The sequence below is a fragment of the Scyliorhinus torazame genome, chromosome 7, assembly GCF_047496885.1.
Source record: "Scyliorhinus torazame isolate Kashiwa2021f chromosome 7, sScyTor2.1, whole genome shotgun sequence".
Classification (NCBI taxonomy): domain Eukaryota; kingdom Metazoa; phylum Chordata; class Chondrichthyes; order Carcharhiniformes; family Scyliorhinidae; genus Scyliorhinus; species Scyliorhinus torazame.
Window position 1 is genome coordinate 220,704,643 of NC_092713.1, and position 143,885 is coordinate 220,848,527.

At 50.7% G+C, this 143,885-nt stretch overlaps 1 protein-coding gene across 2 annotated transcripts; it reads left to right on the plus strand.

Moving 5' to 3' along the window:
- Positions 1 to 55,521: 55,521 nt before the first annotated feature.
- On the plus strand, positions 55,522 to 111,108 carry bod1 (biorientation of chromosomes in cell division 1). 2 transcript variants are annotated; one of them, XM_072512081.1, is made up of 4 exons: positions 55,522 to 55,715; positions 96,234 to 96,358; positions 103,559 to 103,746; positions 107,158 to 111,108. In XM_072512081.1, the coding sequence occupies exons 1-4, from the start codon at positions 55,596 to 55,598 to the stop codon at positions 107,187 to 107,189; spliced, it is 465 nt and encodes a 154-aa protein (XP_072368182.1). In that variant the 5' UTR covers positions 55,522 to 55,595; the 3' UTR covers positions 107,190 to 111,108. The 2 variants fall into 2 exon arrangements, with proteins under 2 accessions (XP_072368182.1, XP_072368183.1); XM_072512082.1 differs by having other exon boundaries at positions 55,523 to 55,715; positions 103,559 to 103,758.
- Positions 111,109 to 143,885: the final 32,777 nt, after the last annotated feature.

The following is a 143,885-nucleotide window of genomic DNA, read 5'->3' on the forward strand; positions in this document are numbered from 1 at the left end:
GACAGTTGCTAACAGCCGAACAGACAACCAAAAAGAAAATTTGACCTGACTGGTGTTTTCATCTATATCTGCATTTGGTTAATTGCAGTTGTCTACAGTTAAGAAAATAAGGAAAGTTCATAATTGACTGCACTACCAGAGGGGGAGAGAAAGAGACATTGAGAAAGATATTCAGTTAATAGCTTATTAGTAGACTACAGTGATTAGAGAAGGAACATTGCATTGTGCATGATGTAAATGTGCAGCAACCCTAAGAATGTAAATGAGCATCAGTAAGTGAGTAATATTAGCTTTATACTGCAGTCAGGGAGCAGAGAAGAAGGAGAGAGAGAAAGTGTGTGGGGAGCGGGGATTTATGGGTTGTGGGAAATTTGGGAGGCTGGCAGGTTGTGGGGTGAGAGGGGAGATTTAGGTTTGCTTCAGCAGCCCAGGGTGCCGTGGGGTGCCTTGGGAAACGGACTGGCTAAAGGGCGGCCATCTGTCCCCGAAACAATGCTTCAAAATACTACCCTCCCTTGACACCAATACTTCTGACCCCTCCAAGGCCTCTACTCCCTCCCTCCCTCTTCCCAGCAGCGGCATAGTGCCAACAAGCTACCCATCCATCAGCCAGCCAGCCTAGGAAACTGAGATAAAAGTATTAACCAGATCCTGCCGTTAAGGTTTTTCCCACTGTTTCTGGAACTTGCTTGCTGGGTTTTCGTTCTTTGGACACAAGGAAGGAAAAGGATAATGGACAAGATCCAGGTGTGCATATTTAAATTATCCATTAAGCTTATTTAAATATGCGCTCGCCCAATTCATCTGGGGTCTGGGACTCACTGGCCTAACAAGCAAGGACTGGGCGCCATTTGATACTGGTTCACAAAATCATGAACAAGTCATAATGACACCTCGAGGGGGGGGGGGGGGTTGTTGAGGTCCCCGGATGGTCAGGCACTGGTAAAAGTGGTACCCTGGCACACCCTCTGGGACCTTGGCACTGCCAGCCTATCACTGCCAACCTGGCAGTGCCTAGGTGCCAGATTGCTTGTGCCAGGGGGGCATCGCCCATAAGAGGTGGGGTGAGGGAGGGCTCAAGGACCACAGAAGTAAGTTGGGTGAAGTGTGGGAGTCCTCAAGCGATGGTAGAGTCGAAAGAGCAGGGCAGCCTTTAAAAATGGCACCCTGATCCATGAGTAGTCTTCCTGCACTGCCAGTGCAGGAAATGACTTAAAGAGTGGCCTTGATGGGGAGTTCCTTGCCGAGGTAAAAGAACAGAAAAGTGGCGTTAAATGGTGATTTGCTTCTCGGCACTGAAGGCATGGAGAAACACCCCACTAAACGTGCTATTCAACGGACTTTAACTTGAGCCCACAAGTGAAATAGTTTAGTGAATAAGGATCTGGAAGCACAGTAAGTTCTGAGGAAGACGAGGTGGATAAATATAAGGGGCTTGACTCTCCGAGCCTCCGTGCTGAAATCGCGATCGGCATGTGGGCAGAGAATGGGCGTTTACGATGAAATCCAGTCCGCGCCGCTCCCACGATTCTCCGGTCCCCGGATAATCGTTTGCGAATCACGCGTGAACAACGCGGCGCGGGTAGGGGGCCATTGACAGAGGTTCCGCGATTCTCTGAGGAAAACTGGCCGAGTTCTCGACGGCGTGGTTCTGTACATCTATCGGCCGTCGGGAATGGCCGGTGGCGGCTGCGGATGCACTGTTGGGGGCGGAGTGATCGATCACCGGGGGGCGCCTCATGGACGGCCAGGGGATAATCGGGTGCCGCGGACCAGCGGGCGCGCGCCATTTCGGGGGGCGGGGCTACATTTCTGGTGCCGCTTCGTGGGCTGAGTCCGCCATGTCCCACGGGGCAGCCGCTGCAGGCCGCCGCAGTGTGCATGCGCAGACTCCCGACCGGAAGTCGGGCAGCACGGTAGCACAAGTGATTAGCACTGTGGCTTCACAGCGCCAGGGTCCCAGGTTCGATTCCCCGCTGGGTCACTGTCTGTGCGGAGTTTGCACGTTCTCCCCGTGTCCGCGTGGGTTTCCTCCGGGTGCTCCGGTTTCCTCCCACAGTCCAAAGACGTGCAGGTTAGGTGGATTGGCCATGCTAAATTACCCGTAGTGTCCATAAGGGTTGGGAGGGGTTATTGGGTTGCGGGGATAAGGTGGAAGTGAGGGATTAATGTGGGTCGGTGCAGACTCGATGGGCCGAATGGCCTCCTTCTGCACTGTATGTTCTATGTAATCTATGTAATGGAAGTGCAGGGCCCCGTATCCGCTGCAGAGCTAGGAGAAGCACTCCAGGGCCCTGCAGGGAGGAGAATCACTCAGGACTTTCTTCAGGAAAGTCTAGAATGGTTCGCCAGTGTTTCTGCGCTGGCGCGGGGACATAGCCCCCTTATTGGAGAATCCAGCCCAAGGGGTAGAGGCTCTAAGAAGTCCTAACTCGCAAACTGAGATGGAAACGATACAGCGCCATCTGTTGGTTTGCCCCATTTAGTACAGTTTTTCAATTTCTGGAAATTTCAAAACTTTGTCGTGTACAAAGTGTGTGGGTGCAATTCTCCAACCTCATTACGCTCTCACTCAAGCGAAACGAGGCGGGCGAATAACGGAGAGGCCAAAAACAAGAATTGTGCCAGGCACCAAGCAGTTTGCGAGGCACCAACCCACTCCCATAGGCGAGATTGGGATCTCGCCGTAGCATGGTGAGAAATCAATTCACAGAATCATAGAATTTACAGTGCAGAAGGAGGCCATTCGGCGGTACCCGAATGCCAAACCCTGGATCATGTCTACCCATTCTGGGGGGAACTCCCATCCCTGCCCGTCTGCCCCATTGACCACCCATAACTCTCACAATGTGGGCTAACCTCCAAACCCTTGGCCCATCTCTCCAGGCATTCCCACCTCCCACCAACTCCCACCAACTGCCGAAGCCTCTGGCCGTGCGGTTGAAGGCTATTGCTAATAGGGATTGGCACCGGCCCTTGGAAAGAGAACCCTACTCAAGCCCACGCCTACGCATCCACCCTATCCCAGTAACCCCACTTAACCTTTTTGGACACGAAGGGCAATTTGGCATGGCCAATCCACCTAACCCGCACATCTTTGGACTGTGGGAGGAAACACGGAGGAAACCCACGAAGACACAGGGAGAATGTGCAGACCCCACACAGACAGCGACCCAAGCCGGGAATTGAACCTAGCTCCCTGGAGCTGTGAAGCAACTGTGCTAACCACTGTGCTACAATTATTACCACTTGATAAGGGAGTCGCTGAGGGGAAAACACGTGCGGTACCAGCATGCCAACCCCTGGATTGTGTGTACCCATTCCAGGAGCAACTCCCAACCCTGCCCATTGACCACCCATAACTCCCACTAACTGCCGAAGCCTCTGGTTGTGCGGCTGAAGGGTATTGCTAATAGGGATTGGCAATCATGGTTAAGTGAGCACTTCACAAAACCCAAGTGGATTCCCATGACTGGCGAGCCATGTAGCATGTGGGAGTAATTGCCTAGCAACCCAATTTCACCTTGATGCATGGACACTGTGCCTGAACACTGTGGGAGGCAACACCACACATGCAGCAGCCAAGAGCCGAACACCAAGGGGATGGGACACCTCTCCGGGGACATGTTCACGGCCGGAGGGTGGGTGAGTGCCACGGGGGCGGGGGAGGGGGTGGGTGGGTGGGGGGTGGGGTGGGGGAGATGCCTGGAGAGATAGGCCGAGGGTTCGCAGGTCAGCCCACATTATGGAAGAAAGTGCCAGAGGCATACTATTTGTGCACAAAGGTGTTTATTGTGTTTTACAATTCCACACCCTCCCGATGATGCTGTCCCCTCCTCCACCCCAGCCCCCTCAACCCCTACCTATCCTCCACCACCTCCCCCGGTGCCCTCAGTGATCCTCATAGTGCTTGGCCTTCCTTGCTCTACCGCTATGTCTAGGTGTGTCCCCATCTGAGCTAGGTGCTTACCACACCCCGTAGCCGTCAATGCCCCTGGGTAGCATACTTTGAGGGGCTTTGAGGCCCAGCTCACTTGTTGGTGGCACACGCATAGCCGTGCAGCCCTGTCCCATGTGCTGGGAGAGCAGTGGAACCCGGGGTAGCTCATGGCCACCACCGTCACCACTTCATGAGACGGGTCTGGGTTGGCACCCAGCGCCCCCTCCTCCTGCTCAGTGCCTATAGGGCCCTGGGGTTCACCTTGGTCCAGAGGGGCAGCTGGATCGATCCCTGGCTGCCCCTGCATCATCTGTCTCTCCCAGCCCTGGTGGTTCCCAATGGTCTGCACCATCGTGTCAACGCCCTCGGTGATGCTCCTCAGTGACCGGGCCATGCTCTGCAGCGCCTCGACAATGCCCACCTGCGACTGGGACAAGCTCCGCATCACCTCGGCCATTCCCATCTGAGAATGGGAATATCCCACAGAACCTCATCAAGGTCAGCCTGGTACTGGGTCACATCCTCCAGCGAGTCAGACATTCTGCCTAAACCCTCAGCCATGGCCATCACCGACTGCGCGATGCCTTGGACACCTTCACTAATGGGACTGACGTCGTGCACCACTGCAGTCACCACCGTAGCAGTGTTGGCCTCAGTGCCACGCATTGCCGGTGACCAGCGCCCATAGCCTCTGGGCCTCGTTCAAGCGGCTATGGATCTGCTGGAGTGACGTTGGCATCTCCTCTGAATGTCCCAGCCGCTCCCAAAAGTCTCTATAACCTCCAGGATGACCTCTTCCACAGGCGCAGCATCAGACTGGTAGCCAGCTGGATCCTGGGGTGCAGTAGATCTCCGACTGCTGTATCGCCTGGGGGTTCCTGCCTCTGCCTGATGTACATGAGCAGCAGTGCGGTGCTCACCACATTGTGCCCCAGATGCCTGATCACTAACATTTCTCACCGCGGTGTGTGTATCTGCGCTGGTGGAGGATGGGGATGACAGCTGTCACGCGACTATTAGTGGGGCATCCTCGGAGCTCTCTTCTGAGGTGGTCTCATGGGAGATTGGGGAGGGACCAAACGGGATGGGCCGGCGCCGTCGGCTGGAGGACCTGTGGGAGAACGGAGATGTGGTCAGTGGGAGGGATGGGTCAGTCATTCAGTATGGCAATAACAATTCACGTCTGTCAGGTCCTCATTAGTTGCCGCCCTGTCTTCGGCCACACCGGTCACCTCCAGGGCACGCTCCTCGAAGGTAGTAAGGATTCTGATGTCCGGCACACCACTGCTAGTCTGGGCCCTCTCCCAGCGATTGTGGGAGAGCTTTTCCTGTCGCGACACAGAGGTGGCATCGTTAGCCACATGCGTGGTTCACAGTGGTGGAGGGGGGGTTTGACGGAATGGTTGGAGGGTTTGAAGGGGGAGGGGGGGTGGTGAGTGATGTGTTGGGTACTCTGCTACACAGACGAACCAACACGATTGCGAATGGTACAACTCAGTTTTATTCCAAACATTTATTTACAGTGGTAAACTGGTTACTGAGGTTCGATCATAACCCTAGAATCTGTGGACCGATTCCTAACACTATCTTGTAGTGGCACTCAGCACATGGTAGGTGTCTGAGTGGCTTGCTGTGAGCTCTGTGCCCTGAGCTGTCTCCTGCTGGAATGCCCAGGAAGTGTCGTGTTCCCTGTTTTGTAGTGTGTATGCTCTTGCCTGTGATTGGCTGTGGTGTTGTGTGTGTGTTGATTGGTCCGTTGATCTGTCCATCAGTATGTATGTATGTTTGTACCATGATGTTTACCTGAATATCATGACAGTGAGCGGTTTGGGGGTCACATGGAGAGTGGGGGGGGTAGATGCTCCCACGGGGACGGAAAGATCTCCGGGAGTCGGGGGAGGCGTTGGTGTCTGCTCACTTGTGCTGCCCGGTGTAGGTCATTGACGTTTTTCTTGCACTGAAGACCAGTCCTCCTGGCCACACTCCGGCGCTCACATCCGCCGCCATTTCATCCCATGCATCACTGGCTACCCTATGGCTGACCCTCCTGGACCCTCGGTGGAACAGGACATCACTCCTGGCCTCTACAGCGCTTAGCAGCCTCACCAGGACGACGTCCCTGAATCTTGGGGCTGGTCTCCTGGATGCCATTGTTGTGAGCTGGCAGGGGTTGGCTGAGCAAGTGCAGCTTCATTGCTGCTCAACCTTATTAGCGGGGTGCTGGCAAGCGTGGTGCTGGTGAATCAGCTGGCAAGCCTTCATTTGCGGCACGAAGATCGTAAGGCCTCGTTCAGTGGACCAATTAATGTTGAATAGTGTTGCCGGCCTCGCTGGGCCGAGCACCAGGAAGCTCACGGCAGTTCCCATCGCTACAACACTTCGAAATCTTTCTGGATAATTGCTCCCAATGTGTTTTCTTATGGTCCATGATCAATACTTCAACTGAGGTCGAACAAGTGTTTTGTACAAGCAGTGCCAAGAAGAATTAAAATGCAGAGTTGTGTTTTTTGAGGTGAATAATGAAGATATCTTGCACAAGTCACACTACCAATGAAGGGGTGCTGGCAAATTCTGAGAATAAAGGAACTCTGCTGACCAAGATCAGGGGCGGGATTCTCTGCAATCGGCGCGATGTTCGCCGACCGACGCCAAAAACGGCGCGAATCAGTCCGGCATCGCGCCACTCCAAAGGTACGGAATCCTCCGCATCTTGAGGGGCCGAGCCCTAACCTTGAGGGGCTAGGCCCGTGCCGGACTGAGTTCCGCCCCGCCAGCTGGCGGGAAAGGTCTTTGGTGCCCCGCCAGCTGGCGCGGAAATGACTTTGCCGTGCGGCGCATGCGCGGGAGCGTCAGCGGCCGCTCACGGCATCCCCGCGCATGCGCAGTGGAGGGGGTCTCTTCCGCCTCTGCCATAGTGGAGACCATGGCGAAGGCGGAAGGAAACGAGTGCCCCCACGGCACAGGCCCGCCCGCGGATCGGTGGGCCCCGATCCCGGGCCAGGCCCCTGTGGGGGCACCCCCCGGGGCCAGGTCGCCCCGCCCCCCCCCCCCCCCGGACCCCGGAGCCCGCCCGCGCCGCCTTGTCCCGCCGGTAAGAGAGGTGGTTTGATTCTCGCCGGCGGGACAGGCATTCCAGCAGCGGGACTTCGGCTCATCGCGGGCCGGAGAATCGCCGGGGGGGGGCCCGCCAACCGGCGCGCGCAATTCCCACCCCCACCGAATATCCGGTGCCGGAGAATTCGGCAACCGGCGGGGGCGGGATTCACGCCAGCCCCCGGCGATTCTCCGACCCGGCGGGGGGTCGGAGAATCCCGCCCCAGATTTCAGAAATAAAAGCAAATTACTGCGGATGCTGGAATCTGGGGCGAAATTCTCCTACCCGCCCCGCCACATTTCTGCCTCGACCGGCCGGCGGGAGTCTCCGTAACACCGGCCGGTCAATGGGGTTTCCCATTGTGGGGCAGCCCCACGCCGTCGGGAAACCCCCGGGCGCCGGCAAAACGGAGACTCCCGCCGGCGGAGAATGACGCTCCAGATGTCAGAAAGTCTGATGCTGATGGGCAAGATCAACAACAAAAGAGATCAAGGTAGACAAAGAGCCTTGCAAACTGGATGAATGTAGCACCAATAAAGAAGATTCACATCTTGAGAGTAAGATTAACATGGAGGTCCATTGTCATGAAGGAGGGCATGATACATGAAGAAAGAGAGAGAACATAACTTCCTTGCTTATCGAGGATGTGGTATGCTTTACTAAACGTGCTCTTAACCTGCCCTGTGATCTTCAATGATTTATGCACATATACACCCAGGTCTGCGCTCCAGCACCTGCCTTTAGAATTGTACCCGATGTTTTATATTGTCTGACCACATTGTTTCTACCAAAGTGTATCACCTCACACTTCTCCGCATTAAATTTCATCAGTCATTTGTCTGCCCATTCTACCAATCTGTCTAATTTACCATATTGTGCACCTTCACATGCATGCAGTTACCCTAATTTCGACATTGTTACATTCCACTCTTAACCCACCTAATACTCCCAATATTCTGTGCACCTTGGTAATCCTCTTCACCATTAACTCCTGTTTCCACAACTCTGCCATAGCAGTTTAAACCTTCTTCAATATCACTATCAAATCGCTCTGCAAAGAAATTGGTCCCAGCTCTGTTCCAGTGCAACCGGTTTGTACAGATTCCGTCTCGCCAGAACCATTTCAAATCTCCCAGGAATCTAAAGCCCTCCCTCCTGCACCATCTTTCCAGCCACACATTCAACTACTTCATCCTTCTGTTTCCATACTCATTTGTGCGTGTTACCGGAAGTATTCGAGAGATCACCACTTTGAGGTACTGCTGCTAATTCTAACCCCTAATTTATTTTAAATTAAGCCTGCGACAACTACTTGAAACAGGAAAAAGCAGCCTCAGGAAATCTAGGCATATTTTATAAAGATTAACAGAGGCTGAAGGACACGAAAAGAGAATAACACTTCTTCCAGAACAAATGACATGGAAAAAACATTTGGACCCTGCTGTTCAAATGAGAGGGCACCGATTCATAGAGTTTGGCAAAAGAAGCAAATTTGATGTGAGAAAAAAGGTTTTCACACAGCGAGTGGTTCGGGTCTGAATTGCACGACCTGGAGGTGCAGTAGAGACAGGTTCAATCAAGAGGGCATTGGATGATTATTTGAATAGATACAATGTGCAGAGGTACGGGGAAAACGCAAGGGAATGGCACTAAGTCATAGAAAATAGGTGCAGGAGTAGGCCATTCGGCCCTTTGAGCCTGCACTACCATTCAATATAAGACCATAAGACATAGAAGCAGAATTAGACCACTTGGCCCATCCAAGTCTGCTCCGCCATTCAATCATGATGATCATGCAAATTCAGTGTAAATTCATGCAAATTCAATATCCCACTCCCGCTTCCTCTCCATACCCCTCCACGTCCAGCTCCCCCTTGAATATATCCAACAAACTGGCCCCACCAGCTTTCTGATATAGAAAATTCCACAAGTTCACAACTCTCTGTCCTCAATGGCTTACCCCTTATTCTTAGGCTGTGACAAGCCCAGTCAATCCAGTCTTTCTTCATATGTCAGTCCTGCCATCCTGGAAATTAGTCTGGTGAACCTTCGCTGGACATCCTCAGCAGCAAAATGTCCTTTCTCAAACATGATGCTCATTTGGAGAGCCGGTGCAGATATGATGGGCCAAATGGCCTCTTCCTGCAACATAAAAATTCCGTGATCTGTGGTAATTTTGAACATAATTGCCTTAATCTTTTGCCGTCAAGCGCGTGCCATCAGCAGACCAGGAAGCGGTTTCGAAACACTCCAAAAGTGAGGCCAAGATGTGATTTCACGCTGGCTGCCCAACTGACGAGCAGCCAGCGTGAAATGCATGCTGGGAAAGGTTCAGTGCTGCCAGGGAGCGCACGAAGACGGCAAGCACTGAGAAAAGGGTGGGTGCGGGATGGCGCTTCTACTGTGCTCCATTAGGGGGGGATAGCTGGTGCGGAGCTGTCTCAGGGAGCTGGAAGGAGACAACTTCTTGGTCGACATGTGGAGGAATCTCTTCCTGAGAGTTATATAAAATATGAATATATCATCACAAAAGGTAAAGTACCACATCATTCTAAGGAGTGTGACCGAAAATCCATATTTGTAAACCAATTGACTGCACACAGAACTATCCATAGTGAGGATAAACACTACCAATGTAAACCTTGCAGAAAAGGATTTGCTGACAGTAATCTGTGCAAGAACCACAAAAGGGATACACTTGGATGAGAGACCATTCCAGTTAGGCATGTCAGGCTTTATTTCGGACATTCTTTTCCCTGTACTCAAATCTACTGATAAACAGTAATCGAACTTTCAACTGTGACCCATGTGACAAAGCCTTTGTGACTCTCTGACCTTATAAGTCATAAAAAGACACATACTGGCAAGAAGGAGAAGATTTATCCGTATTGTGGCCAAAAATTTGCCAGCGATAGAACATTACTTGCACACATGTTGAAGTCACACAGGTGAATGCTCCCATCATAGAACATAGAAGATAGACCCTACAATGCAGGAGGCTATTCAGCCCATCGAGTCTGCACTGACCCACTTAAGCCCTCACTTCCACCTTATCCCCGTAACCCAATAACCCCTCCAAACCTTTCTGGACACGAAGGACAATTTAGCATGTCCAATCCACCAAACCTGCAGGTCTTTGGACTGTGGGAGAAAACCGGAGCACCCAGAGGAAACCCACGCACAGAAGGGGAGAACGTGCAGACTCCACACAGGGACCAGTAGGGAATCGAACCGGGACCCTGGCGTGGTGAAGCCACAGTGCTAACCACTGTACTACCGTGCTGCCCATCAATGTTCATATTGTGCCTAAGGTTTCAGCAAGAGTAATGGATTAAAGGTGCATGTAAGAACACACACAAATACAGACGAGAAAATCTTTACCAAATGTAACTTTACCCAAATGTAACTGGGCTTTCGTCAGAAGAGGGGCCAAATGAACATATGAGGGGAGTATTTATGGAGGTTACATTTTCCTTTCCTATGAGTGGTGTTATCATCTGCCTTATCAAGTTGATCACACAGAACCACAACTCCAAACTTATAGCTCTAATCTCTGACCTAAGAAACCTTTGTACTGTCATGTGAGAGTACCTTAAAGAAATGGGTGTTTATCAAATAGCTGTACTGGATGTACCTTTAAGAAAGGGGTGTTTATCAGATAGCTGCAGTGATGTCGGAGTGTGGGTGGAGCTGGGCTGTCTGTCTGTTTTACTTTCGTTTTTGAGCTGGCAGCTACAGTGTGTGTTTAGTTTAGTTTTCAGATTTGGAGCTGCATCCAGCCAAACAAGGTGTAATTTTGATCTTTCGCTGCATGAAAAGAATGTCTTCAGATCACTTGCTAATTTAAACGTGATAACTGCTCTCAGTAGAGAATTTAAATCTACTGTCTTTGTTAAAGAGGGTATTTGTCTTATGGATGTTACTAGGAAAGATTAAGGGTTACCTATGGAGTACTGTATTCTTTGGGGGGATTATTTGAGTTAATAGTTGCTAAGATGTTTACTGTGTGTTTATAAAATGTTAACTGGATTCATAGAATAAAAATTGTTTTGTTTTAAAAGTACTTTAGATCTCTGTTGCATCTGTTGTAGGGAAAAATCCCTTGTACCAGTGCATTCAAGAGGCCGAGTCTCAAGGCAAAGTTCAAAGCGTTGTTCTTTATTGTACAATTACTGAAGCCTTCAGGGAGACCACACAGCCAGCTCAGAAACAGTAGCTTGGCCACGTTGATTTCAACAATTATACATTCGCTCTGGATTTTTATAGGAATCCAAATTCGAGTGGGAACATTTGCTCATACATAATAGTTAAAGGGTAGTTTTGATTTAGATCTCTCAGACAGGTTTAAACTGAGAATATGCATCTTTGTCAATTTGCATCTGTATGGTGTGTGTCCGTGTTGATGAGATTATCTGTGCTCGCTCCAGTGTCCCTCCCTTGTCAATGTATTTTCCATTATCTCCCTGATGTGTCTCCTTAACTAAATCGACCTCCGATGTCTGTGGCTGTGCTATGCTTTTGTTTCTGTGTTTGCTAGATGAGGTGTTAATGTCATCTTTGTCCTGCTGTATGTGTAGGGGATGCTAATCTAATCTATACATTTCTTTTATTCCTTCTATTCTGGTTTCTTTGCCTGCCTTGGCCATTTTATTAATATATTATTTCATTCTTTCATAAGTCTTTGCAATACAGTTGTGCCATATATCCCACTGCCAGGGTCTTGACTCGCAGATATCCCGATCTCATGGCCATGGGGCCGTTTTAAGATGCAGCTTCGTGCTGTTGCTGGGCAGAACAAGTGTCTTCCATCATTAAGATGAAGCTTTGTGCTGTTGCTGGGCAGAACAATTGTCTTCCATCAATTTCGAATTAAAGGTCTCTCAGCTGTGCAGAAGGGGATTTAAACGAATGTCCTTCCGGGTGTCCCCTTCTGCATTGTGGGCACATTATAAACGGTGCCAATCAGTCCAATAAAACAGTCCAATAAATGAAGAATGTTTGATGAGATGAGATAAAAATATGGTCTTGGAAAATGGCCTACTTCACATCACACCTGTAGAGTGGGCCCTTGTGCTCCCCATAACCAAAATCTATTCAAAGTTGTGGATCAGGTGAGCTCCATGATACACTTTGGGGTTCTCCATACGCTGGCCAGTAATAAATTGGTGGCTCGAGGGATAAAAGTCTATCTTTCATGAATGGATTGGCTTAGTGAACTTAAAGACAGTGAGTGGCGAGCATATTTGTGTTTGCTTTTCAGGTGTGGTATATCAGTTTAAGTAGGGAGTGTGTTGTGGAAAATGGCTCTTTCAGAGGCTCGGAAGTTTTTGGGGGTGGAGAAGGTCACACGCAGTACCTTATGAACAGAGGCTAAGAAAAGGCTTTTAGATTTGGCAAAAACATTGCCGTTAGCGTTATCTGACAGCACACAAAAAGAAGAGGTACTTACGGCACTAGCTGAGCATTTTAAATTGCCTGAGTTACTCATTAGAAATGGCAAAAATTCAGTTACATATCAAGCAACTTGAACATGAAAAAGAATTAAAGCAGCTTACAAAACGTGAGAAAAAGAGAAAGGGAGATACAGACCAGGGAAACAGAAAGAGAGAAGAAAGAAACAAAGAAAGAATTGCCCCAGCAGAACAAAAAGAAAAAGAGAGAGAGGAAAAAGAAAAAGAGAGAGAAAAGGAGATACAGATCAGGGAAAAAGAAAAGGAGAGAGAAAAAAGAAACAAAGAAAATGAAAGGGAAGAAAGGGAAAAAGAGAGAGAGTTTGAACTTCAGAAAATGGCCATGAAACATGACAGTCAGTTAAAATTGGCGGATGTAAAAGGAAACGTACAGTTGGAGGACAGTGATGAGGATAAAGAGAAAGAGCGTCATAGTCGAAGGCTTGGTGGGGATCTATTTAAATATGTCCAAGCATTGCCAAGGTTTGATGAGAAGGAGGTAGAAGCCTTTTTCATTTCATTTGAGAAGATAGTCAAACAAATGAAATGGTCACAGGGCATGTGGGTATTACTGATTCAAACAAAGCTGGTAGGTAGGGCACGTGAAGTGCTTGCATCACTATCAGAGGAGGTATCTGGGACGTATGAGGAGGTTAAAAAATCTATCTTAGGTGCACATGAAGCCAACAGACAAAGGTTTAGAAATTTAAGGAAAGAATTTGGTCAAACATACATGGAGTTTGAAACAGAGTAACTTTGATAGGTTTGAAAATAGACCAAACATATGAAGCTCTCAGAGAAATTATACTCTTGGAGGAGTTTAAAAATTCAATTCCTGATGTAGTGAGAACTCATGTGGAAGAACAGAAGGTTAGAACTGCGAGGTTCGCAGCAGAAATGGCAGATGATTATGAATTAGTTCATAAATCAAAGCTTGGTTTCGACATCAGTTTCAGCCTGTGAGGGATAGAAACTGGGGAAAAGAGAAATACTCAAGTGGTAGAGGTAAAGGAGATCTGTGGGAGATAATAAGGAGAGTGTACCTCAGATTAAAAAAGAAATCCAGGAGTGTGGAAGAGAAATGAAAAGTTTCAAATGTTTCGACTGTAATAAACGAGGTCATGTAAAGTCAGTGTTAGTGGTTGAAGAAAAGCACGGGAAAGGCTGATGTGGTAAAACAGGATAAGACAGTGGGGTTTGTTAAAGTGGTAAAGGAAAGCCCAAGTGAAGTGAAGGAGATGCAAAAGATGGTACAGCCTGATCAAGAGGTGATTGACAAGAAGGTGCCAGATCTCTTTGGAGAATTTATTTGTGTGGGTAAAATTTCCCCATGTGTACCAGGAGGAGCAGGTAAAGAAGTCACAATTTTAAGAGATACGGGAGCTAGTCAATCTTTAATGGTAAGAGATGAGCAGTTATGTAGTTTGGGAAGAATATTGCCAGAAAAGGTGGTAATATGTGGAATTCAGCGTGAGAAGAGTAATGTTCCATTATATAAGGTAATGTTGGAGAGTCCAGTGAAGAGTGGTGACGTGGTAGTAGGAGTAATAGAGAAACTATCTTGTCCAGGAATACAGTTTATCTTGGGTAATGATATAGCTGGATCGCAGGTGGGAGTGATGCCTACTGTGGTTGATAAGCCAGTGGAAAATCAGACAACTGAAGTGTTGAAGGACAAATAACATGGGATTTTTCCGGATTGTGTAGTAACAAGGTCGCAAATTCACAGGTTAAGACAAGAGGAGAAATCCGAGAGTGAAGATAAAGTTGAAGTTCAATTATCAGAAACGATTTTTGATCAGATGGTTGGAAAAGAACAAGAACAGGTGGAGGATGAGGCGGATATTTTTAGTTCAGGAAAATTGGCGGAGTTACAACAGAAAGATTTAGAAATAAAACGGATTTATCAGAAAGCATACACGGAAGAGGAATCTGCGTGTATACCAAAATGTTATTACCATAAAAATGATGTCTTGATGACAAAATGGAGACCTTTACATAGGCAGGCGGATGAAAAGTGGGCAGAAGTTCATCAAGTGGTATTGCCGGTATGGTATAGAAAGGAGGTGTTGCGAGTAGCACATGAGGTACCAGTGGAAGGTCATTTGGGAGTAAGGAAAACTCAAGCTAAAATTCCAAAACATATTTATTGGCCTGGACTACATAAAGATGTAGTTAAATTTTGTCGATCATGTCACACATGTCAAGTGATAGGGAAGCCTCAAGCAGTGATAAAACCAGTGCAATTAATACCCATTCCAGCATTTGAGAAACCTTTTACAAGGGTCTTAATTGATTGCGTGGGACCGCTTCCTAACACAAAAAGTGGGAATCAATATCTTTTGACTATAATGGATGTGTCTACTAGGTTTCCAGAGGCCATTCCAGTGTGTAATATTACAGCTAAAAAGACTGTGGAGGAGTTACTGAAATTCTTTACTAGATATGGACTACCCACAGAAATACAATTGGATCAAGGATCAAATTTTACCTCGAGGTTATTCAAAGAAGTTATGGATAGCTTAGAAATAAAACAATTTAAATCAACTGCGTACCATCCAGAATTGCAGGGAGCGTTAGAAAGGTGGCATCAGACATTAAAGACAATGTTGAGAGCTTATTGTCACGGTTATCCAGAGGATTGGGATAAAGGAATTCCATTCGTACTGTTTGCAATTAGGGATGCACCTAATGAGTCAACCAAATTTAGTCCTTTCGAACTAATTTTTGGTCATGAGGTAAAAGGACCACTTAAATTGATAAAGGAAAAATTGGTGAGTGAGCAGTCAGAACTTACATTATTGGATAACGTATCAAATTTTAGGGAACGATTAAATAGAGTAGGAGAATTGGCTGGATAACATTTAAAAGTTGCTCAAAATGTGATGAAACGGATAGCGGCCAAGAAAGCATATGTTCATAGTTTTGCCAGTGGAGATAAAGTTTTAGTATTGTTACCAGTGGTAGGTTAACCTTTAAAAGCAAGGTTTTGTGGACCTTATCAGATTGAAAGGAAATTAAGTGAGGTGAATTATGTGGTAAAAACACCAGATAGAAGGAAAACTCATCGAATGTGTCATGTGAATATGCTTAAAAGGTACTTTGAAAGGGAAGGAGAGCAAAAGGAGGCGGTTTTAATGATTCTAACACAAAGTGAAGAACCAAATCCAGATGACTTTGAATTTGACATCCCTCAAATTAAATTGGAAAATAGAGGATGTTCTTAAAAATTGGGATAAATTGTTGAGTTACCTTCCAGAGGAAAAACGAACTGCCCTGAAAGAGTTATTGATATCACATGGGCAAGTTTATGGTGATAAGTTGGGAAGCACTAAAATGGCTATCCATGAGGTAGATTTGGGAAAAGCAGTTCCAATTAAACAACATCCATATCGACTTAACCCTTTAAAATTGGCACAGAACGTGCAGCACGGTGGCGCAGTGGGTTAGCCCTGCAGCCTCACGGCGCTGAGGTCCCAGGTTCGGTCCCAGCTCTGGATCACTGTCCATGTGGAGTTTGCACATTCTCCCCGTGTCTGCGTGGGTTTCGCCCGCACAACCCAAAGATATGCAAGGTAGGTGGATTGAACACGCTAAATTGCCCCTTAATTGGAAAAAATGAATTGGGTACTCTAAATTTTTTTTTTTTAAATTGCATAATTGAAGTGGGTTGCAGCCAATGGAGCTCGCCCACAGTGATGGTACCGAACCAGGATGGTACCCAATGGCTGTGTGTGGACTATAGAAAGGTTAATGGAGTTACAAGAACGGACTCTTATCCTAACCCACATTTGGAGGATTGCATTGAGAAGATGGGACAATCAGCTTTTATTTCCAAACTGGATTTAGTTAAAGGTTACTGGCAGGTACCTTTATCCGAAAGGGCGAAGGAGAGTTCAGCTTTTGTGACTCCAGATGGTATATACCAATTCAAAGTTATGCCATTTGGCATGAAAAACGCTCCAGCCACATTTCATAATAATAATAATAAGGCTTCAATGAAGTTACTGTGAAAAGCCCCTAGTCGCCATATTCCGGCGTCTGTTCGGGGAGGCTGGTACGGGAATTGAACCCGCACGGCTGGCATTGTTCTGCATTGCAAGCCAGCTCTTTAGCCCAATGTGCTAAACCAGCCCCATTTCAACGGTTAACTAACAAAATTGTTTCAGGATTACCCAATTGTGCGGTATACATCGACTATCTGGTAATTTTCAGTCAGACATGGAAGGAACATTTAAAGCATCTGATGGAGTTATTCGATCGACTTCAGGAGGCGGGTTTGGTGGTAAACCTAGCCAAAAGTGAATTTGGAATAGCCCAAGTCACTTTCCTTGGCTACACAATCGGACAGGGTTGAATGGTCCCACGGGATGTAAAAACAAAAGTTATTGCGAAGTTTCCAATACCCTCGACACGAAGGGAAATAATGCGATTTCTTGGCATGAGTGGATTTTACCGGAAATTTGTGCCGAACTTTAGCAGTGTGGCTGCTCCACTGATGGACTTGCTAAAGAAGCGTAGCAAATTTAAGTGGACACCGGAATGTCAACAGGCATTTGACTGCCTGAAGGCTGTGTTAACCACTGCTCATGTGTCAGCCATCCCAAATTATATAAAACCATTGAAAGTGGCTGTTGATGCGAGTGATGTGGGCGTAGGTACGGTGCTTCTACAAGACGACGATGAAGGATGAGAGCGTCCTATTGGTTATTTTTCGAAGACATTAAATAAGCACCAGAAGAAGTATTCAACGGGTGAGACGGAGACTGAGCTTGGTGCTGGCTTTGCAACATTTTCACATTGATGTGACCAGTAATCCGTCTGCCAAAATCGTATATACTGATCATAATCCATTGACGCTTTTGAAGCGATTCTGGAATAACAATGCAAGATTGTTTCGATGGAGTTTATTGTTACAGACATTTCATTTCAAAACAATGCATGTGGCAGGCCGAGAAAACGTGATAGCCGATGTTTTGTCACAAATGTGATGAAAAACAGCAGGTTCGGTCGAGGAAGAAGAACTAAAATGGACTATGTTATTATAAATGTTTGCGTGTTTTGTTTTGTTAATGAAAAAATGTATATTCACTGTCAATATTTCTTAAAGGAAAGTGAAAAGGTGAAAAATGAAACCATCTTGAAGTTAATGGTTTATTTTTTTTCTTGGGGGGGAGGTGTGATGCGAGAGTACCTTTAAGAAATGGGTGTTTATCAAATAGCTGTAGTGGATGCACCTTTAAGAAAGGGGTGTTTATCAGATAGCTGCAGTGATGCCAGAGTGTGGGTGGAGCTGGGCTGTCTGTCTGTTTTTACTTTCGTTTTTGAGCTGACAGCTACAGTGTGTGTTTAGTTTAGTTTTCAGAGTTGGAGCTGCATCCAGCCAAACAAGGTGTAATTTTGATCTCTCTCTGCATGAAAAGAATGTCTTCAGATCACTTGCTAATTTAAAAGTGATAACTGCTCTCAGTAGAGAATTTAAACCTACTGTCTTTGTTAAAGAGGGTATTTGTCTTATGGATGTTTCTAGGAAAGATTAAGGGTTACCTATGGAGTACTGTATTCTTTGGGGGGGAGTATTTGAGTTAATAGTTGCTAAGATGTTTACTGTGTGTTTATAAAATGTTAACTGGATTCATAGAATAAAAATTGTTTTGTTTTAAAAGTACTTTAGATCTCTGTTGCATCTCACCTGTAGAGTGGGCCCTTGTGCTCCCCATAACCAAAATCTATTAAAAGTTGTGGATCAGGTGAACTCCATGATACACTTTGGGGTTCTCTAAACACTGGCCCGTAATAGTATCTGAGAGTATTTCTGTATTTAGGGAAAAAAGACAGGTTGAACACAAAGAAATGACTTGACACATTGCTTGGAATGATGTAATTGAAAATGAGATCTTCGGTTAAAAGGGGGAAAAGATGTAGTGATTAATTGTTTAGCATCGTGTTGGTCAATTGTTAGTCAATCTTAGGCATCTAAGATGTACAGCAAACTGATGAATGCATAACAGACACTGTGCGCAGGCCAGGGCTCAGTGCTCTAGGCAGGTTGCGAGGTCCTTCCTGTCTGTCTGGGTGCAGGAGCAGCCACAGGCTGCCCTATAGAGGGGATTCTCACCCTTGCCCCACACACTATTGGCCTAGCTGTTGAATCTTGCAAGTGTTGGGGATGAGGCACCTCCATCATAATGCACCAGGGACTGGAGCCTCCATTTCTGCAACAACGTGTTGACGCCAACACAGAATCCGTGGACCTTTACGACAGGGAAATCGGCGCCGCACTTGCCCCAGTTCCTCTGCTAGTGAGGGGCTAGCACCGGTGCCGCAGGGAACACCATCAAATCCCATGGAAAGCGGTGCGGATTCACCAGATCCGCGATGGACACTCACAGGGCTGACAAGCTGCAGCCGCGCATAAACATACACTCCCCACACACTCCACAAACACACATATCGAGGCCGAAAAGATGGGACAGGTTGTGCTGGTGAACCCATACAGCTGATGGGCCAGCTGGGGCGTGAGGGCACCCAGGGGGGTGCCCCAGGGGGTCACCTATACAACTCCAGGGCACCAAGATAAAGCGGCTGTCAGCGGCATGTGCAGCTGCATGGCTGCCTTGCCGGCTGGGGTAATGGTGTTGCGTACCCGTCCACCCCGACCCAACAGCCCACCTCCTGGCCACCCCCCACTACTCCCCCCAGTCCTCGCAGTAGCCTCCAGGCCAGCGGCACGACTGTCAGCAAAGTATGGCGGTGTTGGACACTGTCCGTATGCCCTATTTCCCTCTCCGCAGCCACCACGCCATGGTCACGATTTCTGAGAGCACACGGGGATCGCGCCGTCGGGATCTCGGCCCATCGGAGACGGAGAATCGGGGGTAGGCCCATAAATTTTTTTTAAAAAATAAATCTTTTCCAATTAATGGGCAAGTTAGCGTGGTCAATCCAACTACCCAGCACATCTTTGGGTTGTGGGGGCGAAACCCACGCAAACACGGGGAGAATGTGCAAACACCACACGGACTGTGACCCAGAGCCGGGATCGAACCTGGGACCTCGGCGCCGTGAGGCAGCAGTGCTACTCATTGCGCTACCGTGCTGCTCCTGGGTAGGCCCATTAATGATATTTGTTCAAAGTTGGTGTGGCTTGCATCCAGCGTTTTCGAGATGGCTGAGCATCGCGATTTGGCATCAAACCAGTGTCTTGCTGCAATTTTGGCATCGGAAGCTATTCTCCGCCTGATCGCACGCCCCGATTTCGGCATCGGCTAACGGAGAATCCCGCTCCATGCCTTTTACTTACCTTCTATTGCAAATTGCTGAGCCTCTCAAGCTGGAAGACTTGAATGGCTCTCCAGCTTGGAGGTTCCACCTGCCTTCCGGACAGTGAGCCTCTCCTGGGCCATTAATTTGCTGCTCCTGGGAAAAATCACAGGTGATTGACTTTCCTCCACTCCCACCCTGGGGACAGTTTGGGGACTTGGAAATAAAACATTTCTATTCGGAACTCTGCCTCCCATCTCTGAAAGGAAAATCCAATCCCTGGAGTCACAGGCAGCCAGAGACAAGAGGTTCACTATTTTCTGCTTTTCACTGTTTGCATAGGTGTTCACCTCAGCATTATGAAACATTGGAAGGATAAATATTTGTCTGCCCTTCAACTGCTTTCTGGAATTGAAACCAATAACCATGCTATTTTTGTAATCTGTCAAACCAAAATCATTCATAAATGCCCATTTGCTTTCTGAAATATTCTAATGCTACTGAAAAATAGGTACTTGCTCCTTATTTCACACAATTTATGTTGTTTCGATGTCAAAAAATGTTTTTGAATTAAAAATGTAAAATAATATCTGTCTCTCTCCCCTTTTTCTCTTCATTTAACAAAATCTCTTCTCACTTCATCAGTTTCATCGCAGTAAGTTGTTTTAGATAGCTAATTAACTTTTATTGTTCTTATGTACGTAAAGAGATTATTGGATTTCAATATCCAACAGCCTCTTTTCCTCATTGCTGCTGGGTTTGTTGGTCCATGACTGGCTTGGCAGCAATTAGAGTTTCCATGGAAACTGGGGTGGCCACTGCAGCATATGAATATATTATTTTACCTGGACAAATCATCCAGCTTATCCACAATAAGTGTATTGCGCATAAATGGGAATTCAATACACAGAAGTATAGTTCGATCCAAAAATTAATTTTTACTAGCTTTTGTAATTTAGAATAATAATTAAATCCTATCTGTAAATGTATTAATATACAAAATCAGAAAATGCCAGAAGTGCACAGTAGATTATTCAGTAGCTGCAAGAGAATGATATATTTTAAGCAAAACCTTTAATTTCACATGCTGGCATACAAATCCCCAATGCTGCCAAAGAAAGGAAATACATCCCCAGGAATCAAATTCCATTCCCTCGCCCCATGCTCCAGGATTTTGGACCCCTGCCTCACTGGTTTACCAAGTAAACAACAACAAACAGCAATATCTATTACAACAGGGTCTGGAAAATCTGGTTATTCACGAACCAGTATGATGGTGGGAAAGAAAACTGTGATCCACAAAATGTTATCGCAGATATCCAGCAGGGCATAATGTTCTTGTGCTACACACAGATGTTCCAAGGTTTGGGATCATTGTGTACCTCGGTGTAGAGCAATCACTTTCCCAAATCTAAAAGTTCCATGAACTTAAATTGGTATAGAGTAAACTGGGCATCTTCAGTCTTCTTGAGGGGATCTAAAATGGGGCCAGTTTAGATCTAGAATGATGTCTGAATCTTATGCCCAATAAATACCTTGGGCTGATTATTGTTTACACTTGGATGCATGCTACACAGGCATATGGTTCCACTATGAGCCTACTTATAACATTGAATCAACTGTACCAGCGTAGTCGCCTACAAATTAAGGCAGTGAGTGTTTGGTTGAAGGAGGGGTGTAAGCTAAGGCATGAGGTCAAGTCCCTGCTCTTGGGCCATGCATTTTAATATTCAAGTGAAAGCCACAACAAGAAAGAGCACATGACATATTTTTTGGAATTTTTGCTACAGTTCAATTTGTCAATGTTTTTACTCAACCACTTCTTCATCCCATCAAAAATAAAGTTCCCAATGTGCATTATTTCAATCTGATTACATATTTTCAAAATAGTCTGGTGCTACACAACTATTGGCATTGTTCCACCTCTCCTCGCATTCTATCTTCATTCTACTTTCATTGCTGACTTGTTATGGGTGTTGGACTTTATAATATGGTTATGTTTTAAAATGTCTCCTTTAATTCAGGTAAAACGGAGTTTCCTACTAAAACTACCTGGAGAAAAGTTTACTTTATATGGAGACAGAAACTCAAACTAAAACTTACTCTAAGTCAGGTGCAAGCTTTAACACCTTGACAAGAAAACTCAGATTTATGTCCGTGAGTCACATTTAGATTTAGATTTGGATTTATTGTCACGTGTACCGAGGTACAGTGAAAAGTATTGTTCTGGGAACAGTCCAGGCAGAATGTTCCATGCATGAAAAAACATGAGCACATTCAAGAGAATGCCTGGCTCCGTTAACCTGACTTTTACAAATTGGCTACCTGGATGTCAGATTTTCAGTCCAGAGTTGCAAGCTGGATTATAATTTGTGGTGGACGACCCAAGCAAAACTGTGGTGGCTGTGGGTGCTGGTGCGGGCTAGGCAGAAGGCTTGCCTCAGTGATCCCCCGCTATGACCAAACTTTAAAAATAAAGAATAAAACATAAACTGTCTTCCAATCCTTACCCGTCCCCTCCTTCACCCAGCCATATACATCCCATGCCAGCCATGGGGCTATAAGGGGCCATATTAGGGTTAGGGCTGGTTTAGCACAGGGCTAAATCGCTGGCTTTGAAAGCAGACCAAGGCAGGCCAACAGCACGGTTCAATTCCCGTACCAGCCTCCCCGAACAGGCGCCGGAATGTGGCGACGAGGGGCTTTTCACAGTAACTTCATTTGAAGCCTACTTGTGACAATAAGTGCTTTTCATTTCATTTCAAGAATGAGAGGGCAGCATCAGTTTGCATGAATTGTCGCTAAGTTGGCATAAATGATATAAGGAGCCATGAGGAGGTGAGTACAGGTTGTCCAGAGCGTATGGGGCCATCGGGGATGATAAAGGGCACATGTTGGCATGGAAGTTATAAGGGGCCATGGAGGCTGAGTGGTGGCCTGGTTTGGCGTGAGTTGGCATGGATGACACATGGGGAGTGAGTAGGGGTTAAGCAGGTTTGAGAGGTAAGAGATAGAAGGCCTAATATTGAATAAAAAAGAAGAATAAAAAATGAAGTTTTAAAGCACCAAGGGTGGTCTTTTAATCAGCCCACTTCAACCTCTGTGGTTGCCTCCAAACTGTTTCTGGGGTGATGGGCCTGACTCTAGCATGCACCTAATTTTGTAATTCACTGTCCTTTTTTCCGAGGCAGGTGCGGCTGTCATGAAACATGCAACCAATGAACACAGAATAGGACACAACCAATGGGCAGTCAGGGCACTCTGAGGTGGCATCACCACAAGGGGGCATAACATAAACACTATAAAAGGGATGAGGCACTCACACCCTGCCTCTTTCCACAGACAGACATCTAGAGAGTTAGACAGGGTTGATCAGCAGCATCACACCCCAGCACGTGGCTTAGAGCAAGCTGGTACAGTTAGACTGAGTTACTACAGTTAGATTAGCAGAGAGTCGAACTCATTTGAGAACTGTGTTAATAGTTCAATAAACAAGTTGAACTCATTTCAGAGTCTGGAGCATCCTTTAGTTAAGACTGCATCAAGTGGCAGCATAACACAACAGCGGTGAGCTAGGAAATGTCCTGGCTCTGTGCAGCACCTGGGGAACTAAAATCTAGACCTCAGAACACAACAAGTGCTGCTATGCCAAGCTAGAAAAAGGGCTGATTTGGGGTTAACTGCCACACAGAGTGCATGGTGAGCACGGATTCACTGTTCAAAGAATCAAGGCTTGGGAAAGTTAAAGACTATGGAATCACCAAAGTGTACCTTGCTATTGGAAGTCCATTTGATTATTCTCAAGGGGTTGAATTAAGGGAATTTTGTATAAAAGGACATTGGGAGATTCACCCTGTTGAAGCACAGAGAAGGAGGGGCTTGGTACTTTAAACACAAGACTAAATTTCTGCTGAGAGTGTGGTGTAATGTATAAATATTGCTTTGGGTTTTCATTTCTATTCAGAAGTTAGTAGGGCATTCTTTTTCTGTAGTTTAGTGTATTAGTTGTCTACTAGGTAATGTTTATTCTCAGTAGAGTTTAATGTGTTGTCTAAAAGGTATTGTCTTGGGATCCTTTGAATTGATCTTCGGGAAAATCATCATATCTCTTTTTAAAAGTTATCAGTCTCAACGGGGATTGTAATAAACTAATTTCCATCCATTTGTATTTTATAGATGGAAAATCTAGTTCAAGTGTTTTCCATGCAGGATGATGCTCTCCCCCAGCATATGCTATCATAATGCAAATAAAGCACTGCAGTAAAGTTAAAATATACTCGTGGCAGATGGTTATTTGTTGGAACTTAGGCATTATTGCAATGCCTGATCTGTCTGCCAGAAAACTTTGTGTACCACAAAATGCAACACAGCTAGCAACTTTAGCGCCATTATATGATTTTAAACTGCCAAGAAAGAATTGTAACAACAGAAATAGAACAATGCTGATTAAGTTGTATTTCTCTTTTGATAATGTGTTCCTTAAGATATTATTATTAATGTTGCGACAAATGCTAACCATTATGGTGTCCTATTCATCAAGAATAGAAAAACAGAAGTCTGCAATCTGAAAGTAGCTTATTGCGTGAAGTGCTTTGGGATGCTTCAAAGTTATTTAATGGCATTTAAATAGAAGTGTTATTATAATCAAATATGTCTGTACCACTCACAGAATATATTAACCTAGTTCCAATGTTTAACTGATTCCATCTAGGCATAAGTGTAATTTCTATTTTAAAATTAATGTTGGATTGTCTCAGGAGTGACTCAGAGACATTGACTTGTGTTCAACCTTTGGGGAACAAGACTGTAGTACACATAAACTGTCAGATCTGATGCCAGCTAATTATAGCGTCCTTGTTTTCCCCATCAGTGTCAACTTGCTGAGTTAACAGCAAATAAGTTAATTCTGTTGCCTCTGCATTACCAGTTATAGACATCACAGACCGATCAATTTCATTTAACCTTAAGGGTTACTGCTCTACTTTGATCATGATGCCTCTATTGTCACTTCCATTTTCAGCTACGACTGAGTTGTCCATCTCTGTCACATGTAATCTTTGTATGACTGAATGCTCAGCTGTTAGGTGAAATAGAATGAAGTGCCAATAATTAACTACCAACACAGGGCTTTCTCTCAAATGGTTGTGCTGAGGCTCAGTTCTGTGATCGAGTTCCCACTTAGCTCTAGTCTGATATGGGGCTTTTTTGTCACTCAGTTCCAGATTGTGCCAGGTCGTCGGATTCAGCTCCTTCTGTTTGAGTCCCAGCTAGGCTCTTTCACATGTAATCTCAGTGCCAAGTGGCACTCACCTCTCTTCCAGTCCCAGGTGCCAGGTCTCCACATTCTTCTATGTCTCAGTCTTGGTTCGAGCTGTGCCATAACTCATCCCTCTCTCTCTCTTTCTCTCTCTCATTCCCAGGACTCTGGGTTCAGGCTCTCTCATTTTTATTTCTGACTCTGCTGTGGGTTTCCAGATCCCATCTACTGGCATGGAGCTGCTTGTTGATGTTTCAAGATAATAGCAATCAGGGTAAATGATTGAAGCGTAAGTGAAAAGGGCATTAGTACCAGGATTAGTCTTATGACAGGCAATGTTGTGTAACTAACCTATGTTGAAACTGTGGATTATCAAAGAACATAATGTTTATTCCACTAACCTCACCATGAGCTGCACTGGGCAGTAAACAACAGGTGTGATTTAACGTATAAAAAGGGCCCCATTTTGGGTGCATATAGCTGCGTTTTTCTCAGCGCCTGCTTTGCCGAGAACGCCCCGCTGTCAAACGGGACTCTGTCATTTTTTTCTGGCCTTGGTCAGGAATGACCCGCCATGTTTAAATGCTACCCCGATCTCTCAATCTTCCTCAGATACCACACCATGCCTCCAGACCCCCTCACTGCTCCATCTTACCTCTTAGGGTGTTCTTGAGGCCCTCCCCTCACCCTACCTCTTAAAGCAGGGCACACCCCAGTACTGATCCCTGGCATGGGCAACATGGCACCTGGGTGGTACTACCCTGGTGCCTAGGTGGCAGTGCCAAGGTTCCCAGATCCAGCGGGAGTGCCAGGGTATCACTCAGCCCAGAGCAGGACCACACAGAGGCCTCTGATGGCCTGGGCACCTCCGCCACCCCAAGGTACCACTGCACCTGGTCCACGTTTGTGTGGACTAATGCTAAATAGCGCCATGGCAAGGTCTCCCAGGCCTGGGCATTCGTTCCCGGACCACGGGGGATCGGATGCTGACATATTTAATTGAGCCTTATGGCGAGATCCAGACTGCAACATCTCAGGAGACCTCATTAGATCTCGCGAGGCATTCCGATCATCACAAATCTCGCAAGAGGACTGTCGGCAGATTTAACAACCTTGTTGCGTCACCGAGTCGGGCGTGATGAAGCCATTCAATTGCACCCAACATTCCTGACCCATAGCAGGCTAATTGTCTATTCAAGAGACAAATCTGGGTGGGGTTTGCAAATGCATTCAAATTTCCAAAATTACAACTGGCTCAGTAGGTATCTCCTGGTTCCTACGGGTAGCAAGTGGCGCAGTGTGTTGTCATTGTACAAATGAATTGCAGGACATAGTTTTGCACATGTTCGCTCCCACACACTGACCTCAACTGTGTTTTCAAATGAAGCACTAAACAGAAGCTATAGGGAGGGAGATAAAAATCAGAGGGTGAATCAGCCAAAGCTGATGGAGACAGCTTCCAACAACTGGACATAGACTGCCATTGGTGGAAACTAAATTGCTTGTCTGCTTGACTGAGCAATTGTGTCACTTTGTCTTCAAATGGGTTTCAATTTCACATCAAGACTTGGCTCATAATCTCGGTTGATATTTAGGATGCAAACTTTCATCTCCCATTGATCCCAAACAGACATGAACGCAGGCAGGCAAGCTAATGTCCTGGAGGTCAGATGTTGAAAACTAATGAATAACCATACTCAAATAGTAAAATTAATCAACAACAATCATTTAAACAATCCCCGTATAACTTAAGATGCTCCTTATAACTTACATATGATTAGATTTTTGGTCATTTGCCCTAATATTTCCTTATGTTATGATGTGGAGATGCCGGCGTTGGACTGGGGTGAGCACAGTAAGAAGTCTTACAACACCAGGTTAAAGTCCAACAGGTTTGTTTCGATATCACTAGCTTTCGGAGCGCTGCTCCTTCCTCAGGTGAATATTTCCTTATGTTGCGTGGCTCAGTTTGATAATACTCCTGTGAAGTACTTGGGATGCTTTATAAAACTAAAGGCGTTGGATAAATACAAGTTGTTGTTGTTTAATGTGGAATAAATGTTCGAGTGTATTTTACAGAAGCACAATTATGCAGGAATAATTTCCAAAGAAGGGGATATTAAAAGGGTGACTACAAGCTTGGTCAAAAAGATGGATTTAAGGAGGATTCAGAAGCCAGGAGGTGTAGGGAGAGAATTCCGGAATTTAGAGCCAAGGTGGCCGACTGCCAAAGGAGGGGCTTATCGCATCATCAACGCCTTTTAACGAGATAATTTTTTTATAATTAGACAGTCATTCGATATTTTCAATATAAAATCATCCAGTCATTTAAATGGCCCTTAAATGCATGGAGCAATGTGTCTTCTTAGATCCTATAATACAAATGGCTGGTCCTGCTTTTAAATGTTTTCTGGTCTGCTACTACAAGCCTTTCATCGCATCATAGAATTTACAGTGCAGAAGGAGGACATTCAGCCCATCGAATGCACCGGCCCTTGGAAGGAACACCTTACTTAAATCCACGCCTCCACCCTATCCCTGTAACCCAGTAACACCACCTAACCTTTTGGACACTAAGTGGCAATTTAGCATAGCCAATTCACCTAACCTACAGGCCTATACTGTCTAAGAGAAATTAAAATATTGAGAAAAAAATGCTGTATTGTAAACAACATGATATAATTATAACACAACAATGAAGTGTTAGGTTGAACATGTAACAGTGAGTTTAAAGGAGTACCGGTGTTTTAGAAACTCCTGGTAGAGACTATGGGAATACAGAGTAATTATAGCCAGAAAAGGCCCCAGATTCACACACAGCCCCATGTGTACATAATACAACATTTGAGTGATCCTGTTGTAATTTGCTACACTGGCTGTCCTATTAGTATTCAGCACATAATGTTCCTGGCCAGAACTACCTCTTCCAGACATCCATTCAGTAATGAATGCTGTACTAAAGCTGTTATAATCACCACTGAATAACTGACTTTTTAATCTCACAGTTTATGGTTGTCTGGACATTGTTGTACAGGTTGCCAACTATTCAGCTGGTAAATTCATGCTGTATAAAAATTTCTCTGAGAACACACTGTTTGCTGCCTTCGGTCTCTCTATCTCCACAACTTCTCCCAGCATTTAATGGAAAAGATACTTGAAACTCAATATTTCTATCACTCCTTATGAAAAGAAGTTATCTATGTCTCTTATGTCACTATTTTATCTCTTGGCATCCCCTTGTTGCTCATGGGACAAGCTAGCTGTGTTCTACTAACATTCATTTCACTGCTTTGTATTTAGTCTAACACTGGTGGCTTGTTTTGCAGGTTTAATTCCTTTTCTCTGAGGAATGCATTGCTATCAGATGGAACATCTATGTCTGCGGTATCATCGGCTTCAGAAGATTCACATTAAAATACGGGTCAAAGTTGGCCAAGGTTCCCTCCCAGGAACATTCTCCAATAATTTCTACAGTAAGTGGGTGTGTGCACAGACATTGAGTGCAGGCAGAATTGGATTTTGCTGTGATGATTTTGTCCGACGTGATTTAACAAGCATGCTGGTTCTCTCTGTGTATACTCTCACGTCAAGATTGGTTCTAATGATAAAAGTGTGCCAGAGGGATGAGGCATCCAAATTTCAGTATTCAGTCACCTACCTGCAGAGAAGAGGGAACAAAGCTGTTACAACACTGTCCTTGGACTGTTGGGAGTTTTGATTTGAAACCAGTATAGGCTAATGGGGTCTCATTTTCTGATGGCTGTGTGCGGAGTTTGTCAACCATCCTGAATTGTTTTGAAGTCTCCAGTAAGTGATAATGAATTTCTAGGACACAGCTGCAAACAATCCAGGAGAAATGAAAATCATTGAAAAATTAATGTGTTCTTAAAAAGCAATCTTTGATCACTTTCTTGTATTTTCTACAAGCATACAGGAGGCGTGGAAAGGTGCTGCCGGTCAGGACGAGGCTATTGGAGGCAGGACGTCATGTGATGAAATCCCCAGGAATACGTCCAAAGTTCACAACCCTCAAAGGGCCCTTTTTTAATGGTTTTCAGGGGGAGGCAATAGAGCAGTGATATTGTCACTGGTCGGGTAATCCAGAGTCCCAGGGGAAGTCCAAGTGACTGACTTTGGTGGTTCCTTTTTACTGCTAGCATCAAAACAGGATTTTAGGTGGTTTTGACAGTCTGTGCTGAAAATAGAAGATAATCTGCTGCCACCAAGTGGACAACTGAGTGAACATTTTGAAAGTGCATCTGCTGTGTCTGCTCAGGAATGAAGCACAGGCCTGTCCTAAAGTTCATTGAATCACATCTCTTTGCTGTAATTCTAAATGATGTATCATGGAGTCATAGAATCCCTACAGTGCAGGAGGAGACCATTCAACGCATTGGGTCAGCACCGACCCTCCGACCCACTTTCACAGTGCCCAGCAAAGGTTTATACCAACAAAAAGGAAGGACGGTAAAAAGAGGGGAAATCGACCGTGGATATCTAAGGAAATAAGGGAGAGTATCAAATTGAAGGAAAAAACATATAAAGTAGCAAAGATCAGTGGGAGACTAGAGGACTGGGAAATCTTTAGGGGGCAACAGAAAGCTACTAAAAAAGCTATAAAGAAGAGTAAGATAGATTATGAGAGTAAACTTGCTCAGAATATAAAAACAGATAGTAAAGGTTTCTACAAATACATAAAACAAAAAAGAGTGGCTAAGGTAAATATTGGTCCTTTAGAGGATGAGAAGGGAGATTTAATAATGGGAGATGAGGAAATGGCTGAGGAACTGAACAGGTTTTTTGGGTCGGTCTTCACAGTGGAAGACACAAATAACATGCCAGTGACTGATGGAAATGAGGCTATGACAGGTGAGGACCTTGAGAGGATTGATATCACCAAGGAGGTAATGATGGGCAAGCTAATGGGGCTAAAGGTAGACAAGTCTCCTGGCCCTGATGGAATGCATCCCAGAGTGCTAAAAGAGATGGCTAGGGAAATTGCAAATGCACTAGTGATAATGTACCAAAATTCACTAGACTCTGGGGTGGTCCCGGCGGATTGGAAATTAGCAAACGTGACACCACTGTTTAAAAAAGGAGGTAGGCAGAAAGTGGGTAATTATAGGCCAGTGAGCTTAACTTCGGTAGTAGGGAAGATGTTGGAATCTATCATCAAGGAAGAAATAGCGAGGCACCTGGATGGAAATTGTCCCATTGGACAGACGCAGCATGGGTTCATAAAGGGCAGGTCGTGCCTAACTAATTTAGTGGAATTTTTTGAGGACATTAACAGTGCGGTAGATAACGGGGAGCCAATGGATGTGGTATATCTGGATTTCCAGAAAGCCTTTGACAAGGTGCCACACAAAAGGTTGTTGCATAAGATAAAGATGCATGGCATTAAGGGGAAAGTAGTAGCATGGATAGAGGATTGGTTAATTAATAGAAAGAAAAGAGTGGGGATTAATGGGTGTTTCTCTGGTTGGCAATCAGTAGCTAGTGGTGTCCCTCAGGGATCAGTGTTGGGCCCACAACTGTTCACAATTTACATAGATGATTTGGAGTTGGGGACCAAGGGCAATGTGTCCAAGTTTGCAGATGACACTAAGATAAGTGGTAAAGCAAAAAGTGCAGAGGATACTGGAAGTCTGCAGAGGGATTTGGATAGGCTAAGTGAATGGGCTAGGGTCTGGCAGATGGAATACAATGTTGACAAATTTGAGGTTATCCATTTTGGTAGGAATAACAGCAAAAGGGATTATTATTTAAATGATAAAATATTAAAACATGCTGCTGTGCAGAGAGACCTGGGTGTGCTAGTGCATGAGTCGCAGAAAGTTGGTTTTCAGGTGCAACAGGTGATTAAGAAGGCAAATGGAATTTTGTCCTTCATTGCTAGAGGGATGGAGTTTAAGACTAGGGAGGTTATGCTGCAATTGTATAAGGTGTTAGTGAGGCCACACCTGGAGTATTGTGTTCAGTTTTGGTCTCCTTACTTGAGAAAGGATGTACTGGCACTGGAGGGTGTGCAGAGGAGATTCACTAGGTTAATCCCAGAGCTGAAGGGGTTGGATTACGAGGAGAGGTTGAGTAGACTGGGACTGTACTCGTTGGAATTTAGAAGGATGAGGGGGGATCTTATAGAAACATATAAGATTATGAAAGGAATAGATAGGATAGATGCGGGCAGGTTGTTTCCACTGGCAGGTGAAAGCAGAACTAGGGGGCATAGCCTCAAAATAAGGGGAAGTAGATTTAGGACTGAGTTTAGGAGGAACTTCTTCACCCAAAGGGTTGTGAATCTATGGAATTCCTTGCCCAGTGAAGCAGTAGAGGCTCCTTCATTAAATGTTTTTAAGATAAAGATAGATAGTTTTTTGAAGAATAAAGGGATTAAGGGTTATGGTGTTCGGGCTGGAAAGTGGAGCTGAGTCCACAAAAGATCAGCCATGATCTCATTGAATGGTGGAGCAGGCTCGAGGGGCCAGATGGCCTACTCCTGCTCCTAGTTCTTATGAAAGAGCACCCTACATGGGCCCAATCCAGCCCTATCCTCGTAACCCCACCTAACCTTTGGACACTAAGGGGCAATCTTAGCATGGCCAATCCACCGAGCCTACACATCTTTGGACTGTGGGAGGAAACCAGAGCACCTGGAGGGAACCCAAGCAGGCACGTGGAGAATGTGCAAACTTCACACAGACAGTCACCCAAGCTCGGAATCGAACCTGGGTCCCTGGAGCTGTGAGACAGCAGTGCTAACCAGCGTGCCACCATGTTGATTGAGAATCTTTTCTACAGATAGAGAATGGAAGCAAAATAAATGACTCAGTACAGGTTTCAGAAAGGTAGATATGTCACCTCATCAATTAAATTAAATCCATCTCATCAGTAACTGGTGAATTAAAAACTCCAAATTTCAGTTTGTTTGTAAATCCGTATTGCAGGATTTCTTTTGCAATTTGTGAGGTTACAATTTAAACAAGGATTGTTTTGTTTATGAAGCTAACGTCTTACACCAGATTGCAAAATGAAATGTTGCCACAGTCCCAGAGGACAATTGGCTGCTCTCCCCTTTAAGAGAGAGAGCTGACTGGTAGTGATTTAACCTGAGGGTCACCAGGCAACGGACAAGGATGAGAAGGCGGGGCCTTCAGGAATAACCTCAGATGGTGCGGGAATTGAACCCACGCTGTTAGCTTTGTCCCGCATCACAAACCAGCCATCCAGCCAATTCAGCATCGTGGAGATGATAGCATTAGGAATGCAATGTGTCGAGAACATTTTCTACAAGGAGGCAATAATGGCATCAGAGGTGAGGTCAGGTAGCTTTTGCACCTTTACCCAGTGGGAGTAATAGTCAACCTCTATAAGAAATATTTACCCTTTATAGTCAAATAAATCCATGCCAAGGTGTACTTCTGAGGCTGTATACGGCTCCGGTCAGACCCCATTTGGAATATTGTGAGCAGTTTTGGGCCCTGTATCTAAGGAAGGATGTGCTAGCCTTGGAAAGGGTCCAGAGGAGGTTCACAAGAATGATCCCCAGAATGAAAGATTTGCCATATGAGGAGCGGTTAAGAACTCTGGGTCTGTACTCAATGGAGTTTAAAAGGATGTGGGGGAATCTCATTTAAACTAACAGAATACTGAGAGCCCTTGATAGAGTGAACATGGAGAGGATGTTTCCACTAGTAGGAGAAACAATAACCCAAGGGTACATCCTCAGACTGAAGGGATGATCCTTTAAAACAGAGATGATGGAGGAATTTCTTCAGCCAGATGGTGGTGAATCTGTGGAACTCTTTGCCGCAGAAGGTTGTGGAGGCCAAATCACTGAGTGTCTTTCAGACAGAGATAGATAGGCTCTTGATTAATAAGGGGATCAGGGGTTATGGGGAGAAGGCAGGAGAATGGGGATGAGAAAACTATCAGCCATGATTGAATGGCAGAGTAGACTCGATGGGTCGAGTGGCCTAATTCTGCTCCTATGTCTTATAGTCTTATGTTCCCAAGGCCTGGATTGGATTAGATTTGTTTATTATCATGTGAACCAAGGTACAGTGAAAAGTATTGCTCTGCGTGCAGCTCAGACAGATCATTCCGTACATGAAAAGAAAATACATGGGAAAAACATAAAATACACAATGTACATAAAATACATAGACACAGGCATCGGGTGAAGCATACAGGAGTGTAGTACTACTCAGTAGAGAAGATATGTGAAGAGATCAGATCAGTCCATAAGAGGGTAGCTTAGGAGTCTGGTAACAGCGGAGAAGAGCTGTTTTTGAATCTGTTAGTGGTGTTCTCAGCCTTTTCTATCTCCTGCCCGATGGAAGAGGTTGGAAGAGTGAATAAGCCAGGTTGGGGCTGGTTTAGCACAGCACTAAATCGCTGGCTTTGAAAGCAAACCAAGGCAGGCCAGCAGCACGGTTCAATTCCTGTACCAGCCTCCCGAACAGGCGCCGGAATGTGGCGACTAGGGGCATTTCACAGTAACTTCATTTGAAGTCTACTTGTGACAATAAGTGATTTTTCAGGTGGGAGGGGTCTTTGATTATGTTGCCCGCTTTCCCAAGGCAGCGGGAGGTGTAGACAGAGTCAATGAATAAGGGGCGGGTTTGTGTGATGGACTGGGCTGTGTTCACAACTCTCTGTAGGTTCTTATGGTCTTGATAGGAAGGAGGGCAGAAATAGCTCTTTCTGTTCTTGCCTGTTGATGGTGCTTGTGACACAGCTGGAGACCATCTGTTCAATAGAATGTGAAATCCCTGTTCACCTTACTGACTGCTGTTCCCTGGCTCGACACTTGATTATGCCAATATGCCCTTGGTGGATCCTCTGAAGGACTTCCAATGGGAGAGCGTATGGTACCACTACTCTTGCGTCATATATCAAGAAGTCATCTACGGTGTTGAAGTGATGTCACTGCTCGAAATATTGCTTCAAGACTGGGTTACTTGGGATGGACTATGGCCATGCATCCGGGCATAATCTGGCTGCTCTCTTCATCCTGTCTTTGGGCCATACAAAATTCACTTCAACCTCTGGTCTGTTGCCAGCAAATATTTGTCGTCAACTTCTACTTCAAAGGTTTTGTCTTTGTGTGATGGGTATTTTGGCAGCGTATTGGCATGGTCTGATATTTTTCCTGCAGGTACTCCATTGTAGCGTTGTAACACATGAATGGAAGTCCGAATTGCTGAACCCTGAGTGGCATCTTTGCGATTTCCTTTATGTTAGTAATGTTACTAATGGCTTGTGATGAGTGCTTGTGATCAGTCTTAATCTTAAAGTGCAGGCCCAGTACATAGTCAGGGAATTTCTCACATGCCCAAGTTGGCGCAAGGGCTTCCTTTTTGATCACAACATAGTGCGGTTCAGTGTCGGTGAATGACCTGGTCTTCTTTTGCCATCTCTTAGAACTAGGAATAGCACTGCTCCTAGTCCCATTGCAGATGCATCAGCTGACAGACCATGGGATGTTCAGGGCCGTAGTGGGCTCGAGTATCTGAAGATGTTAGCATTGTTTTGAGCTTTTCAAATGAGTGTTGCTGATGCTCAGTCCAGCATCACACCTGGTCCTGTTGTAAAAGATATCTGAGGTGTTCATTTATCTGGGCTAAGTGAGGCAGGAATTTGCCGAGTTAGTTCACGTGCCCATTGTGATGATAGGTAGACTGTACATAGTATGAATAGTTCATCATCACTGTAAATTCTATGACCTATGATCTGCATGTGTATTATGAGTTATGTGTTTTACTGTTGTAGATCTACCATCCCACCAGTTGGTGGGGCGATTATGGAGTCCCAGGACCTGGGATGCACCATGTATATTGGTCATTGTCGCTTGGAGTATTTCGGGACTGACGTGATGCCAAATGGCAGATGGTTAAAACAGTATCATCCAAAGTGCATAATGAAAGTAGCTAAACGTTTGAACTCCTGGTCCAATGGTGTTTTTTGCATGTTTTGCCAAGTTCTCATCTAACAAAGAACAAAGAACAAAGAAATGTACAGCACAGGAACAGGCCCTTCGGCCCTCCAAGCCCGTGCCGACCATACTGCCCGACTAAACTACAATCTTCTACACTTCCTGGATCCGTATCCCTCTATTCCCATCCTATTCATATATTTGTCAAGATGCCCCTTAAATGTCCCTATCGTCCCTGCTTCCACTACCTCCTCCGGTAGCGAGTTCCAGGCACCCACTACCCTCTGCGTAAAAAACTTGCCTCGTACATCTACTCTAAACCTTGCCCCTCTCACCTTAAACCTATGCCCCCTAGTAATTGACTCCTCTACCCTGGGGAAAAGCCTCTGACTATCCACTCTGTCTATGCCCCTCATAATTTTGTATACCTCTATCAGGTCGCCCCTCAACCTCCTTCGTTCCAGTGAGAACAAACCGAGTTTATTCAATCGCTCCTCATAGCTTATGCCCTCCATACCAGGCAACATTCTGGTAAATCTCTTCTGCACCCTCTCTAAAGCCTCCACATCCTTCTGGTAGTGTGGCGACCAGAATTGAACACTATACTCCAAGTGTGGCCTAACTAAGGTTCTATACAGCTGCAACATGACTTGCCAATTCTTATACTCAATGCCCCGGCCAATGAAGGCAAGCATGCCGTATGCCTTCTTGACTACCTTCTCCACCTGTGTTGCCCCTTTCAATGACCTGTGGACCTGTACTCCTAGATCTCTTTGACTTTCAATACTCTTGAGGGTTCTACCATTCACTGTATATTCCCTACCTGCATTAGCCCTTCCAAAATGCATTACCTCACATTTGTCCGGATTAAACTCCATCTGCCATCTCTCCGCCCAAGTCTCCAGACAATCTAAATCCTGCTGTATCCTCCGACAGTCCTCATCGCTATCCGCAATTCCACCAACCTTTGTGTCGTCTGCAAACTTACTAATCAGACCAGTTACATTTTCCTCCAAATCATTTATATATACTACAAAGAGCAAAGGTCCCAGCACTGATCCCTGTGGAACACCACTGGTCACAGCCCTCCAATTAGAAAAGCATCCCTCCATTGCTACCCTCTGCCTTCTATGGCCTAGCCAGTTCTGTATCCACCTTGCCAGTTCACCCCTGATCCCGTGTGACTTCACCTTTTGTACTAGTCTACCATGAGGGACCTTGTCAAAGGCCTTACTGAAGTCCATATAGACAACATCTACTGCCCTACCTGCATCAATCATCTTAGTGACCTCCTCGAAAAACTCTATCAAGTTAGTGAGACACGACCTCCCCTTCACAAAACCGTGCTGCCTCTCACTAATACGTCCATTTGCTTCCAAATGGGAGTAGATCCTGTCTCGAAGTATTCTCTCCAGTAATTTCCCTACCACTGAAGTAAGGCTCACCGGCCTGTAGTTCCCGGGATTATCCTTGCTACCCTTCTTAAACAGAGGAACAACATTGGTTATTCTCCAGTCCTCCGGGATATCCCCTGAAGACAGCGAGGATCCAAAGATTTCTGTCAAGGCCTCAGCAATTTCCTCTCCAGCCTCCTTCAGTATTCTGGGGTAGATCCCATCAGGCCCTGGGGACTTATCTACCTTAATATTTTTTAAGACACCCAACACCTCGTCTTTTTGGATGACAATGTGACCCAGGCTATCTACACCCCCTTCTCCAGACTCAACATCTACCAATTCCTTCTCTTTGGTGAATACTGATGCAAAGTATTCATTTAGTACCTCGCCCATTTCCTCTGGCTCCACACATAGATTCCCTTGCCTATCCTTCAGTGGGCCAACCCTTTCCCTGGCTACCCTCTTGCTTTTTATGTACGTGTAAAAAGCCTTGGGATTTTCCTTAACCCTATTTGCCAATGACTTTTCATGACCCCTTCTAGCCCTCCTGACTCCTTGCTTAAGTTCCTTCCTACTTTCCTTATATGCCGCACAGGCTTCGTCTGTTCCCAGCCTTTTAGCCCTGACAAATGCCTCCTTTTTCTTTTTGACGAGGCCTACAATATCACTCGTCATCCAAGGTTCCCGAAAATTGCCGTATTTATCTTTCTTCCTCACAGGAACATGCCTGTCCTGTATTCCTTTCAACTGACACTTGAAAGCCTCCCACATGTCAGATGTTGATTTGCCCTCAAACATCCGCCCCCAATCTATGTTCTTCAGTTCCCGCCTAATATTGTCATAATTAGCCTTCCCCCAATTTAGCACATTCATCCTCGGACCACTCTTATCCTTGTCCACCAGTACTTTAAAACTTACTGAATTGTGGTCACTGTTACCGAAATGCTCCCCTACTGAAACATCTACCACCTGCCCGGGCTCATTCCCCAATACCAGGTCCAGTACTGCCCCTTCCCTAGTTGGACTGTTTACATATTGTTTTAAGAAGCCCTCCTGGATGCTCCTTACAAACTCCGCCCCGTCTAAGCCCCTGGCACTAAGTGAGTCCCAGTCAATATTGGGGAAGTTGAAGTCTCCCATCACCACAACCCTGTTGTTTTTACTCTTTTCCAAAATCTGTCTACCTATCTGCTCCTCTATCTCCCGCTGGCTGTTGGGAGGCCTGTAGTATACCCCCAACATTGTGACTGCACCCTTCTTATTCCTGATCTCTACCCATATAGCCTCACTGCCCTTTGAGGTGTCCTCTCGCAGTATAGCTGTGATATTCTCCCGAACAAGTAGCGCAACTCCGCCTCCCCTTTTACATCCCCCTCTATCCCGCCTGAAACATCTAAATCCTGGAACGTTTAGCTGCCAATCCTGCCCTTCCCTCAACCAGGTCTCTGTAATGGCAATAACATCATAGTTCCAAGTAGTAATCCAAGCTCTAAGTTCATCTGCCTTACCCGTAATGCTCCTTGCATTAAAACATATGCACTTCAGGCCACCAGACCCGCTGTGTTCAGCAACTTTTCCCCGTCTGCTCTGCCTCAGAGCCACACTGTCCCTATTCCCTAGTTCTCCCTCAATGCTCTCACCTTCTGACCTATTGCTCCCGTACCCACCCCCCTGCCATACTAGTTTAAACCCTCCCGTGTGACACTAGCAAACCTCGCGGCCAGGATATTTATGCCTCTCCGGTTTAGATGCAACCCGTCCATCTTATACAGGTCACACCTGCCCCGGAAGAGCTCCCAGTGGTCCAGAAAACGGAAACCCTCCCTCCTACACCAGCTGTTTAGCCACGTGTTTGTCTGCTCTATCTTCCTATTTCTAGCCTCACTGGCACGTGGCACAGGGAGTAATCCCGAGATTACAACCCTCGAGGTCCTGTCTTTTAACTTTCTGCCTAGCTCCCTGAACTCCTGCTGCAGGACCTCATGCCCCTTCCTACCTATGTCGTTAGTACCAATATGTACAACGACCTCTGCCTGTTTGCCCTCCCCCTTCAGGATTCCCTCTACCCGTTCGGAGACATCCTGGACCCTGGCACCAGGGAGGCAACATACCATCCTGGAGTCTCTTTCATGTCCACAGAAGCGCCTATCTGTGCCCCTGACTATAGAGTCCCCTATTGCTATTACTCTTCTGCGCTTTGACCCTCCCTTCTGAACATCAGAGCCAGCCGTGGTGCCACTGCTCTGGCTGCTGCTGTTTTCCCCTGATAGGCTATCCCCCCCGACAGTATCCAAAGGGGTATATCTGTTCGAGAGGGGGACAACCACAGGGGATTCCTGCACTGACTGCCTGCCCTTTCTGGTGGTCACCCATTTCTCTGCCTGCACCTTGGGTGTGACCACATTTACATAACTGCGATCTATGACGCTTTCCGCCACCTGCATGCTCCTAAGTGCATCCAATTGCTGCTCCAACCGAACCATGCGGTCTGTGAGGAGCTGCAGTTGGGTGCACTTTCTGCAGATGAAGCCATCCGGGACGCTGGAAGCCTCCCGGACCTGCCACATCTCACAGTCAGAGCACAGCACCCCTCTAACTGACATTGCGTCAATTAATTAAAATTAAAATTTGTCTTTTTTTTTAAAATTGCAAAGTTACTGTCAACTATCTGTTTCCTAGCACTAGATTTCTAATAGAAATGCGATAGCTAACTATAATACTCTCCGATCTCTGGCTTAGATATCCTCTAAATTATAATTAAGTTATTATGTTTAATTAGTTCCCAAATACTCAATTTTTTTTTTTTAAATTTAGGTTAGAATCCCAACCAGCCACTCAGGTCACAGCTTTTCTGTGATGTCGCTTCAGTTTCCCCCCGACACACACAATTTGAAAAAAGGTATAAAAGTAAAAATCACTTACTTGCCTTCTGAGTGTCTGAGATGTTCTCAGGTTCTCTCGCTGACAGAGACTGCTCCTCCACCACCGATCCTTGACCTGCACAATGCTAATAATATAATAATATAATATGGCACTTACCTTACACCAATGGGTCTTATTATTAGGTTAGAGGAGGAGGGCGGGTGGGAGACACTACACGTGTAGTGTCTCGGGTTTCCTCTCCACCAGAATTTATTGGTTGGGGGGGGGGGGGCACTTGCCAGAGGTAGAACTTCCGGTTCCCGCCTTATATAAAAACAAATAAAACTGAAAAGAAGAACAGACACGGGACCAGGCAAGGCTTTTTAAACTAACTACTCACCTCCCAGAAGGCCCCTGCGCACCGCTGCTGCCGAAATCCAAAGGGCTGCTCCTGTAAAGGTAAGTGGTTTTAAACTAACTACTCACCTCCAAGAAGGCCCCTGCGCACCGCTGCCGCCGAAATCCAAAGGGCTGCTCCTGTAAAGGTAAGTGGTTTTAAATTCACTACTCACCTCCAAGAAGGCCCCTGCGCACCGCTGCCGCCGAAATCCAAAGGGCTGGTCCTGTAAAGGTAAGTGGTTTTAAACTAACTACTCACCTCCAAGAAGGCCCCTGCGCACCGCTGCCGCCGAAATCCAAAGGGCTGCTCCTGTAAAGGTAAGTGGTTTTAAATTCACTACTCACCTCCAAGAAGGCCCCTGCGCACCGCTGCCGCCGAAATCCAAAGGGCTGCTCCTGTAAAGGTAAGTGGTTTTAAACTAACTACTCACCTCCAAGAAGGCCCCTGCGCACCGCTGCCGCCGAAATCCAAAGGGCTGCTCCTGTAAAGGTAAGTGGTTTTAAATTCACTACTCACCTCCAAGAAGGCCCCTGTGCACCGCTGCCGCCGAAATCCAAAGGGCTGCTCCTGTAAAGGTAAGGTTTTTAAACTAACTAACTAACATACCGATGCCATCAGATGTATTTCTCTTTCAAATGCCTTGTTAAAAAGTATTTGATCCACACAGATATAAATGGAGCCATGAGGATCTGGGACTACACCTTATCAGAGCACCACCAGGTTGGTTTAGTGGCTGGCAAAATGATTCCTTATTGCAGGATTGCCTCCTGACTCTTTTCAGAAGTAGATGTTGGGACTTCCTTAATATGAACAGACAAAGGGCTAAGTGTTTGTCTTGAGTGTATCTAATACGTGATTTTCAGCTTACACAAGCTTGTAAAAGTGTGGGGAATTCCCTGCTAAATTCACTATTGTGTGTTTCTGCGTTGACCTCACCAACATTTAGAAGCAGGTTCAGAGCTATCAGACTTTTCTGCTCAACAAAGAATGTACATTGTTTCAGAAATTTCCCCAGGTTTATATTTTAGTGTCGTATCTAGCTGGCCTTGAACATTCCACTTTCATGGATCTTGGCATTGAATAGAGAATGATTACGGTGTACCTTTGTTCAACCATGAAACTCTATCAGATAACACTGAGACACCAGTTCCAGTGTTTAGCTTGAATTCAGTCAGATTCCCATTGACTCCAAAACTGGTTTTGATCTTCCTTGATTTCTCCCAGAAAGGTGTTTCCTAGCTGTCAAAGGCTGTGATCGTATAGCCTCGTCGCACCCGACTCCGTGATGTGATGAAGCCGATAAATCTTGCGAGAGATCTCTCGCAAGATTTGCGATGCTCTGAATGCCTCGCGAGATCGAACAAGATCTTGTGAGCCGTCGCAATCTGTATCTCGCCCTCCATGGGCAGTATCCAGAGTAGCATATTTAAATGTGCAGTTAAGTAAAGCTTTATTACTATTGGTAAGAAGTGGCGGCACAGTGGCACAATGGGTAACACTGCTGCCTCACTCACGGCGCCGAGAACCCAGGTTCAATCCTGGCCCTGGGTCACTGTCCGTATGGAGTTTGAACATTCTCCCCATGTCTGCGTGGGTCTTACCCCCACAGCCCAAAGATGTACAGGGTAGGTGGATTGGCCACGCTAAATTGCCCCTTAGTTGGAAAAAAATGAATTAGGTACTCTAAATTTATTTTTTTAAATATTACTATTGGTAAGGTTAACGTGGATCTCACCCCACAACCCAAAGATGTACAGGGTAGGTGGATTGGTCACGCTAAATTGCCCCTTAATTGGAAAAAAAAGAATTGTACTTTAAATTTATTTTTTTTAAAATATTGGCAAGGTTTATTACCAGTAGTAAGGTTGATTAGCAGTAACAAGGTTAATAGTTAATAAATAATGATATGGATGCTCCAACCTTGAGAATGCACATCCTGTGCAATATGGGAACTCCAGAATGCTTCCCATGTCTTGGATAACCATTTCTGCAGGAAGTATTGTCAGTTGCAGCAACATGAACTCCGGTTTGAGCAGCAGCAAGCAACACTGTGGTGAATCTATGAGGTTTAGATCTACATGGATAGCATGGGTATAAATATGGTCATCAAGCAGCTTAAGGGCATGAAGAAAGTCAGAAAATGAGTGACCAGCAGACAGTTAAAAAGAAACATGCAAGTGGTTCAGGAGTCCCCTGGGTGCATCCCACCCTCCAACCAGTGTTCAGTTCTGAAGGAAGAGCAATAGTAATCGGGGATTCTATAGTTAGGAGAGCAGACAGGTGTTTTTGCAGCCGCAGATGTGAATCCAGGATGGTATGTTGCCTCCCTGGTGCTGTTGCCGATTTCTCTTTACTATGTTCTTTACTCTGGCTCTGTCCCAATTAGGGCAATCAGTGAATTTGCCTTCTTTCTATATTGTCTATGTCCTAATGCTTAGAGTCGCCAGGTATCGAATGATACCACCACAAGTTTCAACCGGTTATCGATCAAAGAGCCAAACACCAGTTAGTTAGTTCAAGGTCAAGGGTACTTTATTTACATACAAACAATCATGCAACATAAACATTACTACGTAACTACTCCTAATACTAAGACAACCTGTACTTAACTTCGGGCACCCGGTTTAGGTCAGGAAACAGTGGCCGCTGTTCAATTCTGGATCTCTTGGATTCGAAGGGGTAACTGCTGCTCGGCTGGGCTCATCCGCCTGGTAGTGGGCATTGAACTCGAACTTGCTTCTGGTGTTGCTGCGATTGGCGATGACCGTGACCGGGGTACCAAGGCCAAAAGAGAGCGCGCATATGGCGAACTCTTCCTTTATACTTGGGGGCTTCCGCGCTATTTTGGGCGGTCCTGCGATTTGGGCCTTACTAATTGGGTGATCCCTGATCACTCCGTTCGATTCCTTAGCCAATAAGTAGGCGGGGATCTGGATGACTGGGCATGTCTCAAGCGGTCATTGACCCCGTTGTTTGTGTTTCCCTTGGACAGGGACTGGTGCCGAAATGTCTGGGGCTGTCCCAGTAGCTGGAGTACCAGTCCTTTGTGATGGGGGAGATGGGCCATCACCTGCTAATCGGCCTGATTAACATGCTAATGGGACGGGGTTTCGATATGTCTGGACTTTGCTGACAAAATATGCATTTCAGGCTTAGAACCAGCCTGACTCTTGGCTTGTCCAATTTACCCATCAGTCTTTGCGAGTTGCTCTGTGCTTAGTTGGAAGTGGCCATCCCAGATGGCTACACTCCGTCCTCTTGATCCGCAACACGAAGCGTGGAGGATCACAATACTGGGTCTTCTTTGTTCTCTTGGGATGCCGGGTACCCTTAACCAAGAACAGGTTCTACTCTACTCTGTCCTATGGGTCCAAAAACATTCACCTAGTTTCCCTAAACAACATATGTCTAAGAATCTCTCGGGGGCCACTTAACATTCAGTAAAAGGGGAACCTCTAACTGCCTCTAACGAGACTACACTCATGCTGCTATTTACAATCAAAAAACATATGTTACAATACAAAAAAAAATATTCGATAGCAGCATCACATTTCTTCCTATCACTGACACTTACATACACAGAAAAATAAACTTTATTAACAAAACAACAACCGCGGAATTTATTGAAAAAAAGGTTCAGAAAGAGTGTGGTGTCTGCTGGAGTCCGAGGAAAGGGGCTCTGAATGTATATACTGGGGGTCGGGAGGCTCTCCGTCTCCATTTCCGCAATCTAATTGGATGACACTGTACAATATGGTTATTACTAGTAAGGCTTCCACTGTGTAGGACAGGGAATACCACTTGATGAGGTTCTCACACCATGTGGGGGTAACAGTGGCTGGGTCTATGTGGGGTGTAGTGTCCGGGCTGGGGGTGTTGTGTTGGGTAGTCGTGTTCGGGGCCTGTGTGGTGAGGGAGGTGGAGGTAGATAACGCACGCAACTGGACTGTACCAGCGCCGATCATGATGCCGATCATCAGGGTCGCCTTCAGCTTGTTCCGGTTTTCCTTCGCCGTTGAGTATCTTTGTATCTTTCTAGGGGGACAAGCATAGTGTCTGTTATCATCTTGTTGTTTAATATCTCGTATATCTGTCTGTTTCTCCTTATTGTCAATTTTCCATTAGGATCGTCACCATATGTGACTCCCTCATTTAAAACATTTTTTTTAAACAACCATTTGCTGATCAAGACATCTGAAAAAAATTCTGAGTCATAGTGTGAGCACTCTCGCAGCCTGTGGTTTATGGGCTGAGTGGGCGGACAATTTCTCCATCCTCTGCAAACTTGTTTTTTCAATCAAGTGATTCTGACATGTAAATAGTTGGTGGGGGATAGCAACCGAAGGGTTGCCGGAAAGGGCAAAAGTTGTGGCAGAATGCATTCTTTAAACCACAGGACTGAAAAAGAACAGCAAAAGTGTTTTGAAAGCAATTCTCCGAATGGGGTGGTGCGTATGATCCGCGGCAGGGCAAGAATGGGAGGAATCCCCGGGTAGGGCCGTGATCAGTGCCATTGCTCCACTACCCGAGGTTGGCTGACCAAATGAATAGGGGGTCCCCAGGCAGGGCGGGGATCAGTGCCGTTACTCCACTGCCTGAGTGACCTTCCAAGAGAGGAACAAATTTGTAAAAATATGGGTTGCCGACAAACTTGTTTCTTTAACTGCCATGTGGCATCAGAAGAGTAGTTATAACTGTATCAAGAATGTTGGTGTGAGACCAAAAGAAGAAACTGTATCAAGAAATTAAGTGAGATCGACACGAGTAGTCGCACAAATAAACAAACATTCAACATTTAAAAAAACAAATTAAAGAAGAAAAAGCGGGCAGGCTCAAACAGGATACAGGACACCGTATATTTCCATCGGTCCCTGACTCTCATCATCTGGACACCTCAAGATTCCATTTCAAAAAGATTTGCAAAGGGGTTACCATGGTGGGAGTCAGACTCATAGCCATCACCATCTCCCGGGTGCCAAACTCTTCGATGGAGTTTGCGTGCTAACGCGGCTTGTGCCGATGTGGGGTCCATTTCGTCATTTCTCGTCAAGGGACAGGAATTATCACGGTGCCAGTGCTTCATGGTCCGTAGGGAGGTTGCAAGGGGGCTGTCGCTATCGTCGGGTGGTGGGTCAGGTTCCGGAGTGGGCAAACAAATCGTTTCAAAGAGGCTGAGTGTATCGTGGTCGGGGTCTCTGGGCCTGTAGTGGCTGGGGCCTGGTTCTTGGGATCTCTGTTTGTGTCTTTCACGGGCGTCAATGGTGCTGTCGCTGTCGCTAGCAGCCAAATCAAGCGTCAAGGTGAAATTTGATTCTGGGGCGTGGTCAAGGTCGTGTCTGTGGACGTGCTGCTGCTGCTGGGGGAGGGGGAACTTGGGTTGTCAGTGGGCGGGTCCTCATTGTCTGCCATCGCCAATGAGAGGTGGTGCAAGTGGCTGCACTGCGTTCCATTAACCTTAAGCTGATTTACATGGAACCATCCTGATTTACCGTTTGGATACGTAATTTTATAAACCGAGGGGCTTGCCTTGTCTGAAATTGAATAGGGGCCTGCAAATTTAGAGGAGAGGACCGAACTAGGGTTGTACAAGGTGATCATTACCTGCTGTCCGACTGTATACTCTGTCGGGTGTACTGTTTTGTCAAAGCAGGCCTTACTCTGCTTTCGTTTAGCGCCTAGTTGAACAGCTGCAGCGAGCTGTGCTGCTTTAACATTGTCTACCATGTGCTGGACCGCTTTCTCATGGGTCAGAGCGGTGACTGCGGGGCTGGCCAAATCAAGTCCGAATAAGTATTCGGTACCCTTCATGGATCGTCCGGTCATGAGGGTATGGGGGGTATATCCTGTAGAGCTCGACACTGTGTTCCTAATAAACATCAGTGTGAATGGGAGTACTGTCTCCCATGTTGTATTGTGCTGCTGCACCATTTTCCTAAGGGTGGCTTTTAGCATACGATTCATGCGTTCCACAATGCCGCTGGACTCTGGGTGATAGGCAATGTGGAACTTTTGTTTAATTCCAAATATTGTCATAACATTTTTCATGACCCTGCCCGTAAAGTGGGAACCTTGGTCCGACTCAATACTATGGGGGAGTCCCCATCTCGTAAAAATTTGTTCTGTTAAGACCTTTGCGGTGGCCTTGGCTGTGTTTGTTCTCAATGGGAACGCTTCGACCCATTTCGTAAATGTGTCTATCACCACTAACACATTCTTGTATCCATTTCTGCAGGGGGGAGGGGACCAATATAATCCAATTGAAGGTTTGTCCACGGGCCATTTACAGGGCGGGTGTGTCGTAGCTGGGCTTTTTACGCATACCTATCGGGGTTGTTTTGAGCACAAATTAAACAATTTTTGACGTAATGGGACACGTCGGTTTTTAAATCAGGCCACCAGCAGAAAGGTCTGAGGTGGGCAAGGGTGGATTCAATCCCTTGGTGTCCATGTCCGTCATGGAACTTGCAAATGATCTCATTCCTGTCCTGGGTGGGGACTACATAAATTCCATCCTTTAAAACAATTCCCTCATGGACCGTCAAAGAATTCCGAAATTTTTCATAGGGAGTTGGGAGGTTTCCTTTTAAAATTTCCTTCAATCTCTCGTCTTCCTTTTGTGCCTGGGCTAAGTCTTGGATGTTGGTCTGTGAGGCCTGAACTGCGTGTACTGGGGCACTCTTGGGGGGTTGCCAAAAGTGGCCATGACGTGAGCCTGCCTTCGCTCGGGGTCAGCGTTCACATTGCCGGGTGGGGAGGAACGATGGTGACTTCTTACTTTGATGATGCCGTATTTCCTGCCTTTAGCTGTCTGAAGGATATGTTTGAGCAGTGGGGCTGAGGGGAGAGGTTTTCCGTCGGCGGAAATAATTCCTCTCCATTCCCACAGGGGTAGGAATTCTGTTAGGCTGTTGCAGACGTACAAACTGTCCGAATATATGTCTGCTGGGGTCGGGAATGAATCGGGGTGCTGGACAATGTAAGCAATGACTGCTAACTCGGCTGCCTGCGAACCTAACTTTAAAGCAATTTCTTCTAAAGTGCATCCCTGCGCGTTCTCTACATACATACCACAGCCTGTTATCCTTTTTCCCCTCAAGGATTGTGGAGGAGCCATCTACGTAAATTCTCAGTGCTTTGTCTGGTGGCTGGGGTCCGATACCTGTCTTTCTTGGTACCGACTTGGGAACAAAGGGGCCTGTGCTGTGCTTGGGGGCTATGATCTTGCACTCGTGGGGTTCCTGCATAGTGCAAATTATCGGCCAGAAACGTGTGCGTTTTGGTCCACTTCACGGTAATGTCGCGTCCCTGTAGGAGTAGGGTCCATCGCGCTGCTCGAATTTGGCTCACTGTGCCGTCTTTTAATCTGCCGTCCAATAAAAGCTGTGTCGGGGTGTGCTCAGTCAGAATGGTTACTGGGTTGAGTCCGGTTATGTACGAGAAGTACTGTACTGCCCAGAAAACTGCCATTATGTGCCTCTCGCAGGCTGAAAATCCTTGCTCGACTGGATTTAAGACCCGTGAGGCATAAGCTATGGGTCCTAGATGATCGTGCCTTTCCTGCAGGAGTACGGCCGAAAGGGTTCGGTCTGTGGTCGCTACCTCTATCGCGTACGGGGAGTGTGGATCTGGGGCTTGCAAAGCGGGGGCTGTGCTCAGGGCACGTTTCAATGCATCCACGGCATCCATGTGCTGTGGAAGCCATTTCCATGGGGCCTGTTTCTTTAGTAACTCGGAGAGTGGGGCTGCTATTGTGACGAATCCATCGATATGGTTCCGACAATAACCAACAAGTCCTAAAAGTGACCGGAGGGCTGTAACGTTTTGGGGCAAGGGCAAATTTACGATGGAATCAATCCGTTTGAGTTCTATTTCACGCTTCCCATGCGTGATGACTGTACCTAAATAAGTGACCTTTTCCTGAAGGATTTGAGCTTTCTTGGGGTTAATTTTGCATCCAATCGTTGTAAGGAGTTCTAATAATTCAGAAAGAAGCGAGATGGTGTCAGTCTGGAGGAGCAAGTCGTCCACATACTGAACAAGGCATTCAGGGTGGGAAAATTTAGATAATCCATTTGCCAATTGTCTGTGAAAAATGGAGGGGGAGTTGTGGAAGCCTTGTGGAAGGCACGTCCACGTGTACTGCTGTCCCTGGAAAGTGAACGCAAATTTATACTGGCATGCTTTGTCCAGTGGTATGGACCAAAAGCCATTACTGATATCTAATACGGAAAAAAATTTCGACTGGAGTCCCTGTCTCAACATGGTCTCCGGACTCGTGGCAACGGTGGGGGTTTCTAGGGGAGTTACTTTGTTCAATTCTCGGTAGTCGATGGTCAGTCGCCATGATCCATTGGGTTTTCTTACTGGCCAAATCAGGGCATTATTCGTCGATGCGACGGGTTGAATCACTGCTTGATTCAATAAGCTTTGAATTACCTTGGCTATCTCTCCCTCGGCTTGCTGGGGGAAGCCGTACTGTTTCTGGGGCTTGAATGTTGTAATGTTTACTACTCCTGGGATTTTGCCGCAGTCGTGCTTGTGCTGGGCAAACTCTGTTTTATGTCTTTTCAAGACTTCTCTAATCGCTTTGTCTGTGGTAATGGTTTGTGGATCAAACCTGTACTCTCCTACTGAGCTGATTCTATGGGCATAATCTCCTACTGTGAGCGTGGCGGGGGCTCGTGCTGTTCTAGCCATTTTCCATATGCATCGGTTGACTGGGTCGAATGAAAGGTTGTGTGTACTCATGAAATCAATGCCCAGGATGTGTTCTGCTGCCTGGGGCAAATCTACTAAAACAACCAAGTGTTTTGTCTTGATATTACCGAGCTGTACGTCCACAGGGGCTGTGATGTGTCCCTGCTGGAGGTGATCTGTAAAGCCACTAAGGGTAATGGTGTCCATAGTGGGCCATATCTCTTTCTGGTACATGGTGGAGGAGTTTAACGTGGTTCGGGACCCTCCTGTGTCCCAAAGGAACTCTACGGGGTGTCCCCGGACTTTGCCTGCAATGACCGGTCTTCCGGACTTATCCCAAAGGGTATCGCAGACCCAGGTTGGGGAGCCCGAACACCGTCAATCGGTGCCATTCATGGCCGAATTATCTGGTTGGGCGCTAATGCTGTGAATGTGTCGGGTATTGTTTCTGGGGGGGCGTTTGGGTGCTGATTCCTTTGCTGCTTTGGAAGGATATTGCATTCTCGGGTATAATGTCCCTCGTGTCCACAATTGTAGCATTCCTGTGTCTTGAGGTGTGGCGCTGTACCTCTGCCTTCATTTACCCATGCGGGGTCTTGGTGTGCCCTTACTGGATTCATGGTGGCGTCTACTCTCTCATGCTCTGTCTTTTTCTGTACCGACTGTTCCCAAGCTCTGGACAATCATTTCAGAACCGACAATTCATTGTGCGCTGGGTCTGAGGGGTCATAATTGCCACATGCCTTCTGTCCTGCCTCTGTGGCGTGGGACACTAACGTACGGGTCCATTTGGCCGTATTGTCTACTGATAAATGGGTGCGGGCTAACTCACTGAATACCGCAGTAAAATGGATCCAAAGGCATCCAGCAAACGCTGTTGGGTGCTCTCCCTTTTTCTGCCTGCACCGGTTGAGTCCGTCTACCGGATCTCCTCTGTTATATCCTATGGGGTCTAAAATGGCCGTTTTCATTTCTTGGAGTCTACCTCCTCCTACATTTTGTGGGTCGGGAAGGGCTGAACTAACTGAGGGGTCCAAGCACATAACTATGAGCTTAACCTGCTCCGGCTCGTCTAAACCGTACACGAGGGTCTGTTGTTTCACTAACTCGAAATAGTGGTGTGGGTCTGATGTGGGGTGGAAAGTATCTATCTTCTCGCGAGCATCTCGTAACTGGGTGATTGATAATGGGGTGATGTATACAAAATCGTGTTGGCCTTCCGTGGTAACCCTGCGCTGTTTGGCAATGGGGTTCATTGGGTTGGGTGCTGCCTGTGCAGTCGCTGGTGCGGGTGCTTTTCTTTTCGGGGCCTGGGGGGCTCTATTTTGATTCCCGGTCTCACTTACGTACCGTTGGGCCGTTTCACTGAGTTCCTGCCAATCGGGGCCGTCCTCCTGGTCTAGCTGTGGGCCAAAGGTGTCTCTAAACCCATTTTGAACTGATAGCAGGGATCGCAACTTTGCAATTTGCTGCCTGCATTTGGCATGATCCACCGAATTCTGCCTCCGTTCCGTGGTGGAACTCTGGAGTGCTCGGAGGGCTGCCTTCAAATCATCGCATTGTTTCTTTAAGATCTGTACCTGATTCTGTCTCTTCTCTCACCATTACAGCACGTTGTGTGTCCTGATAGGCCTTATCGTATTGGATTTGGAAGTTGCTAAGGTGGGCGAGACAAGATTGATGTGCCCTCTTGACATCATCCATTTCCTTGTCCTTTGCCGCGAACTGCTCCCGGAGCTGTACATTTAATCTCTCGCTTTCACTTAAATCTCTTCTCTCCTTCTCCTCAAGCTGCTTGCAGAGCGTCCTCAGGACCTCCTCTGCTCCTCGCAATTGTGCCAGACAGGACACGATTGCCATCGGCTTGTGAACCTTAATCAAGCTCTTTTTATGGATCTCGGTCAGGCTGTCCTTGTCTATGCTGCCAGGACCTGTCTCTCCATTGGAGCAAAATTCCGACCATAGGCGCCACCCTTTCCCCTTTAAGTATTTCCCAATCTCTTCCTCCCAAATGGGACTCTGTTCTGATCTATTGGACGCTGCGACCTCGGGCTCTTGTGGATGCATAAGGGGTTCCATTGCCTTCATGGCCATCCCTACAAATACTTCTGACTCCCGGAAATTTGGAACAAGGGGGAATAAAGCGGTGGTGCAAACACAGGTACGGTTCAAGCTATTTTCCAGTTTACGCAACTCCCGAAAGTTTCACGCAACAAAATCTATTGAGTTTACCTTATATCCCTTTGTTAGTACGCATGCAAATTACATACTTCCGAATTATGGAGGTTTGATCGATACTGGTTTCGCTTGTGGTTTCTTTTACTTTGCCAATTTGGATTCTAATTCAAATGCTTTTGTGGGTTCTCTTGGAGTGACACGGTCATTTCTGGGTCGAGTCCGGTCAGATGTCGCCAATAACTGTTGCCTTTTCTCCTTTTACTCTGTCCTTTCTCTGGCTCTGTTCCAATTAGGACAATCAGTGAATTTACCTTCTTTCTATATTGTCTATGTCCGAATGCTTAGAGTCGCCAGGTATCGAATGATACCACCACAAGTTTCAACCGGCTATCAATCAAAGAGCCAAACACCAGTTAGTTCGTTCAAGGTCAAGGGTACTTTATTTACATACAATCAATCATGCAACATACACTACTAGGTAACTACTCATATTACTAAGACAACCTGTACTTAACTTCGGGCACCCGGTTTAGGTCAAGAAACAGTGGCCGCTGTTCAATTCTGGGGTAACTGCTGCTCAGTTGGGCTCATCCGCCTGGTAGTGGGCATTGAACTCGAACTTGCTTCTGGTGTTGCTGCGATTGGCGATGATCGTGACCGGGGTACCAAGGCCAAAAGAGAGCGAGCATATGACAAACTCTTCCTTTCTACTTGGAGGGCTTTCACGCTATTTTGGGCGGTCCTGCGATTTGGGCCTTACTAATTGGGTGATCCCTGATCACTCCGTTCGATTCCTTAGCCAATAAGTGGGCGGGGATCTGGATGACTGGGCGTGTCTCAAGCGGTCATTGACCCCGTTGTTTGTGTTTCCCTTGGTCAGGGAGTGACGCCGAAATGTCTGGGACTGTCCCGGTAGCTGGAGTACCAGTCCTTTTTGTTGGGGGAGATGGGCCATCACCTGCTAATCAGCCTGATTAACATGCTAATGGGACGGGGTTTCGATACCGTCTGGACTTTGCTGACAAAATATGCATTTCAGGCTTAGAAACTACCTGACTCTTGGCTTGTCCATTTTACCCATCAGTCTTTGCGAGTTGCTGTGTGCTTAGTTGGAAGTGGCCATCCCAGATGGCTACAGTGCCAGGGTCATGATGTCACTGAGTGGCTGCAGAATATTCTGAAGGAGAGAGTGAGCAGCCAGAGGACATGATCCATTTCAATACCAGCAACAAAGGTAGAAACAGGGATGAGGTCCTGTGGGCAACATTTAAGGAGTTAGGAAAAACATTTAAAAAAACAGAATTTTAAAGGTGGAACCTCCAGATTACTCCCTGAGCTAGTGAACACAGAAAGATGAAGTTGGAACACATGAATGTGTAGCTGGAGAAATGGTGCAAGGAGGGAGGGTTTTAGATTCCTGGGGCATTGGAACTGGTTGCGGGGTAGTGGGGGTGGCAGGTAACCTGCATAAGCCAGGCAGTTAGCACCTCAACAGCACCAGAGAGGTTTGCTAGTGCTGTTTAGCAGGGTTTAAACTAATTTGGCAGAGGGATGGAAAACTGTGGGTGAATTCAGATGGGACAAAATCAGAAATGGAAATGGAAAGCAGAAAATTAATGAAGTAATCTGGAAGGCAGAAGAAGCAAAGGTTAAAAATTAAAAGAGAAGTTTGGCAGCGGTCAAGAGTTCAAATTAAGGAGTATCGCGAATAAAGAAGCTGAGCTGAGGGCACAGATAGAAACATGGCAACATCATATAACTACAGGACAGGAATGACAGCTCAACATTCCTGCTAACAGGATTTTCAGAGATAGAGAGAGGGATAAAAAATGGAGGAAGCGTGGCAGTTTTTGTCAAAATAATTACAGCTGTGAGGAGGGATATGTTAGAAGAATGTGGTGGCCTTGTGGTATTGTTACTGGATCAGTAATCCAGAAACTCAGGTTATGCTCTGGGGTCCCGGGTTCGAATCCCACCATGGCAGATGATAGAATTTAAAATACCACGAAAAAATAAATCTGGAATTAAAAGTCTAATGATGACCATTGCCATCGGCAATGTCATAAAAACCCATCTGGTTCACTAATGTCCCTCAGGGAAGGAAATCTGCTGTCCTTACCCGGCCTCTAAATGCCCTCCACTCAAATGACCTCGCAAGCCATTCAGTTCAAAGGCAATTAGAGATGGGCAACAAATGCTGTCGCAGCCCAGCGATGCCCACATCCCAAGGCCGAATGAAGAAAAAAAAGTACAGAAATCATCAAGTGACGACATAAGGATTGACCTAAGGAACAAAAAAGTATCAGTCAGGCGACTGGGAACATATTATAAACCTCCAAACAATCAAAGAATGATCGAAGAGCAAATATGTTGACAAATCTCTGACATGTGCAAAAACAATAGGGCAGTAATAGCAAGGAATTTTAACTATGCCAATTAATGTGAAAGGAATGGAGGGGAACAGAATTCTTGAGGTGCATTCAGGAGAACCTTTTAGGCCAGTATGTAGCAAGTCTAACAAGAGAAGGTGCGGTTCTGAACTTAGTTTTAGGAAATAAAGGTGGAAGGAGTGACAACGGGAGAGCATTTTGGTGGTAATGATCATAATTAAGTTCATTTTAATATAATTATGGGAAAGGACAGAGGTAGAGCAGGAGTTAATGTTCTAAATTGATGTACAGCCAATTTTACTAAGCTGCAGATTCATTAGCAAAAGTGGACTGGAAACAGCTACTTGAAGGTAAATCAATGTCAGGGCGGTGGGAGGCATTCAAAGGGGAGATTCAAGACGTTCTGAGTAAACGTGATCCCACAAGGAAAACGTTGGGATGGTCAGATCTATGGCACCCTAAATGTCAAAGAACTCACAGGATAAGGTAAAAAAGCAAAGCTGATGTCAGACACCAAGAAGTCAATACAAAGACAAGAGCAGTATAGAAAGTGCAGGGGTGAAATCAAAAAGTAATTAGGAAAGCAAAGATTGGAAATGAAATATTATTGGCAAGCAGAATGAAGGAGAACCCAAAGATGTTGTGGTTGCTCAAGACATACATGGAGACTTCCAGTAGTTAACAAAGAGGTTTCTTGATGAAAGGCAAAGGCAGTAAAGCAACAGACACAGAACACCATACAACTTATAATAACACTTCAGCTTCCTGACCCACACTGCCCAGAGTCCTGACCCCAGGGCCTCACGCAAACTCCCGATTGGCTGGGATTCATGTGCTCCCACATGATTGGCCTCAAGTCTGTCACGTGGTCCATTGGACCAGCCCCTTAAAGGGACCATGCCACCCCCAGATGTTGAATAAATACAGCAAGAGTAAGAGGATAACTAAGGAAAGAGTAACAGGGAATTTTAACTATGCCAATATTAACTGGAATGGTTTTAATATGAAAGGAATGGAGGGAACAGAATTATTGAGGTGTGTTCAGGATACCCTGTTACACAAAAGACCAAAAGGGTAACCTGGAGGCAGAAAATATGGACATCGTTCTTAATGAATACTGTCATCATTAAAGAGGAAAATAGATCTTTCCCATCCACTCTATCCAGGCCCCTCACACCCTTGTACATGTCAATCATAGAATCGCTACAGTGCAGAAGGAGTCCATTCAGCCCATCGAGTCTGCACTGAACCTCTGAAAGAGTACCACCCTACAAAGGCCCAATCCCCCTCCCTATCCCTGCAGTCCGACCTAGCGGTAATTTAGCTTGCCAATCCACCTCACCTGCACATCTTTGGTCTGTGGGAGGAAACCGGAGCACCCGGTGAAACCCACCGACACAGAATGGGCAAACGTCACAGTCACCCGAAGTCGGAATTGAACCCGTGTCTCTGGCGCTGAGGCAGCAGTGCTAACCATTGTCTGCTCTGTTTAATTACAATGATATATTAGGGAAGACAACAATCATAGTTTATTAAATGATCTTAGGGAGTTTTGGAAACTATACAGTACATTAGAAAGATTAGGTAAATGCCACTCAAGGAAAAGACACCACCCAGCTAACATGTTGATGTGGCAAAGACACAGGCACTGCTAGCTAGGTATAGTCTGCTTCAGAGTCCTGCCTCTGAAGTTGTGCTCTCCCAACATGTTGGCTAATAAACGATTGTTTTGACCCTGGGTCTCCTGAGATTATTTTGTATTATAATCTGCACCACTACAGCACTGATGTACTGGGCTCCTCCATCATTGAGGATAAGGATATTTGCAGAGCCTCCTCCGCCAGGTTAATTGTCCCCATCATTCACAGCTGGGTGTGGCAGGACTGCAGTTTACATCTAATGCTTTGCTTGTCGGTGTAATGGCTTTAGAATGACATTAGTGGCAAAGCGTTGTGAATGTGGCATGTTCAGTACATTCTGCTGCGTGTTGCCAAGCTGCAAGTTGCACCCTATCCCCATAACCCAGTAACTGCACCGAACCGTTTGGACAATAAGGGGCAATTTAGCATGGCCAATCCACCTAACTTGCACATCTTTGGGCTGCAGGAGGAAAACGGAGCATCCGGAGGAAACACATGCAGACACGGGGAGAAGGTATGAACTCGTCACCCAAAACTGGAATTGAACCCGGGTCTCTGAGGCAGCAGTACTAACCACTGTGCCATGGATAGATTGGAACTTTTCCCAGGAATCACAAACAGGATTATGCAACATGGTTGATTACTTTTGAACTCCGTTAATGCAACAATAACTTATGTAGTCACATGGGAAATGGGCCTTTATTCAGGACTGTTTATTGGTCGTATTTTTTTTAAGAGTGTGACCATTTTCTTGGAGGGCATGTTATCAACATTTTTGACGTTGTTTGTCAGCTTTGATGCTTAATATGTGTGACTTTTACCTGCATCTGGCAACTATTAATCAACTCCAGTTTTACCTGAGGTCATCGTTACTTTGGCAAAAGCCAAGACTAATGCGCACGCGCACCTGGTGTCGTCCGGTTGCTCGCATGGCCACCTGGGTGTTGCAGTCGCGCATGTGCAAGTCCAGCCCTGAGCGAAGGGAAGGAACTACATCTCCCAGAAAGCGCTGCGCCGCTCGCTGCTGCTTCCTTCTGACCGAGCGGTTGACAATCCGAGTGGGATTCACAAAAGCCCCAGGTTTCTCATCATGGCCAAGAGCCTGCCGCCTGATGATCCCAACTTAATCGCCATGATCGTAGATCATCTTAAGAGCCGCGGCCTGTTCGATGAGTTCCGCAGAGACTGTCTGGCCGATGTCGACACTAAGGTGAGAGAGAGGGCCCGGGTCAGGGTCGGTCGGGGGTGCGGGGGACCCGGGGCGGGGGCGGGGGCGGGGGCGGGGCGACGACCACGACCACCCTGGTCAGGGGGGGGGGGGACCCGGGTCGGGGTCGGGGGGGGATCCGGGTCGGGGTCGGGGGGGGGGATCCGGGTCGGGGTCGGGGGGGGGGATCCGGGTCGGGGTCGGGGGGGGGGATCCGGGTCAAGGTCGGGGGGGGGACCCGGGTCAAGGTCGGGGGGGGGGGACCCGGGGTCCGGGGTCGGGGGGGGAACATGGGTCAAGGTCGGGGGGGGGGACCCAGGTCATGGTCAGGGGGGGGGGAGACCCAGGTCATGGTCAGGGGGGGGGGGGCGACCCAGGTCATGGTCAGGGGGGACGACGACCCAGGTCATGGTCAGGGGGGGGGGACCCGGGTCAGGGTCAGGGGGGGGGACCCGGGTCAGGGTCGGGGGGGGGGAGAACCTGGTCAGGGTCGGGGGGGGGAGACCCTGGTCAGGGTCGGAGGGGGGGGGCCCGGGTCGGGGGGGGGGGCCCGGGTCAGGGTCGGGGGGGGGCCCGGGTCAGGGTCGGGGGGCCCGGGTCAGGGTCCGGGGGGGGCCCGGGTCAGGGTCGGGGGGGGGGCCGGGGTCGGGGGGGGGGGGGGGCCGGGGTCGGGGGGGGGGGGGCCCGGGTCGGGGGGGGGGGGGGCCCGGGTCGGGGGGGGGGGGGGCCCGGGTCGGGGGGGGGGGGGGCCCGGGTCAGGGTCGGGGGGACCAGGGTCGCGGGACCCGGGTCAGGGTCGGGGGGGGGGGGACCCGGGTCAGGGTCGGGGGGGGACCCGGAGTCAGGGTCGGGGGGGGGCCCGGGTCGGGGGGGGGGAGGGGAACCAAGGTCCAGGGGGGGGGGATCAGGGTCAGGAGGGGGGGAGACCCGGGTCGGGGGGGGCCCGGGGTCAGGGTCGGGGGGGGGCCCGGGTCAGGGTTGGGGGGGGACCAGGGTCGCGGGACCCGGGTCACAGTCGGGGGGGACCAGGGTCGCGGGACCCGGGTCACAGTCGGGGGGGGGGGGGGGGGGGAGACCCGGGTCGGGGGACCAGGGTCGGGGGGGACCCACGTCAGGGTCGGGGGGGGGACCCGGGTCAGGGTCGGGGGGGTGACCCGGGGTCATGGTCGGGGGGGGGGGGGACCCGGGTCAGGGGGGGGGGGGGAACCCGGGTCAGGGGGGGGGGGGACCCGGGTCAGGGGGGGGGGGGACCCGGGTCAGGGGGGGGGGGGGGACCCGGGTCAGGGGGGGGGGGGACCCGGGTCAGGGGGGGGACCCGGGTCAGGGTCGGGGGGGGGGGGGACCCGGGTCAAGGTCGGGGGGGGAGGGACCCGGGTCAAGGTCGGGGGTGGGGGACCGGGGTCGGGGGGGGGGTGGGATCGGGGTCGGGGGGGGACCCGGGTCGGGGGGGGGGGGGGGGGAGACCAGGGTCGGGGGGGAGGGGAACCAAGGTCCGGGGGGGGGGGAGACCAGGGTCGGGGGGGGAGGGGAACCAAGGTCCGGGGGGGGGGGGGGATCCGGGCCGGGGGGGGAGACCCGGGTCGGGGGGGGGCCCGGGGTCAGGGTCGGGGGGTGGCCCGGGTCAGGGTTGGGGGGGGCCAGGGTCGCGGAACCCGGGTCACAGTCGGGGGGGGGGGGGGGGACCCGGTGTCGGGGGACCAGGGTCGGCGGGGACCCGGGTCAGGGTTGGGGGGGTGACCCGGGGTCATGGTCGGGGGGGGGGGACCCGGGTCAGGGGGGGGGGGACCCGGGTCAGGGTCGGGGGGGGGGGGAACCCGGGTCAAGGTCGGGGCGTGGCACCCGTGTCGGGGGGGGGGGGGGACCCGGGTCGGGGTCGGGGGGGGGAACAGGGTCGTGGGGGACCCGGGGTCGCGGGGGGGGGGGGGTCAGGGTCCAGGGGGGGGACCTGGGTCAAGGTCGGGGGGGGGGAACCCGGGTCGGGGGGGAGGAACCCGGGACAGGGTCGGGGGGGGGTCCCGTGTCAGGGTCGGGGGGGGGGGGACCCGGGTCAAGGTCGGGGGGGGGGACCCGGGGTCGGGGGGGGTCCGGGTCCAGGGGGGGAACCTGGGTCAAGGTCGGGGGGGGGAGGGGACCCGGGTCAGGGTCAGGGGGGGACCCGGGTCAGGGTCAGGGGGGGGGGACCAGGGTCGGGGGGGGGGGGGGGAGAACCTGGTCAGGGTCAGGGGGGGGGGGGCCCCGGGTCGGGGGGGGGGGGCCCGGGTCAGGGTCGGGGGGGACCAGGGTCGCGGGACCCGGGTCAGGGTCGGGGGGGGGACCCGGGGTCGGGGGACCAGGGTCGGGGGGGACCCGGGTCAGGGTCGGGGGGGGGACCCCGGGTCAGGGTCGGGGGGACCCGGGGTCAGGGTTGGGGGGGGGACCCGGAGTCAGGGTCGGGTGGGGGGTCAGGGTCGGGGGACCAGGGTCGGGTGGGGGGTCAGTGTCGGGGGACCAGGGTCGGGGGGGGGACCCGGGTCAGGGTGGGGGGGGGGGGGGACCCGGGGTCGGGGAGACCCGGAGTCAGGGGAGGGGGAGGGTCGGGGGACCTGAGTCAGGGTCGGGGGGGACCAGTGTCGGGGGAACCGTGTCAGGGTCGGGGGGACAAGGGTCGGGGGGGACCCGGGTCAGGGTCGGGGGACCTGGGTCGGGGAACCCGGGTCAGGGTCGGGGGGGTGGGGAACCAGGGTCGGGGGGGGGGGGGGTGGGGGAGAGCTGGGTCAGGGTCGGGGGGGACCCGGGGTCACGGTCGGGGGGGACCAGGGTTGGGGGGGGAACCAGGGTCGGGGGACCCGGGTCAGGGTCGGGGGGTTTATCATAGAATTTACAGTGCAGAAGGAGGCCATTCGGCCCATCGAGTCTGCACTAGCTCTTGGAAAGAGCACCACCAAGGTCAACACCTCCACCCTATCCCCATAACCCAGTAATCCCACCCAACACTAAGGGCCAATTTTGGACACTAAGGGCAATTTATCATGGCCAATCCACCTAACCTGCACATCTTTGGACTGTGGGAGGAAACCGGAGCACCCGGAGGAAACCCACGCACACGCGGGGAGGATGTGCAGACTCCGCACAGACAGTGACCCAAGCCGGAATTGAACCTGGGACCCTGGAGCTGTGAAGCAATTGTGCTATCCACAATGCTACCGTGCTGCCCTTGGGGTACCAGGGTCGGGGGTGTGGGGAGAGCCGGGTCAGGGTCGGGGGACCTGGGTCGGGGGCGGGTGGGTGGTGGAGCGGTCAGGGTCGGGAAGGGGAGGCCAGGTCAGGGTCGGGGGGGGGACCCGGGTCAGGGTCGGGGGGGGACCAGGATCGGGGACCAGGGTCTGGGTGGGGTCGGGGCGGGGACCCAGGGTTGGGGGGGGGGGGACCCGGGGTCGGGGGGTGGAGACCCAGGGTCGGGGGGGGGTCAGGGTCGGGGGACCAGGGTCGGGGGGGGTCAGGGTCAGGGTTGGGGGGGGGGGAACGGGGTCAGGGTCGGGGGTCCCGGGTCAGGGTTGGGGGGGGGGGAGACCCGGAGTCAGGGTTGGGGGAGGGGGGGTCAGGGTTGGGGACCAGGGTCGGGGGGGACCAGGGTCAGGGTGACAGGGTCGGGGGGGACCAGGGTCAGGGGACCCGGGTCTGGGTCGGGGGGGACCAGGGTCGGGGCGGGGGGGGGGGGCGGTGGAGCCGGGTCAGGGTCGGGAAGGGGAGGCAGGGTCGGGGGGGGACCAGGATCGGGGGACCAGGGTCGGGGCGGGGACCCGGGGTCAGGGTCGGGGGGGGGACCCGGGGTCAGGGTTTTTGGGGGGGGGGACCCGGGGTCGGGGGGTGGAGACCCAGAGTCAGGGTCGGGGGGGGGTTTAGGGTCGGGGGACCAGGGTCGGGGGGGACCCGGGTCAGGGTTGGGGGGGGGACCCGGGGTCGGGGGGGCGGAGACCCGGAGTCAGGGGAGGGGGAGGGGTCGGGCGGGACCAGGGTCGGAGTGGACCAGGGTCGGGGGGGCCCGGGTCAGGGTCGGGGGGGACCAGGGTCGAGGGACCCGGGGCAGGGTCGGGGGGGACCAGGGTCGGGGGGGCCCGGGTCAGGATCGGGGGGGGACCAGTGTCGGGGGACCCGGGTCGGGTGACCAGGGTCGGGTGGTGGGGAGCCGGGTCAGGGTCGGGGGTGACCAGGGTCGGGGGACCCGGGTCAGGATCGGGGGGGGATCCGGGTCCGGGGGGGGTAGTACCCGGGGTCGGGGGGGGGGGAAACTGGGGTCGTGGGGGGTTCGGGGTGGACCAGGATCAGGGAACCCGGGTCAGGGTCGGGGGGGACCAGGGTCGGGGGGCCCGGGTCAGGGTCGGGGGGCCCGGGTCAGGGTTGGGGGAACAGGGTCGGGGGGGGGGGGGAAACAGGGTCGGGGGGGGGACCCGGGTCGGGGGGTGGGGACCCGGGTCGGGGGGGGGACCCGGGTCGGGGGGGGGGACCCGGGTCAGGGTCGGGGGGACAGGGGAGGGGGAGCCGGGTCAGGGTCGGGAGGGCTCCCGCGTCAGGGTTGGGGGGGGACCAGGGTCGGGGGACCCGGGTCAGGGTCGGCGGGGGAGACCAGGGTCGGGGGGGACCAGAGAGAGAGAGCGGAGCGCCCTCTCCCGCGAGAGAGAGAGAGCGGAGAGCCCTCTCCCGCGAGAGAGAGCGGAGAGCCCTCTCCCGCGAGAGAGAGAGCGGAGAGCCCTCTCCCGCGAGAGAGAGAGCGGAGAGCCCTCTCCCGCGAGAGAGAGAGAGCGGAGAGCACTCTCCCGCGAGAGAGAGAGCGGAGAGCCCTCTCCCGCGAGAGAGAGAGAGCGGAGAGCCCTCTCCCGCGAGAGAGAGAGCGGAGAGCCCTCTCCCGCGAGAGAGAGAGCGGAGAGCCCTCTCCCGCGAGAGAGAGAGCGGAGAGCCCTCTCCCGCGAGAGAGAGAGCGGAGAGCCCTCTCCCGCGAGAGAGAGAGCGGAGAGCCCTCTCCCGCGAGAGAGAGAGCGGAGAGCCCTCTCCCGCGAGAGAGAGAGCGGAGAGCCCTCTCCCGCGAGAGAGAGAGCGGAGAGCCCTCTCCCGCGAGAGAGAGAGAGCGGAGAAGCCCTCTCCCGCGAGAGAGAGAGCGGAGAGCCCCTCTCCCGCGAGAGAGAGAGCGGAGAGCCCTCTCCGCGAGAGAGAGAGCGGAGAGCCCTCTCCCGCGAGAGAGAGAGCGGAGAGCCCTCTCCCGCGAGAGAGAGAGCGGAGAGCCCTCTCCCGCGAGAGAGAGAGCGGAGAGCCCTCTCCCGCGAGAGAGAGAGCGGAGAGCCCTCTCCCGCGAGAGAGAGAGCGGAGAGCCCTCTCCCGCGAGAGAGAGGAGCGGAGAGCCCTCTCCCGCGAGAGAGAGAGCGGAGAGCCCTCTCCCGCGAGGAGAGAGAGCGGAGAGCCCTCTCCCGCGAGAGAGAGAGCGGAGAGCCCTCTCCCGCGAGAGAGAGAGCGGAGAGCCCTCTCCCGCGAGAGAGAGAGCGGAGAGCCCTCTCCCGCGAGAGAGAGAGAGCGGAGAGCCCTCTCCCGCGAGAGAGAGAGCGGAGAGCCCTCTCCCGCGAGAGAGAGAGAGCGGAGAGCCCTCTCCCGCGAGAGAGAGAGCGGAGAGCCCCCTCCCGCGAGAGAGAGAGCGGAGAGGCCCCCTCCCGCGAGAGAGAGAGCGGAGAGCCCCCTCCCGCGAGAGAGAGAGCGGAGAGCCCTCTCCCGCGAGAGAGAGAGAGCGGAGAGCCCTCTCCCGCGAGAGAGAGAGAGCGGAGAGCCCTCTCCCGCGAGAGAGAGAGCGGAGAGCCCTCTCCCGCGAGAGAGAGAGAGCGGAGAGCCCTCTCCCGCGAGAGAGAGAGAGCGGAGAGCCCTCTCCCGCGAGAGAGAGAGAGCGGAGAGCCCTCTCCCGCGAGAGAGAGAGCGGAGAGCCCTCTCCCGCGAGAGAGAGAGCGGAGAGCCCTCTCCCGCGAGAGAGAGAGCGGAGAGCCCTCCCGCGAGAGAGAGAGCGGAGAGCCCCTCTCCCGCGAGAGAGAGAGCGGAGAGCCCTCTCCCGCGAGAGAGAGAGCGGAGAGCCCTCTCCCGCGAGAGAGAGAGCGGAGAGCCCTCTCCCGCGAGAGAGAGAGCGGAGAGCCCTCTCCCGCGAGAGAGAGAGCGGAGAGCCCTCTCCCGCGAGAGAGAGAGCGGAGAGCCCTCTCCCGCGAGAGAGAGAGCGGAGAGGCCCTCTCCCGCGAGAGAGAGAGCGGAGAGCCCTCTCCCGCGAGAGAGAGAGCGGAGAGCCCTCTCCCGCGAGAGAGAGAGCGGAGAGCCCTCTCCCGCGAGAGAGAGAGCGGAGAGCCCTCTCCCGCGAGAGAGAGAGCGGAGAGCCCTCTCCCGCGAGAGAGAGAGCGGAGAGCCCTCTCCCGCGAGAGAGAGAGCGGAGAGCCCTCTCCCGCGAGGAGAGAGAGCGGAGAGCCCTCTCCCGCGAGAGAGAGAGCGGAGAGCCCTCTCCCGCGAGAGAGAGAGCGGGAGAGCCCTCTCCCGCGAGAGAGAGAGCGGAGAGCCCTCTCCCGCGAGAGAGAGAGCGGAGAGCCCTCTCCCGCGAGAGAGAGAGCGGAGAGCCCTCTCCCGCGAGAGAGAGAGCGGAGAGCCCTCTCCCGCGAGAGAGAGAGCGGAGAGCCCTCTCCCGCGAGAGAGAGAGCGGAGAGCCTCTCCCGCGAGAGAGAGAGCGGAGCGCCCTCTCCCGCGAGAGAGAGAGCGGAGCGCCCTCTCCCACGAGAGAGAGCGGAGAGCCCTCTTCCGCGAGAGAGAGAGCTGAGCGCAGTATCCCGCAAGATAGAGAGAGAGAGAGAGCGGAGCGCCCTCTCACGCGAGATAGAGAGCGGAGCGGCCTCTCACGCGAGAGAGAGAGAGCGGAGCGGCCTCTCACGCGAGAGAGAGAGAGCGGAGCGGCCTCTCACGCGAGAGAGAGAGAGCGGAGCGCCCTGTCCCGCGAGAGAGAGAGAGAGCGGAGCGCCCTCTCCCGCAAGAGAGGGAGAGAGAGCGGTGCGCCCTCTCCCGCGAGAGAGAGAGCGGAGCGCCCTCTCCCGCGAGAGAGAGAGAGAAAGCCGGAGCGCCCTCTCCCGCGAGAGAGAGTGGAGCGCAAGTTCCCGCGGAGAGAGAGAGAGCGAGAGAGAGCGGAGCACCCACTCCAGCGAGCGAGAGAGCAGCGCACCCACTCCAGAGAGAGAGAGAGCGTTGCACCCACTACAGAGAGAGAGAGAGAGAGCGGAGCACCCACTCCAGAGAGAGAGAGCAGAGCACCCACTCCAGGAGAGAGAGCGGAGCACCCACTCCGGAGAGAGAGAGAGAGATCGGAGCACCCCACTCCAGAGAGGGAGGGAGCGGAGCACCCACTCCCGAGAGAGAGAGAGCTGAGCACCCACTCCAGAGAGAGAGAGCAGAGCACCCACCCCGGAGAGAGAGAGAGCGGAGCACCCACTCCAGAGAGAGAGAGAGCGGAGCACCAACTCCAGAGAGAGAGAGAGCGGAGCACCCACTCCAGAGAGAGAGAGAGCGGAGCACCCCACTCCAGAGAGAGAGAGAGCGGAGCACCCACTCCAGAGAGAGAGAGAGCGGAGCACCCTCTCCAGAGAGAGCGGAGCAACCCACTCAGAGAGAGAGAGAGCGGAGCACCCACTCCAGAGAGAGAGAGAGCGGAGCACCCTCTCCAGAGAGAGCGGAGCACCCACTCCAGAGAGAGAGAGAGAGAGAGAGCGGAGCACCCACTACAGAGAGAGAGAGAGAACGGAGCACCCACTCCAGAGAGAGCCGAGTACCCACTCCAGAGAGAGAGAGAGAGCCGAGTACCGACTTCAGAGAGAGGAGCACCCACTCCAGAGAGCGAGAGAGCGGAGCACCACTCCAGAGAGAGAGCGGAGCACCCACTCAAAAGAGAGAGAGAGAGAGAGAGAGAGCGGAGCACCCACTCCAGAGAGAGACAGCGGTGCACCCACCTCCAGAGAGAGACAGCGGAGCACCCACTCCAGAGAGAGAGACAGCGGAGCACCCACTCCAGAGAGAGAGAGCATAGCACCCACTCCAGAGAGAGAGAGCGGAGCACCCACTCCAGAGAGAGAGACAGGGCGGCCGCTATGGAGAAAGATAGAGAGTGGGACGCCCTCTGCAGCGGGAGAGAGGGAGAGCGGAGCACCCACTGCATAGGGTGAGCGTTGCACCCACTCCAGAGTGAGAGAGCGGAGCACCCACTCCAGAGGGAGAGAGAGAGCAGAGCATCCACTCCAGAGAGGGAGAGAGGCGGAGCACCCACTCCAGAGAGAGAGAGTGGAGCACCCACTCAGAGAGAGAGAGCGGAGCACCCACTCCAGAGAGAGAGCGGAGCACCCTCTCCAGAGAGAGCGGAGCACCCACTCCAGTGAGAGAGAGAGCAGAGCTCCCACTCGAGAGAGAGAGAGAGAGAGAGAGAGAGAGCGGAGAGCACCCACTCCAGAGAGAGAGCGGAGCACCCAGTACAGAGAGAGAGAGAGAGAGAACGGAGTACCCACTCCAGAGAGAGAGCCGAGTACCCACTCCAGAGAGAGAGAGAGAGCTGACTACCGACTCCAGAGAGCGAGACAGCGGAGCACCCACTCCAGAGAGCGAGAGAGCTGAGCACCCACTCCAGAGAGAGAGCGGAACACCCACTCAAAAGAGAGAGAGAGACAGCGGTGCACCCACTCCAGAGAGAGACAGCGGAGCACGCACTTCGGAGAGAGAGACAGCGGAGCACCCACTCCAGAGAGAGAGCAGAGCACCCACTCCAGAGAGAGAGAGCGGAGCACCCACTCCAGAGAGAGAGACAGGGCGGCCGCTATGGAGAAAGATAGAGAGTGGGACGCCCTCTGCAGCGGGAGAGAGGGAGAGCGGAGCACCCACTGCATAGGGTGAGCGTGGCACCCACTCCAGAGTGAGAGAGCGGAGCACCCACTCCAGAGGGAGAGAGAGAGCAGAGCATCCACTCCAGAGAGGGAGAGAGCGGAGCACCCACTCCAGAGAGAGAGAGAGTGGAGCACCCACTCCAGAGAGAGAGAGCGGAGCACCCACTCCAGAGAGAGAGAGCGGAGCACCCACTCCAGAGAGAGAGCGGAGCACCCTCTCCAGAGAGAGAGAGAGAGAGAGAGCGGAGCACCCACTCCAGAGAGAGAGCGGAGCACCCAGTACAGAGAGAGAGAACGGAGTACCCACTCCAGCGAGAGAGCCGAGTACCCACTCCAGAGAGAGAGAGAGAGCTGAGTACCGACTCCAGAGAGCGAGACAGCGGAGCACCCACTCCAGAGAGCGAGAGAGCTGAGCACCCACTCCAGAGAGAGAGCGGAACACCCACTCAAAAGAGAGAGAGAGAGAGAGCGGAGCACCCACTCCAGAGAGAGACAGCGGTGCACCCACTCCAGAGAGAGACAGCGGAGCACGCACTTCGGAGAGAGAGACAGCGGAGCACCCACTCCAGAGAGAAAGCAGAGCACCCACTCCAGAGAGAGAGCGGAGCACCCACTCCAGAGAGAGAGACAGGGCGGCCGCTATGGAGAAAGATAGAGAGTGGGACGCCCTCTGCAGCGGGAGAGAGGGAGAGCGGAGCACCCACTGCATAGGGTGAGCGTGGCACCCACTCCAGAGTGAGAGAGCGGAGCACCCACTCCAGAGGGAGAGAGAGCGCAGAGCATCCACTCCAGAGAGGGAGAGAGCGGAGCACCCACTCCAGAGAGAGTGAGAGCGGAGCACCCACTCCAGAGAGAGTGAGCGGAGCACCCATTCCAGAGAGCGAGAACAGAGCACACTTTCCAGAGAGAGCGGAGCACCCAGTCCAGAGAGGGAGAGAGCGGAGCACCCACTCCAGAGAGGGAGAGAGCCGAGTACCCACTCCAGAGAGAGAGAGAGCCGAGTACCCACTCCAGAGAGAGAGAGAGCCGAGTACCCACTCCAGAGAGAGAGAGAGAGCCGAGTACCCACTCCATAGAGAGAGAGAGCCGAGTACCCACTCCAGAGAGAGAGAGAGCCGAGTACCCACTCCAGAGAGAGAGAGAGCCGAGTACCCACTCCAGAGAGAGAGAGAGCCGAGTACCCACTCCAGAGAGAGAGAGAGCCGAGTACCCACTCCAGAGAGAGAGAGAGCCGAGTACCCACTCCAGAGAGAGAGCCGAGCACCCACTCCAGAGAGAGAGAGAGCCGAGCACCCACTCCAGAGAGAGAGAGAGCCGAGCACCCACTCCAGAGAGAGAGAGAGCGGAGCACCCACTCTAGAGAGAGAGCGCGGAGCACCCTCTCCAGAGTGAGAGAGAGGAGCACCCACTCCGGAGAGAGAGAGAGAGAGCGGAACACCCACTCCAGAGAGCGAGAGAGCAGAGCACCCACTCCAGAGAGAGAGAGAGCGTTGCACCCACTCCAGAGAGAGAGAGAGGAGCACCCACTCCGGAGAGAGAGAGCGGAGCACCCACTCCAGAGAGGGAGATAGCGGAGCACCCACTCCGGGGAGAGAGAGAGAGCGGAGCACCCACTCCAGAGAGAGAGAGCTGAGCACCCACTCCAGAGTGAGAGAGCAGAGCATCCACTTCAGAGAGGGAGAGAGCGGAGCACCCACTGCATAGAGAGGGCCAAGTACCCACTCCAGAGAGAGAGCCGAGTACCGACTCCAGAGAGCGGTGCACCCACTCCAGAGAGCGAGAGAGCGGAGCACACACTCCAGAGAGCGAGAGAGCGGAGCACCCACTCCAGAGAGCGAGAGAGCGGAGCACCCACTCCAGAGAGCGAGAGAGCGGAGCACCCACTCCAGAGAGCGAGAGAGCGGAGCAACCACTCCAGAGAGAGAGAGCGGAGCACCCACTCCAGAGAGAGAGACAGCGGAGCATCCACTCCAGAGAGAGAGACAGCGGAGCATCCACTCCAGAGAGAGAGACAGCGGAGCATCCACTCCAGAGAGAGAGACAGCGGAGCATCCACTCCAGAGAGAGAGACAGCGGAGCATCCACTCCAGAGAGAGAGACAGCGGAGCACCCACTCCAGAGAGAGAGACAGCGGAGCACCCACTCCAGAGAGAGAGAGCGGAGCACCCACTCCAGAGAGAGAGACAGGGCGGCCGCTAAGACGAAAGATAGAGAGTGGGTCGCCCTCTGCAGCGGGAGAGAGTGTGAGCGGAGCACCCACTCCAGAGAGAGAGAGAGCGGAGCACCCACTCCTGAGAGAGAGAGCGGAGCACCCATTCCAGAGAGAGAGAACAGAGCACACATTCCAGAGAGAGCGGAGCACCCTGTCCATAGAGGGAGAGAGCGGAGCACCCACTCCATAGAGAGAGAGAGAGCGGAGCACCCACTCCATAGAGAGAGGGAGCGGAACACCCACTCCATAGAGAGAGACTGAGCTGAGCACCCACTCCATAGAGAGAGAGAGAGCGGAGCACCCACTCCATAGAGAGAGAGAGAGCGGAGCACCCACTCCATAGAGAGAGAAAGCGGAGCACACACTCCAGAGAGAGAGAGAACGGAGCACCCACTCCAGAGAGAGAGAGAGAGCGTAGCATCCACTCCGGACAGAGGGAACGTGGAGCACCCACTCCAGAGAGAGAGAGAGAGCAGAGCCCCCACTCCAGAGAGAGAGAGCGAAGCACCCACTCCAGAGAGAGAGCGTAGCACCCACTCCAGACAGAGAGAGAGAGAGCAACCACTCCAGAGAGAGAGACAGGGTGGCCGCTACGGAGAACGATAGAGAGTGGGACGCCCTCTGCAGCTGGAGAGAGGGAGAGCGGAGCACCCACTCCAGAGAGAGCGGAGCACCCACTGCAGAGAGAGAGAGGCAGAGCACCCACTGCAGAGGGTGAGCGTTGCACCCATTCCAGACAGAGGTAGAACAGAGCACCCACTCCAGAAAGAGAGCGGAGCACACACTCCAGAGAGAGAGAGAGAGAGCGGAGCACCCAATCCAGAGAGCGAGAGAGCAGAGCACCCACTTCAGAGAGAGAGAGAGCAGAGCACCCACTCCAGTGAGAGAGAGCAGAGCATCCACTTCAGAGAGGGAGAGAGCGGAGCACCCACTCCAAAGAGAGAGAGCGGAGCACCCATTCCAGAGAGAGAGAACAGAGCACCCTCTCCAGAGAGAGCGGAGCACCCAGTCCAGTGAGGGAGAGAGCAGAGCACCCACTTGAGAGAGAGAGAGCGGAGCCCCCACTCCAGAGAGAGAAAGAGCGGAGCACCCACTCCAGAGAGAGAGAGAACGGAGCACCCACCCCAGAATGAGAGCCGAGTGCCCACTCCAGTGAGAGAGAGAGAGAGAGAGCCGAGTGCCGACTCCAGAGAGCGAGAGAGCGGAGCGCCCACTCGAGAGAGCGGAGCACCCACTCCAGAGAGAGAGAGAGAGAGCGGAGCACTCACTCAAAAGAGAGAGAGAGAGAGCGGAGCACCCACTCCAGACAGAGACAGCGGAGCACCCACTCCAGGGTGAGAGAGAGCGGAGCACCCACTGCAGAGTGAGAGAGGCAGAGCACCCACTGCATAGGGTGAGCGTTGCACCCACTCCAGAGAGAGAGCGGAGCACCCACTCAAAAGAGAGAGAGAGCGGTGCACCCACTCCAGACAGAGACAGCGGAGCACCCACTCCAGGGTGAGAGAGAGCGGAGCACCCACTGCAGAGTGAGAGAGGCAGAGCACCCACTGCATAGGGTGAGCGTTGCACCCACTCCAGAGTGAGAGAGCGGAGCACCCACTCCAGAGAGAGAGGGAGCGGAACACCCACTCCATAGAGAGAGACTGAGCTGAGCACCCACTCCATAGAGAGAGAGAGAGCGGAGCACCCACTCCATAGAGAGAGAGAGAGCGGAGCACCCACTCCATAGAGAGAGAAAGCGGAGCACACACTCCAGAGAGAGAGAGAACGGAGCACCCACTCCAGAGAGAGAGAGAGAGCGTAGCATCCACTCCGGACAGAGGGAACGTGGAGCACCCACTCCAGAGAGAGAGAGAGAGCAGAGCCCCCACTCCAGAGAGAGAGAGCGAAGCACCCACTCCAGAGAGAGAGCGTAGCACCCACTCCAGACAGAGAGAGAGAGAGCAACCACTCCAGAGAGAGAGACAGGGTGGCCGCTACGGAGAACGATAGAGAGTGGGACGCCCTCTGCAGCTGGAGAGAGGGAGAGCGGAGCACCCACTCCAGAGAGAGCGGAGCACCCACTGCAGAGAGAGAGAGGCAGAGCACCCACTGCAGAGGGTGAGCGTTGCACCCATTCCAGACAGAGGTAGAACAGAGCACCCACTCCAGAAAGAGAGCGGAGCACACACTCCAGAGAGAGAGAGAGAGAGCGGAGCACCCAATCCAGAGAGCGAGAGAGCAGAGCACCCACTTCAGAGAGAGAGAGAGCAGAGCACCCACTCCAGTGAGAGAGAGCAGAGCATCCACTTCAGAGAGGGAGAGAGCGGAGCACCCACTCCAAAGAGAGAGAGCGGAGCACCCATTCCAGAGAGAGAGAACAGAGCACCCTCTCCAGAGAGAGCGGAGCACCCAGTCCAGTGAGGGAGAGAGCAGAGCACCCACTTGAGAGAGAGAGAGCGGAGCCCCCACTCCAGAGAGAGAAAGAGCGGAGCACCCACTCCAGAGAGAGAGAGAACGGAGCACCCACCCCAGAATGAGAGCCGAGTGCCCACTCCAGTGAGAGAGAGAGAGAGAGAGCCGAGTGCCGACTCCAGAGAGCGAGAGAGCGGAGCGCCCACTCGAGAGAGCGGAGCACCCACTCCAGAGAGAGAGAGAGAGAGCGGAGCACTCACTCAAAAGAGAGAGAGAGAGAGCGGAGCACCCACTCCAGACAGAGACAGCGGAGCACCCACTCCAGGGTGAGAGAGAGCGGAGCACCCACTGCAGAGTGAGAGAGGCAGAGCACCCACTGCATAGGGTGAGCGTTGCACCCACTCCAGAGAGAGAGCGGAGCACCCACTCAAAAGAGAGAGAGAGCGGTGCACCCACTCCAGACAGAGACAGCGGAGCACCCACTCCAGGGTGAGAGAGAGCGGAGCACCCACTGCAGAGTGAGAGAGGCAGAGCACCCACTGCATAGGGTGAGCGTTGCACCCACTCCAGAGTGAGAGAGCGGAGCACCCACTCCAGAGAGAGAGAGAGAGCGGAGCACCCTCTCCATAGAGCGAGAGAACAGAGCACACACTCCAGAGAGAGTGAGCGGAGCACCCATTCCAGAGAGAGAGAACAGAGCACACTTTCCAGAGAGCTGAGCACCCACTCCATAGAGAGAGAGCGGAGCACCCACTCCAGAAAGAGGGAAAGTGGAGCACCCACTCCAGAGAGAGAGAGAGCGGAGCACCCACTCCAGAGAGAGAGAGCGGAGCACCCACTCGAGAGAGAGAGAGTGGAGCACCCATTCCAGAGAGAGAGAGCAAGTACCCACTCCAGAGAGAGAGAGCGGAGCACCCACTCCACAGAGAGAGAGACACGGCGGCCACTACGGAGAAAGATAGAGAGTGGGACACCCTCTACAGCGGGAGAGAGGGAGAGCGGAGCACCCACAGCAGAGTGAGAGAGTGAGGCAGGCAGAGCACCCACTGCAAAGGGTGAGCATGGCACCAACTCCAGACCGAGGTAGAAAAGAGCAGCACTCCAGAAAGAGAGAGCGGAGCACCCACTCCAGAGAGCGAGAGAGAGCGGAGCACCCACTCCAGAGAGCGAGAGACCAGCGCACCCACTCCAGAGAGAGCGAGAGCGTTGCACCCACTCCAGAGAGAGAGAGCAGAGCACCCACTCCGGAGAGAGAGAGCGGAGCACCCACTCCGGAGAGAGAGAGCGGAGCACCCACTCCAGAGAGGGAGGGAGCGGAGCACCCACTCCAGAGAGAGAGAGAGCTGAGCACCCACCCCGGAGAGAGAGAGAGAGCGGAGCACCCACTCCAGAGAGAGAGAGCGGAGCACCCACTCCAGAGAGAGAGAGCGGAGCACCCACTCCAGAGAGAGAGAGCGGAGCACCCACTCCAGAGAGAGAGAGCGGAGCACCCACTCCAGAGAGAGAGAGCGGAGCACCCTCTCCAGAGAGAGCGGAGCACCCACTCCAGAGAGAGAGAGAGAGCGGAGCACCCACTCCAGAGAGAGAGAGAGAGCGGAGCACCCACTACAGAGAGAGAGAGAACGGAGCACCCACTCCAGAGAGAGCCGAGTATCCACTCGAGAGAGAGAGCGAGAGAGCGGAGCACCCACTCCAGAGAGAGAGCGGAGCACCCACTCAAAAGAGAGAGAGAGCGGAGCACCCACTCCAGAGAGAGACAGCGGTGCACCCACTCCAGAGAGAGACAGCGGAGCACCCACTCCAGCGAGAGAGACAGCGGAGCACCCACGCCAGAGAGAGAGAGCAGAGCACCCACTCCAGAGAGAGAGAGCGGAGCACCCACTCCAGAGAGAGAGACAGGGTGGCCGCTATGGAGAAAGATAGAGAGTGGGACGCCCTCTGCAGTGGGAGAGAGAGAGAGCGGAGCACCCACTGCAGAGTGAGAGAGGCAGAGCACCCACTGCAGAGGGTGAGCGTTGCACCCATTCCAGACAGAGGTAGAACAGTGCACCCACTCCGGAAAGCGAGCGGAGCACCCACTCCAAAGAGAGAGAGAGCGGAGCACCCACTCCAGAGAGCGAGAGAGCAGCGCACCCACTCCGGAGAGAGAGAGAGCGTTCACCGACTCCGGAGAGAGAGAGAGCGTTCACCCACTCCGGAGAGAGAGAGAGAGCGTTCACCCACTCCAGAGAGAGAGAGCGTTCACCCACTCCAGAGAGAGAGAGCGTTCACCCACTCCAGAGAGAGAGAGCGGAGCACCCACTCCAGAGAGAGAGAGCGGAGCACCCACTCCAGAGAGAGAGAGCGGAGCACCCACTCCAGAGAGAGAGAGCGGAGCACCCACTCCAGAGAGAGAGAGCGGAGCACCCACTCCAGAGAGAGAGAGCGGAGCACCCACTCCAGAGAGAGAGAGCGGAGCACCCACTCCAGAGAGAGAGAGCGGAGCACCCACTCCAGAGAGAGAGAGCGGAGCACCCACTCCAGAGAGAGAGAGCGGAGCACCCACTCCAGAGAGAGAGAGCGGAGCACCCACTCCAGAGAGAGAGAGCGGAGCACCCACTCCAGAGAGAGAGAGCGGAGCACCCACTCCAGAGAGAGAGAGCGGAGCACCCACTCCAGAGAGAGAGAGCGGAGCACCCACTCCAGAGAGAGAGAGCGGAGCACCCACTCCAGAGAGAGAGAGCGGAGCACCCACTCCAGAGAGAGAGAGCGGAGCACCCACTCCAGAGAGAGAGAGCGGAGCACCCACTCCAGAGAGAGAGAGCGGAGCACCCACTCCAGAGAGAGAGAGCGGAGCACCCACTCCAGAGAGAGAGAGCGGAGCACCCACTCCAGAGAGAGAGAGCGGAGCACCCACTCCAGAGAGAGAGAGCGGAGCACCCACTCCAGAGAGAGAGAGCGGAGCACCCACTCCAGAGAGAGAGAGCGGAGCACCCACTCCAGAGAGAGAGAGCGGAGCACCCACTCCAGAGAGAGAGAGCGGAGCACCCACTCCAGAGAGAGAGAGCGGAGCACCCACTCCAGAGAGAGAGAGCGGAGCACCCACTCCAGAGAGAGAGAGCGGAGCACCCACTCCAGAGAGAGAGAGCGGAGCACCCACTCCAGAGAGAGAGAGCGGAGCACCCACTCCAGAGAGAGAGAGCGGAGCACCCACTCCAGAGAGAGAGAGCGGAGCACCCACTCCAGAGAGAGAGAGCGGAGCACCCACTCCAGAGAGAGAGAGCGGAGCACCCACTCCAGAGAGAGAGCGGAGCACCCTCTCCAGAGAGAGAGAGAATGCGGAGCACCCACTCCAGAGAGCGAGAGAGCGGAGCACCCACTCCAGAGAGAGAGCGGAGCACCCACTCCAGAGAGAGACAGTGGTGCACCCACTCCAGAGAGAGACAGTGGTGCACCCACTCCAGAGACAGAGAGAGCAGAGTACCCATTCCAGAGAGAGAGAGCGGAGCACCCACTCCAGAGAGAGAGACAGGGCGGCCGCTATGGAGAAAGATAGAGAGTGGGACGCCCTCTGCAGCGGGAGAGAGGGAGAGCGGAGCACCCACTGCATAGGGTGAGCGTTGCACCCACTCCAGAGTGACAGAGCGAAGCACCCACTACAGAGGGAGAGAGAGAGCAGAGCATCCACTCCAGAGAGGGAGAGAGGGGAGCACCCACTCCAGAGAGAGAGAGAGCGGAGCACCCACTCCAGAGAGAGAGAGCAGAGCACCAACTCCAGAGAGAGAGAGCGGAGCACCCACTCCAGAGAGAGAGACAGGGCGGCCGCTATGGAGAAAGATAGAGAGTGGGACGCCCTCTGCAGCGGGAGAGAGGGAGAGCGGAGCACCCACTGCATAGGGTGAGCGTTGCACCCACTCCAGAGTGACAGAGCGAAGCACCCACTACAGAGGGAGAGAGAGAGCAGAGCATCCACTCCAGAGAGAGAGAGAGCGGAGCACCCACTCCAGAGAGAGAGAGAGCGGAGCACCCACTCCAGAGAGAGAGAGCGGAGCACCCACTCCAGAGAGAGAGCGGAGCACCCACTCCAGAGAGAGAGCGGAGCACCCACTCCAGAGAGAGAGCGGAGCACCCTCTCCAGAGAGAGCGGAGCACCCACTCCAGTGAGGGAGAGAGCAGAGTTCCCACTTGAGAGAGAGAGAGCGGAGCACCCACTGCAGAGTGAGAGAGGCAGAGCACCCACTGCATAGGGTTAGCGTTGCACCCACTCCAGAGTGAGAGTGCGGAGCACCCTCACCAGAGAGAGAGAGCCGAGCATCCACTCCATAGAGAGAGCTGAGCACCCACTCCAGAGAGAGAGAGAGCAGAGCCCCCACTCCAGAGAGAGAGACCGGAACACCCACTCCAGAGAGAGCGAGAGTGGAACACCCACTCCAGAGAGAGAGCGTAGCACCCACTCCAGAGAGAGGGACAGGGCGGCCGCTACGAAGAAAGGTAGAGAGTGGGACGCCCTCTGCAGCGGGAGAGAGGGAGAGCGGAGCACCCACTCCAGAGAGAGAGCACAGCACCCACTGCAGAGAGAGAGAGAGCGGAGCACCCATTACAGAGAGAGAGAGAGAGAGAGAGAACGGAGCACCCACTCCAGAGAGAGAGCCGAGTACCCACTCCACAGAGAGAGAGAGAGAGAGCTGAGTACCGACTCCAGAGAGCGGAGCACCCACTCCAGAGAGCGAGAGAGCGGAGCACCCACACCAGAGAGCGAGAGAGCGGAGCACCCACTCCAGAGAGAGAGCGGAGCAGCCACTCAAAAGAGAGAGAAAGAGAGCGGAGCACCCACTCCAGAGAGAGACAGCGGAGCACCCACTTCAGAGAGAGAGACAGCGGAGCACCCACTCCAGACAGAGAGAGCAGAGCACCCACTCCAGAGAGAGAGAGCGGAGTACCCACTCCAGAGAGAGAAACAGGGCGGCCGCTATGGAGAAAGATAGAGAGTGGGACGCCCTCTGCAGCGGGAGAGAGGGAGAGCGGAGCACCCACTGCATAGGGTGAGCGTTGCACCCACTCCAGAGTGAGAGAGCGGAGCACCCACTCCAGAGGGAGAGAGAGCGGAGCACCCACTACAGAGAGAGAGAGAGAGAGAGAGAACGGAGCACCCACTCCAGAGAGAGAGCCGAGTACCCACTCCAGAGAGAGAGAGAGCTGAATACCGACTCCAAAGAGCGAGAGAGCGGAGCACCCACTCCAGAGAGCGGAGCACCCACTCAAAAGAGAGACAGAGAGAGAGAGAGAGAGCGGAGCGCCCACTCCAGAGAGAGACAGCGGTGCACCCACTCCAGAGAGAGACAGCGGAGCACCCACTTCAGAGAGAGAGAGCGGAGCACCCACTCCAGAGAGAGAGACAGGGCGGCCGCTATGGAGAAAGATAGAGAGTGGGACGCCCTCTGCAGCGGGAGAGAGGGAGAGCGGAGCACCCACTGCATAGGGTGAGCGTTGCACCCACTCCAGAGTGACAGAGCGAAGCACCCACTACAGAGGGAGAGAGAGAGCAGAGCATCCACTCCAGAGAGGGAGAGAGGGGAGCACCCACTCCAGAGAGAGAGAGAGCGGAGCACCCACTCCAGAGAGAGAGAGCAGAGCACCAACTCCAGAGAGAGAGAGCGGAGCACCCACTCCAGAGAGAGAGACAGGGCGGCCGCTATGGAGAAAGATAGAGAGTGGGACGCCCTCTGCAGCGGGAGAGAGGGAGAGCGGAGCACCCACTGCATAGGGTGAGCGTTGCACCCACTCCAGAGTGACAGAGCGAAGCACCCACTACAGAGGGAGAGAGAGAGCAGAGCATCCACTCCAGAGAGAGAGAGAGCGGAGCACCCACTCCAGAGAGAGAGACCGGAGCACCCACTCCAGAGAGAGAGCGGAGCACCCACTCCAGAGAGAGAGCGGAGCACCCTCTCCAGAGAGAGCGGAGCACCCACTCCAGTGAGGGAGAGAGCAGAGTTCCCACTTGAGAGAGAGAGAGCGGAGCACCCACTACTGAGAGAGAGAGAGAACAGAGCACCCACTCCAGAGAGAGAGCCGAGTACCCACTCCAGAGAGAGAGAGAGAGCTGAGTACCGACTCCAGAGAGAGAGAGAGCGGAGCACCCACTCCAGAGAGAGACAGCGGTGCACCCACTCCAGAGAGGGACAGCGGTGCACCCACTCGAGAGAGAGACAGCGGAGCACCCACTTCAGAGAGAGAGACAGCAGAGCACCCACTCCAGAGAGAGAGAGAGAGAGCAGAGCATACACTCCAGAGAGAGAGAGCAGAGCACCCACTCCAGAGAGAGAGGGCGGAGCACCTACTCCAGAGAGAGAGACAGGGCGGCCGCTATGGAGAAAGATAGAGAGTGGGACGCCCTCTGCAGCGGGAGAGAGGGAGAGCGGAGCACCCACTGCATAGGGTGAGCGTTGCACCCACTCCAGAGTGAGAGAGCGGAGCACCCACTCCAGAGGGAGAGAGAGAGCAGAGCATCCACTCCAGAGAGGGAGAGAGCGGAGCACCCACTCCAGAGAGAATGAGAGCGGAGCACCCACTCCAGAGAGAGAGAGCGGAGCACCCATTCCAGAGAGAGAGAACAGAGCACACTTTCCAGAGAGAGCGGAGCACCCAGTCCAGAGAGGGAGAGAGCGGAGCACCCACTCCATAGAGAGAGAGAACGGAGCACCCACTCCATAGAGAGAGAGAGAGCGGAGCACCCACTCCATAGAGAGAGGGAGCGGAGCACCCACTCCATAGAGAGAGACTGAGCTGAGCACCCACTCCATAGAGAGAGACTGAGCTGAGCACCCACTCCATAGAGAGAGAGCGGAGCACCCACTCCAGAGAGAGTGTGGAGCACCCACTACAGAGAGAGAGAGCGAGTACCCACTCCAGAGAGAGCGAGCGAGCGAGCACCCACTCCAGAGAGAGAGAGAGCAGAGCCCCCTCTCCAGAGAGAGAGACCGGAGCCCCCACTCCAGAGAGAGAGAGCGGAGCACCCACTCCAGAGAGAGAGACAGGGCGGCCGCTACTGAGAAAGATAGAGAGTGGGATGCCCTCTGCAGCGGGAGGGAGGGAGAGCGGAGCACCCACTCCAGAGAGAGCGGAGCACCCACTCCAGAGAGAGAGAGAGCGGAGCACCCACTCCAGAGAGAGCGCAGCACCCACTGCAGAGAGAGAGAGAGTGAGAGAGGCAGAGCACCCACTGCAGAGGTTGAGCGTTGCACCCATTCCAGACAGAGGTAGAGCAGTGCACCCACTCCGGAAAGAGAGCGGAGCACCCACTCCAGAGAGAGAGAGTGGAGCACCCATTCCAGAGAGAGAGAGCGAGTACCCACTCCAGAGAGAGAGAGCGGAGCACCCACTCCACAGAGAGAGAGACGCCCTCTACAGCGGGAGAGAGGGAGAGCGGAGCACCCACAGCAGAGTGAGAGAGTGAGGCAGGCAGAGCACCCACTGCAAAGGGTGAGCATGGCACCAACTCCAGACCGAGGTAGAAAAGAGCAGCACTCCAGAAAGAGAGAGCGGAGCACCCACTCCAGAGAGCGAGAGAGAGCGGAGCACCCACTCCAGAGAGCGAGAGACCAGCGCACCCACTCCAGAGAGAGCGAGAGCGTTGCACCCACTCCAGAGAGAGAGAGCGGAGCACCCACTCCGGAGAGAGAGAGCGGAGCACCCACTCCGGAGAGAGAGAGCGGAGCACCCACTCCAGAGAGGGAGGGAGCGGAGCACCCACTCCCGAGAGAGAGAGAGCTGAGCACCCACCCCGGAGAGAGAGAGAGAGCGGAGCACCCACTCCAGAGAGAGAGAGCGGAGCACCCACTCCAGAGAGAGAGAGCGGAGCACCCACTCCAGAGAGAGAGAGCGGAGCACCCTCTCCAGAGAGAGCGGAGCACCCACTCCAGAGAGAGACAGAGAGAGAGCGGAGCACCCACTCCAGAGAGAGAGAGAGCGGAGCACCCACTCCAGAGAGAGAGAGAGCGGAGCACCCACTACAGAGAGAGAGAGAACGGAGCACCCACTCCAGAGAGAGCCGAGTACCCACTCCAGAGAGAGAGAGAGAGAGCCGAGTACCGACTCCAGAGAGCGGAGCACCCACTCCAGAGAGAGAGCGGAGCACCCACTCAAAAGAGAGAGAGAGCGGAGCACCCACTCCAGCGAGAGAGACAGCGGAGCACCCACGCCAGAGAGAGAGAGCAGAGCACCCACTCCAGAGAGAGAGAGCGGAGCACCCACTCCAGAGAGAGAGACAGGGCGGCCGCTATGGAGAAAGATAGAGAGTGGGACGCCCTCTGCAGCGGGAGAGAGGGAGAGCGGAGCACCCACTGCAGAGTGAGAGAGGCAGAGCACCCACTGCATAGGGTGAGCGTTGCACCCACTCCAGAGTGAGAGAGCGGTGCACCCTCTCCAGAGAGAGAGCAACGCATCCACTCCATAGAGAAGGCGAGCGGAGTACTCACTCCAGAGAGAGCGAGAGCGGAGCACCCACTCCAGAGAGAGAGAGCGTAGCACCCACTCAAGACAGAGAGTGGGAGCACCCACTCCAGAGAGAGAGACAGGGCGGCCGCTACGGAGAAAGATAGAGAGTGGGACGCCCTCTGCAGCGGGAGAGAGAGAGAGCGGAGCACCCACTGCAGAGTGAGAGAGGCAGAGCACCCACTGCAGAGGGTGAGCGTTGCACCCATTTCAGACAGAGGTAGAACAGTGCACCCACTCCGGAAAGCGAGCGGAGCACCCACTCCAGAGAGAGAGAGAGCGGAGCACCCACTCCAGAGAGCGAGAGAGCAGCGCACCCACTCCGGAGAGAGAGAGAGCGTTCACCCACTCCGGAGAGAGAGAGAGCGGAGCACCCACTCCAGAGAGAGAGAGCGGAGCACCCACTCCAGAGAGAGAGAGCGGAGCACCCACTCCAGAGAGAGAGAGCGGAGCACCCACTCCAGAGAGAGAGAGCGGAGCACCCACTCCAGAGAGAGAGAGCGGAGCACCCACTCCAGAGAGAGAGAGCGGAGCACCCAGTCCAGAGAGAGAGAGCGGAGCACCCAGTCCAGAGAGAGAGAGCGGAGCACCCACTCCAGAGAGAGAGAGCGGAGCACCCACTCCAGAGAGAGAGAGCGGAGCACCCACTCCAGAGTGAGAGAGGCAGAGCACCCACTGCAGAGGTTGAGCGTTGCACCCATTCCAGGCAGAGGTAGAACAGTGCACCCACTCCGGAAAGAGAGCGGAGCACCCACTCCAGAGAGAGAGAGAGAGAGAGCGGAGCACCCACCCCAGAGAGCGAGAGAGCAGCGCACCCACTCCAGAGAGAGAGAGAGCGTTGCACCCACTCCGGAGAGAGAGAGAGCGGAGCACCCACTCCAGAGAGAGAGAGAGCGGAGCACCCACTCCAGAGAGAGAGAGAGCGGAGCACCCAACCCAGAGAGAGAGAGCGGAGCACCCTCTCCAGAGAGAGCGGACCACCCACTCCAGAGAGCGAGAGAGCGGAGCACCCACTCCAGAGAGCGAGAGAGCGGAGCACCCACTCCAGAGAGCGAGAGAGCGGAGCACCCACTCCAGAGAGCGAGAGAGCGGAGCACCCACTCCAGAGAGCGAGAGAGCGGAGCACCCACTCCAGAGAGCGAGAGAGCGGAGCACCCACTCCAGAGAGCGAGAGAGCGGAGCACCCACTCCAGAGAGCGAGAGAGCGGAGCACCCACTCCAGAGAGCGAGAGAGCGGAGCACCCACTCCAGAGAGCGAGAGAGCGGAGCACCCACTCCAGAGAGCGAGAGAGCGGAGCACCCACTCCAGAGAGAGAGACAGTGCGGCCGCTATGGAGAAAGAGAAAGAGTGGGACGCCCTCTGCAGCGGGAGAGAGGGAGAGCGGAGCACCCACTGCATAGGGTGAGCGTTGCACCCACTCCAGAGAGGGAGAGAGCAGAGCACCCACTCCAGAGAGAGCGAGAGGGGAGCACCCACTCCAGAGAGAGAGAGCGGAGCACCCATTCCAGAGAGAGAGAACAGAGCACACTTTTCAGAGAGAGCGCAGCACCCAGTCCAGTAAGGGAGAGAGCGGAGCACCCACTCCATAGATAGAGAGAGCGGAGCACACACTCCATAGTTAGAGAGAACGGAGCACCCACTCCAGAGAGCGAGAGACCGGAGCACCCACCCCAGAGAGCGAGAGAGCGGAGCACCCACTCCAGAGAGAGAGCGGAGCACCCACTCCAGAGAGAGAGACATGTCGGCCGCTATGGAGAAAGAGAGAGAGTGGGACGCCCTCTGCAGCGGGAGAGAGCGAGAGCGGAGCACCCACTGCAGAGTGAGAGAGGCAGAGCACCCACTGCATAGGGTTAGCGTTGCACCCACTCCAGAGTGAGAGTGCGGAGCACCCTCACCAGAGAGAGAGAGCAGAGCATCCACTCCATAGAGAGAGCTGAGCACCCACTCGAGAGAGAGAGAGAGCAGAGCCCCCACTCCAGAGAGAGAGACCGGAACACCCACTCCAGAGAGAGCGAGAGTGGAACACCCACTCCAGAGAGAGAGCGTAGCACCCACTCCAGAGAGAGGGACAGGGCGGCCGCTACGAAGAAAGGTAGAGAGTGGGACGCCCTCTGCAGCGGGAGAGAGGGAGAGCGGAGCACCCACTCCAGAGAGAGAGCACAGCACCCACTGCAGAGAGAGAGAGAGCGGAGCACCCATTACAGAGAGAGAGAGAGAGAGAGAACGGAGCACCCACTCCAGAGAGAGAGCCGAGTACCCACTCCACAGAGAGAGAGAGAGAGAGCTGAGTACCGACTCCAGAGAGCGGAGCACCCACTCCAGAGAGCGAGAGAGCGGAGCACCCACTCCAGAGAGCGAGAGAGCGGAGCACCCACACCAGAGAGCGAGAGAGCGGAGCACCCACTCCAGAGAGAGAGCGGAGCAGCCAGTCAAAAGAGAGAGAAAGAGAGCGGAGCACCCACTCCAGAGAGAGACAGCGGAGCACCCACTTCAGAGAGAGAGACAGCGGAGCACCCACTCCAGACAGAGAGAGCAGAGCACCCACTCCAGAGAGAGAGAGCGGAGTACCCACTCCAGAGAGAGAAACAGGGCGGCCGCTATGGAGAAAGATAGAGAGTGGGACGCCCTCTGCAGCGGGAGAGAGGGAGAGCGGAGCACCCACTGCATAGGGTGAGCGTTGCACCCACTGCAGAGTGAGAGAGCGGAGCACCCACTCCAGAGGGAGAGAGAGCGGAGCACCCACTACAGAGAGAGAGAGAGAGAGAGAACGGAGCACCCACTCCAGAGAGAGAGCCGAGTACCCACTCCAGAGAGAGAGAGAGAGAGCTGAATACCGACTCCAAAGAGCGAGAGAGCGGAGCACCCACTCCAGAGAGCGGAGCACCCACTCAAAAGAGAGACAGAGAGAGAGAGAGAGAGCGGAGCGCCCACTCCAGAGAGAGACAGCGGTGCACCCACTCCAGAGAGAGACAGCGGAGCACCCACTTCAGAGAGAGAGAGCGGTGCACCCACTCCAGAGAGAGAGACAGTGCGGCCGCTATGGAGAAAGAGAAAGAGTGGGACGCCCTCTGCAGCGGGAGAGAGGGAGAGCGGAGCACCCACTGCATAGGGTGAGCGTTGCACCCACTCCAGAGAGGGAGAGAGCAGAGCACCCACTCCAGAGAGAGCGAGAGGGGAGCACCCACTCCAGAGAGAGAGAGCGGAGCACCCATTCCAGAGAGAGAGAACAGAGCACACTTTTCAGAGAGAGCGCAGCACCCAGTCCAGTAAGGGAGAGAGCGGAGCACCCACTCCATAGATAGAGAGAGCGGAGCACACACTCCATAGTTAGAGAGAACGGAGCACCCACTCCATAGAGAGAGAGAGAGCGGAGCACCCACTCCATCGAGAGAGGGAGCGGAGCACCCACTCCATATTGAGACACTGAGCTGAGCACCCACTCCATAGAGAGAGAGAGCGGAGCACCCACTCCAGAGAGAGAGAGCGTAGCATCCACTCCAGAGAGAGGGAAAGTGGAGCACCCACTGCAGAGAGAGAGAGCGGAGCTCCCACTCCAGAGAGAGAGAGAGAGACCGGAGCACCCACTCCAGAGAGAGAGAGCGAGGGCCCACTCCAGAGAGAGCGAGCGGAGCACCCACTCCAGAGAGAGAGAGCGGAGCTCCCACTCCAGAGAGAGAGAGACCGGAGCACCCACTCCAGAGAGAGAGAGCGAGCGGAGCACCCACTCCAGAGAGAGAGAGAGCAGAGCCCCCACTCCAGAGAGAGAGAGCGTAGCACCCACTCCTAACAGAGAGAGGGAGCACCCACTCCAGAGAGAGAGAGAGAGACAGGACGGCCGCTACGGAGAAAGATAGAGAGTGGGACGCCCTCTGCAGCGGGAGAGAGGGAGAGCGGAGCACCCACTGCATAGGGTGAGCGTTGCACCCACTCCAGAGAGGGAGAGAGCGGAGCACCCACTCCAGAGAGAGCGAGAGGGGAGCACCCACTCCAGAGAGAGAGAACAGAGCACACTTTCCAGAGAGAGCGCAGCACCCAGTCCAGAGAGGGAGAGAGCGGAGCACCCACTCCATAGATAGAGAGAACGGAGCACCCACTCCATAGAGAGAGAGATAGCGGAGCACCCACTCCATAGAGAGAGGGAGCGGAGCACCCACTCCATATTGAGACACTGAGCTGAGCTCCCACTCCATAGAGAGAGAGAGCGGAGCACCCACTCCATAGAGAGATAGCGAGCGGAGCACCCACTCCAGAGAGAGAGAGAGCGTAGCACCCACTCCTAACAGAGAGAGGGAGCACCAACTCCAGAGAGAGAGAGACAGGGCGGCCGCTACGGAGAAAGATAGAGAGTGGGACGCCCTCTGCAGCGGGAGAGAGGGAGAGCGGAGCACCCACTCCAGAGAGAGCGGAGCACCCACTCCAGAGAGAGACAGCGGAGCACCCACTCCAGAGAGAGAGACAGCGGAGCACCCACTCCATAGGGAGAGGGAGCGGAGCACCCACTCCCCAGAGAGAGGGAAAGTGGAGCAACCACTGCAGAGAGAGAGAGCAGAGCCCCCACTCCAGAGAGAGCGAGCGGAGCACCCACTCCAGAGAGAGAGAGTGCAGAGCCCCCACTCCAGAGAGAGAGAGCGTAGCACCCACTCCAGACAGAGAGAGGGAGCACCCACTCCAGAGAGAGAGAGAGAGAGACAGGGCAGCCGCTACGGAGAAAGATAGAGAGTGGGACTCCCTCTGCAGCGGGAGAGAGGGAGAGCGGAGCACCCACTCAAAAGAGAGAGAGAGAGAGAGAGCGGAGCTCCCACTCCAGAGAGAGAGACAGCGGAGCACCCACTCCAGAGAGAGAGAGCAGAGCACCCACTCCAGAGAGAGAGAGTGGAGCACCCACTCCAGACAGAGAGACAGGACGGCCGCTATGGAGAAAGATAGAGAGTGGGACGCCCTCTGCAGCGGGAGAGAGGGAGAGCGGAGCACCCACTGCAGAGAGAGAGAGGCAGAGCACCCACTGCATAGGGTGAGCGTTGCACCCACTCCAGAGTGAGAGAGCGGTGCACCCTCTCCAGAGAGAGAGACCGGAGCACCCACCCCAGAGAGAGCGAGAGCGGAGCACCCACTCCAGAGAGAGAGCGTAGCACCGACTCAAGACAGAGAGAGGGAGCACCCACTCCAGAGATAGAGACAGGGCGGCCGCTACGGAGAAAATAGAGAGTGGGACGCCCTCTGCAGCGGGAGAGAGGGAGAGCGGAGCACCCACTCCAGAGAGAGCGCAGCACCCACTGCAGAGAGAGAGAGCGGAGCACCCACTGCAGAGAGAGAGAGTGAGAGAGGCAGAGCACCCACTGCAGAGGGTGAGCGTTGCACCCATTCCAGACAGAGGTAGAACAGTGCGCCCACTCCGGAAAGAGAGCGGAGCACCCACTCCAGAGAGAGAGATAGAGCAGCGCACCCACTCCAGAGAGAGAGAGAGCGTTGCACCCACGCCGGAGAGAGAGAGCGGAGCACCCACTCCAGAGAGAGCGAGAGCGGAGCACCCACTCCAGAGAGAGAGCGTAGCACCGACTCAAGACAGAGAGAGGGAGCACCCACTCCAGAGATAGAGACAGGGCGGCCGCTACGGAGAAAGATAGAGAGTGGGACGCCCTCTGCAGCGGGAGAGAGGGAGAGCGGAGCACCCACTCCAGAGAGAGCGCAGCACCCACTGCAGAGAGAGAGAGCGGAGCACCCACTGCAGAGAGAGAGAGTGAGAGAGGCAGAGCACCCACTGCAGAGGGTGAGCGTTGCACCCATTCCAGACAGAGGTAGAACAGTGCACCCACTCCGGAAAGAGAGCGGAGCACCCACTCCAGAGAGAGAGATAGAGCAGCGCACCCACTCCAGAGAGAGAGAGAGCGTTGCACCCACGCCGGAGAGAGAGAGCGGAGCACCCACTCCAGAGAGAGAGAGAGCGGAGCACCCACTCCAGAGAGCGGAGCACCCTCTCCAGGGAGAGCGGAGCACCCACTCCAGTGAGGGAGAGAGCAGAGCACCCACTCCAGAGAGAGAGAGCGGAGCACCCACTCCAGAGAGAGCGAGAGCGGAGCACCCACTCCAGAGAGAGAGAGAGAGAGAGCGGAGCACCCACTCCAGAGAGAGAGAGAGAGCGGAGCACCCACTACAGAGAGAGAGAGAGAGAACGGAGCACCCACTCCAGAGAGAGAGCCGAGTACCCACTCCAGAGAGAGAGAGAGCTGAGTACCGACTCCAGAGAGCGAGAGAGCGGAGCACCCACTCCAGAGAGCGAGAGAGCGGAGCACCCACTCCAGAGAGCGAGAGAGCGGAGCACCCAGTCCAGAGAGCGAGAGAGCGGAGCACCCACTCCAGAGAGAGACAGCGGAGCACCCACTCCAGAGAGAGAGACAGCGGAGCACCCACTCCAGAGAGAGAGACAGTGGAGCACCCACTCCATAGGGAGAGAGAGCAGAGCACCCACTCCATAGAGAGAGAGCGAGCGGAGCACCCACTCCATAGAGAGAGAAAGCTGAGCACACACTCCAGAGAGAGAGAGAGAGCGTAGCATCCACTCCAGAGAGAGGGAAAGTGGAGCAACCACTGCAGAGAGAGAGAGCGGAGCACCCACTCCAGAGAGAGAGAGAGAGTGGAGCACCCACTACAAAGAGAGAAAGCGAGGACCCACTCCAGAGAGAGCGGAGCACCCACTCCAGAGAGCGAGAGAGCGGAGCACCCACTCCAGAGAGCGATAGAGCGGAGCACCCACTCCAGAGAGAGAGAGAGCGGAGCACCCACTGCAGAGAGCGAGAAAGCGGAGCACCCACTGCAGAGAGCGGGAGAGCGGAGCACCCACTCCAGAGAGAGAGCGGAGCACCCACTCAAAAGAGAGAGAGAGAGAGCGGAGCACACACTCCAGAGAGAGACAGCGGTGCACCCACTCCAGAGAGAGAGAGCGGAGCACCCACTCCAGAGAGAGACAGGACGGCCGCTATGGAGAAAGATAGAGAGTGGGACGCCCTCTGCAGCGGGAGAGAGGGAGAGCGGAGCACCCACTCCAGAGAGAGCGGAGCACCCACTCCAGAGAGAGAGACAGAGCGGAGCACCCACTCCAGAGAGAGGCAGAGCACCACTGCATAGGGTGAGCGTTGCACCCACTCCAGAGTGAGAGAGCGGTGCACCCTCTCCAGAGAGAGAGACCGGAGCACTCGCTCCAGAGAGAGCGAGAGCGGAGCACCCACTCCAGAGAGAGAGCGTAGCACCGACTCAAGACCGAGAGAGGGAGCACCCACTCCAGAGATAGAGACAGGGCGGCCGCTACGGAGAAAGAAAGAGAGTGGGACGCCCTCTGCAGCGGGAGAGAGGGAGAGGGGAGCACCCACTCCAGAGAGAGAGCGGAGCACCCACTCCAGAGAGAGAGCGGAGCACCCACTCCAGAGAGAGAGCGGAGCACCCACTGCAGAGAGAGAGAGCGGAGCACCCACTGCAGGGAGAGAGAGTGAGAGAGGCAGAGCACCCACTGCAGAGGGTGAGCGTTGCACCCATTCCAGACAGAGGTAGAACAGTGCACCCACTCCGGAAAGAGAGCGGAGCACCCACTCCAGAGAGAGAGAGAGAGCATCGCACCCACTCCAGAGAGAGAGAGAGCGTTGCACCCACGCCGGAGAGAGAGAGCGGAGCACCCACTCCAGAGAGCGAGAGAGCGGAGCACCCACTCCAGAGAGCGAGAGAGCGGAGCACCCACTCCAGAGAGAGAGCGGAGCACCCACTCCAGAGAGAGAGCGGAGCACCCACTCCAGAGAGAGAGCGGAGCACCCACTCCAGAGAGAGAGCGGAGCACCCACTCCAGAGAGAGAGCGGAGCACCCACTCCAGAGAGAGAGCGGAGCACCCACTCCAGAGAGAGAGCGGAGCACCCACTCCAGAGAGAGAGCGGAGCACCCACTCCAGAGAGAGAGCGGAGCACCCACTCCAGAGAGAGAGCGGAGCACCCTCTCCAGGGAGAGCGGAGCACCCTCTCCAGTGAGGGAGAGAGCAGAGCACCCACTCCAGAGAGAGAGAGCGGAGCACCCACTCCAGAGAGAGAGAGAGCGGAGCACCCACTCCAGAGAGAGAGAGAAAGCGGAGCACCCACTACAGAGAGAGAGAGAGAACGGAGCACCCACTCCAGAGAGAGAGCCGAGTACCCACTCCAGAGAGCGAGAGAGCGGAGCACCCACTCCAGAGAGCGAGAGAGCGGAGCACCCACTCCAGAGAGCGAGAGAGCGGAACACCCACTCCAGAGAGCGAGAGAGCGGAGCACCCACTCCAGAGAGCGGAGCACCCACTCCAGAGAGCGAGAGAGCGGAGCACGCACTCCAGAGAGCGAGAGAGCGGAGCACGCACTCCAGAGAGCGAGAGAGCGGAGCACGCACTCCAGAGAGCGAGAGAGCGGAGCACGCACTCCAGAGAGCGAGAGAGCGGAGCACCCACTCCAGAGAGCGAGAGAGCGGAGCACCCACTCCAGAGAGCGAGAGAGCGGAGCACCCACTCCAGAGAGCGAGTGAGCGGTGCACCCTCTCCAGAGAGAGAGACCGGAGCACCCGCTCCAGAGAGAGCGAGAGCGGAGCACCCACTCCAGAGAGAGAGCCGCGTACCCACTCCAGAGAGAGAGAGAGCTGAGCACCGACTCCTGAGAGCGAGAGAGCGGAGCACCCACTCCTGAGAGCGAGAGAGCGGAGCACCCACTCCTGAGAGCGAGAGAGCGGAGCACCCACTCCAGAGTGCGAGAGAGCGGAGCACCCACTCCAGAGAGCGAGAGAGCGGAGCACCCACTCCAGAGAGCGAGAGAGCGGAGCACCCACTCCAGAGAGAGAGCGGAGCACCCACTCAAAAGAGAGAGAGAGACAGCGGTGCACCCACTCCAGACAGAGAGAGCAGAGCACCCACTCCAGAGAGGGAGAGCGGAGCACCCACTGCAGAGTGAGAGAGGCAGAGCACCCACTGCATAGGGTGAGCGGTGCACCCTCTCCAGAGAGAGAGACCGGAGCACCCGCTCCAGCGAGAGCGGAGCACCCACTCCAGAGAGAGAGCGTAGCACCGACTCAAGACAGAGAGCGGAGCACCCACTCCAGAGAGAGAGCGAGCGGAGCACCCACTCCAGAGAGCGAGAGAGCGGAGCACCCACTCCAGAGAGCGAGAGAGCGGAGCACCCACTCCAGAGAGCGAGAGAGCGGAGCACCCACTCCAGAGAGCGAGAGAGCGGAGCACCCACTCCAGAGAGCGAGAGAGCGGAGCACCCACTCCAGAGAGCGAGAGAGCGGAGCACCCACTCCAGAGAGCGAGAGAGCGGAGCACCCACTCCAGAGAGCGAGAGAGCGGAGCACCCACTCCAGAGAGCGAGAGAGCGGAGCACCCACTCCAGAGAGCGAGAGAGCGGAGCACCCACTCCAGAGAGCGAGAGAGCGGAGCACCCACTCCAGAGAGCGAGAGAGCGGAGCACCCACTCCAGAGAGCGAGAGAGCGGAGCACCCACTCCAGAGAGCGAGAGAGCGGAGCACCCACTCCAGAGAGCGAGAGAGCGGAGCACCCACTCCAGAGAGCGAGAGAGCGGAGCACCCACTCCAGAGAGCGAGAGAGCGGAGCACCCACTCCAGAGAGCGAGAGAGCGGAGCACCCACTCCAGAGAGCGAGAGAGCGGAGCACCCACTCCAGAGAGCGAGAGAGCGGAGCACCCACTCCAGAGAGCGAGAGAGCGGAGCACCCACTCCAGAGAGCGAGAGAGCGGAGCACCCACTCCAGAGAGCGAGAGAGCGGAGCACCCACTCCAGAGAGCGAGAGAGCGGAGCACCCACTCCAGAGAGCGAGAGAGCGGAGCACTCACTCCAGAGAGCGAGAGAGCGGAGCACCCACTCCAGAGAGCGAGAGAGCGGAGCACCCACTCCAGAGAGCGAGAGAGCGGAGCACCCACTCCAGAGAACGAGAGAGCGGAGCACCCACTCCAGAGAGCGAGAGAGCGGAGCACCCACTCCAGAGAGCGAGAGAGCGGAGCACCCACTCCAGAGAGCGAGAGAGCGGAGCACCCACTCCAGAGAGCGAGAGAGCGGAGCACCCACTCCAGAGAGCGAGAGAGCGGAGCACCCACTCCAGAGAGCGAGAGAGCGGAGCACCCACTCCAGAGAGCGAGAGAGCGGAGCACCCGCTCCAGAGAGCGAGAGAGCGGAGCACCCGCGCCAGAGAGCGAGATAGCGGAGCACCCACTCCAGAGAGCGAGAGAGCGGAGCACCCACTCCAGAGAGCGAGAGAGCGGAGCACCCACTCCAGAGAGCGAGAGAGCGGAGCACCCACTCCAGACAGAGACAGCGGTGCACCCACTCCAGACAGAGAGAGCGGAGCACCCACTCCAGAGAGAGAGAGCGGAGCACCCACTCCAGAGAGAGAGACAGGACGGCCGCTATGGAGAAAGATAGTGGGACGCCCTCTGCAGCGGGAGAGAGGGAGAGCGGAGCACCCACTGCAGAGTGAGAGAGGCAGAGCACCCACTGCATAGGGTGAGCGTTGCACCCACTCCAGAGTGAGTGAGCGGTGCACCCTCTCCAGAGAGAGACAGCGGAGCACCCACTCCAGAGAGAGAGAGCAGAGCACCCACTCCAGAGAGAGAGAGCGGAGCACCCACTGCAGAGGGTGAGCGTTGCACCCATTCCAGACAGAGGTAGAACAGTGCACCCACTTCGGAAAGAGAGCGGAGCACCCACTCCAGCGAGAGAAAGAGAGCGGAGCACCCACTGCAGAGAGCGAGAGAGCAGCGCACCCACTCCAGAGAGAGAGAGAGCGTTGCGCCAACGCCGGAGGGAGAGAGAGCGGAGCACCCACTCCAGAGAGAGAGAGAGAGCGGAGCACCCACTCCAGAGAGAGCGGAGCACCCTCTCCAGAGAGAGCGGAGCACCCACTCCAGTGAGGGAGAGAGCAGAGCACCCACTCCAGAGAGAGAGAGCGGAGCACCCACTCCAGAGAGAGAGACAGCGGAGCACCCACTCCAGAGAGAGAGACAGGGCGGCCGCTATGGAGAAAGATAGAGAGTGGGACGCCCTCTGCAGCGGGAGAGAGGGAGAGCGGAGCACCCACTCCAGAGAGAGAGAGAGCGGAGCACCCACTCCAGAGAGAGAGAGCGGAGCACCCATTCCAGAGAGAGAGAACAGAGCACACTTTACAGAGAGAGCGGAGCACCCAGTCCAGAGAGGGAGAGAGCGGAGCACCCACTCCATAGAGAGAGAGAGAGCGGAGCACCCAGTCCAGAGAGGGAGAGAGCGGAGCACCCACTCCATAGAGAGAGAGAGAGCGGAGCACCCACTCCATAGAGAGAGAGAGAGCGGAGCACCCACTCCATAGAGAGAGAGAGAGCGGAGCACCCACTCCATAGAGAGAGGGAGCGGAGCACCCACTCCATAGAGAGAGACTGAGCTGAGCACCCACTCCATAGAGAGAGAGCGGAGCACCCACTCCAGAGAGATAGACAGCGGAGCACCCACTCCAGAGAGAGAGAGAGCAGAGCACCCACTCCAGAGAGAGAGAAAGGGCGGCCGCTATGGAGAAAGATAGAGAGTGGGACGTCCTCTGCAGCGGGAGAGAGGGAGAGCGGAGCACCCACTCCAGAGGGAGAGAGAGAGCCGAGCATCCACTCCAGAGAGGGAGAGAGCCGAGCATCCACTCCATAGAGAGAGAGAACGGAGCACCCACTCCATAGAGAGAGAGAGAGCGGAGCACCCACTCCAGAGAGAGAGAGCGGAGCACCCACTCCAGAGAGAGAGAGCGGAGCACCCACTCCAGAGAGAGAGAGCGGAGCACCCACTCCAGAGAGAGAGAGCGGAGCACCCACTCCAGAGAGAGAGAGCGGAGCACCCACTCCAGAGAGAGAGAGCGGAGCACCCACTCCAGAGAGAGAGACCGCTGAGCACCCACTCCAGAGAGAGATAGCGGAGCACCCACTCCAGAGAGAGAGAGCGGAGCACTCACTCCAGAGAGAGCGGGGAGCACCCTCTCCAGAGAGAGAGAGAGCGGAGCACCCACTCCAGAGAGAGTGAGAGAGAGCGGAGCACCCACTCCAGAGAGAGAGAGCGGAGCACCCACTCCAGTGAGAGAGAGAGCTGAGCACCCACTCCAGAGAGAGTGGAGCACCCACTCCCGAGAGAGAGAGTGGAGCACCCACTCCCGAGAGAGAGAGCGGAGCACCCACTCCCGAGAGAGAGAGCGGAGCACCCACTCCAGTGAGAGAGAGAGCTGAGCACCCACTCCAGAGAGAGTGGAGCACCCACTCCAGAGAGAGTGGAGCACCCACTCCCGAGAGAGAGAGTGGAGCACCCACTCCCAAGAGAGAGAGCGGAGCACCCACTCCAGAGAGAGAGCGGAGCACCCACTCCAGAGAGAGAGCCGAGCACCCACCCATAGAGAGAGAGCTGAGCACCCACTCCAGAGAGAGAGAGAGAGCGAGCACCCACTCGATAGAGTGAGAACGGGGCACCCACTCCAGAGAGAGGGAAAGCGGAGCACCCACTCCAGAGAGAGAGACCGCTGAGCACCACTCCAGAGAGAGAGAGAGCGAGCACCCACTCGAGAGAGAGCGGAGCACCCACCCCAGAGAGTGAGAGAGCGGATCACCCACTCCAGAGTGAGAGAGCGGAGCACCCACTCCAGAGAGAGAGAGAGCAGAGCATCCACTTCAGAGAGGGAGAGAGCAGAGCACCCACTCCATAGAGAGAGCGCGGAGCACCCACTCCAGAGAGAGAGAGCGGGACCCCCACTCCAGAGAGAGTGAGAGAGCGGAGCACCCACTCCAGAGAGAGAGAGCGGGACCCCCACTCCCGAGAGAGAGCGGAGCACCCACTCCAGAGAGAGAGCGGAGCACCCACTCCAGAGAGAGAGAGAAAGCGGCGCACGCACTCCAGAGCGAGAGGGAGCATTGCACCCACTTAAGAGAGAGAGAGTGGAGCACCCATTCCAGAGAGAGAGAGAGAGCGTTGGACCCACTGTAGAGAGAGAGCGAGGGAGCATGGTGCCCACTGCGGAGAGAGAGCGCGCCGCCCACTGCAGGGAGAGATAGAGCTGTGCCCCCACTGCAGGAAGAGAGAAACAGCGGGGGGCCCACTCCAGAGAGAGAGAATGGGACGCCCAATCCAGAGGAAGAGAGCGGGGCAGCCACTGCAGAGAGAGAGAGAGAGAGTGGGGTGTCCACCGCAGAGAGGGCGGAGAGTCCAGTCCAGAGAGAGAGCGAAGCACCCACTCCTGAGAGAGAGAGAGAGAGAGAGTGGGAACAGAGAGCCAAGTCCAGACAGAGAGAGAGAGAGAGCAAAGCACCCACCCCTGAGAAAGAGAGCGGAGAGACCAGTCCAGAGTGAGAGAGCGAAGAACCCACTCCGGAGAGAGAGAGCGGAGTGCCCAGTCCAGAGAGAGAGAGAGAGGGTGCGTGTGCAGAATGCCCACTCCCGAGTGAGCGAGTTGTGGAGTGCCCACTCGCCAGACAGCGAGGTGTGTTCGCCCACTCGGGAGACAGTGCGATGTGTTCGCCCACCACAGGGGAGTGCACCCACTCCAGTGTGAGAGCGATACATTTGCAAATCCCCAAGATTTTGGTTTCGGTCCTCAATCAATCCTATGCCAATGGTAGCAGGAAGTTTTGCAAAATAGGAATTTAAGAATCTATATTCAATCTCACAGCTTGACGGCTGTTTGTTTAAACTTCGCTGTTTAAATATAAATGATATTGGACTGCTGTCAGTGAATTGGAATGTAGTAATCCAATAGGGAGTTCAGCTGACATATATAAACTGTTTTGAGCTTTGCTCTTATGATTTATCATGCTCCAAGCTACTGAGTTGAAATACTATGTCGCAATTTGCTGACAGAGTTCCAGCATCTTCTGTATGTGTCAGGCGCACCATTGAACCCAGTAGTTCTATCTGTAAACAAATGTGAATGTAAATAATGGTTCCTTGGCAAATACTTGGATATTTTTAACGCAAGTAGAAAATATGAGAACTTGCAAAGAATGTTAACTTCGGGAGCGTTAACTAAATTGTGGTTCTTTTTTGTAACATTAAGTTGGCTTTCTTAATGCAGTCCATAGATTTATATAACGTGTGTCGAGGATGATTATGGGGAGGGGTGGTGATGGGGTGCTGCATGTGTTTATGAAGAGAATAATAGATGGTGGACGGAATGTAACAAGCAGTAATTCAAGTAAACAATTTGAACCACTTTATAAATTGTTCAAGCGATGCTGAAGTGCTTTATGGGTGTCAGCAAAACCTGGAGAATAAAATACTACCTTTCAATTTGCTGCCAGATGTTCCTTTTACTCAGCTTCCACATTGTTGAAGAAAATCTTTTTCTTAAACAATCTGGGAGAATCACTGAACATTGTGATAGTTGAAGCATGTTTAAATTGAGGTTCCCAGTATATGAACTTTTTATGGGGTCAGGATTGGATGTTGGTTAGTGGGAAATAAATAGTATTTCAGTTGGTTAATACTTAAAAATTCCAGCATCTCTATAATCGACCGATGCGTCAGCCCTAATAAGTTGCACTGAGCGGCACAAGGTACTTATTGTGTTGTATTCTCTCTCCAGTGTTTTATTTCACTGTTTGGGACAGGCTCGATGTGTGTATATATAACTGTAAAGTGATTTTGCAGCCTTTGTACAAGCATGCAGATCTATCAGAGACAGCCTAACTCTGGCTGTATTTACCGCCGTTTGAGTTCATTGTGTCAAACATTCATAAAGGTTCCTGGATGATGAAGAGTGCATTTAGAAGGAGAACAAAACTCCTGCCTGGGATCCAGTTTTTTATTTGTAAAATAGTTGATGTTCAGTTATGCCTGCTCCAATTCTAGGCATCTACTTTGACCTCAGAAAGTGAGTTTGGACAGTTTAAGTGGGGGTTAATTTAAAACTGCTCCATAAACATATTTGCAAGGTGGATGATGTACACCAAATCAGCCCATTGTGTTCTATACTCGGGCAGCTCACAACCAGTCTCTCATGGGAACTTTGAATCATTTACTAGGGAAGGAGCTGAGGTGGTGTCTTGGTGCCCTCTTCACACTTTTTGTCTTCAGAGAATGTTATGGCAGGGCTACAATCAAGGTGCAAGAACCCAGCCCCCAACCTACCATTTATGCTGAAGTCTGCCATCTGCACTGAGCATACACAGTATCCCTGTTGGGCATCCATCCAGTATTCAGAGCTGGCACTCTGTGCACTGCCCATTGGGAAAGTCTGAAGTGGGGCCTGACCCCAACCCTTCTAATTCAGGCAGGGATCCAACCACTGAGAAAATGATAGGAATATAACCATTGAGTATGTGGTCACTCCATCTGAATGCGAGTATCCTGCTGGATGTCAGCCCAGTATGTACAGACCATCTTGTAATTTTCATTTATTCGGACTGTCTGGAGGGGGGCTTGAAGAATTACAGAGAGCAGCAAACAGCACTCTACCTCACTTTTGTGGATCTCAAAAAAGCATCCGACACAGTGAGCAAGACAGGCCTGTCGGTGTCGGGTAATAGAGAAAATCATATGTCATCCCAAGCTTTGCAATTTCATATGGCCCTTTCATGATAACATACATGGTGCCATTCAGTTGGACAGCTCTATATCTGACAGTTTTGAGATGCAGAATGGGATGAACGAGGACTGTGCCTTAGCCCCAGCTCTGTTTGGTATCTTTTTCTGTCTCCTACTGACCTATGCTTTCCCTGTTGACATGGAAGAGTGTCCCTCCACACATGGTAGGAAACTCCTCACCGTGACAAGACTGAAAGCCAAGAAAAAATGTGACGTGTCCTTAACAGAGAACTTCCGTATGCAAATGGTGCGACACTAATTGCCCAGAAAGACCATCTCCAAAGGCTCATGGGTCATGTGCCCCATGCCTAGCTCATAATCTCCCTCATCAGTGTCTCATGGCCTAGCTCATAATCTCCCTCATCAGTGTCCCATGGCCTAGCTCATAATCTCCCTCATCAGTGTCCCATGGCCTAGCTCATAATCTCCCTCATCAGTGTCAAGAAAACTGTAGTTATGGAGGATGGTTTTGTGTTTCTGCCTGTGGTCAGACTCAACACACCACTGCAAGCAGTTACTACCTTGGATCTGCAGTGGCAGGAACTTGTGTCTTGGCAAAGAGCTCAGCTCAGGCATTGGAAAGGCAGCCACCAACTTTATCCGACTATCAAAACAGTCATTAAAAAATAGCAAACTGACTCACTGAACCAAGATAAGGTGCATTGTTGCATAGCAGTGAGGGCTGGATAAGTGCATCTACCAAGAACAAAAACTCAATAACTTGTATCTCTAGTTTCTACGATATATTCTTGGCATCATATGAAAAGGCATTCACCAATGACCCAACCCTTTTGAGGCCAAGCATGCTGGTGATAATCAAGCAAAGAAGGCTTCGCTGGCTTGGGCATGTGTGCAGGATGGAAGATGGACACAAGGATATGCTGTGCAGGGAGGCAGCCGATGCCAAGAGAGCAGCTGAGTGCCCAGAGCTCTGTGGCGCAATTCTCTGATCGCTGGACAGATTGTCTGCGCCATCGCATTTCACGACGGCACGGGCACTAGCGATTCTGGCCCCAAAGGGGGCCAGCATGGCGCTGGAGCAGTTGGCACGCAGTGAGGGTGGCACCAACCCGCGCATGCGCAGTTGGGCCGCGCCAACCCGTGAATGCGCGGGGGAGTTCTTCAACACACCGGCCCCGACGCAACATGGCGTGGGGGTTCAGGGGCCGGTCGCGTAATAAAATAGGGCCGGGCTGGAGAGGCCGGCCCGCCGATCGGTGGGCCGTGATCGCCGGCCAGACCCCATCAGAGGCCCCCCTCCCCATGAAGGAGCGCCTTCCCCCCCCCCCCGCCCCAAACAGGCTTCCCCCCGACCCTACACGCAGAGTTCTTGCTGGCTGTGAGCAGGTGTGAACGGCGCCGGCGGGACTCTGCCGTTTCCGCATCGCCGCTCGCCCCATCAAGGCCGGAGAATCGGTGGCCCGCACCGGCGCCGCGCCAAACGCGCCGGCCCAAATGGCGGCAATTCTCTGCTCCTCGGAAAATTGCCTTCAGGCGCCACGGGAAAAAATGGCGCAAACGGCGATTCTTCCATCCGGCGCGGCATGGGAGAATTCCGCCCCTGATTCAAGGATGCTGTGGCCTTATGAAAGCCCTCGACATCATTCATAACAAGTGGAAAATGGTAGCAGATGATCAATGCAAATGCTGACACCAGTTGTGGGTAGGAATTCACTACCACAACATCAGTCGGATTCGGAAGCTTTTCTTTATTTTTCCACGGGATGTGGGCGTCACTGGCTCGGCCAGCATTTATGGCCCATCCCTAATTGCCCTTGAGAAGGCAGTGGTTGGCTGCCGTCTTGAACCACTGCAGTCCTCGTGGTGTAGATACACCCATCGTGCCATTAGGAAGGGAGTTCCAGGATTTTGACCCAATGGCAGTGAAGTAACATTAATTATATTTCCAAGTCAGGATAGTGAGTAACTTGGAGGGAAGCATCCAGGTGTGGTGTTCCAATGTTGCTTCCCTTGTCCTTCTAGTTGGTAGAAGGTGCTGTAAAAGGAGCCTTGGGGAATTGCTGCAGTACATGTTGTACATAGTCCACACTGCTGACACTGTGCAATGATGATGGAGGGAGTGAATTTTGAGGTTGGTGGATGAAGGGCCAATCAAGCAGACTGCTTTGTTCTGGATGGTGTCGAGCTTCTTAAGTGTTTTAGAGCTGAATTCATCCAGACATTGGAGACTATTCCATCACATCCCTGGCTTGTGACTTATAGATGGTGGGCAAGCTTTTGAGAGTGCGATGGTGAGTTACTCACTGCAGAATTCCCAGCCTCTGGCTTGTCCTTGTAGTCACTGTAATTATATGGTATTTTTATATCTGTAAGCTCCAAGTCGATACCAGCCCTGCAACCAAGATGCTGTCAGAGTTCAGCCTGCATCAGCAAGGGACCACTTTATGGCTGGCACTTGTGGCAGATTTTGACTTTCCAGAATTGGCCTGTTCAGCCATCAGAAGAAATGCACTTGTATTAATATAGAACTTAGTAGGTAAGAGGTTGTGAATTTAGAAAAAAGCTTTGATATCTTTTGATATCTAACCTCCAGTGTATGCTGTACATTGCATTTATCCTTACGTATCTGAAAATCATAATCACAAGTCTGTACATGTATTTGGCAATGTTGCAGAGATGATGATCTTGAATAGGAAGTTTTGGGGTGAGGTTTTTCTCAGGATGATTGTAGCTGCTGTTCTGGAGCATTTGTTGCAGCCTTTTTTTGTTGTTTTCAATGTTCTTCTGCACTGTTCCTGTGAGATTAAGAGGGTGCCTAGGTTATTTGCTTGAATTGGAACCCTTGCATAATTAATCAATGTGCTACTCTAAGGAAGTGCCATTTGCATTAAGCAAATATGAATGGGATTTTGATTGTGTTCAGTATACAATATTATACAGTACTTTTAAATTGTTATCTTTTTGCTCTGTTTTAGTCAATTTCTTTTAATCCGTACAGCCAGCCTATCAGAATCTAAGACAGAGAGTTGATAATTTTGTGTCCAATCACTTGGCTAATCATGAGTGGAATCCAAGCCTTAATAAAAATCAGCTACGTAATGAACTTCGACAGAGGGTCTATAAGTGAGTACACTATTTTATTTAAATCTTTTCATAGCCAGAGTTTTATCCTTCATCTGGCTACTTTCATGCTATGATTTTTCACCTCCCAAGTTCAGAAATGCAGCTTTCATCTTGGCTTTATGCCCCACATTATTTGGGTTTTTAACACAATCTGACAGTTTTAATATCACTTTTACTGATAAAAGTGATATCTGGATATTTTTAAAACCTGGTCGGACTCTTTATCTAGATTACTATTCAGTTTTGGACAAAGCACTTCAGGAAAGATCTGTCTATCTAGTTGGCAGTGTCATGTTGATTCACCAGAAAGATACTGGAGTTGAGAGTTAACTATTAAGGGCAGATTGCATAAACGTGACTCGGTTTACTTTTTATTTTTCTCTCTGCCCCTCCTAGACTCTTCTATTCAATCATTATGCCTCTTTTCTTCCCTATCACGTACTCTGCCTTCCCAAATCTCACCTCCCCCAAACCCGTCGGTACTCTCGGTCTTATGTTTTACATTGTCCCAAGCTTAACTTCCTTTTAGATAAACTTACAACTTCCCTCTGTGCCTCTCTGCATTCTCCAAATAGCACACTGAGACACTTGCCGCTGCCCCTTTACGACCAGCATCCCAGCTTTCCCATCCTACTCTCTCACTGACCTTCCTACCCAGTGCGCTGGCTAGGGATTGATCTCCATGTCCAACTCACCCTCCCTACTGCTGAGCATGTGCTTTTTAGTACCCTACCTACCACTGCTCCACTGCAATTCTTCCTCAGGCTGTCCATTCATTCATGAACAGAGATCATACACTCTACAAGCTTATTGTGGAGGACTGCATCAACATCATATCCTTGACTGAAACCTTGCTGAGGGGTGATGGTATCTTCCCCGTAACTGAAGCCTCCCCACCTGACTATAGTTTTCATCATTTGCTTTGCTCTGACTGTACCGATCCGCCATACCACATTTTTGCCTTTACCTTTCATGCATTAGTCATCATTAAAAATGTTGCCCCCTCTCACCTTCACTCTTGCCCTAGTATGGTTATCATCTCTGCTGCCTTAAGTCCAAGGGATGTAGACTTCAAAGGATGTAGAGAACACCTGGCTTATCCATTCACCACCAGATCTGGCTAGGTCAGAAAAAAACTTTCCCAGGTACCACTCAGTCTACAAAGGTGCTGTAGTATTCCAGGATCATCATGGAGTGCAGAGGTAACACCTGGCTTTGTTTCTCTACTGCAAACCAGGAGAGGATTCTTAAATCCCCCTCTCCTCTTACCTCCACATCTCTGATGGCAAGGACTTCATGGATTTCTTTATCACCAAGATTGAGAATATCCGACCACCTGCCTTTGTTACTTGCCTTCTTTCCCCTGGCCCCATGGATAAAACTTATTCTAAAACACCACTCCCTCCCCTGTCCTTCTCCTGAACTTATCTTCCCTCTTTTCTCTCTCCTCATGTCTTCCAAGCTTATTTTGTCCATGAGATTCATCTCTTGTTCTCGTGACTCTATTCCCAGTAAATTACTGACTTCCCAACTTCCCTCCCTGGCTCCCATGTTAGCTGACATTGATAATGGTTCTCTCTCCTCAGGTTTTGTCCTCTGGCCTTCAAATCTGCCATCATCGCCCTTAAAAAGAACAGCCCTTGACCTTCCTTTCCTCTCCAAAGCCCTTAAACCTGTTGTTGCCTCAAAATTTGTGTCCATATCAATGTTTGAACCCTCCAGTCAGCTTTCTGCTCCTGCCACATTACTGAAACTGTTCAGATCCAAGTCAGAAATGACATCTTATATGACTGTGACAAAGGCAAGCTATTTCTTTTCGAACTATCTGAACCCTTTGGTATATGTGATCACAGTGTCCTCCTCCAATACTTCTCCATTGTTATCCAGTTGAGTGGGCCTGCAGTCACCTCCGAGAAAAGCTTTCAGCCACATATCCATGATGTCACTAACATTGTCTATTTTCACCTCCTTAACATTGTCTATCGCTACCCCTACTTCACGTGTTCTGCTGCTGGAACCTTCATCCATCCTTTGTGACTTCCAGACTATTCTCGCACATTCTTGGTTTAAGTATCACAGTCTGTCCTCTAAATCTGAGGTAATCCAAAACTGCTGGCCATGTCATAACTCACACCAAACACCGTTCACCCATAACCCCTATACTTGCTGTCCTACACTGACTCCTGGTACAACAGTGCCTCGATTTTAAAACTCCCATCCTTGTTTTCGGTACCCTCCAGGGCCTTGCCCCCTCACTAGCTCTGTTAAATGTGGCCTAGAAGTGAAAAGTGTGTGGATTTGTTCGGCTGCCTATATTGCAATCTCCTTCTGAGCTTCTCTAATTCCGACCTCTTGAGCACCATCAATTTTAATTGCTAAATTGTTGGTCGCCATGCCTTCAGCTGTCTCGGTCCTGAGCTCTGGAATTACTTTCCTGAACCATTCTGGCTCTTTACCGCACTTCCTACTTTAAGACACTTTTCGAAAGCTTGGTCAAAGCATTGGGTTTTAGCCATCGAATGGCTCCATATCTGGTTCAGTTCCATATTTTGTATTGTAATGCTTCTGTGAAGTGCCCCAAGAGGTGTTAAATACTTGCATTCCCTTGAACATAGAAGATTGAAGGATGAATTGACAGGTTGTTTAATATGGTAAAAGAATTTTATAAGTTAGATGCAGAGAAGCAGTTTTCTCTCATTGGTCTAAAACTAATGTTTTTTTTTATCATTGCTAGAGCATACAACACTAGAACTTTTAGAATTGAAAACCAAAACTGAATATATTTTGGTATTGTTTGTGATTTGATGTATGAGATGTCAATTGAGTGTTACTGCTTGGTTGTGAGTCTTAAGCTAGGAGCAGTTCTCTTCAGCCATTACCTTCCAGATTGTTTATAAGTTGACCTCTATGGAAGTTTCGCCCCCCCCCCCCTTTATAAGCTTGCAGAGTAAAATGTTAAATCAGTTTTACAACTAAGGGAAGTAAAAGGGTACATCGAAATATTATTGAGCATAACGAGCAAGCTATACGAATAAAATACCATCCATTGTTACATTTCCTGAAGGGTTCAACAACAATAGTCTTGGATAAATGAAATAAAGGAGGGTAGTATTTTGCACTGAGTACCAAGAAAGTAACATTGCTAGAATAATTATGCATTGGGTTGTAAATCCTAATTTTGTAATTGTGTCTGAAAAATAATTAATTCCTTGCCGCTTTCAAAAAAGTCAACAAACTCAAAATGCTGCTTGTGACTTTTTTCTCCTTGAAAATTTCACTGAATATTTTGACCATTTTCCACAAAATATTGCTGCTGTTAAATGTGGCCTAGAAGTGAAAAGTGTGTGGATTTGTTAGGCTGCCTATATTGCAATTCCTCTGTTCATGTATTTGAACTTACTAATTATCTTAATAAAAGTGCACCAGTTTACCAAAGAAATAGTACATCTAAAATGATATGTAAAAGGTATTGTGACTTCAGTAACAAACCCCATGTTTTCGCTGAGCATCTTCTCTGATACAAATATGGAGGGAACTAGTTCTGCATTTTATAATCTTTATCTCGGGTCCTTTTATAATTTTTTTTACTTGAATACTTAACACCTAATTAAACAGCTTAAAAGAAATTCCTGGCCAAACTGATTTTTTTCCCCTTCTCTTACCCGAAGGGCTTTCAGTATCAACCACGCAACTTCTGTCCCTAGAAGGTTTTTTTCTGTTTGATGTGGCATTTAATATGGAGGAATAAGTAGAAACTATCTCAATTACTAATTTAAACCATAGACATTGTGTTTGGCATACTCTTAAATTTAATTTCTGATACAAGATTCACTCCTAGCATTTATGTCGCATTTTTTGATGCTAGCAAATCTTTTGCAATGATTTTATTTATTGGCATTTTCCACATTTATCATCAGTTATATACATTTTTTGGCATGTTATTTTATTGTATTATATGGGAAGGTTTATCCTGCCCTTCCCTTAGTTTACTTTATGTACATTTTGCCACCCTCTGGCTCGGCCTGTGATCCCTTCCACCCCCCCCATTATGTCCTCCCCCACCTCTCTTCCCCTCCGCCCCCCCCCCATCAACTTCTACTGTGTTTGCCCTGTGATTGGGGGGGGGTTGCCCTCTTTCTCTCTTCCCCCCACGTTGTTCCCTCCCCATTTTCTTTACCTTTTGTGACTTTGCAGCCTTTTCTCTTCCTCCTCCACATCCTCCTCCCCCCCCCGCCCCCGCCCGTCCCTTCCCCCAGGTTGCACATTCCGTTGGTTCCCCCCTTGTCTTTATTTCCCTTTGTCCTTCCTCTTTTTCTTCCGATCTCTCCCGTTTTCCTCTCTTACTCATCGTTGCTGGTCTCTAACAGGTTTTGGAACAGACCGATGAACTGTCCCCATGCATCTAGGAAGCCTTCCTCCGACCCTCGGGTGGCGTACTTAATTGTCTCCAGGTGGAGAAATTCCGAAAGGTCAGCGAGCCAGTCTGCAGCTATGGGTGCTGTTGCAGATCGCCAGCTGAGCAGAATTCTCTGGTGTGCAATTAGGGAAGCGAAAGCTAGGGCGTCGGCCCTCTTCCCCATGTGTAGCTCTGGCTGCTCCGATACACCGAAGATTGCCACAGTTGGGCATGGCTTCATCCTCACCCGATTTAACTCCATGCTCTCTGTCTCCTTTCCGGATGCCCTTCCAGCTTTTCGTGTCCCGCAGGGCTATCGCCAGGGGTTCGATCACTAGCGCGAACAAGAGTAGGAACAACGGGCAGCCTTGCTTGTGCCTCTCTATAGCTGGAAGTATTCAGAGCTGGTGTTGTTGGTTCGAACGCTCGCCTTGGGAGCATTGTCCAGGAGTCTCACCCAGGCGGTGAATCCCGCTCCTAGCCCAAACTGTACCTTGAGGTACTTCCATTCGACTCTGTCGAAGGCCTTTTCTGCGTCCAGGGAGACGATCACCTCTGGTGCTCTCTTCGCCGGGGATGGTCATTATTATATTCAGCAGCCGCCTAATGTTCGCAGTGGGTTGCCTACCCTTGACAAAGCCCGTTTGGTCCTCTGCGACCACCTCCGTTACTCAGCCTTTTGGCCAGGGCTTTTGCGAGTATTTTCGAATCAGCAGCGACATGGATCTATATGATCCGCATCCCGTCGGGTCTTTATCCTTTTTGGGTATAAGTGAGATTGTGGCCTGTGCGAGCGTAAGTGGCAGAGTGTCCGCGAATATATCCCTTGGGTGTGGGGCCAGGGATGGCACAAATTTGTTGTAGAAGTCCGCCGGAAACCTGTCGGGTCCCGTTGCCTTCCCCGCCTGCATGGAGCTGATGCTCTCCATGATTTCTCCCAGATCTATTGGTGCTTCCAGCTCCACCCCTCTAGCTTCCCCACAACTGGTAATTCCAGTCCATCAAGGAGCTGTTTCATCCCCACGCCCCCGTCGGGTGGCTCGGAGTTGTATAGTCCCCGGTAAAAGGTGTCAAATGCCTGATTGACCTCTTTTGGTTCTGTTACCAGTCTGCCTCTGCTATTCTTTACCTGGGCTATTTCCCTCGTGGCTGCCTGCTTTCTCTGCTGGTGAGCCAGTAGGCAGCCAGCCGTGTCCCCGTGTTCGTAGAAGGTCCCCCGTATATGGCGGAGTTGGTACACTGCTTTCCTGGTGAATAGCAGGTTAAAGTCTATTTACAGCTTTTCTTCTCCGCCAGCAGCTCTGCGGTCGGGGCTTCGGAGTACTTTCTGTCGACTTCCAGAATGGAGTCTACTAACTTCTGCCTGGCCACCCTCTCTTCCCTTGCCATGTAGGCTATGATTTCTCCTCTAATCACGGCCTTCAGTGCCTCTCAAAATAGGGAGGGTACGACCTCCCCGTTTTGATTGTTACTAATGTAATCGCCTATTACCCACGATGATTTTTGGCAGAAGGCCTTGTCGGTCAGGAAGTGGTCCAGCCTCCATGTGGGGCGCTGGGCCTGGCCTGTCTCCAACCCACGTCCATGTAATGTGGAGCGTGGTCGGAGATAATGATCGCGGAGTATTCTGCTCCTGTAATCCCTGGAAGTACCGATTTCCCCACTGCAAAGAAGTCGATACGGGTGTATACCTTGAGCACTTGTGAGAAGTACGTTAACTTTTTCTCCTGGGTGTAGGAACCTCCTTGGGTCCACCCATCTGCTCCATAATTGCTCCCAGTTCCCTAGCCGTGCCAGTCTTTTTCCCTGTTCTGGAGTTTGTTCGGTCAATCAGTAGGTCCTGCACGCAGTTAAAGTCGCCCCCCATTATCAGTCGGTGTGTGTCAATGTCAGGGATTTCCTCCATGGTCTTCTTTATGAATTCTGTGCTGTCCCAGTTGGGAGTGTACACATTTACCAGTACCACCGGTGCCCCTTCCAGGACACCGCTGACCATGACGTACCGTCCCCCTGGGTCTGTAACTGTCTTGGTTTCTGTAAACCTCGTCCTCTTGTTGATCAGTATGGCTACTCCACTAGCCCTCGTCCCGTAACATGAATGATACGTCTTTGTCCTACCCAGCCCTTTCTTACCAGCAGTCGGTCTGTCTCCCTCAGGTGCGTCTCTTGTAGGTAAATTATGTTGGCCTTTAGGCTTCTTAAGTGGGCGAAGACTCTGGATCTTTTCACTGGGCTATGAAGTCCCCTTACGTTCCAGGTAACAATCCTGGTGGGGGGTTTCTGTCCCCCTGCGCGATCACCCATACTTACCTGTTGGACGCACCCCTGCCCTTCGGGGTTTCCCTTTGTTAGGGGGCCGTCCAAAATGGCCACGGTCACCGCTCCCGCCATGAGGTCGGGCCCCTGCGCTCCGGGGTTTCTCTTTGTCCAGGGGGCACCCAACATGGCCGCCAACTATGACTATTTTGCAGTGATAATAAATAAGCATAAGCTAGTTTTTTTTTTTTAAATCAGTGCTTTTAGTTTACGAAAGTGTCTACTGTCTGCTTCATAACATCATTGCAACAGTTAATTCTATGGTTTCGCGATATTTTTGGGAACATTTTTGCAACCATTGACCTCAATTTTACTTTACAATGAGGTGGCAATGTTAGACATTTTCATTAGATACATGTAAGTTATCTTCGTAGTCTCTTTAATGCAGCATGGAAAATCAGTATACTCCTCGTCTGGGCAATTGATGTTACAGAAATGCTTACCCTGTAAGGACACTCTATAATTTTATCATTATTTCTGTACTCAAGATCAGGCATGTTGGAATCGGGCGTGGACAGAATTATTTCTCAGGTCGTGGATCCAAAACAGCATCACATATTCAAACCGCAGATAGAGAAGGCGGTCCATGAATTTATGGCTACAGAAATGAATGAGGAAGTTGTGCCAAATCCACCTCCAGAGCCTGAGAAACAGGAGCTCCCTGCTCCAACTTCAGGTACACCCTGAGGTCTCGTATCATCTTTTTATTTTTCTCTTTTTGCATTCATTTGTTTGTTTTTTGGTATATCATTTTCACATTGATAAAATTATATCCATTTAAAGATCATTGTCATAATATTAAAAATGTTAAGCTTATATTTTCAAGTTGTTCATGAGGCCATATAAATAAAGGGACATGTAATTCACAGATAATAAACTGCCTCGGTTTGCGGTGCACCTCAGGCACTCAGTGCAACAACAAACACACCTAGTCAGATATAAAAGAACACATTGGAGACGTAGGCCTCCATGGTAACAATCATAGAATTTACAGTGCAGAAGTCTGCACAGGCCCTAGGAAAGAGCACCCCACTTAAGCCTATGCCTCCACCCTAACCCAGTAACCCTACCTAACCTTTTTTGGACACAAAGGGATAATTTATCATGGCCAATCCACCTAACCTGTACATCTGTGGACTGTGGGAGGAAACCGGAGTATTCAGAGGAAACCCGTGCAGACACGAGGAGAATGTGCAGACTCCGCACAGACAGTGACCCAAGCCTGGAATCGAATCTGGGACCCTAGAGCTGTGAAGCAACTGTGCTAACCGATGTGCTACCATAACAATATTAAGCAGGAGAAGATCTTTGGCCTATCAAGCCCAATTATCCACAGGACATACCTTTTGTGTATTTCTAATAATTTGTGGTGTCTGAATTAGAGATGGTTTTTCTTCTGGTTGGAGACTGTCATTTTTCTTTCACATCCAGCAGACCAGAGATATTCATCCCAACAGGCATGGCTGGATTTGAAAGACCATTGTCTCCAGTTCATAAGATATAGGAGCAGAATTAGGCCATTTGGCCCATCGAGTCTGCTCCACCCTTCGATCATGGCTTATCTCATCCTGGCCTTAATGCCACCATCCTGCCCGTTCTCCATAACCCTTCAACCCATTACCAATTAAAAATATGTCTAACCCCTTGAATTTACTCACTGTCCCAGCATCTACCGCACTCTGGGGTAGCAAATTCCACAGATTCACAACCGTTTGGGAGAAATAATTTCTCCTCAAATCGGTTTTAAATTTGCTACACATTATTCTAAGACTATAACCTTTTATTCTTCAATGCCCCAGTAGAGGAAGCACGTGCTCCACGTCTTCTTTATCCATATCTTTTATCATCTTGTATATCTCAATTTGATCTCCCTCATTCTTCTAAACTCTAGAGAGTATAGGCCTAAACTGTTCTGTCTCTCCTCATATGACAAACCGCTCATCTCTGGAATCAACCTAGTGAACCTCTTCTGCACTGCTTCTAATACCACTACATCTTTCCTCAAATAAGAACATAGAACATAGAAAATACAGCACAGAACAGGCCCTTCGGCCCACGATGTTGTGCCAAACCTTTGTCCTAGATTAATCATAGATTATCATTGAATTTACAGTGCAGAAGGAGGCCATTCGGCCCTTTGAGTCTGCACCGGCTCTTGGAAAGAGCACCCTACCCAAACTCAACACCTTCACCCTTCACATAAGGGGACCAAAACTGTGCACAATACTCCAGGTGTGGAGTACAATGGCTCTCATTTGCACCATGCTAAAATTTAAATTCAGAATTCCAGATCGCCTTGTAGTTGGCTGCAGAAATTTTATTAAAACATTTAGTGTCAATCACCTGATGTGTCATGGTGCTTCTGTAGTTTTTTTCTTTTTATTTGCGCATAGCAATAGTTCAATAAATTTTTCCCCTTTCATTCTAGAAATAAAGTCAGTTAGAAAAGTAGTTTTTATATCTATACTGCTTCCTACCTTAGCATTATTTGGGAAACTGCTTATCATGTTCTTACCAAGAGGTTTAAAAAGCTGCTTGGGCTTATTTTAATATGTGACTGACATTGTTATGCTTTCCATATGAAAGGGACTGTTCTTTCTGTATCACCCTGGTCCACTCCTCTATCACCTCCCAATACCTCACCCCTTTCCCACAGCACATTCCCAAGCAATTGCAGGAGTGTAACATCTGTTCATTTACCTCCTCGCCTCTCACCATCCAACACCCCAAACACTCCTTCCAGGTGAAGGAGAGATTCAATTGCACATCTTTCAGTTTAGACTACTGCATTCCCTGTTCACAGTGGGAAGGAGCATTGGGGTGATGAAACATGGAATGGGTTACAGCTTTGCAGAATACCTTTGCTCAGCCCGCAAGCATAACCCAAACCTTCCTGTCGCTTGCCATTTCAGTTCACCATCTTGCACTCATGCCGACATATCTGTCCTCAGCCTGCTGCAATGTTCCAGTGAAGGCCAACACAAACTGGAGGATCAGCACCTCATCTTCTTTACAGCCTTCTGGACTTAACATTGAGTTAAACAACTTCAGACCATGAACTCCATCCTCCTTTTTTATTTCACTCCCCACCCCACCAAAGTGCCAGTCTATATAGTGTTCTCATATTTTGCTTTCAGAAAGCACAGACCTTCGTTCTGATATTAACACATTCAGTTATCTTGCTTGTAGACGGGGATGACCTTCATGCTGTGATTCACACCTGCTTTAGCCTTTAATTATTACCACTCTCTTTGACTTCTGTCCATGACATGACCCTCCAACCTGTTCCTGACCTTCTATTTTTCTCCCTCCACCCCACCCTGTTTTTTAACAACATAAAAACCATCACATTCCTACCTCCCTTCAGCTCTGAAGAAGTCATACAAAATGGAAATGTTAACTCTGTTTCTCTCTCCATAGATGCTGCCAGACCTGAGTTTTTCCAGCATTTTCAGTTTTTATTTCAGATATCTGGCTGTATTTAGCTTTTCTGAAAGTTTTCTAAATTGTGTAGACTATTCCAGTTTGTTCAATGTATGGTTGTTTACACCTTACCAATGCAATTATTTTAAATATAGTTTTGAAGTGCTAGTAGTGATTTTTTAATGACTATGTGTCTTGGTTTGCATTATCTCTATGTATGAGCAAGGATATTGATAGATTTATTCGATGTGTATAGCAAAAAAATGACAATATATTTTGCATTCCTGGAGTGCCTTTATCATGGGAAATTTTCTACAAAGAGATGGAAAAGTGATAAAAAATTAATAAAACAACAAACCATTTAAACCATAGCAGGAGTTTGGATGAGTGACTGAAACCTGGTATTTCTCAAAGTAGAGAAAAAAGTGGTGCGGAGTAGGAATTTAAATGGTGGGTCACTAGTAGGACTTGGGCAGCTGAAGCTTAATGCAGGGAGACGGGAATAGGGAATGCACAGAAGACCAGAGTCGGAGAAATGATTTGAAGTATTTAATCCGGTGTGTAATTACCCTAAATGTAAGAAATATTTGGATCTATCAGAATGTATAAAGTTCAGATTTAAGATATTCTGTATTAGTATTGAAAACTGTTCTGTTTCTTGCAGGTAACAGTTCAAATGCCCTAATACCAGCATAACAATGACTGACTGTTTTCTACCTTCAGCAATAGTTGCACAATCAGTCAAGAATAAATTTTACTCTGGGGCAAAGATGCTTATCTAGCATAAAATAATGCTGTCTACTGTTTACAGCAGCTTCACTGCTTCATTATGTTAAATAGAGGAAGCGATGGTAACTGGGCACTGGAGAAAAAATGGAATTTGATGGATCTCAATGACAGACTGAATTTGGGGACTTTTGAAGATTGAATGTGAACAGATGCTGTGACATTTTGGGCAGCATTTCAAACTTTGAAGAATATTAAGATGATTAGAATAAATGAAGAAAATGTTTTATTATTACTGGTCAAATTATGATTTCCAAGGGCAGCACGTGGCGCAGTGGTTAGCACTGGGACTGCAGCACTGAGGACCCGCGTTCGAATCCCGGCCCCGGGTCACTGTCCATGTGGAGTTTGCACATTCTCCCTGTGTCTGCGTGTGTTTCACCCCTACAACCCAAAGATGTGCAGGTTAGTGGATCGGCCACACTAAATTGCCCCTTAATTGGAGAATAAATAATTGGATACTCTAAATTTATTTTAAAAATGATGATTTCCATTGAAGGAAGATATATACTAAGGAGAGGAGTTTTAAAAAAATATTTCCAATTTTAGATTTTGTGAAAGATAGCAAACAACTTGCCCAAAGGTACTTCCTCTTTCTGAAAAATAAATATGTTGTGCAGTTTAACCCTTTGAGGACTGCAATAGCTTTTCTTGCACCAAAACGCATCATTTAATCTTTTGAGGTTCAGAGGATGCTGCGAGTAAAATCATTGTCTATTCTACGTTTTTTCATCATCTTTAATACATTCAGCATTCAGTTGTTCATGGGACATTAATTGGTGAATTTGTATGCTGGTAATTTGATCGGCAACATAAATCCAGTCCAAGAAGGGTTAAATCATTCCCAAGCAATCTTTTGCTAAAACGTTACTCTAGAAATTTTGTATTGAATGCTTCTATTTGTTCTAAAAGATTTATACAGTGGAATTTATAGTTTTTCTCTTGTTCCAATTAAACTAGACCTTTGTACACTGAAAACTATGGTAATTAGTCAGCGCATGTTTTGTTGAGTTTTACAATTGCAATTTTGTTCTGTCTCGTATATTCTCCTAAAAGCCTTCTGTTGGGGAACAAGAGATGCTATCTTCTACGCTGACTTTCCTTTCCCCTTTTTGGTGCTGAAAAGCCAAAAATTGCATAATATCATAACTTCAGGGAAATTAGATCTAATAAGAACTTAATTGTTACATTATTTGAGGTTACTAAAATGTCACTTGTATGTAAACTATCTCTTAGTGTAGAAGCAATGCTGGATATTTCTCTATCTTTCGTTCTGTGCCCTGACAGAGGTGCTATCTCCTAATTATGTGTGTGAGCAATCTTAATTTTCTCAGTGTGGCTGAGCCTGAGCTCAAACAAAATAATTCTTCCTGGCGAATTTGTTCACTTTGTTTTTGTTAACTTTTTAAAAAACTGCACTCCCAATGCAAGACCAATTTTCCGTACTGCAAAATGGCTTTGAGTACACATCAATCTGAAACAGATAATATAATTCTATAATTGGGCCCGTGGTTTGAATGCAACTACACTTGGGCAAGAAGTGATCTATGAAACAGTCTTGCACTACTTGGGCATTGCAAAGTGCAGTGCAACTGGAATATAGTGCAAAGTACACACATGCACAGCTTCATTGCCAGAAAGATAGGGACTGTATCACATCCAGCCATTTTCATATTGGCACTCCTTTAGCTCCCAACTCTATGAACCTGCATTGGAGTCAGCTCCCTGTATTTGCAGTGCTAAATTCCTATCCCAGTGATAGACAGTAGATATTTTTTTTGAGGACCTACAATGCTGACACCAAGATAAGGCAGCTCACAGGCTTCAGATTTAGTCTGTAGTCGGTGCCAATTTGGGGACTTTTCAGCAGGATGGGACATTATAGCTGGCTTAAGAGCCTCTGGTTTAGTAAGCCCCCGCTCTTGAGTGTAGCAGCTACTGTAATTAGATTTGTGGACATAGGATGATGTCAGGGTCAGGCTCAACAGTGATGCTCGCAGCCTCATTAGTCCAGATCTATTCAAGCTGTTTGATATTACGGTTACTGACTTTCCATACACCAATATGAACTGCCTTAAAGTCATCTGGGGATGGGGTTGGTATTAATTAGGGCAAATTAAAAGTTTACAATTTCTGCATTAAAAAAACTTATTTAATTTGATTTCTTTTCCAGGGTAGTTTTGAAGACTAATCTTGAAAGCTTCCCTGGACAGAATAGTTTCTCCCAATATCTCCCCCCCCCCACTCCTCCATTCTCCCTCCCCTCCACAGGTAACAAAATGTATCTTATTTTGCACATTTTCTAGACCGCCTCCATGGTCAAGTGCCCAACAAACTTCATAGGCTTGTGCGAAATGGCATCTTCAGCGTTCTGTTCTTGAATGTGCGAAATGGCACCTTGAGCAATCAGTTCTTTCAGGAGATAAAGGAAGAAAATTGACAAATAAATAGGAATAGTGGTTCAGGTTGAAACAACAGGCATGCTTTTGGCCTTGAGCATACAATTTGCGAGAGCCCAAATATAGGTTGTTACATTCTGTGTATGTATTTTCTCTTGTAGCCACTCCATATTTTATCAACCAAATCAGTTCAGGAGTTAATTTTGTAACTTTCAGACGCATCTCAATATAATTTCTCCTTTCACTGGAATATTTAATGTGAAGTAAAATATGGGAAAGTAAAGTCCCAAAATGCTCAGGGTTTTATGCATTTTTTTCAGTGTATTTATTTTATGTGGCCAACTTAAGTAATTTGAACCAATTATATTGTTTGGAGATCCTAAAAGACAAGTATTTGGCTCCTTGAATTCCAAATGGCTTGAACGTCTATTTAAAAGGGTCACACTGCCAGGTATCAAGTTAGAAATGTTTAGTGCTTCCAATATTTTTGCACAGCTCCCAAATTTTAGTTGAATCACTGGATCGTCAAGACTATGCTTTCAGAGAATTCTGCTCAAAGTAGACCACCTATAAATTACTGAAAGCCATAAATATCTTTTTGTCGAGACTAAGAGTCAACAGGGTACCATTTATAAAGGTAACAAATGATGTAGAATTGCTGGTTCTGTGAACTAATTGCTGGGCTGGTCCCTTGCATGGTTACACGTCTTTAGTGTTGTAGAAGGTGCACAGAAGCACCCATTGTACTGGCATTCAGTATCTCGGGTTACGTTTGTGGTAGAATCCAAAATTCAGTTACTCACTCGGTCTGGTTGACCTATATGATGATTTTTTTATTGTCACTAAATGTATATGCTGGCTCCTAGATGCCTTGAATATCTTAACCTTGGTGTAATAGCTTACCTCCGTTATTTTTCTAAATTAGATTCTAACATTGCTAAAGGCCATACTTCTGGGTTAAATTCACTTCAATTTGTGTATGCCACATGTAATCCAATTCCAGATTCACTGGTTCCAACAGGTAGCCAATTTCTGTGGTTACAGTTTTTGTAATTGTGAATTAACTGTTCTGCAATGCTGTAAATTACACAAGTTTGTTTTACATGATCTCTACTGTTCAATCTTCCATTAAAGTTCAAGATATCCTTTCCTAATCTTGTGGCTTAACTAAAATAAAAATGATCTTGTATCAGCTCTGAAGTGGAAAACTTGTGAAGTGCATTTCCACTGTATTTTTTTGATTTTTGAAAAGATTTGAAGCTAGATCATAGAAATTTAATTTCACGAATTGTGTAAAGGATATCCAAGTGTGATTTTGGATTAATGTTATACTTAAAGTGCAAAGGCAACTTTTGGGTAAGTTCAATAAAATTGAACATTGTAAATGTTTCCTTTCTACCAAAATAAAGGTTTACTACAAGATATGAAAATTGACGTGTTCATTTCATTTTTGGTTGACTAAACTGATACGGTCATAAGTATGACTGTATCTGTCAAGCATTGCAAATTAGAAGTGGCCATGGAACAAAAATTAATGATTGGTCAAAAAAATATTATTGCCCAAGTTCAAATTTAGAACATTTTTAGCTAGTCTTGAAAACTTAAGAGCTGCATCATGGCGATTGTTGTCGTCACTAGAGTGCACTGCAACCATACAAACACGTTACAATCACTGCAAACATACAAACACGTTACAATCATACAGAAAATTTGCACATAGTGAGACACTTGAGCAGCAGTAAAAGGAACAAAATAAGAAACAAAACTTGAGTTAATTGCCAATTAAAATACTTTAATAACAGGAGTTTATTTTGATATATTTTTAAAAACCTACTCCAATAAATGTTCCTAACATTTTTTCATAAATATCAAAGCTGTGTACTGATGTTGATGAATATGGTGGATTTGCACAGATGAATTGTGCTGAAGTTTTATTGCTAAAGGCACAATGAGAAACCCAAAGAAGATACAACATAAATCCTGCTCCCTCATTATCTGACCAAGTAGTCGGATTCCAAAAGCTAGTCAGCCATAACTTCTTGGCTCCCCAGTAGGTACCCCAAAGATGCGCTGGGGAATCCTCCTTGGAAGTGCCCCTTTGAAGTTCCCAAATAAGGGTTATCCCAGCAATTGACCAGAAGGAGCTAACTACCCCTGCAAACTTGCGCTGGCTTGGGAACCATCCAACAAAATGATTTAAATCACTGGCTTTTGATGGTTCTGCCAGTTTTGCACACATAGTTACTCTGAAAGAGTTAGAAGGAAAAAAGCACTTCAAATTCCAAGAGTGCAATCTACTGGCCGCGGTGAGCCCGAACGGGGCGTGTCTGGGAGATCCCTCTTCCAGGATCTACCCAGCTTGACGCGCCTTGCCCTTGCGAGACCTAACAGGATCTCGCGAGACATCGAGATCTGAATTCCGCCTGTTTGGCAAATCTGCATATTAGAGTGGGACAGCTAGTCTCACTCTAAACTGCAGCTCACCTGATCTACAGAGGCTCTGAAATTTAACCCTTCGGCTCGGAGACCTCTGGCGACCGCCATTCAGTGCTGGTCCCCACAAATGGGAACCATGCAGAGCAGAACTGCCTATGTGCCAGGTTGGCATTTTCCCCATGCTGAGGATCAGGCCCTGGATGCCCTGCCCATGTGCGGTGGGGTTCAGGGGTCCCCTTATATGTGAGTTGGGACTTTGGGGGGGTTGAGCGATCGGGACGTCATTTTAAAATGGCCTCCCGATCTGCACTGAAGAGATTCGTTGAGCGGTGCACCTCAGTGCAGGAAACACGATTAAGTGCCGCCTCGGTGGGGCATTCCCCGCGGAGACCCTGGATTGCAACAAAGTTCGATACCATGGCGTTTCCCAGTGCTGCGAGTGCCAAGAAACGCCCGGCTAAACCTCGACAGGGGACTCTCTTGAAATTTGGTTACATCGCGTCACAGATTATTATGAACACCCAGTACCTGCACGGCTCCCACAACCCCCCCCCCCCTCCAACTAAGCACCCCACCCCCTACAACCACACCACACACCCCACCAACCCCCAGAACTGGGCAACAACCCCCCCCCCCCCACCTGACCCACGCATCACCCCCCACAAACTGACTGAACACCCCTTCCCCCCCCACCCCACTCCCGAAGATCACCAGCCTCATGACTTGAACGACACCCCCTACCCTACCCCAATTTTGTGAACCCTCCTATCCAGATACCCCGACCCCCCAGTGCCTGAACCCCCATCCGCACATCCCAGTCATTTACGTTAGAAGCTTACCTTGTCCCTTTCAATGGGATTTTTGAACTTGTGTGCTTTAGGCAGTTAGTGCCGTAAAAAACTGGCATGTCATCTTTCGCTGAACTCTTTGTTCTCCGCTAGAGCCGGGACGGGCTTCGCTTCTTCAGTCTCACCTGGCCTGTATCAGGAAGGTTGGGCGAGATAAGTTGGTGCTTTCCAGTTCAAGCAACGGTAACTACAGAGTGGCAATCCGCTGCTGATTGCCACTCTGAGGAAGCTACGAGCTGTTATGAACCATTCCTATCTTGACAAAATGATTCAAAGTATTCAAATTACCCCAAGAAAATTGATGTTGGTTGTAATTTGAAAGCCCTGATTCATGTGCAGTTAACTCTGCTTTGTAACATAGTTAACATGTCAACCTGGATGCCTTTTCCAGAAAGTTGACACTACATATTATGCATATGAATTTGTCGTACATGTATTCTAATCATGGTTCCAAATCCAAAATGTTGTATTTTAAAAAGGTGACTTCATTGATCACCAGGTTTTGATCGAAATACCTTTTTGAGATTCTCCCAAAGAATGTATGCTCACCATTTCTATTAGAGCTTCAATATAATTTAATGTAAAAATGAATCACCATATTCAAATAAATGTGCCAATTGGCTTTAATGTTTTGGAGCGTAGTTCTTTTAAATTGGCTGCATTACAAAATGGCTGGATGTCATTCTCAACTGAAGTTCCTCAGACAGTGTGCTCATCATCCAAGCCCCTTAACCTTAAGGGGAGTTACTGGGTGGAGAGAAGAGCTCTGAAGGAAAGTTGGCTGGAGGTTAGTGCTGGGCATAGGAACTAAGAGGAGAAGAATAAAAACTGGATAGGCTGTTGAAGTGGGCTTTTGGGGATGTAGGGGGTGGGTGCGGGGCTGCATAAGGAGTGATGCGGCGAGATAAAAAGCAGTTTGTCATTTAGTGATTACAATTTTTGAACTTTTAAAGTGCCCGCTATTGATATGCAGTACAATACAATTTAATATTTTAAAATCTGTTGCATTATGGGCATTGTTAACAAGGCCAGTGTTTGATGCCCTTGAATAGGCGGTCTTGAGATGCCACAGCCCTGTGGTGAAATAAGTAAGGGACTGTGCTGTTGGGATGTTCCAGGATTTTTGGCTGAGTGACTATGCCCACAAGTCCACATTAGGATAGTGTGTAACTTGGAGGCTTTTGTGTTCCCTTGCATCTGCGGCTGTTGTTCTTCTGCGTAGTGGAGGCACTGCCAAAGTATTGGCAAGTTCCCAACTGTATCCTATGGGTAGTATACACCACAGGCAGTGTGTGTGGAAGTGATTTTTTTAAGGCATTGAATGAGATACAGGTCAAGCAGACTGCTGAATGTGTTGGGTTTCTTGAGTGTTCCAGTTACAGGCATCCAGGCAGGTCTTCCATCGCACTCCTGACCTATGCTTTGTAGATGGTGAAGAGATTTCCGTTAGGTCAGAAAGTGAGTTACCAGCTGGAGAATAGTCACTGAACTACTCCAATAGAGGCAGCATTTTTGCAGCTGGTTCAGTTGCGTTTCTGGTCAAGGGTGATAACCCACAGAATGTTGTTGGTGCAGGGTTCAGGGATGGTAATACTAATGAATTCAAGGGGTGTATACTGAGTGATTTACTGCATTGTTTGCAGTTTAGTGAGGGGTTTTGTTAAATTATTACTTGAGTTGGCAATCTGGAAAACAATTTGTGCTCTATTGTATCCACTGAGCCCAGCAACATATGTTGTAATGGCTGCTCACCTTTAACTGGCGGTACAATAGAAAAATTGACATTGAACAAGCAAGAGGAAACAATTGCAACAGAGAAGATGCAGTAACACGGAACCCAGCAAAGAAAGACCGAGGTTCACAAGAAAAACATAAATCGGAAATAAGAGCAATGGTTGGGTTATTTTGACTTAGTTATGAGACTTAGTTACAAATTGCTCCATAATTACTTGAACTGGACTGAAATAAAACTCAAAATGTATTCAGAACAGTTTTCATGGTGCACAGAGTTGAACATTTAAATGACTAATGGAAATTGTTGGCTTGGCTCTGTGAAAGACATTACAACAAAATATTTCATAGTATTGGGTACATTAAAAAGGCATTGCCTGGGCGGCACGTGGCACAATGGTTAGCATTACTCCCTACGGCGCTGAGGACCCGGGTTCGAATACCGGCCCTGGGTCACTGTCTGTGTGGAGTTTGCACATTCTCCCCGTGTCTGCGTGGATTTCACCCCCACAACCCAAAGATGTGCAGGTTAGGTGGACTGGTCACGCTAAATTGCCCCTTTACTGGAAAAAAATAATAATTGGGTACTCTAAATTTTTTTTTTAAATTTGATAAAAGCATGCAGAATATTACTGTGCTCAAAAACATGGACCTGACGGTGTGAATTAACAAAAAACAATGTGTACCTTTTGAATTCTGCAATTAATTTTCCTCCTATTTCTTTTTGTATTTATTTATACTACTTTGGTTGTACCTGAGGGTTTTACTCAATTTTTAGTTTGGTTTTATGCTGACGACAATTGTCTAAGGGCGTTCACACGCAAGGATCAACTATAATTACTGCAGATTTATCGAACAATAAATCTCAGTTAATTGCTAGAAAATTATTTGTCCAGTATCTATTACAAAATATTAGAATGACAGTATTTCACTTCTTCAGGAATGCAAGATACACCCTCATAATTGCGTATCATTTATTTTAATACAAATTTCTGAACTAAGCCTTCAGCTACAACCTGCCTCCAGAAGTTTCTGCTTTCTTGCTGCTTTCCATCTTATTCACAAGTGAACTGTAGAGCCAGTTTCAACAAGGCCTTGACATTAAATTAATATATCTGGTGGCTGTGTGTCATTCAAGAGGCTTGGCACAGTTGTAACAAGTTTTTATGATCAGCCTGTTGTGCGAGAGCCTCACAAGCAATGCTTTCTGCTTGGAGGGACAGAAACTGATGATTTTTCAGAAAAGGACGAGCAAAGAAGCTGATCAGGGAAATCATGAAGAGGTCATTAGGCCGTATGCCCCATTACCTGAACTGAAGGAAGCCACATTGAGGGAAAAATATATGAAGAAAAAAACAGATGGACAAATGGCAGCTATATTATTGCCCAGGGTTTACCAGGAATCATTCACAATAGTAAGCAAGTATCAAATGCATTTTACAAAGAACTAAAAGATGCATTTATACACGAGAAACAATGATTTGTGAAAATAGAACATGCACCTCAAACAGGACAACACTAAATACCATCCCCCCCATTGATTATCTGCTCCCTGTCTTCAGCTAGGTTGCTGCTAACTAATGTGAACAATGGCCAGCTTTTGTCAAATATCATTTTGATCAAATAATGATGATCTTGATTATGTAGGCCTGAGTATCTGAAAAATATCCAATATTCTACTCTAGTATAGAGATCAGGCTCGGGGCTTTATAGTTCAAATGGCGAGTCTTAAAATAGGATACAACCACATTTGGAAAGCACTAAATGTCAATGGTTTACTCACCCGTACAGATTCAGCTTGTAAATTCATATTTTAACAGCACATCCAAGGTTACACCCATAAGTCGTAGGAGCAGATGTAGGCCCATTGAGTCTGCTCCACCATTCAATGAGATCATGGCTAATCTGATATAATCCTCAATTCCAATTTGCCACCTTTCCCCGATAATCCTTGATTCCCTTACTAATTAAAGCTCTGTCTAACTCAGCCTTGAACATACCTAACGACCCAGCCTCTACAGCTCTTTGCGGTAAAGGGTTCCACAGATTTACTACCTGCAGAGGGAAGAAATTCCTCCTCATCTGCCTCTAATGGCCGACCCCTTACTCATTGTTTATGCCTTCTGGTCCTAGACGCTCCCACAAGAGGAAACATCCTCCAAGCATCTATCCTGTCAAGCCCTCTGAGAATCCTCTATGTCTCAAAAGATCACCTCGCATTCTTGTAAACTCTAATAAGTACAGGCCTAATCTACTCAACCTCCAAATCCCTCCATACCTGGGGCGAAATTCTCCAGTATCGGCGCGATGTCAGCCGACCGACGCCCAAAACGGCGCAAATCAGTCGGGCATCGCGCCGCCCCAAAGGTGCGGAATCCTCCGCATCTTTGGGGGCAGAGCCCCAACCTTAAGGGGCTAGGCCAGCGCCGGACTAATTTCCGCCCCGCCAGCTGGCGGAAAAGGCCTTTGGTGCCCCGCCAGCTGGCGCGGAAATGACATCTCCGGGCGGCGCATGCGCGGGAGCGTCAGCGGCCGCTGACGGCATTCCCGCGCATGCGCTGTGGAGGGAGTCTCTTCCGCCTCCGCCATAGTGGAGACCGTGGCGAAGGCGGAAGGAAAAGAGTGCCCCCACGGCACAGGCCCGCCCGCGGATCGGTGGGCCCCGATCGCGGGCCAGGCCACCGTGAGGGCACCCCCCGGGGCCAGATCGCCCCGCGCCCCCCCGGACCCTGGCGCCCGCCCGCGCCGCCTTGTCCCGCCAGTATGGTAGGTGGTTTAATCTACGCCGGCGGGACAGGCATTCTAGCAGCGGGACTTCGGCCCATTCGGGCCGGAGAATCGCGGGGGGGGGGTGGCCGCCAACCCGCGCGATTCCCGCCCCCCGCCGAATATCCGGTGCCAGAGAATTCGGCAACCGGCGCGGACAGGATTCACACCAGCCCCCGGCAGTTCTCCGACCCGGCGGGGGGTCGGAGATCTCGCCCCTGGTATCAACTGCCTGCAATGGAGTATATCTTTCCTTAGAAAAGAGGGCCAAATCTGTTCACAGTATTCCAGGTGTGGTCTAACTAATGCCGTATATAGTTTTAGCAGGATTTCCCTATTTTTATACTCCATTACCGTTGAAATATAAGCCAACATTCCATTTGCCTTCCCTATTACCTGCTGAACTTGCATGCTGTTTTTTGTGATTTATGCACAAGGACTCAAATCTCTGATCTGCAGCTTTCTGCAGTCTTTCTCCATTAAATAATATTCAGCTCCTTTATTCTTCCGACCAAAGTGCATAATTTCATATTTTCCTACATTATATTCCATCTGCCAAGTTTTTGCCCTCTCAGTAACCTGACTATATCCCTCTGTGGACTCTCAGGGTGCGCTTCACCGATAGATTCCACCCTTAGAAATTCTTTTCTGCAGTGGGGAAACAGACTCGGCAGCAAGACTGGCTCCTCAGAGATCGGGCACCATTAAAGTGAGGCTGAGAGTCCACACACTCCTCACCCATGGACTATGTGCCCCCCCCCCCCCATCCCCGAGGCATGGGCAATATCCCCAATCCTCCACCCCCGAGGGGCATTCCCCCACCCCCCACCCCACACATGAGGATGACCCTGCCCCACACTCATCCATCCTTGTGGGCAACAAGGAATTGTCACCCCCCCAAATGAACATTCCCTGCTTTGGGGTCGCGGAGTGCCCCATCTTTAGGTCCCCCCCTGCTTTCAGTCCCTCCCTGTTTCAGGCTTCCACCTCTTTCAGGACTCCCTCCTCACACGCCCCCTTCATGACACCCCTTCGTAGGCCCCATAAAGTAACCCCCCCCCTTAGCCCTGGCACCCTGGCACTGCCAAACTGGTAGCCTGGCAGTGAAAGGATGGCACCACTAGGGTGCCCAGGTGCCAGATTGGCAGTGTTAGGGTGACAAGGTCACTGCTTGGGCACTGCCTCCCCCTGTCCCCGACTACCCAGGGGACTCCAATGGCCTCCTAGACCCCTGGCGTAGCCTGGTCTCACCTTGTGGAGACCAGTACTAATCCGTTCCCAAATGAGGCCTCGCTGGTGCAGCCAGTGACTCCTGGTAACCAGGGAGGGTGGGGGGGGGAGGGCAAAGGGGGAATGGAGGGTCCTGGGGTGGAGGACACCACTGGTTGTCAGTCTCTTACCCTCTCCAATTCCTTCCAGACATTATGCAAGATGAATGAAATCGTGGACCCTGTAAAGGCTACCTTCGCAGTGCTGCTGGTAGGCCAGGCGGCCAGAGGCTGGAGATGGTGGCGGCAGCAGCGTCAACAGATGACCTGTGCAGGGCCCTGTCCCACACCCAGAGGCCCCGGTCGCCCATCCAGCCAAGGAGGTGTGGTGATATGCATCACTGTAAATACACAAGGGGTTAATGCAAATACACGTAGACTAGATAAACACTAGAGGGAGCACCAGAGACATCAAGTCACACAGACATTCAAGCAATAGGTCAGTAAGATAGGACACGACCAATGGGCAGTCACGACACACCCAGACGTGACACTGCCACAGGGGGGCATTACACCAACCCATATAAAAGGACACAGCACACATGCTCAGTCTCTTTCAAGTGGAGACACTTAGTGAGTACAGACAGGGTTGATTGAAACACATCACACCCACCACGTGGATTGTAGCAGATTGGTTAGTTAGTCTGAGTAGCTACAGCAGGATTAACAGGAGAGTCGAATCCAAGTAAGAGAATTGTTAATAGTTTAATGAATGTGTTAAAGCTATCTCCAAGTCTGAACCTTCCTTTGTCAGAGTGCACATCAAGGAAGCAGCTTATGCTACGTCAAGAGCATAACAAAACAGGAGGAACCCACAGGGAGAGGCCAGCGATGGCCCAAGGTGTACAGGCATTGCTGGTCTTTCGAATAGATGATAGCCAGCGTGTGCCGCAGGAGGCTCCACCTCAACAAGGGGACAGTGTGGCAACTGTGCCATGTCCTCTCGTACTTGGCACCACATGGAGGAGGAGGATACCCGCTCCTGGTGGCTGTCAAGGCCATCGCAGCCCTGAACTTTAACACATCAGGATCATTTCAGTGCTCAAGCGGGGACTTGTGAGGTCATGGATGCCCTGTTTGCCCGGACAGCAGACTAAATAAACCTTGACATGACCAGGCCCAACAAGATGCCCGCGCAGCAACATTCTCCGCCATTGCCGGGAGGGTCCAGGGGCTAGTAGATGGCACGCATGTTGCCCCATGTGCACGGGGCGGTCAGGGAGTGCCCAACATCAACAGAAAAGGGTTCCACTCCCTGAACAAGAACGTTCAGCTCTTGTGCAAGCACCACCTAAAGATCATGCCCATGTGTGCACACTTCCCAGGGAGTGTGCACGACTGTTACATCCTTGGGCAGTCGGACATCCCCGGCCTCTTTAAGAACCACCCCAGGCTGACCGGTTGGCTCTTGGGGGATAAGGGGTACCCGCTGAGGACCTGACTAATGACACCAGTCCGGAGGCCGGTGACCATCACGGAGGCCAGATACAATGAGGCCCATGCCCCCACCCGGGCTGTCATTGAGCGGTGCATCAGGACCCTCAAAATGTGGTTCCAATGCCTACACCACTCTGGTGGTGCTTCACAGTACACCGCCTGGAGGGTCGCCCACTTTGTGATGATCTGGTGCACCCTCCACAATCTGGCACAGCAATGGGGCGACATGCTGGAGGTGGAGGAACATGTGACCACCTCCGAGGAGGAGGATGAGGAGGTGCCGGACCAGGGAGGGCTGGAGCACCAGCCGGACGTGGCCTTGTCCGATATTGCACCCTCTCCCCACCATCCCCCCTCCCCACTTCCCCCCTCGCCCTCTCCCTCCCCCTCTCCCATTCCCCCTCCCCCACCCATTCCACTCCCCCCCCCACCCCCGGGGCATGGGATCCACGATGGGCCCGCATCGTGAAGAAAGTGCCAGAGGCATCAAATTTCTCAGGTGCAATGTTTTTTTATATTGTACTTCTGTATCCCCTATGGTGTCGCCCCCACCTTCCCCACCCCTCACAATCCCTGCCCCGACCCCCTCTTCCCCCCTCACCCCACCCTCTCAGTGATCCTCGACCTGCTTAGCATTCCGTGCTCCACCATTGTGTCTAGGTGTGGCACAGGATGTACATCAGAGGTGGAGGCAGCCTGCTGCTTACTGTGTCCCGTGGTCTTTGATGCCCCTGGCAGACATCCTCTGGGGGCCCTGGGGCCAGTGGACCCGGCCCACATGCCACCCTGTTCCGGAGGCTGACTCCGAGACACGCTATTGTTAGGGGGGTGGGACTCGGGGAAACTGATGGCTGCTGTCGCCACTTCGTAGGATGGCTTCGGGTTGGAACCAAGCACCCCTTCCTCCCAGTTGGTGCTCATGGGGCCCTGGGGTTCACCTGGATCTAGCCCCGGCTGCCCCTCCGACATCTGGTTCTGCTCCCCATTGTCTGCAGCATGGAGACGACGCCCTCGACGATGTTCCTCAGTGACTGCGACATGCAGGGGTGGTATGGTAGCACAGTGGTTAGCACTGTTGCTTCACAGTGCGAGGGTCCCAGGTTCGATTCCCGGCTTGGGTGACTGTCTGTGTGGAGTCTGCACGTTCTCCCCGTGTCTGCGTGGGTTTCCTGCGGGTGCTCTGGTTTCCGCCCACAAGTCCCGAAAATTTGGACATTCCTCTATGTGCCCGAACAGGCGCCGGAATGTGGCGACTAGGGGCTTTTCACAGTAACTTCACTGCAGGGTCGATGTAAGCCGACTTTGTGACAATAAATATTATTATTATGCTCTGAAACGCACCGGCAATGGCACCTGCGACTAGGACACCACCCCCAGTGGCCGGGACATGCTCTGGAGCACCTCAGCAATGCCCACCTGAGACTGGGACATGCTCCAGAGCACCTCATCAAGGTCCAAGTGGGACGTAAACATGCTATCAAGGCACTTCCCCTTCGCTGTCACTGACTGAGCCATGTATTGGACACTTCCACTCATGTTGCCAACGTCATGCACCGGGCTCTCCACTGCGGTCACCACCTGAGCAGTGTTAGGCTCGATGCCACACATTGCTGGCGCTATCTCCTTCACCTGTAGCCCTTGGGACTCCTCCAATTGGCTGACATCCCCCTCTGTATATCACGGTCGCACCCTAAAGTCCCCATCAGCTCCGGGTAGACTTGGTCCAGACTCGGCATCTGAGTGGGACCCAGGTGGGCCCTGGGATCCAGCAGACCTCCGGCTGCTGTCTCGCCTGGAGGTTCCTGCCTCCCCCTGATGTGCATCAGCAACTGAGTGGTGCTCACCAGAATGTGCCCCAGAAGCCTGACCACTAGTGTCACCCACTGAAGTGTGTGTCTCTGCACTGGTGGAGGGTGAGGATGACAGCCGCAAATACGGTGGTCTCCTCAGAGCTCCCCTCTGAGGTGTTCTCATGGGAGGCATGGGCGTAAACCACCCCGGATGGGCTGGACCATTGGCTGGAGATCCTGTGGGAGAATGGACATGTGGTCAGTGGGAGGGATGGGTCAGTCTGTATGGCATTAACAACTCACATGTGGCAGGTCATCTGGGTGGGGGTCGGTGGATCCTCACCTCTACGCCGTACACCAACCTCTATGTCAGTAACCAATCAGTCCTCGGCCATCCCACGACCTTCAGTGCCATTCCTCATAGGGGGTGAGGGCTTTGATGTCCAGGGCCACGCAGCCAGTCAGGCCCCTCTCCTGTCTGTTATGAGTCAGTTTCTCCTGCAGGGAAACAGAGGGGACATCATTAGCCGCAGACTTCATTCATCGTGCGGGGGGGGGGGGGGGGGGGGGGGTTGTATCCTTGGTTAGATCCACAACGTATTGTTCCAGGACCATCTCCCGAATAAACTACAAATTCTTCTTCATGGCTACCTCTGCCAATTTGATTTTCCCAATCTACGTGAAGATTAAAGTCACTCATAAATAAGTCTTTTTTACATGCCTTTATTATCTCCTGGTTTATTCTCTGTCCTACAGTAAAGCTACTGTTTGGGGGCCTATACATTACTCCCACCAGTGTTTTCTTCCCCTTGTTATTTCTTACCTCCACCCATATGGATTCTACATCTTTCAATCCAAGATCATTTCTTGTTGTGGTGCTTATTCCATCTCATACTAGAAAGCTACCCCAACACATTTCCTTCCTGCCGGTCCTTATGAAAAGTCACATGCTCCTGAATATTTAGTTCCCAGTTTTGATCTCCCTGTATTTATGTCTCTGTAATAGCTACCCATTAACCTCAATTGGTGCCATAATTAATTTATTTTGTGCCAAATGCAACATGCATTTAAGTAAAGAACCTTTAATTTTGCCTTGTTACAATTTTTCGCCTTTTTGACCCTATTTGTTGCTGTAATTTTCATGTTTGCACACTCTGTCCCTTTCTGTCACATTCTGGGTATCATTACCTAAATAGCTGCCTTGTAATGCTGTTATATATTTTTCCATTGTAAGCCTACATATCCCCTCTACAGAACCAGACCCCTTTATTTAGTTTAAAGCCCTCTCTACTTCCCTCGTTATGCGGTTTGCAAGAACACTGGCCCCAGCATAATTCAGATGGAGGCCGCCTCCACTTTCCCCAATACTGGTGCTAGTACCCCACTTCTCCCACACCAGCCTTTGAGCCACGTATTCATCTCTCTCATTTTATGTACCCTGTGCCAATTTGCATGTGGTTTAGGTAATAATCCAGAGATTATAACCCTGGAGGTTCTGTTATTTTGTTTCGTGCCTAACTCCTCAAAGTCTCTATGCAGAACCTCTTTCTTCGTTCTACCTATGTCATTGGTGCCTACGTGGACTATGACAACAGGATCCTCCCCCTCCCACTAAAGGTTCCTCTCCAGCCCTGAGCAAATGTCCCGAACCCCGGCACTGGGCAGGCAACTCAGCCGCTGAGACTCTCAATCCTGGCTGCAGAGAAAAGTGTCTATTTCTCTAACTATACTATCCCCGAATACAAATACATTTTTCTCTTCTTCCTCCACTTGAATGGCTCTCTGTACCGTGGTGCCATAGTCAGTTTGCTCATTTTCCCTACAGACCCCACTCTCCTCCACACAGGGAGAAAAAACTCAAACCTGTTTGACAAGGGCGAGGGCTGTGGCTCCTGCAGTGTTATCTCTCGAATCCCTCTACCTGCCTCAATTGTAGTCACACCATCCTGTCCCTGACCACTGAACAAATTCTAGGTAGTTAACCAAAGGGGTGTGACTGTCTCCTGAAACACAGCATCCAGGTAACTCTCCCCCTCCCTGATGTGTTGCAATGTCTCAGTAACTCTGAGCCAAAGTTCCTTGCTACAGATTTGCTACAGATGTGGTTGCTATGAACCACAATGGGGTCTACTATCTCCCACTTGCTGCAGCTACAACACATCGCCCGGCCCTGCATCCCTATTTTATTTACGTAGATTTTCAATTTTTTTTCATTTTGCTACAGATCTTTAGTTTTCACATTAACTTTTTCAATCCAGGCTTCAATTTTAAAACAAGTGCGAAAAGGTAGAAGAGAAAAATACTCACCTACCAAACACTTATGATATTAACGGGCGTGTTCATTTGATGCTGTAGGACTGCTGCAACATACCTCCCAGCTCTCCGGCCCTGGTCTGCTCATGCCCCCACTGACCTGTGGACGTAGTAAGGGAAACAATACCTCCCTCCCCATTCCCTAAACCCCCACGCTTAAGTCAACTCCAGAGACTCACTCACTTTGGAGGCCTGTTTTTATACTCTCAACTCTCATGCTTCAGGAACCATTCTTAGCGAGTTACTAACTGCCGTAATTAAACCTCTGGCTTGCCCCACTAGGAGACCTTGGGCTGGCTTCACCATTTTTGAGCCTAAGTGCAGAGGATCTGTGATGTTTTATGTCAAAAAAATCAGCGGCGCCCTCCTCACCAATCCTGTGACCGGTGAGGGGCTAACAGCCGCGCCGCGTAAAACTCCCGGCTCCCATGATAAAAAAACCCGCCCGACCAGCAGCACGGCTCCTGCCCGACTGTGGTGGCACTGGATACAGTCCGCAGTCACGCCGGGTTCCCGACCGCTGAGGCCACACGTCAACCACGCGGTCGGGAACTCGGCCTTTGACCTGCCCTGGTAGCCTCAGTGTTAATGTGGCTAGTCCAGTTCAGCTTCTAATCAATGGTAAACCCCCAGGATGTTGATTGTGGGGTGATTCAGCTATGGTAGTGCCAGTGAATGTCATGGGATAATGGCTAGATCCTCTCTTGTAAGAGATAGTCATTGCCTGGCACTTGTTTGACGCGAATACAAGTTGCCACTTATCAGCCCAAGCCTGGATATTGTCCAGGTCTTGCTGCGTTTGGACATGGACTACTTCATTATCTGAGGAGTTGCGAATGGTGCTGCATATTGTGCAGTCATCTGCAAACAACCCCATTTCTGACCTTATGATGGAAGGCAGGTCATTGATGAAGCAGCTGAAGGCGGTTGGGCCTCGGACTCTACCCTGAGGAACGCCTGCAGTGATGTACTGAGATGAGATGATTGACTTCCAACCACCACAACCGTCTTCCTTTGTGCCGGGTATGACTCCAATCAGCGGAGAGTTTCCCACCTGATTCCCATTGACTCCAGGTTAACTCGGACCCTTTGATGCCAAACTCGGTCAAATGCTACCTTGATGTGTAGGGCAGTCACTCACTCCCAACCTCTGACATTCAGCTCTTTTGTCTATGTTTGAACCAAATCTGTAATAAGGTCAGGAGCTGATTGAACCTGGCAGACTTAGCAGGGTGATAGGAACCGATGCAGGAAGTCGGAGGGAAGTAAAACGGGGCCTGAAACAAAAAGCAGTAAGGGGGAAAGTGTAAGGCAGAGAAGCCACAGTCACAAATCAAAAAGGGCCACAGTACAGGGTACAGTCACTGAGGAGAGTGTGAAAAGGGAGGTGGCCAATGCAGAATTGAAGGTGTTGTACCTAAATGTGCGCAGTAAAAGGAACAAGGTAAATGAGCTTGTTGCGCACATTGAAATTGGCCGGTACGATGTTGTGGGCAACACAGAGACGTGGCTGCAAGGGGATCAGGGCTGGGATCTAAATATCCAAGGATATATGTCCTATCGAAAGGAGAGGCAGATGGGCAAAGTGGGCAGGGTTGCATTATTAGTAAGGAATGAAGTTAAATCGATAGTAAGGAGCGATATAGGATCAGAAGGCATAGAATATCTGTGGGTAGAGTTAAGGAATCGCAAAGGTAAAAAGACCCTGATGGGAGTTATGTACAGGCCCCCTAGCAGTAGTCAGGATGTGGGGCAGAAAATAAGTCAGGAGATAGAAAAGGCATGTAAAAAAGGCAATATTACAATAATCATGGGGGACTTCAATATGCAGGTGAACTGGGAAAATCAGGTTAGTAGTGGATCCCAAGAAATGGAATTTGTGGAATGTCTAAGAGATGGGTTTTTTGAGCAGCTTGTGACAGAGCCAACCAGAGAACAGGCAATTCTGGATTTGGTGATGTGTAATGAGACAGACTTGATTAGGGAACTTAAGGTGAAGGAACCCTTAGGGAGCAGTGACCACAATATGATAGAATTTACCCTGCAGTTTAAGAGGGAGAAGCTGCAATCAGATGTAACGGTATGACAATTAAATAAGGGTAACTACAAAGACACGAGGGAGGAGCTGGCCAGACTTGATTGGAAAAGGAGCCTAGCAGGGAACACAGTAGAACAGCAATGGCAGAAGTTTTGGGGGTTTTTAGGGAGGCACAACAGAAATTTATCCCAAGGAGGACGAAACATGCTAAGGAGAGGACAAGGCATCCATGGCTGATGAGGGATGTCAAGGACAGCATAAGAGCTAAAGAAAAAGCATACAAAGTGGCGAGGAGTAGTGGGAAACCAGAGGATTGGGAAGCCTTTAAAAGCGAGCCGAGGACAACTAAAAAGCAATAAGTGGGGAGAAGATGAAGTATGAGTGCAAACTAGCTAGTAATATAAAGGAAAATAGGCAGAGATTTTTTCAATATATAAAAGGCAAAAATAGACATTGGACCACTAGAAAATGTGGATGGAGAAGTAATAATTGGAAACAAAGAAATGGCCGACGAACTGAATAGTTACTTTGCATCAGTCATCACAGTGGAAGATACCAGTGGGATGCCAGAGCTCCAGGAGAACCAGGGGGCAGAGGTGAGTGCAGTGACCATGACTAAGGAGAAGGTTCTGGGGAAACTGAAAGGTCTGATAGTGGATAAGTCACCTGGACCAGATGGACTACACTCCAGGGTCCTAAAAGTGATAGCTGAGGAAATTGTGGAGGCATTAGTAATGATCTTTTAGGAATCACTGGAGGCAGGAAGAGCCCCAGAGGACTGGAAAGTGGCTAATGTAACACCGCTGTTTAAGAAGGGAGGGAGGCAAAAGACAGACAATTATAGGCCGATTAGCCTGACTTCGGTCATTGGTAAGATTTTAGAGTCTGTTATTACAGATGAGATCGCGAAGCACTTGGAAGTGCATGGGAAAATAGGACTGAGTCAGCACGGCTTTGTCAGAGGGAAGTTGTGTCTGACAAATCTATTAGAGTTCTTTGAGGAGGTAACAAGGAAGGTAGACAAAGGAGAACCAGTGGACGTGATTTATTTAGATTTCCAGAAGGCCTTTGACAAGGTGCCGCATATGAGACTGTTAAATAAGTTAAGATATCATGGTGTTCAGGGTAAGATCCTGGCATGGATACAGGATTGGCTGACTGGCAGAAGGCAGAGAGTGGGGATAAAGGGGTCTTTTTCAGGATGTCAGCCGTTGACTAGTGGTGTGCCTCAGGGGTCTGTGCTGGGACCACAACGTTTTACAATATACATTAATGATCTGGAAGAAGATACTGAAGGCACTGTTGCGAAGTTTGCAGATGATACAAAGATCTGTAGAGGGACAGGTAGTATTGAGGAAGCAAGGGGGATGCAGAAGGACTTGGACAAGCTAGGAGAGTGGGCAATGAAGTGTGAGGTTATGCACTTTGGAAGGAGGAATTTAGGCATAGACTATTTTCTAAATGGGGAATGCTTCGGAAAGGAGGAGCACAAAGGGACTTGGGAGTCCTTGTTCACGATTCCCTTCAGGTTAATATGCAGGTTCAGTCGGCAGTTAAGAAGGCAAATGCAATGTTAGCATTCATGTCAAGAGGGTTAGAATACAAGACCAGGGATGTACTTCTGAGGCTGTATAAGGCTCTGGTCAGACCCCATTTGGATTATTGTGAGCAATTTTGGGCCCCATATCTAAGGTAGGATGTGGTGGCCTTGGAAAGGGTCCAGAGGAGGTTCACAAGAATAATCCCTGGAATGAAGAACTTGTCGTATGAGGAACGGTTGAGGACTCTGGGTCTGTACTCGTTGGAGTTTAGAAGGATGAGAGGGGATCTTATTGAAACTTACAAGATACTACAAGGCCTGGATAGAATGGACGTGGAGAGGATGTTTCCACTTGTAGGAAAAACTAGAACCAGAGGGCACCATCTCAGACTAAAGGGAAGATCCTTTAAAAGAGAAATGAGGAGGAATGTCTTCAGCCAGAGGGTGGTGAATCTGTGGAATTTTTTGCTGCAGAAGGCTGTGGAGGCCAATACACTGAGTGTCTTTATGACAGAGATAGATAGGTTCTTGATTAATAAGGGGATCAAGGGTTATGGGGAGAAGGCAGGAGAATGGGGATGAGAAAATATCAGCCATGATTGAATGGTGGAGCAGACTCGTTGGGCCGTGTTGCCTAAATCTGCTCCTATGTCTTATGGCCTTATGGACCCCAAACTGAGCAGGTTATTGCTGAGTAAGTGCCACCTGATAGCTCTGTTGATGACTCCTTCCTTTGCTGACATTGGAAAGTAGACTGAAAGGGCGGTAATTTGTTGGGTTGATTTGTCCTGTTTCTTGTGTCAGGACACACCTGGGTACTTTTCCACATTGCTGGGTAAATGCCAGTGTTGTAGATGTACTTGAACAGATTGGCTAGGGGTGCGGTACGTTCTGGACTACAAGTCTTCCGTACTATTGCTGGGATATTGTCAGGGCCCATAGCCTTTGCAGTATCCAGTGCCTTCAGCCAGTTCTTGATATCACGTGGAGTGAATCGTATTGGCTGAAAACTGACATCTGTCATGCTGAGGACCTCCGGAGGAGACCGAGATGGATCATCCAGTCGGCACTTCTGGCTGAAGATTGTTGCGAATGCCTCAGCCTTGTCTTTTGCACATATGTGTTGGGCCCCTCCATCATTGAGGTTGCAGATATTTGTGGAGCCTCCTCCTCCTGTGAGTTGTTTAATTGTCCACCAACATTCACGGCTGCATGTGACAGGACAGCAGAGCTTAGACCTGATGCATTTGTTGTGGAATCGCTTAGCTCTGTCTATTGCTTGCTGCTTGTGCTGTTTGGCACACAAGTAGGCCTGCATTGTAGCTTCACCAGGTTGACATCTCGGGCAAAATTCTCTGTAATCGGCGCGATGTCCGCCGACCGGCGCCAAAAACGGCGCAAATCAGTCCGGCATCGCGCCGCCCCAAAGGTGCGGAATCCTCCGCATCTTGACCGGCTGAGCCCTAACCTTGAGGGGCTAGGTCCGCGCCGGACTGATTTCCGCCCCGCCAGCTGGCGGGAAAGGCCTTTGATGCCCCGCCAGTGGCGCGGAAATGACATTGCCGGGCGGCGCATGTGCGGGAGCGTCAGCGGCCGCTCACGGCATCCCCGCGCATGCGCAGTGTAGGGAGTCTCTTCCGCCTCTGCCATGGTGGAGACCGTGGCGAAGGCGGAAGGAAAAGAGTACCCCCACGGCACAAGCCCGCCCGCGGATCAATGGGCCCCCATCGCGGGCCAGGCCACCGTGGGCCCCCCCCCCCCCCCCGTGGCCAGATCGCCCCGCGGCCCCCCAGGACTCCGGTGCCCGCCCGCGCCGCCTTGTCCCGCCGGTAAGAGAGGTGGTTTAATTCACGCCGGCGGGACAGGCATTCTAGCAGCGGGACTTCGGCCCATCCGGGCCGGAAAATCGCCGGGGGGGGGGGGCCCGCCAACCGGCGCGGCGCGATTCCCGCCCCCGCCGAATCTCCGGTGCCGGAGAATTTGGCAACCGATGGGGGCGGGATTCGCGATAGCCCCCGGCGATTCTCCGATCCGGCGGGGGGTCGGAGAATCTCGCCCCTCATTTTTCGGTATGCCTGAAGTTGCTCCTGGCATGTTCTCCTGCATTCTCCATTGAACCAGGGTTGTTCCCTTGGCTTGGTGGTAATGGTAGAGTGGGGGATATGCATGGCCATGAGGTTGCAGATCTTGGTTAAATACAATTATGCTGCTCATGATGGCCCACCGTTCCTCATGGATGCCCAGTCTTGAGTTGCTAGATCTGTTTGACGGCTATCCCAATTAGCACGATGGTAGTGCCACACAAAAATGATGGAGGGAATCCTCAATGTAGAGACAAAACTTTGTCTCCACAATGACTGTGTAGTAGTCACTTCTACCAATACTGTCATGGACAGATGCATCTGCAGCAGACAGGTTGGTGAGGATGAGGATAAGTATGTTTTTCCCTCTTGTTGGTGCCCTCACCACCTGCTGCAGTCCCAGTATAGCAGCTGTGTCCTTTAGGACCTGGCCAGCTCAGTCTGTGGTGGTACGACCGAGCCACTCTTGATGATCGGCAATGAAATCCTCCACCCAGCATATTCTGCTCTCTTACCACCCTCAGTGCTTCCTCCAAGTGGAGAAGTACTGAATCATTAGCTAATGGTGGTCGGTATGTAGTAATCAGCAGGGGGTTTCCTTACCCATGTTTATCCTGAGACTTCATGGGGTCCAGAGTCAATGTTGACGACTCCCAGGGAAACTTCCTCCCGACTGTATGCCACTGTGCTGCCGCCACCTCTGCTGGGTCGGTCCAGCCAGTGAGACAGTACATGCCCAGGAATAGTGATAGTGGCGTCTGGGATATTGTCTGTAAGGTATGATTCTGTGAGTATGACTATGTTACAGCTTGACTAGTCTGTGAGACAGCTCTCCCAACTTTGGCACAAGCCCCCTGATGTTATTAAGGAAGACTTTGCAGGGTCGATGGGTTTGCCGGTCTTTTCTGCTGCCTGAGTGGTCCTACCAGTTTCATTCCTTTTTTGTGCTTTTGTAGCAGTTGAATACAATTGAGTGGCTTGCCAGGCAATTTCAGAGGGCATTTAAGAGTCAACCACATTGCTCTAGTGACATGTATGCCAGACCAGGTAAGGATGGCAGATTTCCTTCCCTAATCGGCATTAGTGAACCAGATGTTTTTTTTACAACAATCGACAATTTCATGGTCATCATTCGACTTTTAATTCCAGATATTTTATTGAGTTTAAATTTCACCACCTGTTGTGGTGGGGTTTGAACCCGGGTCCCCAGGCCATTATCCTGGGTCTCTGGATTACTAATTCAGTGGCAATACCACTATGCCACCACCTCCTTTCTGGCTGATTCGTTTGGTGATGGAACTTGGATACTAGCTATGTCTTAACTTGCAGACATCTTTTCAGTTTAAATAAACTGAACCTCAAAGTGCAAGGGAAGGATGATGATTGCTTTTTGAACTGTGATGAAATAGATGCTTTCCAAAAATCATTGAATGTTTGACAAGTGCGAGTACAAAGCCAAAACAATTACATGTTCCTCACACTGCTGCGACACATCAAAGAAAACAGTGTTCGTAAGGGGAAACAGTGTTAGTAGGGGCTTTTCACAGTAACTTCATTGAAGCCTACTTGTGACAATAAGCGATTATTATTATTATTCTACATCAAAGAAAACAGTTTTAGTAAGGGAACTGTCAATAGACTGGCAAGCCTTATTCAGTCGCATCTGGCTGCGCTGATCAACAATTTTTGTCGCTACTCTCCAGAGGAAAAGTTTCAGATTTTGAAAGAGAAGAGGTGGGTGAAAGATCCTTTTGCGTTTGATACCCCAGAGTCAATTACTGACTTACAGCTAACTCCAAATCAAGAGACTGAACGTCTGTGCCTCCCCTGTGACAGCACATTCAAAACAGGCCACAAGTCCATGAGGCTGTCAGCATTCTGGAGTAGCATCGCCAAGGAGTATCTAGTGCTGAGTAAAACAAGCATTTTTTTGCTATTGCCTTTCACAACGACCCACATGTGCAAGGTTGGCTTTTCCTCACAAAGATGAAGACAGCACAAAGGAACTGACTGAACTCTACACTGATATGTGCATTGCCCTCTCCTCCTGTGAACATGATTGGAGTGAGATCGTGAGGACCAAGCAGGCTCACCTGTTGCATTAAAGGTAAACAAAAGGGTGTGTTGCAAAGGTCGGCCAGCGGAGGTCGGCCGGCGAGGGTGCCAAAGGTCGGCCAGTTGGTAAAAGTGGATTCCAGGGAAAAAAGTTTGAAAAACACTGCTGTAGGGAGTGCAGTAGTCAGTTTTGTGCACAATTAGGTTCCTCAAAGAGCAATATGATAATAGCCAGTTGATGGTGTTAGTTGAGGGATAAATGTTGGCCAGTCGACAGGGAGAAATCCCCTGCTGTTCTTCATAATATTGCCCTGAGATGACAAACAAGTTAACAACTCATCCAAAAGGTGACACCCCTAACAGTGCAACACTCCCTCAGTATTGCACTGGTTAGAAGTACAGGAAGACATTTTGTTGCCATTCTGTTTAAGTCAAGTAATGCGACTCATTGACATGGGAAAACATGATGTGCTCCTTATCTTATGTAATGACACAAAGGTTGCTTGGACTGGTTTGAATTAAATGAGTGCATGTTCACTTCACTGTGAAATAAAGCAGCTTATTGAGTTGCAACTGGTTACGAAGGCTGTCTTTGGAGAAGCACATGTGCAAAATATATGAATATCTGGTTCAGGTCACCAGGGGGTACTTTGTTATAGGTCCCACGTTAAATTTGTATACAAGTAGATAGAGAACAATGTGACACAACACACATGAAAGATGCTCAGGATGCTAACAGGGGTGACTGACACCATTAGACCTGAGAAGATAACTACAACAGTGCTGATTTTGAGTATGTTCATGCATATACTTACATCATGGTAGGGTGAAAGGGATTTCATGGTGAAGGGGAGATGCAGATATGACGAATGTAACTCAGCACACGTTTGTTAAAAGCAAATTGTGTTTTATTGGCATGATCAAATTATTTGATAAAATAATGGAAAGAGTTGATCAGGGTAGTGTGGCCGATGTGTATCTGGACTTTCAAAAGTAATCCTTTACCGACTTGTTAGCACATTCAAGTTCATTAGATTAAGAGGTCACTGACAGCGTGGATACAAAATTGGTTGTGACAGAAAGCAGGCAGTAGTGGTGCAGGTTTTCAGGCTGAGGGCAAGTATGGAGTTTTCATTAAAAATGAATACTAAAGACATGCTGTTTTTCATAGATATTAATTACCCTGACTTTGATATACAGGGCATAATTTTAAAGTTTGCAGATGTTACAAAACTCAGGAATGTCGTAAACAGCGAGCAGGATTGTTTTTAGTCGCCATAGTCCCAGAGGACCATAGGCTGTTTTCCCCTTTGATGGGGGAGAACTGACTGGTGGTGATTTAACTTGAGGATCCCACACCTAGGAGAGGGGCAAGGTTGAGGAGACGGGCCTTTAGGATACTTAAGGAGGACATAGACTAACATGGTAAAATGAACAGACATATGGTGGATTAGATTCAATGCAGAAAAGTCTGAAGTGATGCAATTTGGTAGGAAATTTCCAATATGAACTAAATAGTAAACTTTTAAAGGGGGCGTTGGAAAAAGGAGACCCAACATGTGTACAGACAAGTCTTTGAAGGCAGCAGGACAAATTGAGAATGAGTTAAAAAAGCATATAGAAGCCTTGGCTTTATTAATAGAGGAATAAAAGGTAAGGTAAAGTCGCCATAGTCCCAAATGACCATAGGCTGCTTTCCCCTTTAAGAGGGAGAGCTAACTGGTGGTGATTGAATCTGGAGATCACCACATCTCAGGCGAGGGGTAAGGTTGAGAAGGCGAGGCCTTCAGGAATAACCTCAACCTGTACGGGAATTGAACCCACGCTGCTGGCCTTGCTCTGCATCAGAAACCAGCTGTCAAGCCACCTGAGCTGGAACACAAAAGTAAAGATGCGATGCTAAACCCCAAAAGAAAACACTGGTGTATCATGTTTAATCTGGTCAACACACTATAGGCAGAATGTACAGACCTTGGAGAGGATATAGAATGGGCTAGACTGGTACCAGTGAGGAGGGAATTCAGTTATGTGGAGGGACCGGACAGTTGGAATTGTTCCCCTTGGAGCATAGCTTTGAGGAAGTTGTTCAAAATCATGAATGGTTTCTATACGGTAAATAAGACACAATTGTTTGCTGGCCAATTGCCGCCCTGTCAGTCTACTCAGTAAAGTGATGGAAGGGGCAACAATGCTATCAAGCGGCACTTCCTTCACAATAGACTGTTCACTACTGCTCAGTTTGTGTTCTGCCAGGGTCACCCAACTCCTGGCCTCATTACAGCCTTGAATCAAGCATGGTAATAAGAGCTGAGCTCCAGGGTTGAGGTGAGAGTGACTGCCCTCGACATCGAGGCAGCATTTGACTGAGTCTGGCATCAAGGAGCTCGAGCTAAACTGGAGTCAATGCGGATCAGGTGAAAACCCCCTGCTGGTTAGAGTCATGCCTGGTACAAAGGAAGATGGTTGTGGTGGTTGGAAGTCAATCAATTCAGTCCAGGACTTCACTGCAGTATTTCCTCAGGGGCTGGTTTAGAACAGTGGGCTAAAGAGCTGGCTTGTAATGCAGAACACATCCAGCAGCGTGGGTTTAATTCCCGTACCAGCCTCCCGAACAGGCGCCGGAATGTGGCAACTAGGGGCTTTTCACAGTAACTTCATTGAAGCCTACTTGGGACAATAAGTGATTATTGTTATTATTAGTGCCCTAGGCCCAACCATCTTCAGCTGCTTCATCAATGACCTCCCTTCCATCATAAGGTCAGAAGTGGAGACGTTCGCTGATGACTGCACAATGCTCAGTATCATTCCCAACTCCTCAGATACCAAAGCAGTCTATGTCCAAATGCAGCATGCCCTAGACAGTATCCTGTCTTGGGCTAACAATTAGCAAATAACATTTATAATGTCCATCTCAAACAAGAGAGCCTCTAATCATTGCCCCTTGAATTCAATGGTATTACTATTGCTGAATCCCCCATCTTCAAACATCCTGGGGTTATCATTGATGAAAAGCTGAGATAAACACTGAGCAGGTCAGAGGCTAGGAAGCCTGCAACTCACCCCTTGACTCCCCAAATTCTCTCCACCATCTACAAGGCACAAGTCAGGAGTGTAATGGAATACTCTCCATTTCCCTGAATGAGTGCAGCTCCAACAACACTCAAGAAGCCCGATACCATCCAGGACAAAGTGGCCCATTTGATTGAACCCCTTCCACAAACATTCAATCCCTCCACCACTAACGCATAGTAGCAGCCGTGTGTACCATTTACAAGATGCACTGCAGCAACTCATCAAGGCTCCTTCGACAGTACCTTCCAAATCCTTGACCTCTTCCCCCTAAAACGGCAAGGGCAGCAGACACAAAGGAACACCACCAACTGGGAGTTCTCCTCCAAGTCGCTCATCTTCCTTACTTGGAAATATTTTGCCATTCTTTCAGTGTTGCTGGGTCAGAATCCTGGAACTCCTTCCTTAACAACACTGTCCCTAACTTCCTCCCTAACATCAATGTGGTTGACTCTTACCTGCCCCTGAAGGGCAATTAGGGATGGGCAATAAATGCTGGCCCAGCCAGCGACACCCACATCTCATGAATTCATTACCAAAAACACAGTGGGTGTACCTACCACTATTGAGACTGTAGCAGTTCAAGTAGGCAGGTCCCAACCACCTTCTCAAGAACAAGTACAGGTAGGTAATAAATTCTCATCTAGTCAGCAGCGCCCACATCCTGTAAAGGAATGAAAAACTGTTTGCAGTGGCAGAGGTATCAGTGCCCAAAGGAAGCACCTAAGGTGATTAGCAAATGAACCATGAGGAAAGATACTTTTGCATAGTGAGTTGTGACTTGGAATGCACTGTTTGGAAGTGTTGCGGAAGCATTTCAATAGGAACGTTAAAACGGGAATTGACTGGAGGGAGGGGGGGGGGTAAATATTTCAGGGTGAAGGGAAAGAGATTAATTGGGTAGCTGTACCAAAAATTCAGCATTGCTACAATAGGCCAAATTACTGCCTCCTGTGCTGTATCATTCTATGAATCTGTAATTGTAAACTGTTCAGCTTTAGTCTTTGAAACAATCTGAATTTCTCAGCAAGTCATGTTTGTATTTATGCCAGAACGTGCATTATTTTCCATGCAATTTATCACCCTTTATGGACAAATTTTTTATTTTACTGAGTTTGTAGCACTCACCAAACTAGCAAGTGCTGGAAGAGTTACATCAAATAATATGTTTAAAAATGTCCTTCATTAAAATTTGTACCCTGTCCAAGAATGCAGCAGGAGTGGTTACACATTGAGCACCTAGTGATGTATTGTCTTGTCGGTTGATTTGGGGTAATTCTGCAATATTTCATGGGAATATTCCACTGGATTGATTTATTACTGTGTATACATTGCTATTTTCCACTTCTCTGTCCTTCTGACTTCCTGCTTTTATTACTGGTCTTTCCATGTCCATCTCTAGATGGATGCGAAGGGGAGGAAGCTGGTGAATAATGAAGATCTCAAAACCTCTGTTCTTTATCTGTGGGAATGTAAAGGGTAAGTGTGCTAGTGAGTAACAGATCTGTTTTCTTTCCCTGCAAAGCTGGAACAATGATGTGAATGAAGAACTTCACCTGACATTTTAACTACAACGTGACAACAATGGAGGTACAATTTATTCTAATCGTGATGTCGATCGTCTGGTGTATTTGAAAGAAAAATGCCAGAAAAACTCAGCAGATCCAGCAGCACCCATAGAAAGTGAAACAGAGTTAACATTTTGAGCCCAATATTAGTCTTTCGAACTTAAGTTTCAAAGAAGAATCCCATTGGACTCGAAACGACCCAGATCTTCCAGTCATTGGAATGGTTGGAGAACGGACAAACACAGAACTCTCGGAAGTACCAACACACTGACTCTGTAAGTTTGAACTTCCAATGGACAATTCCCCTGCTTCCCAGGGCCCTCCGCAGAAGTTCCTAACTCTGAATTCAGATTACTTAAAAAAAATATTTTTATTCTCCTGATTTTCCACATTTTCATCAAATATACACCCAACAAAAGACAACCAACAATAACAAATACAATAGCAATCCCTCAACCAACAACCTCTTCATCATACAAACCCAAACCTCCCCCTACATCCCAAATACAAAATAAGAAAGAAAAAGAGAATCCACGGTCATCCCATGCATGGCAAACAATAAACCATACACTAAACCCCCAAACCCCCACCCCAATATTCGACGCCATCCAATTCTTGAAAGTGCAAGATAAACAATGCCCATGAATTGTAGAACCCTTCAATCCTCCCCCTCAGCTCAAACATCACCTTCTCGAGTGTTAAAAATTCCAGCAGGTCCCCCCGACAAGCCGAGGCACGGGGCAGAGAGGCTGACCTCCACCCCAACAGGACCTGCCTTCGGGTAATCAGCGAGGCGAAGGCTAAGACATCTGCCCCCGCACCTGCCTCCAGCCCGGGCTGGTCCAACACCCCGAATATAGCTTCTAGGGGCCCTGGTTCGAACCTCACATACACCACGCCCTAGATGACCTTAAAGACCTCCCTCCAATACACCTCCAGCTTTGGGCTGGACCAAAACATGTGAACATGGTTGGCGGGGCACCTCCCACAGCGCTCACATGCATTCTCCACCCCAATAAAGAGTCAGCTCAGCCTCGTCCTCACGAGGTGCGCCATATATACCACCTTCAACCGTATCAGCCCCAACCTCGCGCACAATGTTGAGGCATTCACCCTCCAGAGCATCTCACACCACAGCCCTTCCTCCATTCCCTTACCCAACTCTTCCTCCCACTTTGCTTTAATCCCCTCCAATGTCCTCCTCCAGAATCTTCTCAGAGACCACCAACACCCGCCCCCCCCTCTATTCTTCCTGCCATCAATACCTCCTCCAGCAATGTGGAGGCCGGCACTATCGGGAAGATCTGAACCTCCTTCCTGACAAAATCTTGGACCTGCAGATATCTAAATACCTCTCCCTGCCCCAGCCTATATTTCTCCCCCAACTCCTCCAGCCTTGCAAAACAGCCCCCAGAAACAAATCTCTTCTCCTCCCATCTCCGAAACCTCCCATCCCACTTCCCTGGCTCAAATCTATGGTTCCTCCTAATCGGCATCTTTCTTGACCCCATCCACAACTAAACGTGCTGCCTCAACTGCCTCCAGATCTTCAACATTGTCACTACCACCAGATTCCCCGAATATTTACCCGGGGCCATCGGGAGCGGCGCTGTTGTCAGCGCCCTCAGCCCCGACCCCCTCATACACTCTCCTCCATTCTAACCCACTGGGACCCCCCCCCCCCCTCTGACCCAGCTCCTCACCTTTCAGCATTCGCCGCCCAGTATTAATATAATAGATTTGGGAGGCCCAACCCCCTGCCTGCGTCCTCTCTGCAAAAGTACTTTCCTAATCCTAGCCACCCCACCCCGTCCCACAAATAAACAAGGTAATCATCTTCTCCACCTCCTTATAAAACATCTTGCAGTGTTGGCCTGGGCGCCACACAATGCCGGCAGCATCTCCTTGCGATTGAAGGCTTTGGTTCTCCTCCAATAGGCCTTGCGGTTATAGGAATGTCGCTGACCATCCCTCCTGGAATTCCCGGCCATGCCTTTGCATCTCTAGCAGCTGAGGGAGGAACCTGTCCAGAGGCATGGCACCTGGCTGGGGCACAGCTGAGTCCTGGGATCCAGCAAACCTCTGATGGCCTGCTCCCTGGGACATTCCTGTCTCCTCCTGATATTCATCAGAAGCTTTGTGGTGCTCACCAGATAGTGACCCTAAAGCCTGTCTGCTAAGTTTGCGATCGAGGTGCCCCTGCGATGGTGGATGGTGGGGGTAATAGATATGATACCTCTTTGGTGTTCTCCTTTGAGATCTCCTCCAAGGTGTTGTCAAGGGTTGAAGGAGGAGCTCTGCCGGTTGATGGCCTGGGCTCCTCTAATAGTGTTCCTGCATATAAATGGCAAGGACAAAAGTTTGAGCATTTAACAACTCACTTGAGGCAGGTTACCTGGATGAAGGTGCATTAGATCCTCAGTCCTCTGCTGCAGGCCAACCTTGCTGTTGGTGGTGCATGGTCCTGGCTGCCCCCTGTGAGCTCCATTGCCTTTTCCTCAAAGGTAGTGAGAATTCAGAGCTCGGGCTTGCGCCCGTCCGTCTTCTCCCTTTCCCGTCTGTTGTGGGCTAACATTTCCAGCAAGAAACCAAAGGGGACATTGCGAGCCGGGCATCAGATGGGCTGGACGTCAAAGACAACTGCCATCCATGGACATTGCGCCTAGGCAGAGAGGGGTTGTGATGAGGAGTGCCGGGTTTGGGGGGGGTTGGGTGGGGGGGGGGCGGGGGGTGGTGTTGAGGATGATACTGGGAGGTCAGGTGTTGAAAAGCACCGAGGTGGCAGCAAGTGGGTTAATGGTGACATTCCATCGGTGATGGAAGGGCCGACTGCCAGCGGGAGACAGGAGACACTCACCCTTGCAGCTCACAGGAGGTCATTCATCTATTTGCAGCATTGTATCACCCCTCGTCATACTGCTGGCACTAATGGTGCTGCCACTGCCCCCCAGGGGGGATCAGTGACGTTGGTCGGGGGCCACCTGTCAACCCGTCGGTATATTGTAGCCTGCCTCTCTTCCATAGCAGCCAGAAGTTTGATGAGGGCCCCCTCCAAAAATCTAGGTGCAAGTCTTCTAGCTGCCAACATCCTAGCTTGAATGATGAGTGCTGAGAATCCATTTATATGCAGCACACCCTTGATTGCAGCACTCAGCTGATCCCTGGGGTGGGTGAATCAGATGCTTGGTGACTCAGGCACAGCGTGTTTCATGTGGGGCAAAAAATATTTTACTAAGTGGCTCAAGATCGAGATCCAGACCGAGGTGCCGGCGGGAATCGCACCAACCTTCTCGCCAGAAATTATACTTTTTCATTTTTCAGGAAAATTCCGTCCCATGTTGGGACTGATGTGGCTAAATTGTTTTGGACAAAATACACATCTTTTTTAGTTTTGTATTTGCATTGTTATATTCAAGGTGTGTTCTCCATATTCCACCATGTTAAAACATAGATAATAATCCTTCACCTGTCACTTACATGTATCCTTCAAGTACCAACTGTAAGAATCACTAGGAACAAAGCTCGTTCCACATTGTACCTGAGCACATTTCGACAGAGTTGGGAAATTATGGGAAATTAGTTTCAAGTTCACACTCGCTGATTTCCCTTCATTTCAGAGGAAGATCAAGAGTCAACCACGGGCGCGATTCAACAGAAAAAGTGTCACCTTGGGCGAGTTTGGCAGGATGTGTCTCGCCTTCTTTTTGGGTGTGATCCACACCGCTATTCAACCACACTTAGGGTGCGATCTAACTAAAACCAAATAGAGTCCATTCTGGATGAGATTAGCGGGGTTGTTCCTGGTGCTTGTAGTGCTGGGAACAAGCCCGCTATCTAATGGCACGCTTTGTTTCTCGTGCCCCAGTGGACACCAGCCCCCCCCCCCCCACCCCCCGAGGCTATATTTGCCGTAATTTCCTGCTGAGGAATTCCAGCGAACGGAGCTCCAACAAGCAGGAAGAGATCGGGACACCATTTTTTTAATAAATGTTTTTTATTGGGTTTTTGAACAAAGTATATTTACCGTTATGTACACAGAATAAGATATGAAAATTGCTTATTGTCACAAGTAGGCTTCAAATGAAGTTACTGTGAAAAGCCCCTAGTCGCCACATTTTCAGGGAGGCTGGTACGGGAATTGAACTGTGCTGCTGGCCTGCCTTGAAAGCCAGCGATTTAGCCCTGTGCTAAACAGCCCCAACATATATATATTTACATAGGAGATATATATATATATATATATAGATATATATATATATAGAAGAGAAGGGCGCACACAAACATACCAAATTTAAAAAAAAGTAATAATAAAAAAATAAATAAAAAATAAAATAAAGTAACTGGTAAGGTATTATGCACCAGCTCAACAGCAGAAACTCAGTACAATTGGCAAAATTATTTACAACACATAAGTAGGCATCTGTTTGTGGGGGGTGGAGACTGGGGAGATAGATATACATTTGGGTGCCGGAGAAACAATTACAGAGGGCAATACTCGAATGGGTCTGGTGTTGGTGTTGTCACTTGCTTCTCCCGGATGGATTTTGCTGCCTTTGTCATCTCGCGTTCACCTCCGCTTCAGCCGTTCGTCCCGTCTTTCGCCTTGTTCTCTGTTCCTGTAGATGCCAAGTTTGTTATTGTTTCCTGTGCCCTCCTTCCGGCTATCATTTCCCTGCCTACCCCCCTGCCCCCCACCTCCCTGGTTCTCCTCTATTGTTCCCTGTCTCTTCCCTCATCCCCCCCCCCCCTGCTTCTGCCCCCTCCTGTGCTTCGCCTTTCTTTCCTCTTAGGTTTAGCTGTGTACCCCCCCCCCCCCTCCCCCCCCCCCCCCCCCCCCCGCCACTCCTCTTCCAGTCTATCACTCACTCTCATGCTTTGGCTACTTTCCCCTGATTCTTGGCTACCAGGCTATTCTTCTGCTTGTTCGTTGGCCACAAACAGGTCCCGGAACAATTATGTGAATGGCTCCCACGTTCTGTGGAAGCCGTTGTCTGTCCCTGGGATGGTGAATTTGATTTTCTCCATTTGGAGAGATTCTGAGAGGTCGGACAGCCAGTCTGCAGCTTTGGGTGGTGCTGCTGACCGCCAGCCGAACAGGATTCTACAGCGGGCGATCAGGGAAGCAAAGGCAAGGGCATCCGCCATCCTCCCCAGGAATAGATCTGGCTGGTCTGAAATCCCAAAGACCACCACTTTAGGGCATGGCTCCACCCTCACCCCCACCACTTTGGACATTGCCTCGAAGAAGGCTGCCCAGGACCCCACAAGTCTGGGGCAAGACCAGAACATGTGGGCGTGGTTGGCCGGGCCTCCTTGCCACCGTTCACATCTATCCTCCACCTCTGGGAAGAACGACTCATACGGGTTCTTGTTGAGTGGGCTCTATGTACCACGTTTAGTTGCGTTAGGCCGAGCCTTGCGCACGTGGATGTGGAGTTGAACCTATGCAGTGCTTCGCTCCAGAGTCCCCACAATTTTCAATCCCCAGGTCGTCCTCCCATTTCTTTCTTGTTGCGTCCAGTACGGTGTCGGCCCTTTCCACCAGTCGGTCATACATGTCACTACAATTTCCTTAATCTGGTATGCATGCGTCCAATAACTCTTCCAGTAATGTCTGTCGTGGCGGTTGTGGGTACGTCCTTGCCTCCTTTCATAGGAAGTTTTTGAGTTGCAGGTACCTTAGCTCGTTCCTCCAGGCTAGCTGGAATTCCTCTGTCAGTTTGTCCAGTGTTGCGATCTTGCCGTCCGTGTATAGGGCCCTGACTGTCAGTGTCCCTCCGTCCTGCCCCCACTTTTTGAAGGTGGCGTCAGTCAGCGCTGGTGTGAACCTATGATTGTTGCAGGTGGGCGCTTTGTCCGATATTTTGGTCAGGCCAAATTGCTGCCGTAGTTGGTTCCAGGAATGGAGGGTGGCTATCACCACCGGGCTGCTGGAGTGTTTTTTGAGTGGGGATGGGAGTGCTGCCGTGGCGAGGGCCTGGAGGGAGGTCCCCATGCAGGAGGCCTCCTCCGCGCGCACCCACTCGGCTTCTGGCTCCTTGATCCCCTTATTCACTCGGCTGTCGCCGCCCAGTGGTAGAATTGTAGGTTTGGGAGGGCTAGCCCCCCCCTGGATTTTGTTTTTTGTAAGACCTTCTGTGGGATCCTTACATTCTTCACCCCCCCCCCCCGCCCATATGAACGCCATGATTAATTTGTCTAGTGCTTTGAAAAAGGCCTTGGGGATGTAGATCGGAATGGATCTAAGTAGGAAGAGGTACCTGGGCAGTACGTTCATTTTGATTGTCTGGACTCTCCCCACGAGGGCGAGTGGGAGTGTGTTCCATCTTCGCAGGTCCTTTTTTACTTCCTCTGTCAGACTGGTGAGGTTCCATTTGTGGATCCCTTTCCAGTCATGGGCTATTTGGATCCCCAGGTAGCAGAATTTGTGTCGGGCTTGTTTAAACGGCAGTGCTGCCCCCCCCTACTCGTGGGTGTACCAGGAAGATCTCGCTTTTGCTCATGTTGAGTTTGTAGCCCGAGAAGGCGCCAAACTCTTTCAGGAGCGTGATTATTCCGTCCATGCTGCTTTGTGGGTCCGAAATGTAGAGGAGCAGGTCATCTGCATAAAGTGAGACTCTGTGCTCCCTGCCACCCCTTCGGATCCCCCTCCAGCTTTTTGCTGCTCTGAGCGCGATTGCTAATGGCTCGATCACGAGAGCAAAAAGCAGCGGGGACAGTGGGCATCCTTGCCTGGTGCCCCTGTGCAGCTGGAAGTATCAGGAGTTGGTGTTGTTGGTCCGTACGCTCGCCATGGGAGCGTTGTATAGGAGTTTTACCCAGGAGGTGAACCCTGTTCCAAGCCCGAACCGCTCCAGTACCTCTATGAGGTATTTCATCGCGGATTCCCGATTCCGGAACCGTTTCATCCCGGATTCCCCCTTGGGGGCTCTGAGGTGTTTATCTTTTCTAGTTCTGTTTCTAATGTGCCTCTGGTTCGTGCAATTTCTCTGGTGGCTATCTGCTTTCGCAGCTGGTGTGCCAACAGGCGGCTGGCTTTGTCTCCGGGTCCCACGTGCCTGGCGGAGTTGGTGCACTGCTTTCCTGGTGGAGAGCAAATCAAAGTTCCTTTGTAGCTCTTTCCTCTCCGCCAGGAGCTCTACGGTCGGGGCCTCGGAGTATTTACGGTCTACCTCCAGTATGGAGTCGACGAGCTGCTGCCAAGCTGCCCTTTCTCCCTATCTCTTCGCACTTTGAAAACGATGATTTCCTCTCTTAGTACGGCCTT

Excerpts from the sequence above, each read along its gene's own strand:
- bod1 (XM_072512081.1), top strand. The coding sequence starts at position 55,596 with ATGGCCAAGAGCCTGCCGCCTGATGATCCCAACTTAATCGCCATGATC. Across the intron at positions 55,716-96,233 it reads TGGCCGATGTCGACACTAAG|CCAGCCTATCAGAATCTAAG; the intron begins GTGAGAGAGAGG and ends TAATCCGTACAG. Across the intron at positions 96,359-103,558 it reads CTTCGACAGAGGGTCTATAA|ATCAGGCATGTTGGAATCGG; the intron begins GTGAGTACACTA and ends TCTGTACTCAAG.